Source organism: Chelon labrosus (genome assembly GCF_963514085.1).
Source record: "Chelon labrosus genome assembly, chromosome: 3".
In the NCBI taxonomy this organism is placed as follows: domain Eukaryota; kingdom Metazoa; phylum Chordata; class Actinopteri; order Mugiliformes; family Mugilidae; genus Chelon; species Chelon labrosus.
Window position 1 is genome coordinate 26,762,636 of NC_140339.1, and position 144,179 is coordinate 26,906,814.

A 144,179-nucleotide genomic window follows, 5' to 3' on the forward strand; every position below is an offset into this window, starting at 1 on the left:
GTTTAGGAACAAACATAAAAGAAAAAAAAAAATATGACTAACAGCACAAGGTGTTCATGTAAACATTTAAGTTGGAATATTTGATCAGAATGATTGCAATGTTATTGAAGAAATATTGTCCAAATAAACAGCCATTAACATCTTAGTGATGATAGCTTGCTGATTTATCACTAGCACAGGTGGGAGGATATGAAGTTGAACTGTTCCAGCTATCTATACAAAGAGTGAAGCATCACAGAGCTCTTGAGATTGTTAGCTACACATGGCATAATTAAATCAAACAATAAAATACTGGCACACATTTTATGGACTGTCACGAACCATGAAACCTAAATCGTCCAAACAGGGGGCACAGTTTAGCTATGCCTGACTGATCCACAGAGCGTGACCTGGATTTCTGCACGTTTTTACCTGTTAGTGCAGAGCAGTGATAAATCTTATCCCTGAGCCTAAAGTCAACACTTGATCCAGATTAATGCTCTGCATCACAAAGACCAGCCGAGACACTTCAAACGACAGTAACCAGTGGATGAAAAATAGCTGTATCTCCAAAATCATAGAAATCTGGTGGAACTTTAAGGCATGACAGAAGCAGATACATAGATCACACTTTCAAGGAAAAAGGGAAAATCAATTGAGACAACACTGTCACAACAACCGTAGTAACACTGATATGGCTGTCATACTCATGCGTGCGATACTAGAACAATGTCAAGAGCTGAGCAACAAGGGCTGACCTAACTCCTTCTGTACAGTCATGCTTTATTAAGGGATGACTCATTAAATGCTATACAGCCTGATATTTAAGGCATAGAAAAATATGTCCATGATCAGATGTTAGTAAAAGACTCTTCACAGACAAACTCAAAAACGTTTGTGCCTGCTGCTCAAGCTTTCAAACATATGAACCTACCAAGTATGCTATCCATATAAGCCTATTATGCTGTGATCATTGAATACAAATTTGAACACAAAAGGACAGTTTTCTAAATGATCGTTAAATTGAATATGTATGTGGACACCTTGGGAGCAGTATCATCATCTGATGCGTCGGTTCTTGCAGCGCTGACTAAGTTGAGATGCTGTGCTCATGCCTCCATGTGAACCACAAACCTATTCCTCCTTGTGATGAACACTGAATTGTGATTAAACCCTACGGTTAAAAAAACAGCTGCTGGCAGGTTGAAAACCAGAAGATTAAAGTTCATGCTGTTCAAACATAACAGCCAGAGGACCACAGCTGCCCAGTGAAAAATGATGAACCGAGGCACATAATCTGCAGATATATTAAGTTACACTGCCATTTCAAATTACCTAGGGAAACTCGACGAACAGAGACAGAAAGGTTCAGCATAATTTCAGGACATTTAAAATGCTCTAGAGAGGTGCCAAATCATCACTTTTTTTCCCCTCGCAATTAACCACTCTAACTGGCCAAAATGTTTGCCAATATGTTGACCTAACTTACTAACTGTATATAACTGACTAAATAATAAAAGAACATATCTCCCAAAAGGCACACTCTGTCCATAAATCTTAAAATGTTATCATTTAATAATAGGTTTGATATTTTAGGGTCATTTCCAGATCATTCATTCATTCATTCATTCAGTATCCATAACCATCTTTCCTTAAAGGGGAACTACTGTTTTTTACAACCTGGACCTTATTTGTGGCATAAAATACGATCGTTTCCTCACCCATATAACTTTTGTGTCATTTGTAGTTCTTCGGAAGATATTTAGATCAGTGTATATCCATATAGTAGGAGTGACTGGGGCACCGAAATGCAGCCTCTAAATAACGCATTATCTGCCGTGAAACTCGGTTCATTACACAAATATTTTGTTACAGTACGTTAGTGCTATTTTCACTGTTGAGTCCGGAGCAAATTTCAGGTAAACAAGCCAACCATTGCGGGTGCGCGGGACACTCAGAGATGACATCATCCAGGTCAGACTACAGACCCCGGATGATGATAACGGGTAACTCCGGACTCAAGGGGGAATAGCACTAGTGTACGATAACAAAATATTGGTGAAATGAACGAGTTTCGTGGCAGATAATGCGTTATTTAGAGGCTGCGTTTCGGTGCCCCAGTCACTCCCACTATATGGATATACGCGGATCTAAATATCTCCCGAATGACTACAAATGACAGAAAAGTTATATGGGTGAGTAAACAATCATATTTTATGCCAGAAATAAAGTCTAGGTTGTAAAAAACAGTAGTTCCCCTTTAAGAGGGTTTCTGGGGGGCTGGAGCCTATCCCAGCTGACAATTGGTAGAGGTAGGGTACATCCTGGACAGGTTGCTTGTCCATCAGAGGGCGGGTCCAGATCAGTGTCAACAAATATGAGAGCGATTGGTCAGGTTTTTAATAAAACAACAGCCTGGATGATCAGATTCTTGACCACTCATTTGAAATCATGTTGGTCCAATCCCTGTATTGAACTGCTCATTTTTTGTAAAGCTGAGCAGAAAAAGACTGTTGTGATGACATCATCTGGAAATAAACCCTCTGTAGATGGTGAATAATGGAACAACTCATACAGACAGGGCAATATGAGAGCTGCGATAGAGAGCTACTAACACATGTTACTTTGGAATGGAAATGCAAGACATGCAATCTTTCTGTCAGTGAAGTCAGTTTCTTTGTTTTAAAAGGAAAATGTATTCACATTAATCAACTTCCAATGGATCACAACAATCTCTGTGGTGTGCATTATATCTCCCCCTTATCTCTAATTCATTGCTTTGTTAGCTAGTTAACACACGGTGACAGTGTGGTTCAGAGATTGTTCTCTCCACGCTAAATCCTGTGCTGGATGGAAATTTGCTCGCACTAATTGCTCACACAAAGGTTCTCCACTACTATACAATTGTCTGCAGCACCACTTACCTTAGAAAAGGCCCATCATAAATCATGGATTCAATTGCCTTTTCTCATTTGTAACAGTTTTATGGAATCTGAAAATCAGCTCCCTCCCTAGTAATATCTACGGGCTTTATCGTGGAATCTTTAGTTTTTGCTCAAGGGCATTATAGTCTGTTATTGTATCTCCACCCACACCAATTTTATGCACAGAGCACCAAATGCAAATGTTTTGCATGTGAAATCCATTGCTTACACGGCAAAGCTCTTAAGAAGATATTGCACATGATATTATATAATGGATGACAGATTTCCCTGTGGCTCTGCCATCCGCAATGCCACGGACAACCCATTTCTCCTAAAAGAATACTGGTGTTTGTCTGATGTAAGCAACTTCATAAGGCGATGATTCAATAACAGATGTCCAAATATTTTTTTGTCTTTTGTTATTTGTTCAGCAGTCCTGGAAGCTCCTGCCCTGTTCTGGTCCTCCCTCAGAGTCCAGTCTAGTATCCTGCGACTGCAGCATGATCCCAGCAGACTGCAGGAAAGGGTGTTTGTCCTCCACTGCAGGTGCTACACAGCAAACTCTCCCAGGCTACGGCCCGGGTGACACAAAGCAGTGGCGTGAAAGAGCGACGCACAAGAGGTGAGAAACTAAGCACAGACCCACAGTACAGGAAAAAGCAGGATGAGAGGAAGGAAATACTGATGAAAACTTTCAAAACATAGTGGCACGTCAACATGCTCTGGGCTTCCTTATAGGTTTTTGTTATGGCTCTCCAGGGGCCCTTCACTTTCTCTGATAGAAATGCATTAGTCTCCTCCATTTGCCCTCATCATCCTCAATCCGGATCATCACTCTCTTCCTGAGCTGCACCACAGTTCCTTTCTATTAGTCTCGTGTCGTCTCCCAACAGAACTCAATATTTATTCAGTTAACGTCTTTGTTGGCATTAGTAAATGTAATTTATCATCCCTAAACATCTGTCTACTCAATGGTAGTGACACACAACTTCAAATATAAGGGACGACGTGTGAAAATATATATATATTTTTTTTTTTTTTACCCAGGGAGCAGTGTTAACTTTTGATTTCACAGAACAAAAATGCAAATTGTTTCTGTCTGTCGTGCCACCAAGATTGTGTCAATGTGTAGTGCTGTAAATGGAGTCAAAAAGATTTAAAATCATGCTGTGTCATAGAAAACACTTTAAGAGCATTATTTTATAAGCTTCATGCAGCTTGATACGTACTCATCAATCATGGGGCATCATCAATATTACTGCTACTGACATGAAAGAAATTAACAAAACAAGATGGTAAACATTAAGACGGCCTAAGGAAGTCATACAAGTGAACTGTGGCTAGTGAATGAGAACAGAGGCTAAGGACATTGTATAACAGTGCATGATACAAAGCAGATCCTGTGAGACTGTCCTCTGCTCCCTCGGAACAATGAACAGCCAGACACAACGCCTGTCAGCAACTGTCCTCCCCTGTGGCTGGGACACACATATCCACCACCAAATGTAGCCTTTACATACAAGTCTTACATTCAGGTCTTAAAACAAGTTTATTTTAAGTGGACGATATTAAGATAAAGGCACAAGAGAGTATTAGGCCTATACTTTACCTCACTATTTTCAACTTCAATCCCACTGAATTTTTTTGAACCACTGAATTGTTGGGAAAGTGCTGGGTAATAGGGTCTATAGTGTATAATTGAAAGAAAATGAGCACATAACGCCATAAAAAGCCATTCCCACAAAGAGGACTAAGAAAGATGTGCCTGGGGTGCCTTTTAATAAAAGCATGTTGGAAAAGATCTGGACCATTAAGGACGTCTAAAATTTAATGACCTACCTCTTATCTCAGGAAAAACTGAAACCTATTCGTAATGTGTGTACAATCGATAATTTTAGACGCAGACCAGGCTGCGGATGGATGAATCACCGAGAAACGTAGCATTAGGTGTGAACAGACTTCAACCTGTTTTTAAACGAGTTGCCCAGGAAATCATACAGTCTAAATTATACAGAGGACTTCAGAAGCAAAGGGCCGTTTTCGGTCAAAGCTCACCGCCCTGTTGTTGACACCGATGCTAAGGACAAGTCCACAGGCTGAGCGATCAGCATCCGTCCACCGTCCTCCGGGTGCCTCCACCTCGGAGGAAGATGGCTATAACCTCCCGTGGACAGAGCACGGTGTTTACTTCTATTTTAGGTTATTCGTATAATTTAAAGTCTTACCTGGAGAATGGCATATGCCGATCAAGTCACCTCCCTTTGAGCTTTGTGAGGGATGGAGCTGGCTGTTCGCGCATCACTCGGTGTGCGTTTCAGCGACAGAAAGCGTACGGAGCACGGCGCCTGACAACGGCGCCCCGGAACGAGCATAACACCAGACGAGCCCACTGCAGTTGTCTGGTCGGTGGATGAACACGGCTACCCCACCCGAGCAGCGTCAGCTCGACCATTAACTGCCACATTCAGGACTTTAAAAGTTTATCTGCAGCATTTAATTCCTGGTTAAAACATCCATAGCATCATCTAGGAATGATTTGTGTAGCTACATATAAATACACCTGTTTTGTATAGGTTTTTATTTGAATGCATCACTGACTTAAAAAAAATTGCGTAATGCCCATCAAGGGACAGATTTTGAAAATTAGTCCACTGTAGTCCACATGGGACATTGCTTTTGCAACTGTCAATCTTTCACTGTGCTTGCTCCTTTATATAAATAAACTACTAAATACAGAAGTCTATTACTCAGCTATTGGCACTGTCATTAGGCCATACTGTATGGATTATACACTCACTTGCATGTTTATTAGAAACACTGGTGAAAAAAAAAAAAAATACATTCTAATATACAAGTCCTGCATTGAATCTTAGCTTCATGAAGGCTCTGGTATTCAGCATTTATTTCAAATGACTGAGAGCTGTTGATTCATCTGTGTTTTCATTTTGGAGGCTGTTTGTAGTACTGTTGAACGGTATTGTGTTGTACTGACATATACTTATGTTGTTTTGACAATTTGACATTTGTGTTTAATTCAGTGACATATACTTACGTTGTTTTGACAATGTGACATTTGTGTTTAATTCAGTCCAGTTTAACAGCCTAACAAACTGCATCCTAGCTTCAAGACTCTGCCATATGTCACTGTACAACACTTACCAGTTTGTTAAAATCGTCCCAAAATTCTGTGGCATGTGAATTTTTACAATTTCACTACGCACTTACAACAAATAAAGATGGCAGCTGGAAGTGATTTATCTTTGAATGTTTTAGTACCATGGGTGGAAAAATACAAAAATAGTAAAAAATAATATAAACAAAGCCTTCATCTCTCACAACGGCTTTCATTTTTTAGCCTGATTAGACCGTTCTTTGTTTGGCTGCCAAACAGCTGTTAAGAACACGTTCATCAGTGACAGGCTGCCACTGGTGAATCACACAGCTCCACACTGAGAAGATGTGTAATCAACTATAATAATAGATAACACGTGTGAGTCTTTAAGGAACAAAACAAAACAAAAAAAAATGCTAAACCACAGGTGTATGAATTCAGGTGTCAATTCAGGTGCTCAAATCACTCAAATATTATATTTTTAAATTTCAACAGTGAGTTGTTATTCCATAAAAAATCACTTTTCACAGTTAGTTTTGTAGAAATGAGTCCCAGTGATTTCATTGGTTTCATTTTGGAGATTAATTGTATTGCAATCCTTCCCCCGATCGCCGTTACAAACTTAATTAACCTTTGTAGATATGCCTCGAGCTTTGTTGTGTTATCCATGCTAAGATAAAAATAGGATTTTGTTACATTCACCCATTCCTAAGCAAGAATGATTTCCTATAGAGCAATCTACTTCAGATTTCAGGTGGAAGTGAGCACTGCCACCAAGTGTCCACGTCTTAACATTACTGCTGGATCAAGCACCAAGAGCTCAATCACAAAAGGACGCAGCTTAAATCTGTCATTCATTCATTCATTTCTGTCCTGTGAAGGGTCGCAGGGGGTTATCGGACGAAAGGCGGGGTACTCCCTGGACAAGTCACCAGTCCACCACAGGGCTAACACAGAGAGACAGACAACCATTCACACTCACATGACGTCTCACATCTATGGCCAATTTAGAATCGCCAATGAACCTAACCAGCATGTCTCTGGACAGTGGGAGGAAGATGGAGTACCCGGAGAAAACCCACAAAGACACAGGGAGAACATGCAAACTCCACACAGAAAGGCCATGGATTTGAACCCGGAACCTTCTTGCTGTGAAGCGTCAGTGCTAACCACCATGCCACTGTGCCGCCCTGAAATCTGTTAAACAAAATAAAAATGAGATTACATCAACAAATGCAGTGGAAAACCAGCCTTTATCCCTCCAAGCCAGTAAAGATCTCAGTCCTAACACAGAATATGTGGGATTTCTGAAGGATGGGCCACATCTATTTGTGGTCAGAGATATAAAATGTGAGGAATATTCACTGAGGACATCCCCCACCTTCATGTAAAAATAAACTTTTTTTTTGTTTTTGCATGTCAGAAAAAAAAAATGCATTCTAATGGTAAGAACAGTTTATGAAATTAAACTCTTTGTTTGGTTACAGTTGTATTTAGATTTGCACATTTATGTAATCAGCTCCTCAAAACTAAGCGGCTGGTATCTTTCCTAATCCATTATATTTGGACATCTTTGCCAGCTGATGTAACTGTGTAACATCAGCTGCCTTATTAGTAAAGAACAACACCAATTAGTCACTTGTCACTATTCCAAATGTTCTGATGAATCATCTGCCCAGTAAAGTCTTCTTGTAAAGACCCTGCCTCTCTTATGCATTGATCAATATGTAAGTTGATCAATTTGCCAGTAGCTCTATCTTGGAAGTTTAATATCCATCACATTATAAATACTGTTTCAAATATGCTTTTTTTTTTAGAGAAGAAGAGATTTTGTAAGCTGCTGAGGATATCTCTTGTGTGTTTTAAGATATCAATACGTCTGCCGACACTGCAGAATACAATAGAAATGCTTACGTGGCTGAGAGAGATGGAAGACTGTCTCTGATGTTTTTCTTGCACTGACATTATGCAGGGCAGTAATGGGATAAACACTCCAAGAAAAGAGTATAAAATAAGGCTAGGGTGTGAGTCTAAGCAGAGGAAGATGTCATAGCATGAAAAAAATACATGTAGTTATATGTGGACAGAGCCAAATTTATTTGGGCTCTTAATCTTAACACCATATTGATCATATATAAGCACACTGGTCTCAAGTATCTCATGTCAGGTCTCATGTCAAACCAGTAAAATTGCCATTTAGACGTTTCTCAATAACTTCCAATAACAAAATGAAATAACAAAGCAACTATAGCTAGTCTTATGTTGTTGAAGAAATCATATCTAATCTCTGCATAGATGTTCTATGTCAGGGCTTTGGCTTTCAAGGACAGCCAGTGATGTACAAAAGCCATTTCTGAGAGGGACTGGTTTCCTGATTGGTGGTGCTGCTGAGATGACTTTTGGCAGTTTTCCTAATTTCTGTTTTCCTCTGAAGCATCTCCTTGACCAAGGACTTCTTGCTTGGTCACTCAGTCTGGCTGGTCAACCAACTTCAGTGTTTGAGTGTTAGAAATAGTTTCATACCCATGCCCTTATCTGTGTCCTGTCTCAGTATTGCTCCAGTGGTCTCAAGAAAAGTCTTCATAACTTGGTTTTTGTTGTAACTTGCAGTGCCAACAGTGGTACCTTATACACACAAGTGGGTGCCTTTGCTGCAGTTTGCTGCAGGTAGACTGGACACATTTCATGGTAATTAAAGCAAACAGGAGTCTGATCAAGTTATTTTTGGGGGGCTTCTGTGTCTTTTATTGGACAAATCGGTAGAAACGGACAGGAAGTTGGGTCTGAGAGAAGGGTTGACATGCAGGAAATAGCACAGTCTGTACACAAACCAGAGCCACTGATTTGAGGAATGTATCCTCAGTTAATGGTGAGCCACTCAACCCCTAATTTCTGAGTTTTAATAAACTGCAAACGCATATTTGCATTCAGTTATTATGAGTATTTGTCCATTTAAAATTCAATTAATCAATTATTCAATAAGTGAAAAGGGTGAAGGGGTCTGCATAGTTTCTGTTTCAACTATATGCTTTCCCATTGCATTGAAAGTTGTCATTTGACCTGACATTTCTGAAATGAATAAGACCTTCTAACAATAATGCTGGTGATTGTGATCTAATGGCTCTAAATTTAACCTGGAATCCGAGTGCTGTCTTAGCTTCAAATAAACTAGCATCACACAGACTGAGCAAAGTCGTTTTGAAGAAATTTCCCAGCATCCATGAAAAGCCCTGACAGATTAAAGCATGACTTGAGTTGTGTTGATGAATGTGTTGTTTGACTTCAGAGAAGACCTGTGACAGGCTAATAAATATTCATCACAAAGATAGCGTGAGAAAACCTGAAGGTGTGAGGGCGAGGGAGGGAGCTGACGCAATGAGAAGTTTGGGAGAGAAAAAGCTGCTTGTGTCTTAAGTCTGACACACATTTTTTTTATTTTTATTCTTATTATATTTTTTTTAGGAATGATTTCATTGGGTATATCCAACAGATTAAATGTAATCCACGTTTCTAATAAAGCAGAACATCTGCTTTACACAGAAGCCCAATAATCACACAAGATGCCAGAGTTGCTATCACAGTAGCGGTTTCAGACAGAAATCTGAGAGGTAGAACAAAGAAATAAAGGTGTAGCAGAGCACTGAACTGGCACTGAGCTCTTCAAGATAAAGCACTGCTACAATGTGGCAAATTAAATTAAACACTCCCAAAAATTGTCAGTTTATAACATCACAGATAAAGACATACACACCATGGGCTTCTCTGATAAATAAATAAATGCACGGATGATGAGCCACAGCTCTGTTTAGTATATTTGTTTCTGCTGATGACGAAAACTTATTTTAAACTTGTAATAGTCCACGTCTTTTGTACATTTTTTCCATGAATCCCAGAGTGGCATAGAATTCTATTCTTAGATGCTTTGTATCTCCCCCAAAATAACCTGGTATTACCGATGTAGGTGTCATTTACATTAAACAGAAGTAATCAGCTGACCATATGGACAAATCAAATCAAAGCCTTGTATATGTTTGATTACACAAGACTTAATTGAAGACAAAATGATTGGTTCACATTAATTTGATGCATAAACCTATTCTTTGTGAAAACTGGTATCCAGCCACAGATGCTTTAAATAAGCTGCTATGTTTTGAAGTGTTTCTTAGTGACTTCTTCTATGGCAGGCAAAACGGCAGACACTGAAATGTTACACAAGATCAAACCATAGAACAGAAACTTAGAAGGTTATGAGGTGGGCTGAGGAATTATCATCACCATTGAAGCCAGGCAGCACAGTAGTGTGGTGGTTAGCACTGATGCCCCACAGCAAGATGGCTCTGGGTTTGAATCTACCGGCCGACCAGGATCCCCCTGTGTGGAGCCTGCACGCTCACCCTGAGAGTCTGTCTCTCTCTGTTAGCCCTGTGATAGACTGGCGACCTGTCCAGGGTGTGCCCTGCCTCTCACCCAAAGACCCCCCAACACCCCAGAGGACAAGCAGTCACAGCTAGGACAAGCGGTGGGTTACAGGAAATTAATGAATATATGGGAGCCAGTCTGAGTTTTTACTAGGCTGCATAACTGTGCAAATCAAAGTCAACCAATACTAGGTACTTTAAGAACTTCCTTTCTGTTATACTATTATCACCCATACTTTATGTAAATACTATAATAATTTATAATAACTATATTATTTTCCACTGCTGAGACGGGAGGGCAGAGATTCCTTATCAGCATCCAGATGACCGCCACTGATTGATGTGTAACACTAGAGACCGCCAGTGAGCCACGTTACTCTCTTGGCTCCGGGCGAACGTGAACGGTGAGTAAATGCACCTTATCGGCTGCACAGGCCCATTGGCTGTAATGACAGGACGATAATAATGAAAGCGCACAGGCTGCTCATGACACTTACACTAATGAAAAGCTATAGAGGCTCAACACGTGAGCAAGAGGTGAAACTTGGTCTACAACTCCGACGGGTTGTGCGTAAAAGGCATCTATATTCTCACTGACTATGGATGCCATAGTGTAACCACCGGTATAATCAGGACCAGGACCGACTGTCAAAAGCAGTCATTTGATTAGTCTGCTACTTCAGCTTTTTTCCTGTCACTGAGTGGCGGTAAAGTAGCCTACACTGATCAGTAGAATCGGCTGTCAGATTAATCACTGTTATCACAAGGGTAACTGAAACAAGCTGCACTTCGCGACCATGCAATTTTGCCTTTGTAAATATAAGCGATAATGGCTCATTTAAAAAATACGAAATGTCTCCAGTATATCAGTTTATTTGGGTTCCAATTCAACCAGGAGCCGCACATCGTGCAGTTCGAAGGGAAAGCTGTGCTGTGATGGAGACCTCCGATGAAATGGTCAACAGCACTGAGGGCGCACGGATTCCTCGCCTCAGCTCTGAGTAGACGACCTCCTACCGACTTACTTCACGTCACCCCGCCCGTCTGCCTGCCGTCTCCTCCCTAAAACCTTCGCTGCGACCAGCCCTCTGAGCGACTCTGAGGAAATCCAGACTGAGGAGGGAAAGTGAGAGAGCCAAAACACACATACTCCCAACATCACCTAGACTACCTGCTCCAGCACAACAAGGGGAGGAGGACGCACAAGTGCAGGCGCGTCCATGCGTGCCAGCCGAACAAGACATTAAGCGGCCAGAGGACCACAAATAATAAATTGGAATAAGAGTTTATCTTGAGAACTCTTTGGAAAAAGCGCACAGCTTTGCTACAAGAACAAGACAGCCTAAATGAGTACATGGTAAGAAGAGTCATGCATCTCAACAGAGAAGAAGATACCAGCAAAGGTGAGTAAAAGATTTAAACGGCCATCGGAGGATCATTTTAATAGAGGCTCCCTGCTCAGTTCAAAGCTCTCGCGTTGGTTGCCAGATGCCCTTGAGTGTGTCATGTTGATGTCAAGTAATGATGTTGGGGGTCATTCCAACAAGCTAATGGTAACTGCTGTAATGGTTCTGTTACTGTCTGTCTGCCTTCAAAAGGCACGGAAAAGCCTCGCATGGCAGCGGGAAGGGGTGTTGCATATACACCCAAGGTGGCAATATAGTGACTGTTTGCGAGACGGACACTTGAGCACTTGTTGTGCTCGGTTTGGATCCGCCGTGGATGGTCGCATCCACGGTCGTTTTCGCACGAGGTGACCTGAGCATAAACGCACAAGGTCATATTGATGAGCAGCCTGCCGTGTTCGTGTAGCTTCGCGGTGCATATGTTTGTATTGTAGTCTGTAATTGAGACGCAACGGATGTGTGCCCTCCGTTGTGGTCGGAGGGAAGAATTAGAGAGCAGACGGTGTGTAATGACACTAACCCTTCCATCAGGATAAGTAGCGATGGAGTAAATGGCTTTTGGTACCTGTGCCAGAGTCATGCAGGGTAATTTTACTGTCAATCTTTGAGCCGAGGTCGAGGTCACTGACTAACACCTGATGCTGAAGGAGATTCGCCTCTGTCTGTCTGTCGACGTGACGCAGCCTCTGTCTTAGTATGCATTGTCAAATACACACCAATAGGACTTGTCTTGTGTCCACCACACCCACGCTGAGTAAGTTAAGCATGATTTTAATGCATGACATGCAGTACATGCAACATGACTATCAGCTGCACTGTTGTCTCAACAATCTATTGCATGTATGTCCCACAACAATACTGCAAAAGCAAATAAGTGAGACATTAACAGTGCAGTTCTGTCCCGAAGTCATTTTCTCAGTTAAAATTTCAAGAGTCCCACCACACTCAAAGTGTTTGAAATCTCTCTATAAACTCTTGTTTCCTCATATCTGAGCAGCCCGCTGATGATGATATGATGATGCTGGCAGTGGAATTACAACATTTCATTTCTTATGTGCAAAAGCCAAGCTTTACGGGAGGCTAATGTCTTTGTTTTTACCAGCTGTAAAGCATGCTGTTTAGTGAGGAGTTCCCCATGTGGTGAGTGGTGCCCCGCACAGTGGCACACTGCATCACCCCTCATCTAAAATGTCTTACGACCTCATTGCCAGATACCATTTCACCGGGGACAAAAGATGAGTCACCATCTGCAACTAGAAGTGATTTCATGATTACATGACAGGCATGTGTGTACGTGTCCTTGTGTTACTCAAGCTATGGGGACATAAATCAGCTTGCACAGTAACAATGTGGGGACCCGCCTCCCCTACAGAGACAAAATGCAAGTCCCCGCAACTTAAATTGTTCCATTTTAGTAGGTAGACTTGGTTAAGCTTGGCTAGGGTTGGGTTTGCTGACCAGAAAATGTATGTGAGTCAACATAATGTCCTCTGAAGTGACGGCATCATGGCTCTGTGTGTGTCTGCCTGTGTGAGACAGAGAGACAAAGTGTGTGTGTCTGTGACAGTGTCTGTATATCTGAAAGTGAGAGGGAATGTGTGAGAGAGTTGTGCGAGTCAAAAGGTACTAATGAAAATGCTAAAAATAACAGCAGGGCTTAGCCTGAAAGACAGCAATTTACATATGGAGAAAGCTGGTGTAATACATATTATGAATGCCGTTGCATAACATTGATGATGGCTGTGACTCCACTACTGATATAATAACGAAGCAATTTGAAGACAGAGCGGTCACATAAATCTTAATATAACCCATGATCAGTATATGTTGTATAAAAGTGAACAGCGATAGCTAGTTTGCTGTTTAGATTTTGATATTGATATTTCTACAGAGACCTAAATAAGAAAGTGTTGCTCTAACCTGTTAAAATTCAGTTAAGAGTATTCATGTTTTCCATCAAACTGTCACAAAGCAGTGTGATGACAAAACACAAATAAAGAACAAACCTTTTTGTTTTTTCATAGACACCGTTCATGTGTTACCAAGCTATTCTAATAGTGTAAATTACTCCAGGTGACAAATTCTGACCTGTTCTCTGTGGCTGGCCTGCTCACCACTCAAACTAAACTCTGCTAAAACAGATGGTGTTTTGTGCTTATAAGCTGCTTGCTGTGTCAAAATGAATCAAATCAATAGCTCACATTCATTACAAAAAAGTTATAGCCCAGCCTCCAGCTTTAATTGTCAGGTTGCATTACCTCGAATAGTCTAGACGACGCAGAAAGACATTTTTCTTCCAGACAGTCTATTTCAGGTTCAATTTCAGGAAATTGTTCATTCAGTAAAGCATATGTAATTCACGGTAAAACAGAAGTGACTGTACAGTTTATCAAAATATGAATCTGCAAGTTCACAAAGGCAACAGTGTGAAGCCATCCCAGTAAACATTAGTCCTATAGTGAGCTGAACTGTAAAATGTCACTCAAACTAGATGGGACTCACCGGAATGGCTGAGAATATGTTTTACAGCCAGATTAGTGCATTTGTGTACATTTTAAGTGGGGAGTGAAATTATTTCCCACCTGTTGGCTCTATGAGGTGCAGTTTAATCTCCCTTGCTAGCCATTCATTCTTGTGAAGTGATACATTTGAAATCACAAGTATTTGTCATACAAGATGTGATAGTTTATCATGCCATTTGAAAGGTTTTTTTATCAAGAACACAGGCCTTTCTGTATAAAGTATATTTTTGGTGGGACATAGTGCAGTGACTATAGCACAGCAGGAAAAGACAGTCATGTGATGCAACAGTAAGAGTTATTTTCATTGACAACTGAATAATAGATTTATTTATTTATTTATTTTCAAAATTATTCAGTTATATATCATTATCTTTTTTATTTACTCTAGGGAACAGTGAAACATTCCCTACCATAGGGTCTCACCACTACCCAAAGATATTTACGGTAACAACTGTGGGACTGCAGAAAATGAACAATTGAAAACCAATTAAACCAATTTGTCATTATTCATTCATTCATCTATCTTCTGTTACCGCTCTTCCTGTGAAGGGTCGTGTGGAGCTGAAGCCTATCCCAGCTGTCATCGGGCGAGAGGCGGGGTACACTCTGGACAGGTCTCCAGTCTATCGCAGGGCTAACACAGAGAGACAGACAACCATTCACACTCACATTCACACCCACGGCCAATTTTGAATTACCAGTTAACCTAACCAGCATGTCTTTGGATGGTGGGAGGAAGCTGGAGTACCGTACTCTGCCCCCAATTTGTCATTATTCCTAGGAAAATCGGAATGTTTTGTGTCCCACTTTCAAGGGGATTTCAGAATGAGTACTGACTGACTGTTCGGCTCAGAGAACCGGTACACTAGGAGAGGAACGGAAGTGACAAAAGTGAACAAAACACCACCTGACTGGCATGATTCAGGAGAGGCCAGCTCTGTGTGACAGTTTGTAGCTCTTTCTTGCTTCCTAGCCTACCAACTAATAGTAGGTCTTTGGTTTTCCTGGAACAGTTATTAAAGTCAAAACCAGTGCCAAAACCATATGCATGACTGCATATGCAACAGAAAAGAAGCCGCTTTCAAAGTGGGGCATGTTTTTTGCATGCCTGCATGACTTTGGTCCAGTTTCCTCCACAAGATGAAAGACATTAGGGTAACTGGAAGCTCTTGGAATTAATTCCTTGCAAAAGTCACAAGGAAGTGTGAATATGGAAGAACAGTTAGCATTCTCTGTGTGTTAGCTCTGTAACAGACCGGTGACCTGTGCAAAGTGTATTCTGTTTCTCACCTCATGTGAGCTGGGAGAGGCTCCAGCTCCCTGCAACCTGGCGCAGCAGAGGCAGATTAGAAGACGGCAGTCATGAAAAGTAGAATGTTGTGTTGTCTCGCATAACACCTGGCAGTGTATAAAGTAGTTAATTATGGCAGAAGTCTGTGATTATTTTCATTATGGATTAGTCTGTCAATGAGCTCAATTAGTCTCTGAATTGTCTAGTCAATAAACTGTCACAAAAATGCCAATCACAATTTCACAGTGCTGCTCACACAGTAATATATTAGAAGTGACAATTAAGTAACACAGTATGTTACATATAAACCCTGACAGCTCCTTCTGGTGCCCAGTAAGCACTTTTGCTGATGATACCATGTATTCTACTCAAATCAGATTTTCAATGTAGAACTTCTACTTATAAATTTGATTGTACTTTGAGAGACCTAAATACTTTTTGAGCCACTGGAGGATGAATGAGCATCTATAGTTTTCATTTAGTGTTTTTTTTTTTTACTTTTTTTTAAGTTTGGGGATATTCTGACAGTCTTACTATTATTTCATACTTTATGGTCATTAAGCTACAACCTTATAAAATGATTGAACCACGTTACCCTGATTTAATCAGAACCCGGGATCTGTTGAAGTTTGTGGTGGACTGACAGCTTTGTGTAGCTTAAGCAAAGATACCTTTTTGTAGTTTGTTGACATCTTTCACTACACAACAGACGATGTGTAAATGTCAAATATCAGGCAGTTGTCATAGAAAAGTGTAAAAGAAACTATTAATCCAGCACGTGACCAGTTTCAGATAACGGATTCAGCGTGAAATGTTTAATTAATATTACTGCTTAAATGAATGGACTGGAATCTTATTAGTGGTTTGAGACAAACTGTGTAAGAGAGGAGAGAGAGAGACAGAGCAGCAATTAATAGAATTTCAAACAATGGTATTTTTATTCCCTGTTCAACTCTGTCAGTGTTGGGAAGCAAGCCACTTAGATTTACAGGCATAAGAGACTAGACGGTGAAGACATGAAAGAGAAAATATTGCTCTCTTCTTCTTAGCTGCACACATATTTATAACCAAAGAGGAACATGATACAGGACTCCATCAAAACGACGTCTTAATTGAAAAGTCAGACAGAGGAGGGCTTATAAATACACACAAGTGTCACAGATGGTCATAGACGGGTTTGTGTGTGGTGACTGCACATATTGATTGATCAGTTTTAGTAAATTTCATTTCATTTTCATTTCATCTTCTATACCCGCTTATTCCTGTTAAGGGTCGCGGGGTCTGCAGCTGTCATCAGGCGAGAGGCGGGGTACACCCTGGACAGGTCACCAGTCCATCACAGGGCTAACACAGAGAGACAGACAACCATTCACACTCACACTCACACTCACACCTACGGCCAATTTAGAATCACCAATTAATCTAATGAGCATGTCTTTGGACGGTGGGAGGAAGCTGGAGTACCCGGAGAGAACCCACGCAGACACAGGGAGAACATGCAAACTCCACACAGAAAGGACCCAGTCGGCCCATGGATACGAACCCGGGACCTTCTCGCTGTGAGGCATCAGTGCAAACCACCTCACCACTGTGCCGCCCGTTTTAGTAAATTGACACCTTAAATTTCCCCTCATGATTTGCAGTTAGAAATAAAGGAATCACAGAACCAAGGCTTTTTTTCTTTGATGAAAACACTTGCATATTTATTCTGTGTATTAGATGTGAAGTGTCTTGTCTATGAAAATTACCATATTACCGTATTATGTGTAATTATATAAGTATCATACAAGCGGCAACCTCCAGGGTTGAAAAAAATAAAGTCAATGCTGAAGTGTCAAAAATTGCCTTGAATGGCCACTTGAGTCTAAAATGACCAACTTTATAGCAGAAATGATCATGTTTGCAGCTTTAGCTATTTTCTCAATGATTGACTACTGTAAGGATGGCACTAACAGGTGGGACTCAGCTCCTCTCATCCTCCACCTCTTGCCTGATTTTTTAATTAGCTGGGAGTTATGCTAAGTTCACACTAGCAGTGATAGAGCGACGAGCTACAATGCATTTTTAATGGAAGTACACGAAACGCCTCACACTTGTTGCTATGTGATGGGCAAGATGCATGACGTAGAAGCTGAGCTGGCTTCAACTGTTTTTGTTGCTCCATTGACGTGTCAACCAATTACACACATTACTCGTTCCACACAACCCCCGTGTCGCTGGCAACGCTGACAAAGTTGTAGCTTTTGTTGCTCGTTGTGCAAACTCACCATTAGTTTCACTGCCAATGGTGCTTCACCACACAGAACTTCAGGAATCTTCAGTGGGCGACTGCACACAGGTTTTGTCCGTCTTTAAATATAGCCCTTGGTATCATATAATAAGACACTGAAATAACACACTAAAATCATAAAATGTGTACAGATAGCACGCATCGTGAGTTGGTGTGTTACTCACACACTGTTAGATGACACCGGGCTGGTTTGCACATTACATTAGAATTGGTTTCTGGTGACTATTACTTGTCCGTATTTGCCTTTCTTCTGTGTTACCTCTCACTCTAACCGCTCACCATCATCACCGTCTAGATTTCACTGTGTACCTCGAAAATTATTGTTGGAGGCGAAGACTTTGGAATCTGGTTTAGGTTGCATCAAAAACATACCACTGTACCAGCAGTGTGGGTTGAAAATGTTGCTGGCAGATATAGGAGGCTGGTGGAGAAAGACCGAAATAGATAATTGGAGACAGAGGCAGAGAGGAAGGGAGAGAGGTAGTGTAGATTTTGAGTGAATATCTATGTTATTCATCCCAGAAGTGAGTACTTCTGAGAAGCAAAAGACAGAAAGAGACATACCCTATGCCTTTTAATCAGTGAACTCATTGAAGCAACACTGGTGTCTGAACACTGTAGACAGGAAAGAGCAGGATTACAGAGAAAAGAATCAAGAATCTGGATGGGCAGATTTTTGTGCAGATTTATGATTACACATTGTGAGAAAGATGATGTGCTTTATTTGGTGAAATGCTGAGAACAATAACAGTTCAGGTTTGTTCAGATAAATATAGTCTCAGAGGAGCCTGATTTCTCAGTGAGAATCATGGGTTGAGACAGAAGTATGTTGTATCTCCACATGACACACACCTTTTTTGTCTGGATAAATAACTAACATCAAATAACTTATGCACTCTTTCCTACATTACACTGTCTCCATCTATGTCTGTGTTTTCTTTTGCGTCTTTGCAGTCTCCACACAATGAATGATAAATAGGATAACCACGCACACTTTGCACAGTCTCTGCTCCAAGGCATTAATGGAGCCATGCTCTGTTGTACTTACTAAAAGGGCAACTCTTGCTTTCCAATTACGTTTGGGTGCCATGTCATCTCTGGCTGCATTCGATCCAGAGGAAACATTTTGTTTGGAATGAATGAAGTGCAACATTTGTGAAGCACATTGCAGGTGGCAGGTGGTGTTTGGGGTGGATGGCAGGCACACAAAGCAAACAAATTTTGCACAACAGAGTGAGGGTCACATGCAAGAGTCCAGTCTGAGGTATGCTTTAGGCCCTGGACACACTGAAATCTTTGAAGTCACTGTGGACTGTTTTCTTGATCTGTCTATGCACCCTCACCTCCTTCCTACTGGGTTTTGCCAATTCATAACAATAAAAAAACATCCTCTTTCATTACCATCATTATTACTGTGGGTTTTGGAGGGCTTTGTCCTTGCCTGCAAGCATGTGGCTTGGGGCTCTTGCTAAAAAAACTGCTGATTTTTCTCTTTTTGAGAGGAGTTTCCTGCAAAAAAGAGATGAAAGAGAGAGATTGAGAGAGAATAAACCTACTACGATCTTAATATATGCACAAGTTTAGCTTATCACCTCCAGATCCCACCTAACTCGATAACAGGTGCCCCAATCAGCAGGAGTAGCTTGTGCTGTGACAAAGACGTGACCTGCAAACACTGCCAATTGTTTGTTGGACTGTTGCAGGCATCGTGCCTTTCTCACAGCTGAGTTAACAGTGAGGCTTCTTTAAGCGCCTCTTTTTGTTGCTCTCTAAGGTCCAGAGCAATAGGGCAGCCTGCCTAGAAACCCACTGTAAAGTGGTGATTCTTTTAGTTTTGCATCAACGTAAGATAGGATGGATATTGTTTGGGACTCCTGTCTCAACCCACAGTGACCTTGTGTGACTCCGAAAGACACTCAGGATGAGTAAGGCAGAGGGCTATTTGTGGTTTGTTCTCCTGCCCAGAATGGAGGCTTGAGTGAGGGAGCCCTATTGCATCAACAGTAAACGTGAAACTTGGCTCTCTCCGTGTTATTGAGCTGCACACAAAATTAATTGTTTAAGTGGAGGGTTGAAGCCTGGCTGGATGTTTGGATGGATGACGAAAAATACAAGAATATAAGACGTGTGCACCCCACCCAGAGCGAGAGAGAGAGGCGAACAGGATATTATAAGAAAAGATATCAGCAGTCTAGCCAGGAACAGATGGTGAGACTGAGCTACGCACAGACAGGATCTTCCTGCCAATACAGTACTGACAGAGAACAGTGTCAGCGTGTACATGCAGACACATATAAACACAGTCCTCGACTTGTAAAAGTCTTGATGAGGGAGCGTCAATGATCTCAAAGGCAGCATTGCTGTCACAGTCACACCCCCAGCCCTTAATTTCCTCTCTCCTCTTTTATTCAGTTTCCTCTCCTTTCATTCCACTGTTACTGTACCAACCCTCATCTTCTTCAAGTGAAACTCTATTGGCTCTCTAGAAGTAAAATGATAGCATAATGTGACTGAATACTAACGGATGCCTGATGATGAAGCAAGTTTTCAGTTGATTTAGTTTTGGATACAGTTCCCAGCAAAAACACTTAGAGTATGTTGGACTCGTACATTATTCATCACAGGTAGTAGAGATGCGATGTAATTAAATAAGCTAATGCAAAGAGGCGCTTAGGGACTATTAAATGTACCACAAATGTTTAGTTCACAGTTAATTTGATTTATAATTTGTCTGGTTCATATCAGACATCCTAACCTAAGTATCGCCCTGGGGTGGAGCAGGCATCAGCTGGGGCCAGGTTGCATGTGTAGTCCTGGGAGTCCTGGGGACCTATCTTAGTCAAAAAGTGTGGACCAGGCACAGAGAGATGCAACTCTGAAGTACGCACACTGACCACAATGTTGGGTATGGCACGCTGCTGACTATGGTTTACTTTTCTTGTAAACCTTTACTCAAGTTATTTTGAGACTCTGGATGTATTTGTTTTTAAAGCTTTTTCTTTCCAGGCAGAATGTTTAAGATAATGATTCAGACATTTTCTCCTCAGATTAAAAGTCAACATTTACCTTTCTTGCACAAGACTGAAGAAATCACTGAAACGTTCAAAGCTGTTCTTCAGGGTAGTTGTTCTGTGAACTCTGTCAACTTGTGTTTCTGTTAAACCCAGGGTGAAATACAAGCCATGCAATTACTGAAACATAATTGACTGTACAGTATGAAACTACTGAGAGTGAATCACACCTTATCACTACCCACTGTTTGCTGTTTAATCTGCTTTAAAACAGCCTGGGTCAGTACATAAAGTCAATGTGATGCAAACTAATCTATATCTATGCATTATATTTGCTATCCAACGGGCTACAGCTATCAATTGTTTTCATTATCAATCATCTATCAATCATCTTTTTTTATGTTCGAAAAAAATGAACAAACAAAGGTGGATTCAGAAAAATTGCTTTTTATCATTTTATATAGTACGTACTTAAGATCAGCACTGTCACTGGACACATGCCAAACTTGAAATGGCTGAAGAATGTCAAAACCTCCCTTCCTTCTTTCTCATTCAGGCACAAGCACTGTGTCTGACCCGACGATTCCCACTCAGTCATGTAGTTATTATTTTAGTGAGCTAGTTTCCCCTGCCAACCTTCGGCTGCCAGTTTTTCCCTCTGCTCTGAGTGGCTGGTGATCCGATTTTGGTTGCTCCTCATTTGACGAAAGCAGTGGTCTGCATTGCTGCATGCGGTGGCTTTCACTGGAGCCCCATTACAGCCCTCAGCAACTGGTTATTGTGCGGCCGCTGTGTCCTTCTCAGGGCGGTTGAGCAGCAACTGGAGATGTGCAGCAGTGTTCTTCTCCTGAGGCACTCGGGGCATGGAGGTGACTCAGCCTCACTCCTGAAGAACAGACCTGACAGGCTGTTGCACAGGCAGTGAATTATTTTAAGAAAATTTTGGGCAGGATACTTTGAGATGTTTTCATCTCACTGTTTTCCCATCTCCCTCTTCAGTTTTCTTGTGCATTTTCTTCTGATTGCACAGAATATTTATTTCCCCATTGATATACAATGTGTTTTTTTTGTACGATACTATCATATGTACTGTACATGTGCCGTATATATCCTTGGGTTACTGTTGACTGCAAATATGTATTCTCTCCTCTCCTCACTCATCAGTAATCTCCTCACTCGCTATACAATGTAATGTATAAATGCATAAATAAAATATAAAGTGCTTTTAAAAGCCTGGCAAGACCTGCACAACCTCCAAATTGAAGCCGTCCATATTTTCCATTACAACTACAACGCCCACCACCTGCACACTGCCTCTGATGATTATAATTGGCATATTCTTGTTATCAGGTATCTATACAGTGTACTCTCCCCAGGGGAATGAGATGGAGAAATATGAGTGTGTTTGTTTACAGGTTAGCATAATGGAAGGTCCCATCCGTTTGTAGATGAGGGTGTTTGCTCATGCATGCGTGCGCATGTGTTCGCAATGATGTGCGACGACGTCCGCATCAATATTTGTGTCAATGTCAATCTGAAGTTCTTCACTTCTGTGCCTTCCTATTTCAGTATTCTTCCCTTTGCTCGAAATGGATTGTTTTTATTTTGCCTGCGTGCCTAAAAACATCACACATTTATATTCCCTAAATTATAGTGATGGAAAGTGGCCAAGATTGGAGGGAGGGACATGAGGAGGGTGGAGAGCAGCGTAGACACTCCGCTGAGGATTTTGGAGCCAGAGTAGGGTGGGATTTCAAGAGTACGAAGCGATGCACTGAAGAAATTGGAGAGGTGATATATCTACAATTGTTTTAAGTCTGAAAATAGTGAAAAAAAATCAACTCAGACAAACAGTGCCATGGCTTTTCGACTTACAAGGATTAGGTTTGTTTTTTTGGTGCGGTCAGATCAGTCACAGTCAACTTATTATATCATCATATCAGTGTGGCAACTTTTGGATGTTCGCCTCCACCTTGTGTGTCAATATATTAACCAGGGCACCCGGTTGTTTGTTTTTGTATATGTATATTACAGCTGGTGTCACTGTTTGATCGAAGACAGACCCAAGGACTGTTGACCTGTACATGCCCTGTACACATTGGTGTGTAAACCTCTCATGTAATGTAAAGTCTGCCTTCACATTGGATGCATTTGAACACGGAGGAGGGTGAAATTAATTTGTGAACAAGAGAACGACGGCAGCATCCATACTACAGTAGTACTTGGAGCTGGATGCTAATGACAGCCTTTCTTACAATGTCAGTGCTGAAATGCATCTTAGTGTGTTAACATGCAACATTTGCTTAAGTGCAGCTGAATCTTATGGGAATGCCATTAGTGTATGGTCATTAACCGCAGCATTAAACAAACTCGATGCGATGAAATAGAGTTAAGCTTATTGTGCCATCTAATAGTTGTCAAGATATTTCATTTAAAATCAAAAGGAAATTCAGGCTCCTTCATGAGTTTGAAGACCATGAATGTTTACTTTGATGCAAAATGTCCATCCCTAGAAATGCAGGTAAATGAGTATAAGAAAAGGAAGGAGATGTGTAGACAGATCCTGAGAGTGGTTGGATATCGTGGTTGTTTACTTGGTTACACTGACTGGTTGCTGAAGGTGACAGAGTTACAGAAGAGACAACTAGACAGCTGGGCCAGTTGGTGTTTATTTATAAATAATAGCATTGAATAATTTAGAGGAACCATCAAGAGACCATGTGGGTTATTCCCAAGTTGGATGGGCAGAGCATGAAAAACAATCCTGAATTTCCAGTGAGCTTTATCACGTCCTCTGAAGAGATGCACCTGAGGTTGTGTGCTTTGTTAGGTCTCGTTGGAAAAATACAGTTTCCTCAACAGGATATCTGAGCATCTGATGTTATGAACATTAATTCAGACAACAACATGCAAAATCATGCAAGCCATAAATAAATAAATAAAACTCTTTCCTTCTCCGTGTTGCAATTTCTCTATTCATCAGTTCACATCTGTCTCTTTGTGTCTCACCATGTGTACCGCTGTATTTGTGGTGTCTGCTCCTTGTGATGCTGTCCTAGATTGTTGTGGCACTAGGGCCCGGAATCATAAAACAGTGGTGTGCTGCATGGATCACAGGAGCGCAAATCAGACACACAGAGGCAGAGATAAATAGCAAAAAATAGCAAAGGAGAGAGTGTGACAGGGAATGTGTGTCTCTGGATTCGTGTGTATAACTGGAACAGATGTGTGTGTGTGTGTGTGTGTGTGTGGGTGTGTGTGTGTGTGTGTGTGTGTGTGAAAAAGGAGGATAAAGAGGAGAATGGAAACTGAGAGACAGACAAAAGGTAAAGAGGCTGGTGTTTGTTTTCTGCTCCTTTAGATGCACTGCTTCTCATCCACGCTGCCAGATGGATAAAATACAATTTGTGGCCCTGATGCAATTATGTAGATTTCCAAGGCTAGTAGCAAACGTAGCGCTCCACTGTACATCTGTAAATACTGTTGGATTCTGAAAACAAAAAGCAGCATCTTCTAACTTGGTGAACACTCAGTTCCACATAACTGGCCACCCATGATGTTCAGTCCTCTTTGTTCTGTCCTCTACACCCCAAAACAAGTTACATCTTGTTACATCATCCATCCAGAAGCTTTGATACACTTGAGTTTCATGCTCATTTATCATATCGTTAGCTTTCAATTCTTATATACACTTGAGAAGTCCCCTGTTGGCTCACAGCATGCTGGTACATTAGCAAATTGGTAGAGAGGTCTACAGTAGAAGCTCACTTATTTTTGCCCTCTCTGCTGTGGAAAGACGGAGCAATGCACCCATATTCACTAGTTACTTAGATTAGCATTATGATGTGATGGATGGCACTTGGTGGGCGGATAAACAATCTTTATTCCACTGTCAAGAATGGAAATAAATGAACATTAAAGTTCATATTTTCATTAAGCAATAATGTATTTAATGACCTGATAAAAACTTCCGTATTTATAAAAATGAAGCTAGAATGTCCGTGTGCGTGCTGGTAGACTTTCTATTAGACTGAACTTTTTACTTTTGTAAGTTGTTTTGACCGGTTTTGTAATGTACTACCAAACTGAAATTTGGTGATTTTGGACTGTATAAAGGTAAGGTTGAGCTCACACACAGAAAGAGTTTTGATTATAATTTACTTGAGTCAAAAACTACTATGCCTCAAATTCGAAAGGAAAATGTCCTCAAGCAATACTGCTGCAGATGCCTTTTCATGCACAGCCTGTTTGTTCATGCTAATAGGGTAATGTTATGAACATGCAATGAATAATTAGCTAATTACGTTGTTCTTAATTAGCTTTGTATACTATGTATTGTATTGCAAACATGTAGATTTTAGTAAATTCAAAGAGGACAGAATATAGGACAATTGATGACACAAGGAGTTTAGCCAGTTTCCTAAGTCAGACCGTCAGGAAAAAGATATGGTCATTAATTACTAATGAATTAATTATCTATATCTGTAACTCTATCTATATGCAAGGAGATTACAGACTATTACTTGTGAATATGTATTCTTACTCACTCAAAGTCTCTATTGCAAACCCCACATTTTAATATTTTTATACATTTTATCATTTATTTTAACATTCATGTTTACTCGCTGTCGAATTTTGCTGTGTTGCTGCATTTGCTGGTGTGTTACCTGTAGATCCATGAAACCACTGTCAGGAATTGTATGGAAGCAGAGACGGACAATTTCTCTCTTGAACCACACAAGATGCATGTTTCGTTTAGTTCCCTGCACTATCGAGTTAGTAACAATGACACTGCTACAACGGCAGCACAGCCCTCTTAGCTTACATTTGCAAAAAATCCTTAACCCTTCCTGCACCAAACTACTGGCGAATTTTGTCCCCTGTGTCCGCTACATTATAAACAAACAAAGCAAAACGTGCAGAAATATGGACGTGGTTGTCTTTAGATTGGAACCTATCCCAGCCGTCATCGGGCGAGAGGCGGGGTACACCCTGGACAGGTTGCCATTCTATCGCTGGGCTAACACAGAGAGACAGACAACCATTGACACTCACACTCACACTCACGGCCAATTAGAATCACCAATTAATCTAACTAGCATGTCTTTGGACGATGGGAGGAAGACAGAGTACCCGGAGAGAACCCACACAGACACAGGGAGAACATGCAAACTCCACATGAAAGATGAGGGTCACTGTGAGCTCATACAACATGTTTTTGATCGCCAAGATTTTATACAAATGTTTAGGTCAACTTTACTGTGCCACCATACTGTTCTGCACCAGCACTGTTACTAAATTAATTCAAAGTACATGTAAACTACAAACGGTTAAAACCCACAGACATATAAAATCTACATACAGTGTAACTTACTAAGCTACTAAGAGAGTGCTAAGAGTATCATAGTTTTTCCACCTATGTAGTTGTCAGACATTTCAAACTTTTTGTGGTGTCATGTTCACGTTCTCATTTTGCAACTACTTCTAGGTCATCATTTATATTCTCTTCCCTCAAACCTTCCACCGGCTCATCTTTTTAGGCCGCTGTCGCTTCTCTTTACTCGCTTTCTCTTTATTTCCCGCTTTCTCTCCCGGCTCTCTCGTGACTCACTTTGCATGTCTGGGTAATTATACACATCCACAGGGGCACACATACACAGCAACGCAGACATAAACAAACTTAGTACACAACATAGACTTATTTTTAGTGATGGGAAAAAAAATTTAAACAGTAAATAGAAGCTGCATCACTATAAGTAGAAGTGTATAATTGTACCAAGGTTAGCATTTACTCTGAAGAAGGATCACAGTGTGTGCATTAACCCGCAAAACAGCCCTGAGTTAAAGGGGAAAGTGTTATTTCAGGTATAGTGAGACAGTATAAATATGACTCAGGGAGGTTTGGGTAGTACATACATGACTTTGAAGGCTTAGTAAATGTCAAAACACAGCGCAGCAGCTCATAGTGCTCTGAGACAAAGTTTTATTAATGTGGAAAGGTTTCACCCCGAGTCATTTTATCCTCTCTTATGATGATCTCCGGGTAAACTCCGGCTTGAAATTTGCCACTCACATTCTATGGTAATATTCCAGAAATGTACTTTTGTCAAATACAAATATTACATGTTCCTCTAAATGAAATGTGGTGCCTCTTTGCTGCCCATCTAAAATTCGCATGAACTCATCACCCATATAAACGTGTCGAAGCAGTGGTCCCAGTGAAATTATAATGGAGGATTTTAATAAATGCCCTTTAAGCTCCTATATGTTCAGTGTCAGTTCTAATGTGTGTCTGGATTCAGCTAGCTCTGTCCTTGAATTCTCACCGACACGCCCACAGCTCTAAAGAACGGAAAGAATCACAGTCATCCAGCAGCTCTGTGCGCTTAATGACAAGGTGGATTAGGTTACTCTTGTCATGGCCCCTGGCTGTTGCAAAGTAGAGCTCAGTGAGAAGATTTGGACATCTCTTATGAATTAGATATGACATATTAGAGAGTCCATTAAATTAATCATGACAAAGGATTCCAGCTCGATTTCAATATTAAAACAGTCTATCTTTAATAATGACTAATTATTTACGGGGCCATGACTTTACAGAGTCTGGCATGATGTTATAAAGCAACTTAACTCCTAAACGTCTGGCTGTCCAATTTGTGTCTCCTCCCGAGTTATGTTAACGTTGTAAATATCCTATTCCTCTCTCATTCTCATGTTATATAACTCTGTATCAGCTCAGGAACTTCAGGAAGCAAATTAATTACTGAACAGAATTTAAAAAAAAAAACAAAGCAAAGCGCCGTTACATGGCTCTCTGACAAAAAAAAAAAAAAACAGGACAGACTGGGGGAAAATAGAAGTTTAAGCTCACTCTTGCTATTCCCTAATGAAGACTTGCCATCGCCATGACACATACAACATTTTATAATTACACTTCTGCAACAATTGAGGTCAGGGTGGCTGGGCTTGGAGATGAGGAATGAGCGCCTTACTTCAGCATCAGCATGTCTGTCTGGCTCCGTATATAGACAGATATCCTCTGGGTAACCAGTTGCTTGTAGATCCCTCTAGACAATGAACAAGTCACCACCCCAGTCAATCATGCTGTCTGCGCACACTCGATACACAACAGTGATTCTCATATTTGTCCAGAATACTTGGAGCATTTTTACTTTCTGACACAATCTGCGGTGACATTCCCATAATAATGCACTGGTAGTGATGCATTTTGTGTTAACCAGCAATGTTTGTTTGCCAGAGTTGAAGGGTGGAGCAACCATAGTGTTGTAGACAGAGAAGTGATGCAGAAACAGGAGTTAGGAATCTAAATAGGTTTCTACTGTCTCTGATGGCCAGTCAGAATGAAGAAGAACCCATTAAATATCCAAGAAAAGTCTTTTATGCTCCAGAGGAAAAAGAGGGATTGATGACTGTATACTGTAGGCACACATCAACTGTCTTTGTGTAATAGCTCTCACTGCCAGAAAGGGGAGACAAAAGTTTTGCACTAAAACAACAAAGACGAGTCTCTTGTTTAAAGATCCCATTGAAAACAGCTAAATAAATTGTTTCAGTTGGAGGCCTTACACATGTTTAATTGAAGTGATTAAGTCCTCTAGTGGCTGTATTAATTATAAAAGGAGCAAACCAAGATGTTAGGAGCAACAAAGTCTCATTTGGGAGGAGTTTGGGGTGGATTGATTGTCAACAAAACATCAGACTTTAACATGGGCAACCACTGTTTATTTTCTGTTTCCATCTAGCAGTCAGCTTACATAACCTCTGGTTTATTACTATTATTAAATCTTGATGACAGTGTTCTCGACAAACACAAACCCCAGTGTTTGCTGAACCTTAAATAAGTCTTTTTGAGACCACACTTAACCAAACACCGTATCCCAGTGTTGTCACTTAATAAGATTAATTTCTTGGCAGTAATTTGGAACAGGTTTGGAAGGAATGCACAAATTATGTCCTACAACAGAAAGAGTCTACAGTACTTGTGTTTCAAGATGGTATGGACAAACAACTGATTCTGTTGCATAATTAGGAGGACTTATAGGTTATGTCTCCAAGAGTTTCTCATTTCTTAAGCAGACACCAACAAACGGATTCTAATTAAAGTTTAAAATTGGCTTGACATGTAACTTCCAAGATACTGCTGTCACGAGGTTCAGTGTCTCTCTCTGTAGCAATATATGATGGTGGTGTTAAGCAGTTCTGTGCACCCACCATTGATTAATGAATGGTTAAGGGTTTAACTATCAAGGTCGGTGCACCAGTACTTCTCTCCAGTGTCCTGTGTGAAGTTAATCTTAAAATCCATCCCTACTTTCATTCTGTTTCATTACCAGGTTATTAGAGTCCGTGCTGGAATACATCTCTCCGTGCACTGGGCAAAAATGATTAAAACACCTTAAACGGGCTGCCAGCATAATCACAGGGCTCACACTAACAAACACATTGACACACTCATCATCACACCTACTGTTTTTGCAGTTTGTGCCGTTTCCAGTTCTCCAAGTGGCATATACACAGATCAGCAGGTGGGTTAGACCTGTGAATTAATCAAATCACAAGTAAAATAGGTAATAGGTAATCACTCATTGTTCATAAGAAATAATGCATTCATGCAAAACCAAGTGAGTTTGATTACTAAATGAAATAGAATCAGGTGGTCTCTTTGGTTGGCAGGTGCACAATTGATGGATACGTGCTGAAGTAGTTGATGCAGAGCTAACAAAGAACCCTCAAAGGAGGCCTTCATACACACTAGGAGCGTGGAAACTCTCCACGTTTGACATTGCACACTGAGCCACCGCACCTTTAATACTTATTAATCGCAAAAACTAATGGGGCCCGTACCGCCCTGTGTTGTTTGAATAGGATTAATGGGCAGCTCATTGTGCTTTCTTACTGCAAAGCTTGGGATAAATGCTCTTGCATTTATTGTGGAGGTTACTCATCGTAGAAAATATTTTTTATCAAGAAGGCAGAAAGTTAATTATTTAAATGTAGTTGCAAGCTGAAAATAATAGAGGAAAACTAGGAACAGACATATCGCTGATGGTCATTTGGACAAATTACATGCTGTCGACCTGATTAATGAAACGTAACCACCCTGGTGAGCGATTTCTCCTAAATGCGAGCATTCACTTAACTGGGTCCATGTTAAAGCATATGGAGATGAAATGAATATGTGCCTTAGTGCACAAGGTTAAAGAATAAATTACAGCTTTCAAATAATAGTGTATGCTTAATGTACTTTGCACTCCCTCTATTGATGTTACTGTAAAGTTTAAAAATGTTTAAACATGAGTATTACATTTACAACTTTATTTGTATTAACAGTAACATTTTCTGATGAAGAGCTAGACTTTCTTTCTGCGTTAAAGATTTCTCTTTTAAACAAGTCAACTGGAAACAATATAAAATCAGCCAGAGACAAGTTTTCCAGCCAACTCACTAACATAAGCTTAATTGGCTTTCTGTGTGCTGCCGTTATTGCAGTCATCACAACGAATAATCAGAGAAAAATGAGAAGCCTCCTCTGTCTGAATTTAAATTGGCAAATCTGCCATTACCATTATCATGCGACAGTGTAGATTTTGACAGATGTAGCACCGTTAAACCATTATTCCATCAGGCAAGCTAAGATCCTACAACAGGCCAGTGAAGAGAGACCATGATAGTGTTGGTGTATTTTGGCCAAAAGCATGAATGCCTTCGGCCAAAACTACTTAAAATTCAAGACCATCTGACATAATATAACACATTGATGAATTGAAAACGACATGGTATCATCCAGTATTTAAGAACATCCCCCAACTCGGGATCAAGCAAACACGATGTGGTGCATTTCATCCTTATAAAAAAAAAAGAAAGAAAACTGCCTTGAGTCAGAGTTATGTCGCTTAAACTGTTCAAGCCTCTTTGGGGATTAGACAAGATTAAATAAATTGGTATTGCTCATACATTCAGAGGGCATGTTTGAGGCAACAAGGATCCAACATATGACTGAGGGGTGAAGAGAGCCAGCTGGCTGCAAGGGAAGAGGGAAAGTGGGCAAGAGTAAGAGGGTTGGACTGAGGGCATGAAAAAGACAACCTCAGGGAAATTACATTTGCAAACATGAAATTGGTAAACTCCATCTGATGTCTTTTGGTAGTCTGTGAAGTTTCCAAGACTCTTGCAGTGCACCATCCTGTACTGGAAACACCTACTGATTTCTAAAAATACTTTAAGTTGGCAGTAGCAATAAGGCACATCTCAAATTGAACCCTCTTAGATATTTAAAGGGTTTTTCTAAACATGATATCACGTTGATACATTTCACTGGCGATAACAAAACTCTTTTGGTATAAGCCAACAAATAAACCTGATTTAGCGTTCAGACAAAACTACGCTGAAATTACGTAGACAGATATCTAGTTTTATCGAGATATATCTAGTAGATTTGGCAAGGTGGAATTGCTTTTGCTGGACTGCTCCCTTACTCTTATAATCTGGTGCAAGAAACAACCTATTTCTGAAGTCAACTAAATTGCTCTCTACAATAATGGAGAAATGGTCGGGGTGACCTGGTGGATTTTAAACATCCCATCTAACATCATAACATACAAAGCCTGTTGATATGAACTGCATTTTCAACATTTGGTTGCATGCCATGTACAAATTTGGAACTGGAAATTTGGAAATTCCTAACTATTTATGACTTATGATAGCACGGTCCCAGGATAACTATTGGTGGCTAAGATGGGTCTTACACATGAGAGAAATATGCAGAAAAAAAATATCTTGATTTGATACAAAAACTTGTACACATATTTATTGTTTTCATAGGTTGATGATGGAATAAATGATCCTTTATGACAAGCTGTCTCACAAATATTAAATACACAATAGTTCCTGTGGATAGATTTTTATCAATGTAGCAGTCTTTATTTCTTACATAAACACCAATCCGCCATAACATAATAACAAGTGCATAACACTGATCATTCAGTAACCTGGCACCTTTCAGTGGGTGGGTTATATTAGTCAGCAAGTGAGCATTTATCCTTAAAGTTGATGAGTTAGAAGCAAGAAAAATAGACAAGTTTGAGGAGTTGAGGAACTTTGACAAGGGCCAACCTACACCGATCAGGCATACCACTATGACCACCTTCCTAATATTGTGTAGGTCTCCCTTGTGCCTCCAAAACAGTTGTGACTCATCAGAGAATGGACATGGGCCTTCTGAGGGTGTCCTGTGGTGTCTGGCAACAGAATGTTGTTAGTAGGGTCCTTTGGGTCCTATGGGTTGAGGGGAGGGGCCTCTGTGGATCATCCCACAGATACTTGATCAGTTTGGGATCTAGTGAATTTGGAGGCCAGGTCAACACCTTGTGCTGTTCTTCATGTTTTTTGAGTTGTTCCTAAACCGTTTTTGTGTGTGTGCCTGTGTCAGGCTGCATCCTGCTGGGGATGGCTGCTGCCATCAAGGAGTGTCATTGCTATGGGGTGGGGGTGCCTGGTCTGGTCTAGGTGGGTGGTACATGTCTAAGTAACATCCACATGAATGCCAGGTCCAAAAATCTCCCAGCAGAACATTGAATTGTCACAAGATGGTCAATGTTATTTACTTCTCCTGTCAGTGGTTATAATGTTGTGACTGATCAGTGTATATACATATACTGTAAATACATATATTTGTTGTTCACTTTTTGATTTCAGTTTGCCTTAGGCTGATTATATTGTCAGGATCTTGTTAGCGAGGACTGTTTGATTCCATGAAACCACAAGTGGTTGAATCTTTTTTGCTCATGTGCATGTAAACATTTCTTTATGTCCCACCTATTCTGTTGAATAGTTGCCAATTAAAAACCTTCTGTTGGCACTTTAAACACTATGTTCTGAGTGGGTGTGTGGAAGTGTTGCTAATGAGATTTGGGGTCTTTATTGTTCCCGATGTAGCTCGCAGATGAAGCAAAGCAGTAGTTGATCCATTCTCCATATTTTACAGACCTTTCAGTTTGTCTTCTGTCTAGTTTAATGCAGTTTAATACACTCACATGAATTTCCCTGGAGTTGGATGAACTACTTTCCTGTCCTACATGACACATGGCCTTTGGACTGCCATGACATTTACCACTGAAACAAGGAACAGGCTGTTCTTTTATACTCGATGATGTCTGTGGGTTTTGGTGCAAATTAGTATGAAAAAGCAGCATGTCCGCATCTCTATGTTTGAAATTAAAGATAAGGCTCTAATGTATTAATTTGAATTTCAAAGCATGTAGTAGTGCAGTATGGAAGGGAGCCACCAGACCATGCCCCTGTTTTTATTTATTTAGCTTTTTTTTATTATTTATTTACACTGCATTAAAGTTTTACAGTTAAGATAGAGAAATTGTTTGAAATTGAAACGGACAAGGGACTAATGTATTTCGTCCTCATCTGGATTCATCTATCTCAAGCAGCAACGCTGTCTCCTAAATGCCTGCTGGCGTGTCTCCAAGTGGCTTTTAACCAAGGAATATCTCTGTGCAGGGGGATGCAATAGAAACGCTAAACCAAAATGAAATGCCAATAGGTGAGTCAACCATGAAAGAGGTTGTCTGGTGTCTATTAAAAAAATAACTTACAGACTTTTTCTACAGAAATAATCTATTCTACTTTGGAGATTAAATATTGAAAGTCTGCTGATTTGTGTCAGATCCAAGCACTGAGCAAGGCTCTATTAGTGCATGAATATTAACGTTCCGGTTTTAAGTTACCACCTCAGATGGTGTCTGCTTGAGTAAACCATAAGACACAAAATCATATTTATTTTAAATAATACATCTGTGTGATGGACTGATGGCTACTCTCCATCCTTTAAAAGCAACTTGGATGTGAGTCCAGTGTCGTGGCCCGAGGTGGTAAAAGAGCCTGGGGAAAAGTGTTGTGCGCCTTTACAGCCAAGCACAGAGCAGTTTACATGCCAAGACCGCTTCATTGTTGATGTATAACCGATACTTGATGAAACAAAATGTGGCTTTATTTATCCCTTGCTTCGTTAGCATCGTCGCTACCTGTGTACGCGGAAGGAGGAGGCTGTCTGAATCCGTGTAGGGACCATATGTGCTTCATAAAACGTCCACGCCCAAAACCACAATATCACCAGACGTTATGAAAATGACACTATTTGGGGTATAGGGATACATTGAGTGCATAAATGCATTGATTAGAAATTACACTGATTGATCTGCATTAATCTGCCAATAGAACTTGAATGAATGACACACCCTTCACTGACAATCAGTATAAAACACTAGAATGAAGTTATTCTTGATCCCTAAAGGAGCAGGCCACCGTCTTTATAAATGAGGACTGTGGGTTGTAGCAGAGCTTGGCTCGATAACTGTACATTTTTTTTAGGCCTGAGTTACAAACTGGGGGTGTGAAAGTTTGAAAAATGTGGACGTTAACCAGGCGGGAAAGGTGTAAAGGAAGACGCTGTCAGGTCACCTTTAAAGTAATTTAGCAAACTAGGGACTGGGGATGTCACAAGAACTGATTCTTCAGTATTAGGTCGATAACAGTGAATAAGCGGCAGTACAGAAAATACTGTAGTGGAGATACTGGACAATAACAACAAGCTGTGGAATTGTGGTGATAAAACTAGTTGCAAGCCTTTCAAACTAAGTGAGGAAACATGTCAAACTAAGTCTCAGAGACAGGCATCCAGATCTGAACACAGAATTCAAGAGGGAGTTTCAGTTGTTAACAGGATGCTGTCAAATCCACATATGATGAAATGCTACTGTTAGTGCTTGCAAATTGCAACAGCGGCAGTGTTCACAAATGCTTTATCTTGTCTGGGCTAGCATGTCTGCTCTTGACATTATTAATCTACCTAAAATAAGAGTTTGTGCTAGGTTCGACAGGGACCTTTCAGTTCATTCTTAGCATCCTAAACTCCTCGTTGATAGAGTCAGCCCATTCCCCATGTTTATGAAAGTGCAACATCTGAAGTTTTTCTTTAAGAGCAAAAAAGTGTCTGACACTACAGTTTACAACAAATTAAAGACAACATCTGGGATTTGCTTGTGTGGAGTCACCACCTTCATTGCGATGACCAGGAAAATCAAACGATCCACTGCTGGGCTATTGCTTTGAGGTCTAACACATTTTACTTGTCATCCAAATAGCCTCTTTGGGTTGTGGTGGCAGACAAGCAGGCAGGATGGTTTTATTATTGTTCGACATTAAATTTACTTACTGTGCTCAGAGGCAAATATACTCAGTCATTACAATCTGAGGTCATCTGTCAGTGAGGCAGCACTGGTTTGTTGAAATAGGTTTATATATTAATATTTCAGAGTTTGACAAGTAAAATTGTGTTTGCATTTAATCTTTATGAATTTAATGGAAGCACTGTTAAGTTAAGGATCTCTATCAGGGAGGTCCTCCTCCCTGGTTTCCTGGTGGCTCCAGTTCCATTAACATTTGACATGATTGTGGGGTCTGCCTTTCCATCAAGAGATTACTGCAAAGCTACATAAACAGTATATTTAGACAACAATAAAAGACACTATAGTTGTGTTGACTTTTGCCCAGGGGCAGTGAACCCTTCTGAGATGATAGACCTCTGGATGGAGCTTTGGGGAATTTTGGCTCTTAACTGACAGATCATCTGTAATGGGAGTTAATAAAAATGTCCCCTTTTCACCAAATCTGAGAACCTTTCTGTTTATTTTTCACTGCCACCAAAGCTAGGCTTTTATTTGGCTTAAAAAATAGAAGAAAATGCTTTACTTTTTTGGCGCTTGGTAGTTTCTGTTATTGTCTAATAAGCATGTTACATCAATAATGATAGAGAGTCAGCAGTAAACAGTGGTGTGGTCCTGTTCTTGTGTCTGATTTGGACCTTGAACTGGTGCCATGTCTAATCAGTGCCGTCTTTAAATGTGATCCTGATGTGATGGGTGATGAGGGCGTCCTGGGTGCTTGTTAATGGGTGCTGACTAGACCGTAGGATGACAGTACAGCTCCTCCATGAGCAAGACCTTTTATTGTCAGACAGATGGGACACAATTTGACTGGTGATCTGACTGATCCCGAGGCTGTTTAGAGTCTGTAACGGTCACCAGTACATCCACAAACACACATTTGTCCAACCATATATCAAGTAACTGGTTCTTAAACTGCTTTCTGCACAGCAGTCTTCAGCTCAATTTATACTAATGTATCACTAGCCAGGTGTCAGCGTTTCTATTTTTGTCTGGTATCTGTCTGGCTACATGCATGAGTGACAATGTAGATATTTCTATATGTCCTTCCTCAGTGGGCAAGAATACAAATGTAGAGGCAGCCAGAGACTGAAAGTCACACAGGTGGAGATAAAGAGAGCAGTGACAGAACCACCCAGTCAGGTCCCACCGAAGAGATGGGGCTGAAGGTGTGTCCATATGGACTGCCCTGTCAAAGCCACTCAGCTGTGCAGTCCATCATAGTGCTGTGGGGCAGGGTTAACACTGTTCTCAGGTCTAAGTGCCAGTAATGAAGTCATAAAACCCTTCACCCAGGGCCCTGTAAGTGACACTGCCAGAGACTGTCTGCCATCGCCAGTTGTTATTACTGTAGGACTGAACTGATAAGGCGTCTGGTGCATGTCTTCATGAGGTGGCTGGACCTCTGTGCCTTTTGAACATGTGGTAGTTAAAAGGCTTCACGTGTTTGCGTTTGGCATGGAAGATTTCATATGTCAGTTATAGCCATCTCAGATCTGTATCTGCTCATGTTGCCAGTAAGCCAAGAAAAATAACTTTTATTCTTGAATAACCAGACTCCAATTATTATTAAATTTTGTAAAGCATAAATGGATTCTAAATAACAGGTTTATTAATGTCTTCTAAAAACAGCTTACCTGTTTCGATTTTGAACGCACACAGCGGAAGTGCACTCGGTTCCATTCCTGCTACACACACTTCTGAAGGATTTACAAAAGTTTCTTTCGGTGCATACAGTCCATATAGTTCCCAATGTTGGGCAACATGCCCGTGTCTACAGAGGGTTTTTCACAGGTACTTGCAGACTTGGGCAGATGACAAAATTTGCATTACCCTTGCAGGCACCCTGAATGCAGAAAACATGAATTGGCCTTTAGCTGTGTACGAGTCACTTTATAAACTAATCATAAAATCAGGCTAATATTTGATCACATGGTTGCTATAGTTGAATGTATGTAAACCTGTATGACCAGTGGTTTCATAATCTAAAAGCAAACCACTACTTAATAAGCTTCTTGACCTGTTCCTTGGTGTCTGGTGTGAATGTTTTGAGGTGATTAGACAAATGTTCCCTCTCAGCTTTTGCACAAATTAATCCGATATATCTTTATTCCTGATTCATTTAGAAGATTTTCTGAGTCATCCTCTGATTTATGTCAAAGAAGGATGCAATCATTATTTCCTTTTCATTTTGACAGATCTGCCCTCATCTGGACTTATTTGCGTAGTTATGGAAACTGATGCTGTGGTTGCTAACAACATTGCTTGCAGGTAGTGATGCGTAAAAACTGGGGTGGTAAAATTCCCCTTGCTTATCTCTCATTCTCTCTCAAATTTTTATCATCTATCACCTCTTGACTTAATTAGCTTTTGCTTCTGGATGATTAGGCTCTAGTTTCATAAATTACTTGAATATTATTCACCAGAAAAAACAAACAAACATATATGTGTGCAACCCAGCAACCCAAATGTTGTTCTTATTAATCAATATTTGTTAGTCTTTTAGTCTCCTGACTAATTACTATTGATATTGCAGTTTCAACAGTACAATATCAGTGTGGTTTTATTGTGTGTCCCATTACTGGCCCGTCACACCAGCTTGCCTACGCGGTTTGTGTGACATCAATCAATCTACATTCTCCAAATCAGAGGCAGCACAAAGAAAATACAACGTATAGAAAATGTGCATTCTCTCTGTCATTATAAACTTTGGTGGTTTAAGCTGTATGATGAAGTATGCAGCTCTACTTGCTGCTCGTGGGGTTTGCGTGTGAGTCGGCTCCGCTTGCCTCTGTTCGTACCTTGTTGTTGTGTTTATGTGATTAAGGTGACAGCCAGAGTGCACGGTTTAAAAATGCCAGTCACACTGCTCTAAGGCACGCGGCAGTAAGTATGCTACTGAGCAGTCGTTGCTACGTTACCGTTGAAAGTAACAGTGGGAGGGTGACACCAAGTTGACAGTGTTAAGCATGTATTCTTAAGGCCTTTTTCCAGCCAGACAACTTCTTCTCCGACTTGTAGTGAGTTTAAGAGAGAGGCAGCATAGATACTATATGCCTGGTTTGTAGTCTGCTGTTTGTTTTGGAGATGGTTTTGGCAGGTCTGTGTTGGTGTGCACCAGCCTACGTGATATCATCACGCCACTGAAATCTAGCCACCAAGGTCCTTTTTTTTAGGGTTTCTTGAGTGTCTTGCATGTCATTTAACAACCTGCATGTCATTTAACAACCTGCATGTCATTTCATAACCAGTCCAAATGACGGATATGACGTGAAATGAGACACCAAAACCACAAAATGTGTCATGAAAGCATGTGACATGACTTGGCATGTTAATCATATGCCATCAGATAATAACAGGCTGCACCAGCAGGGTCACATTTTTAAAAATATCCTGTGAAATATTTCAATAATAATTTCGGTTTGATGAGCATTCATGGTCCCCGCAGGATACACTTAATTATAGTGCTTTACAAGTTTGCTCATGCCCTGGCTTTGTATCTGCTGCCATCATTTTAATGTTACCCACAATTTGGAGCTATTTAGGGGCTGCAACATTTACTTTCATCCCCAGTTATAGCTACTGCCGCTGCCAGGCATATTGAAAAAGAGACTTCATCCGGAAAAAGCCTGAGCCCGATTCTCAGTGGAAAATTTCTTTAAAATGGAAACCTAATAAAATGAACGCTTTGTAAAAATTAAACAGCAGCACAGCCTCTGTGTGCGAGCATCTCCGTAGAGAAGACCTCTGACCTCAAAGCAACAATATAGCAGCATGATATTCCGACTAGTAGTGAATTTTGTCTGATTCCCTTAACACTCTAAAGCTCTAAAGTGGGTGTAAGCAACCTTTTACAGATAAATCATTGAAGCTAATCACACTCGACACTATCTCTGCAAATTAACTGCAGAATAAAGTAAACATGTTTTCTACTTAGGTCTGCATTTCATGAAACTTTTGTGATGAGCCTTATCGGAGGGTAAACGTTTTCTTCATTTGTAGAATTCAGGTCAAAATATGTTATTTTTTGACTGGAAGATTATTCACACAATAATGGATTGAAAAAAAGTAATCATTTGAAGACAGCACATGTCAGCACGTGACCATTGTCACTGGTAGCATGCTAGCATTAAGCTCAAAGCACCTCTGTTATTGAGTAGTGTCATTGTGCTGCTAGCATGGCTGAAGACAATCCAGAAACCCACTTTTTGTTCCCTTGAAATATTGATTTTGTTTTGTGTTTCAGAACCTTTTCTTATATACAATAACATGGCAGAGGGAAATTACTCTTAGGCTGAGCTATTGACTGTATGCTGACCTCATTATATGGGCTCATAATGGGGCTGTCTGTGTTTGGTAAGCGAGGGTGTGGAGGGAGGTGACGGTATTAGGCTTGGTAACCTAATAAAAAAATCCACACTGTAACATTTACCGTCGATTATTTCGTTAGCCGCTGGTGTTGATGGTTGAGGGTGTAGTCTGATCTCTGCAGCCCTCGGCTCTTTGTGTACTGTTCTTTTTACACGCGATACGAGCCTCTTTATGCAGATGCTGTCTGGAGCTTCAACATTCGTGTGAAAGGGGAAGTATCTGGCGGAGGCTTTTGTGTGCATCTGTCTTTGAGAAAGAAGGCAAGATACAGAGAAAGAGACAGATCAGATAGAAAGTGGACAGACATCCGAAGAGCTGAGATGGAAGACTGATCTTATCGCTGCAGTGATGTTACACTGAGAAGATTAGAATTTGAATCCTGGCACAAGTCCACAGCTCTGAAATTAAGGGCACAGACACTATATTGGAAATGCTAATTATATAATATATTGTGAGGAAAAGGGAGAAAACGTTAAATCTCAGACATTTTAAAAGGGTATTTTATTGATGTTAATGGTGCTACACATTGTTTATAGTGATTTACTGGGAAGCTGTCGATCAAAATTGCTTAAAAATAACCTTTTTTTAACAAAGCAGAAAAGCGTTCTATTGCTGGATGCTCTCACATCAAGCTGCTCCATCTGCTCTTAGGGATGGCTGACAGCACATAGAACCATGTGCAACGATCCCTCAAAAAACAAGAAATCATATTTATTTTAAGGCAAGAAAAACAAGACTGGATTTTATATTCAGAAAGCATGAGCACTGCGGAGAGACTGGCCAGCTGAACCTAATGCAAACTCTCACTCCATCTTTTTTATTTCTTCACCTCGACTGTTCCCACATAAAACATTTGTACCTCAATCAGTTTTCAGCCCTGGAAATATGATATTGTTGCACTGTTTTTGTTTTTTTTACACAGTTTTAATCCAAAGACATAAAAGTTATGGTGACCTTATATAATCGCCAGGTCCAAAACTCATTTTCAAGTTCAGAGTAGTTCAGAGAATCGAGATGAAGCCTGGACATTTATTTGTAGTTTAGTTTTAATCACTGTGTATCATTTTCTGAAACAAAAGAGTCATTTAAGAACATCAGTGGGTATGTAATCAAGCTTTATTTTCATTATAAAGGATGATAAAGAAACCCACTACACAGATATAATATAAAAGAGACTAATTCAAATTAGTATAAAAGTAAGTAAAACCAAAATAGAACAAAAAAATGTAAATAAAAACGTTTCCCAAACACACAAAGTGTCTCTTCTAGTCCTGCAGTGGAAGTGACACGCCAGGTTAAGGAGGAGGACTCAGACGCAGAGGTAGCGAAAAGCAAAGGATAATTTATTCTTAACGAACACAAGCTATCAAAAAACAAAACAAAGTATCAAACAAAAAATCACTCCAAGGAGGCAAAACGAGACTATGAATAATCAAGGACAAAAAACTTAGCTATGACTTGATGTACGTAGGCTGGTATGCACAAAGAATCGACGACACGATACATGACACACTGGCACAAGACAGGGGAAAACGCAGACCATATATACACACAGGAGGGTAATGGGGAACAGGTGGAAACAATCAGGAATCGGGAAGACAATCAGACCGGTGACACAAGAGGAAGGGCAAGTGACCTGAAACGAGAGGAGAGTTAGACTTTTCAAAATAAAACAGGAAACCACGAGACAATACGAAAACAATTCACCGCTGTGTGACAGAACCCCCCCGTCTAGGGCCGACTCCTGACGGCCCAGGCTGATCCCTATGAAAATCCCTTATCAACTGTGGACTCATAACAAAACGTGACGGCACCCATTGTCTCTCTTCGGGACCATACCCTTCCCAGTCCACTAAATACTGCTTCCCTCTGCCCCGGTTGCGTACTGCCAACAGCCGTTTCACCTTGTATACCAGACCCCCGTCTACCAGTTCAGGCGGTGGCGGAGGCGCGACAGTCGGGACCAGGGGACTCTCTTTGGCTGGTTTTACCTGGCTAACGTGAAAGGTAGGATGGACTCGAAGGGATCGGGGCAGGCGAAGGCGAACCGCTGAAGGGCCGATGATCTTAGTGATCGGAAACGGACCCACGAACCGCGGAGCCAGCTTCTTGGATGGAACTTTGAGGCGGAGATCCTTGGCTGAAAGCCATACCTTCTGGCCAGGCTGGTAGACGGGCGCGGGTCGTCTCCTGCGGTCCGCAGCCTTCTTAACGCGGTCTCCTTGGCGAATTAACACCTGTCTGGCGGCTGCCCAGATAGGGCGGCAGCGGCGGATCATGGCATAGGCTGAGGGGACGGAAACTTCTGGCTCATTTTCTGCGAAGACAGGTGGTTGGTATCCAAAAACACATTTAAACGGTGAATACCCTGTGGCAGAAGTGGGAAGGGAGTTGTGTGCGTATTCCACCCAGACCAGGTGTTTGCTCCATGTCGAGGGATTCTGGGACACTAGACACCGGAGGCCGGTTCCCAGTTGTTGGTTTAGGCGTTCGGTCTGGCCGTTGGCCTCTGGGTGGTATCCTGATGTCAGGCTGGCCTTGGCTCCAATGAGGTGACAGAACTCCTTCCAGAACCGGGACACGAACTGGGGCCCCCGATCGGAAACGATGTCCTTGGGAAATCCATGAACTCTGAAGATATGGTTAATCATGATATCTGCTGTTTCTTTGGCTGACGGCAGTTTTGGCAGAGCAATGAATCTTGCCATCTTAGAGAACCTGTCCACTACTGTGAGTACTGTGGTGTTACCTTGAGAGATCGGGAGCCCTGTGACGAAGTCCATGGAGATGTCGGCCCACGGTCTGGAAGGAATAGGAAGCGGTTGCAGCAGTCCCATGCGTGCACCGGTGGACGTCTTGTTCCTGGCACAGACCGAACAAGCCTCTACGTACTCCCGGACCTCCGGTTCCATGGACGGCCACCAGAATCTCCGGGAAATGGCGAACATGGTTCTCCGAACTCCCGGATGGCAGGAAAGCAGCGAGGTATGAGCCCAATGAATCACCTGTGGGCGTAACTCCACGGGAACGAACAATCGATTCTCGGGACACCCACTAGGTGGCGGAGTCTCACCATTAGCCTGCTTTACCTTCTTTTCTATCGGCCAAGTCACCACTCCAACCACACAGGTCAGTGGAAGGATAGGTTCTGGTTCCTTGGCCATCGGCTCGGGGTTGTAAAGACGTGACAGGGCGTCTGGCTTGGCATTCCGAGACCCCGGCCTGTAAGAAAGAACAAAAGAGAATCTGTTAAAAAACAGCGCCCACCTGGCCTGGCGTGAGTTCAGTCTTTTTGCCTTTCTGATGTACTCCAAGTTCTTGTGATCCGTCCAAACTATAAACGGGTGTTGAGCTCCCTCCAGCCAGTGCCGCCATTCCTCCAGCGCCACCTTGACCGCCAACAGCTCACGGTTGCCGACGTCATAATTCCGTTCAGCCTTGGACAGCCGCCGAGACAAGAAGGCACAGGGGTGCATCTTACCATCCCGCTCTGAACGCTGAGACAGGACCGCCCCGATCCCCTCGTTGGATGCATCGACTTCTACCTCAAAGGTGAGGATGGGAGCCGAGGTGAAACGGCGCTTGAGGGTCTGGAAAGCCGTCTCTGCCTCTGGTGACCAGTGAAACCGCACCTGGGGAGAGGTAAGAGCATGGAGGGGTGCTGCTATAGCGCTAAAACCTCTGATAAACCGTCTGTAAAAGTTAGCAAACCCAAGGAACTGCTGAACCTTTCTACGGTTATCAGGAGTGGGCCACTCAGTTACAGTGCTTATTTTAGCTGGATCCATCTGCACCCTTCCAGGGGCTACGATGAAGCCCAGGAAGGAGACGGTGTCAGCATGAAAAACACTCTTCTCGACTTTGACATACAGTCCATTTTCCAGCAGTCTCTTCAGGACTTGGGAAACGTGCTTGATGTGCGAGTCAAGGTCATGAGAATAGATGAGTATATCATCTAGATACACATACACAAATTGATCTAAGAAGTCTCTCAAAACATCGTTGATCATAGCCTGAAACACTGCTGGGGCATTAGTGAGTCCGAATGGCATTACTAAATACTCATAATGACCACTTGGTGTATTGAAGCCGGTCTTCCATTCGTCCCCTTCCCGGATTCTGATCAGGTGGTAGGCGTTGCGGAGATCTAGTTTGGTGAAGATTTTGGCCTGCTGCAGCTGGTCGAACAGCGAGGTCATAAGGGGAAGAGGGTAGCGATTTTTTATGGTGATGTCATTGAGGGGGCTGTAGTCAATACATGGTCTAAGAGAACCGTCTTTTTTATCTACAAAGAAAAACCCAGCACCCGCTGGAGACGATGAGGGACGGATGAGCCCTGCTCTGAGAGAGGTCTCAATATATTCTTTCATGGCTGCTTTTTCAGGACCAGAAACAGAATACAGGCGTGACTTTGGTATTGTGGAGCCGGGAATCAGGTCTATGGCACAGTCATAAGGTCGATGTGGGGGGAGTGAAGTAGCCTTGGTCTTGTTGAAAACTTCCCGGAGGTGGTGATAACAGGAGGGAACAGCGCTCAGGTCCGGGTAATCCGATTCTGTAGCAGGTATGGCAGAAACATAATGAATCCTGGTGACTGGCTCCCCCTGAGGTGGGGTAGTGAGACAGCAAACCAGACAGTCTTTTCCCCACCCCAAGATCTTTCCCGTTAACCAGTCGATATGGGGGTTGTGTTGAAGCAGCCATGGGTGTCCCAGAATGAGTGTATGCGTCGGTGACTTGAACAGAAAAAAACTCATTTCCTCATGATGACCGTGAATATGTAGATTGAGGGGTTCAGTGGCGTGTGTAATGGTGAACAATTCACTGCCATCCAAGGCGCTGGCCTTGATAGGTTTAGTCAGCTGTTTAACTGTGAGCCCCAACCTCTCTGCTAGACCCCAGTCCATCAAACTCTCATCTGCCCCCGAGTCTATGAGTGCTTTTAGTTCGGTAGAAACAGTGTTGTGTGTTACCTTAACCGAGGTGAGGTTACGAGGTGCTGAGTCCGATGCCGTGAACTGGCTCACCACTGTCGATTTCTTGGCAGGACAGGAAACGATGAGATGACCGGTCCCTCCGCAGTAAAAGCACCGACCTTCCAGCTGTCGTCGCCGCCGCTCCTCCTGTGTCAAACGGGTCCTACCCACCTGCATGGGCTCCTCCTCGCCCTCCTTAGAGCAAACGCGGCTGGGGACTGACGAGTCTGGTGAAGGTTCTGCCGGGAGTTTACTGCTGTGTAATTTGAGTACGCGGATTCTATTATCTGTACGAATGGCAAGAGCAATGAGGGAGTCCAGATCGGGAGGTAGATTAAGGGGTATTAACGAATGTTGGATGGGTGCAGCTAGCCCTTGGAGGAAGACATCGTAGAGGGACGTTGAATTCCACCCACTCTCCGCGGCCAAGGTGCGGAAACGGATGGCATAGTTGCAGACTGAATCGTGGCCCTGCTTTATCCCATTGAGCTCTCTTGCCTTCTCACGGTCGGTGGAGACTGGGTCAAGAATCTGCTGTAGTGTGTCTGTGAATATTGAGAGAGAGCTGCATAGTGGTGAGTTACGTGACCATTCGGCTGTGGCCCAGGCCCGTGCTCTACCAGACAGGTGGGATATTATGAAGGCAATCTTAGACCGATCGGTGGGGAAGGCGTGGGGTGAGTGTTCAAAATGGATGGAGCAATCTATCAAAAAAGGCTTACAGTGTCCTACCTCTCCCGAGTAACGCTCCGGAGGGGCTAATCTAATACCCCCACCGACAACAGGCACAGTCTGGGCTGAAACAGCAGCGGGGGCCGGAGATTCCGGTGCTGTAGGTGGTTCAGATGCTGAGGGGGTTACGGTCTCTCTGGAAAAACGGTCGAGCAGAGCTTGGACTCTTGACGAGAGAAGGCCTAGTTGAGTTGCCATGGCAGTCTGAAATTCCTCTTGTCGAGAAATGCGGTCTTCTTGTGCCCAAAGAGCCGCCGTCATGGAGTCTGCCTCTGCTGGGTCCATACTGGCCAGTGTGTACTGACACGCCAGGTTAAGGAGGAGGACTCAAACGCAGAGGTAGCGAAAAGCAAAGGATAATTTATTCTTAACGAACACAAGCTATCAAAAAACAAAACAAAGTATCAAACAAAAAATCACTCCAAGGAGGCAAAACGAGACTATGAATAATCAAGGACAAAAAACTTAGCTATGACTTGATGTACGTAGGCTGGTATGCACAAAGAATCGACGACACGATACATGACACACTGGCACAAGACAGGGGAAAACGCAGACCATATATACACACAGGAGGGTAATGGGGAACAGGTGGAAACAATCAGGAATCGGGAAGACAATCAGACCGGTGACACAAGAGGAAGGGCAAGTGACCTGAAACGAGAGGAGAGTTAGACTTTTCAAAATAAAACAGGAAACCACGAGACAATACGAAAACAATTCACCGCTGTGTGACAGGAAGTTTGTTCACGAAACAGTGAACATCTGTTCTCTAAACAACAGTAAGCTCTTTAAGATGAAGCGTGCCGGTGGCCTCAAGGTGGAGGCGTCCTGTTAGGCAAATTCTCTCCCCGCAAGAGAGTCAAACTCTTCCCATGCTTTTGCAGTGAAACATATTCAGTTCTACGTGCCAGTCTCCAGGAACTTTCCCCACACTGGCTTCAAATGGATTTGTATTTTAAAAATGTGTGTACCAGGGTCTGATAGGTTTCCACAAAAAACTGACCCAAATACAGACACAAACCCAGAACTGTTCAATAACGAAAAAACACAAGAGGTGGAAAGTATCTGAAGACTGTGGGATCACTTGGCAGCAGACGGCACGTGGTTGTGGTATTGTAGTCTGGAGAGAGCTGGACTGAATGCAGGAGTAGATTAAGGTTCACCCAGGCAATCTGTGGACAAAGAAAAGACAAGAGTCACATAGCAGGCAAGCACTAGAAGAACTCTAACAAATCTCAAAAGGCTCTGCCGCAGAATCACAGCTGAACAAGACAGAACGAACTGGCAAAGCTGGACTCAGGGAGGCTTCATGAGAAGATTGGAACAACGTGAGTTAAAGCAAACAGGGGAGAGGAGAGGGAGAGGAGGGGGAGAGGGAGGGAGCCGCCCAGCGATCAGCTGCTGGAGAGCACAGAGGAGGAAGCAGAATACGGAGCCCTGACAGGGTCACCTTTTATATTTGGCTTGGATGTATTTGTGCACAGAAAGAGCAGGTGGTGCACCTGTTTGCCAGTGGTTACCATGTTAGAGGATACCGTTATTTAATTACAACATTTATTTGTTCATAAATGTGGCTTTCTTTAGAAGGTTTTCTCTGTTTGCATCCCCTGCAGTTTCACAGGGACGTACACTGTTTTTACTTTTCATTTTTACTTAAAGCTTGGTAATGGCTTTCTACTCCACAGATCCACTAATGGAAATGTCCTCACTCATCTCATCAACTCTTTTCCGATGTAGAAACCGCTACATTGTCATTTCAGCATTGACGGCATGGCCTGTGGTTTGTGCGGTTTCTACGAGTATTTATAGTCCAAAAAATGGCTATTCACACATGATATCACAGTCAGAGAAAGCCTTGTCTGGCTCGAACTCACACCTTGTAAATATGTCACAGTTACATGGCCTTGCTTGATTTTACAAGCTGCAAGAAGCTCGTGGCCACTCCAGTGTGGGCTGCGGGAAACAAAAGGCTTCAGACGATATAGTGGTTGTATCAAATAGATGCATTTCCTTGGAGAAATGGGACAGGTCTAACATATTCATTCTAGATTTTTGGACTTCAGGGGATCCAGCGTCTGAACTGGGACACAGCAGGGGACTAATAAGAGTGAAGTGAAGACAGAAGGAGGTGAGAGAAAAATAGATGTTTTGACATTAATGTGTGTTATTAATGTCCTCTTGGAGCTTCTCTCTGTTTAGTTTAAATAGAGATTCAGCTGTCTGGTTTTAAAGATCTTATGAAGATTACAATGAAGATCAATAGTAGTAGATGAAAGTGTGATTTCTACAGAAAGCTTTTTATACAATGTGGTAATGTGCATTACAACCCTGACAGCAACAATTTGGTGTCTTGTTTACCTCAGAGGATCTTAACTGGGGCATCAATGAAAGGGTATAGTGCTAAAACACTTCAACTGTGTAAATAATGTGTGATGTTTGGAGTTTTTCTTAAATGACCCACTATTCTTAAAATGACCACAGTCCTTGAGGATGTTGTTAGATGATTGGGACAATAGCCGCATCTGTGGGAAAGCCTCATGGGGCAGCTTTCCTTCATCACAGATGATAAGCTCAAGCTCGGGCTAGCCAAGTGGGTTGCAGCATGCCAGCTCAAAAGTCTACATTCACAAAGCTGGAAGAGCGGAAGGCAGTGTCTCTTTCAGGCGAGGGCGCAACAGGGAATTGTACTCAACACAAACAGCAACTGCAGCAGATCAGGCCAGAATGAACAAACAAAGTGAGATTCACCAGCCACTACAGTAACATTTACTCTGGGCTGGATGCAGCCAGTGTGACACAGATTCAGACTCACCAAACAGGAGCATGTTGTTGTTAAATGATGTGTGAAAAGGCAGAATTTCACATTACGCCTATTAGTTACAAAATAGGGATGAAAATAGGGTTTACACGGTTTGTAAAAAAGGTGATAAAATGAGACGCCATGCTTTTAACGTATGCTTTTTGTCAGTGTCACACTGCATTGAGAATTAATTTTAAAAATGAAAGGGGATGTATCCAGGATTATTTTCGTGGGATCAGGGAGTATTTTTTTTGACTAACAACTGTGAAGATAATACTGCTATTATCCACATATTCTGAATCCGTGAAGTCAATCTTACTTATAGTAAATCCTGCTGATTCCAGCTCTACATTTGCATGATATCACAGATTAGAGGCTTGGTTATGTAATCATTTTTATTTATTATTTATTTATTTTTGCCTTAGAGAAGAGCAATTCGTGTACTGACTGTGCTATAGCCAAAAGAAAAAGGTTATGAGTACACAATTTAAATATTTTTCTTTAATAACATCTCCTCTCTGAATAAATACTGCAATAAGAATGCTTTAAACACATTTAGTTATAGCCTCTGATCTTTAACACTTTAGCTGTTTTATGTTTTTGTTTTTTTGTCTTGCTGTGTGACTTATGGTTATTGGTAAATGGCCTTGTATTTATATAGCACTCTTCTACTTGGAACTCAAAGCGCTACACAGTCACAATGTCACATTTACACACTCGTTCACAGTGTTGGGAGCGCTGGGAGCAACTCAGAGTTCAGTTTTTTGTCCTTTGGCATGTGGTCCATGTGCTGGTTATCAAACCAATGACCCTCTGTTTCATGGACAACCCGCTTTACCTACTGAGTCACAGCTGCCCGAACATCAGCTGTATCAGTATTGCTGATATTATGTTATCTGCCTTATTTGCATTAAACTCTGCTGGGAGAAGGTTGGTGCAATTCACCTTCCTCTCGCTGAATTTGGTGATCAGTTGTAGATCAGTTGTAGATCAAGACAGCTGTGTTGAGATTTTTGGGATTCACGACAGCTAACAGAATCGATAAGAGAATCTTCAAGACTTCTCCATACCCATAGAAATGTACTGCTCAGACCCACTAAACCCATTTTTTGATCTACTACACCACCAGGGGAAAAAAGAAATGGTGTTGCATGAAACTGCCCATTGCATTAAGTAAGTGTTTCTGAACTATGATTGCTATGAAAGCTTATTTCATTACAAAATTTTTACTATGAAAAACCTCCTACAAATACACCAGTGTGCCACAACATTAAAACCGCTGACAGGAAAAGTAAATAACATTGACCATGTTGTGACAATTCAATATTCTGCTGGGAAACTTTTAGACCTGGCATTCATGTGGATGTTATTTAGACATGTACCACCCACCTAGAGCAGACCAGTGACACTTGATGGCAGCAGCACAATATTAGGAAGGTGGTCATAATGTTACACACACCGAGCTCCAGTGGCAGCACTGGTAAAGGACTCAGGTTGGATTCATCTTGCTTACTCCCTTTTTGACACGGCAAGGTTTATAGATTCACAATCTGGGAACCCATTGGCTGTTGTCTGATGACATAGCCCTTGGGAGCAACAGCTAGTGTTTCAGCTAAGGTGTATCACTGCCATTGTTTACAGTCAGACTTCCAACTTTAGACGCAAAAATGAAACTGATCTACAACTTTTATGATTGGACATTCTGCATTTGAATTTTTAAAACCCTACAACACAACAACTATGCTTAAAATAATTGCTTAACAAATCTGATCTGTTAGCTTGCTTGCCGACAGGATATAATGGGGTGGTTCTTGTTTTTGCTCTTCACACTTGAACCCTCTCAAGGGTGACAAAATATATAAAAGTAGAAACAGAAACCCGAAATCTGCCGGCACTAAATTCCTGCCCCTTTCTGCAAAAATAATATGCAGAAATACCTTTATAGAGATTCATTTACATGTCAGTCCTGTTTGGGTAGCACCACTAACACCCACCAAATGAGAGAAAACACATCTCAAAGCCCATTATACACTGAACTGAAGTTTCCCCAAATCTTCCCGGCCCTCCCTGGCACTTTAGGCTGCCTCCAAAAGCCAATCAATCCCAGTCAGTCAATCCCTGTAGACCTCCATGTGAAAATGCCAAACTTCACAGCAGAAATAGACATGTTTAACAGACTGGTACAGAAATCAGTCTTCTTCTGTATAGATAATCCCATTCTTGACATGGAGACATGTACACTGGGTGATTTTTTTATGTAACTCAACCATTTGAATTATATCTGCCTTTGTCTCACCTGCCCAATGTTATACACAGTCTGTGCTACTGACCGCAGCAGGGTGTAGTGGACAGTCCGATGTAGGGTTTACAAACTCTCCTTCAGAAATTTTACATAAAGACTGACTCTGGTGGGACTCGAACCCACAACCTTTGAATCACTTCTTCTGGAGTTTACTAGAAGTCCAATGCGCTATCCATTGCGCTACAGAGCCACACATTCTGAATTGTTTCAGTGAAATTGGAGAAACTAATATAAACAAAAACTATTGTTAGGGTACTAAAAAGGTACTGAATTGATCGTTTTTTTCTAGATTTAGGCTGTGCAGTTATTTCCATCTCTTTAGTGAGAGGTCATCCCCTGCTGCTGCTGCTGCTGCTGCTCCTTTTTTTTTGAAGAACAAGATAGTGCTGAATGCTTGGGCCCACTGTCATGCAGCAGAATTAATTTGAGACCAATGAGACGCCTCCCTGATGGTATGATGGATGCGATTCTGAGGAGGTATAAAATGCATACAAACATGCATCATATTAATGTGTATGGGGTGATGTCTGTGTTCATTATAATAAGGGAACATGCCATGGATGACTGAAATGTGAAATGGAATGCATGATAAAATGCTTACACTACACTGTCACATTAGGAATTGCAATACGTTTTGAATGGCAGGGTGTACATCAATGGCTAAATAATAATAATAATAAACCTTTGACAATTGTGTTTTATTGGAAAACTGATTCTACTGCGTATCTCTGCTCACTCTCAACTGTTTTAGGCACGATATTTCTTTGTGTCTCATACAGTCCTCCGCCACTTTATGAGAGGTTTTAACCCATCCATAAGAGCTCACCATCCTCTCGCACTCTTCAGCATTTCTGTGTGAGTCATAATGACACTTCACTTGCGTCCATTCACCCGTAGACTGTCTTGTCGCACACGGTAAACTTCTGGATCCTCCTCATTACAAACAACACATCACAGTTCTCACTGAAACCGGCTTTGATGGCTCTGCCTGTAGACTGTAAAGATGTTTTGCCTGGATAAACGCACCTGCCAGTCAAGTATATTAGGTTATGAGTCAGTCATGGGTCTGTGGTATTACGGCCCTCTGAGACAGCAAACGGCAGCCTTCACATGTGCTGAAACACAACACGTGGTGGTGGTGTGTGTTTAGTCACTGTAGCGACTGAGAGGAAAATTCATGAGTGTTTTTGTCCGAGGTCTCCCTTTGATTGATCACTGTGGTAGTCACATGTCTCTCTGATAGACTCACAGGTTAATAGTGAATTGAAATGGAAGAAGAAGAAAAAAAAAAATACTGCTTAAACTGGAAAGTCTCCAGCATTGTGGTTGCCCATCCCCTGCGGTGCCTGGCTTGGGTAAACAGGCAACGGAGCGAATTTTGCATTTGACGTTTCGGCTGAATGAGTAGCAGGGTTACACAGAGTCACAGAGATGGTTTGGCAGGAGCGTAATGAAGTCAGCTGGCTTCCATTAGAGAATATATGGTTTTCTGAAAGAGAGAGCACCGAATGGCAGGTGGAATGGAAGCAGTGATGTACGGTGGAAAATATGAATACAAGTGGGATTTGTCTCACATATGGGTCGTTCACAAACATGAGGAAAATAGCTCAAGTAGAACCTAACACCCTACAGCCATGTTTCACTGTGGTAAGTGAGAAATGAGCATTTTATGAAATGTTTGACAAAGACAGTTCCTTCGCGCTTGTTTGCACATCACTTAATCATCTACTAAAATTTATGATATTGCCCTCCTAGTTGTATGATGTGTGTGTGACAATACCACAGTATGGGTTTAGTTAGCCTTAGGCACAAACATGACTTGAGGGAAACAACAATGTTGCTTCTTTGCTGAAGTTTGTTCAAGATGCGTTTAAGGTCTTGAAACATGCATTTTTCACTGTCTATTTGGAACTTGTTAAAATTCTGACGTTTTTTTGACCTATTTATCTATCCCACCTCCTTGGTAATACCGTCAGCTGACTTCCTCCTTTGCTCTCATCATTGCAATGACTGCTTGAGGGCTTTGTCACATAAACTTACTTCAAATGACAGACGCCGTCGTTCTTCTCGGGAGGACATTCACTGGACAGTTTTGGTGATTGTCACTGGCACATGCGAAATGTAATTCCTGTGACAACAAGTCATCCTGCGCATCCTTTCTTACACCCCGTGACTTGATGTCGCTTTTCAGATGTCATTAAAAGCTGACACATTTGAGCATTATTGTTTACGACTATACGCCATATGCCATTACTCATGTTATATGCCACGAGGAAAGAGGTGAAAAGCTAACAGAAAAGAGGCCATCTTACTCAGTGGTTCTACAAAAAGGAAGTCCATTGTTTAAATTAGGACTTGTTTGGTACGCCGCAGGCACAATGACCCTCTGTTTTAATACATTTTTATGTATCAGAGAAATTCTGCACATGTGCTTGCATGCATATGTGTTTCCATGGTTACCAAATGATGTTGCATGAATCCAGAGTGGAGGCTTCAGTCCTGATACAGATCCTTCCTTGACAGTTTGTGACCCACAGAGAGATTTAATAAAAGAAGTTTAGTTCTTGGAAAGAATCAATCGCAAATTCCTTTGAGTACAGTAATTTCACCTCACCTAGTCTTTGCTATTTCTCTCTATTGTGTTTTGTTTTTTAGAAGCAAAAGTGTAAATTCCTTTTCAAGCATTAGGATGGGAATGAACAAAACACAGTGGACAACAGCAATGAATGGACCAGCGACCTTGTTTAGCAAAGAGTTGCAGGCTTTGTATGGCATTTTGGAGAATATCCAGCATGTGATAAAACACTCACTTGCTAGTTAGTTTAAAATTTGCAATGTATTTGGAGCATGAGCTAACCCATATAGCGGTTTATTCAGGTTTTTCAAATGCAAGGACACTGAAATTGTACAGCATGTATTTAATAGTCAGCAGAGAACTGCATTATCTTTCCTCACCTGTAAAACCACGATTTTGCTTCAAGCTATACTTAAAAATGAGGTGCCCCGAGGCTGGGTTGTTCTTGGACAAAGTTTTGTAGAATAGCTGAGAACCGGAAGTCCTGAGGTTAGTTCAGTTACAGTGTGTGTACCTACAAGTCGAATAAAAACTATGCATTTGTATTATTGATTTCATCTAAGTGGACAATCTCTTTCACTGTGGTATGCTGGGAGTTTGACTATTTAGCTATTAATAGTAATAATGTCACAAATCTGTCACTGTTTAATGATATAAAATTTCTTACTGACTATTAAACACCGCTCATACACAGAAAGGTCTAATACAACTGAATGTTTCAATTAACTCCAAGCATCTAAATCTGTGTGAGAAGCAGTCAAAAGAGCAGTGAAGCAATTTTTCTGTTTGATATGGTCGTAGTCTTGCTTTTCTCTTACATTCCTGCTTGGTTTTTATGTATAATTGGCTGCCCGTCTTCCTCCCACTGGTCCCCTCTCTTGTGGCACTGCGTCTGTTGTGCCAGCCAAGGGTCACCTCCCTTAGTGGTGGCCCTCCCCATGTTTTGCTGACCTGCAGCAAGAGATGCTCCTCGGGAGGTCTCCAGTGACTAATAGTGCTTATTCTCTGTGTCGTGCCAGGCTCTAACACCAGGGGCTGAGTGCACAGAGCACAAACAGATAAACACAGCAGGTGGAAGAAAAGGAAATGCAGAGAGAGTAAGGGGCACATTTGACAGAGAGAGAGAGAGAGAGAGAGAGAGAGAGAGAGAGAGAAGACAGCAGAGACAGAATTAGGACAGTGTGGGGGAATGTTTGAGAAAGAGAGAGGCAGAGAGGGTGAGCCTTCCCAGACCATGCCTTACTACGGTTTATTACAAGCTATTCTTATTTTTAGAATTTAAGTACTCAACTGTAATATTAACATTATTCTCATCAAGTTAAACGGTGGGATCTGGAAACAAAGAAATGTCAAAAAGACCTCAGCAAGATGTTCAAGGAGTAGCTCATTGGTTTGACAAACATACACATGAGTTTCCTCTCTGACAGAGAAGTCACATATCTCTATGTTGTCATGCTCTTTAACACCATACAAACCCATATTTTGTGCAAACAATTTAATTACCTCTAGGCTAGCTTTTAGACTTTTTAATTGAGGGTAAACGGTAGCCTCTCCGCTGCAGGCTGTGTCCTATCACCTTATTCTATTTTTTATATGCAAATGATTGCACAAGCGAATATGATAATAGCCAATTGGGATATGTGTGCAGATGATACAGGAAAATTGTCAGTTTTCTGGAAAATAACCAGTTGATGATTTTTTGATGATGATGTTGTCAATTTGCTGCTGAATGTATCCGAAACAAAAGACATGATTACTGATTTTTGAACCAAAGTCCATTCTCTTCAGCGTAAACACATCAACAGCCACAAGGTGTAGTGTATGAATAGTTAAAAATATAAGCAGAGACACTGCACTAAGAGCTCCCTGGTCACGCCTCAGACCAAAGAACAGGAGTGATAATTACAAATACTTGTTTGTCCTAAATGAACAGTCAGGAAGAAAAAGTTCTCTTCATCTGTTTTATGTATTTATTCTTCTGCTTACTTCTGAGCTGTATTGTGTTATGTTGTGTTATGGTATGTGTTGTCCCTCTTACTAAGACAGTATATGTACTGAAGACTCTTTAAATGTTTTTGGAAAATACTACAGTGTCACAGTGAAGCTGACCTTTGACCTTTTGAATGTACGTAAAATGCCATCGCTTTGTCATTTTATCCTACTTGACATTTATGTGAAATGCTGTCATAATTAGAGCATGAGTTGTTGAGCTGTGGGCAAAAACATATTTTGTGAGGTCACAGTGACCTTCGACCTCCGTCCTGAAGTCCAAATGGATAAGCGACAAGTTGGAAGAAATATCCTCAAGGCCTTGCTCAGAGATCGCATTCACAAGAATGTGTGCGATAGACAGGCAGCTGGAAAACATATTGCCACTGGCCATGACTGAAACCGTTTGGGTGGAGGTCATTGGCGGCTTAATTTAGTAATTCAGTGTGGTGTGCACCACTATGGCCCCAATGGCGTGTGGAGCCACCCTCTCTCACTACAATGAGCCCACACTCTCTAAAGCTGCTTTAGACGTCAGAGCCAAGTTCACTGTGGACTGAAAAATGATTTTATCATCTGATCAAAATTATATTATTAAAATTATAATTTCTAATATAAATGCTGATGGGCAGCTAAGGCTATTACATTGATGCGGTTTTGGTAAACAATTACCTCCACATCCCACATCAGGCATCACACTTGTATTTCTCATTCTCTTGAGTCCAGTATTCTCTTTGAGTGTTTTTTTCTTTACCAAATGCTTTCAAATTTCAGCACCAGCTACTTTCAGTAACATTGCCTTCCCTTTGCTTCTAGGCAGGTAGTAAAAATTCTATCTGTAAGTGCCACAAGCAAGGTTGGTAATGCTGCGTTCACATTACTAAAAGCCAAAAGTTAGAAAACACCCCAGCGTGGCCAGCTACACTTGATGAGTGTAGCAAATGCACATGATTGATGAGCCAATCACATGCATTTGTTTCCCCTGTTGACTTTGAAAAGTCATTTGTTTTAAAGTCAACTGGTGAAACAAATGCATGTGATTGCATTGATCGACATGTCACTGCATTATTTAAATGTGAATTGCATTTGTAGATTTTAAACTATGATGCCTCAATTTTATATTATAGTAGTAATTTGGTTCATGTTGGTTCATAGTGTTCACAATAAGTAATAGTTAATTGTGTTCTCAGAGCAATTCCACTTTGTGAAAACACTTTCTATTAGCTTAGCTGCTAGCTACCTTACTGGAAAAGCATTATGAACTTCAGAGGTGTTTTTTAACCACTTGTTAAACTCAGGATGACCAGCCCCCACTTCCCTGGTTGTAACCAACTGCTCACTGATTATTATTAAGGGAGCCTAAGTTACATTAGAATGTATCACGTAGAGAATCCTTCATTTTAGGTTTCATATTATTTTTTAGGTTTTCCAGTGAGACATTCCTTCAAAGTAAATGCACAAGATGGTTCAATACTTGAATGGCCAATGGAATCTCATGTCTGCGTTAATATGCACGCACAATGCAGTAAAAAGATGATGTGAGGTGAAGCAAAAGCAGGTTTATGAAGGCTATTACGTAGATGAGCGGTTCTAATTATTAGTGTAATAAATTATAATAACCACAAGTGAAAATAATGCCATGTTGACTGAGACACTGCAAGGAGGAAGACGAGACGAGAATAACAATAAGATATTATTGAGACTGGCGGTACACTGTGCACTATGAACCTGTCCTTGCATTGCATTTAGAGATTGTGTGCTCAGACTATACTACACACAAGTATGCAGCTATTTTGAAATATACATCACACAGAGAACGAGAGAGAGAGAGAAAGAGCTTTAGTTATAGTAGCAGACTCTCTTGTTTATATTTGGAGCCATGGGAGGTACCCAGTATGACACACAAACACAGAACACCAAGTGCTCCGTCTTGAGGTAAATCACATTTGTTGAACTTCCCGTGACCTGATGTTACATCATTACAGCAGCATAGCACGTACTGTTCAAATACAAGGTTTCAGCACGCCGTTATTTAGACATACAGCACCGTTCAACTCATGACATGCAGCAGAGAACATCGTTTTAAGATGTGCCCGTCTGTTGTTTCGTTTTTTATGTGGACTTTTGTCATTTGCTATTATTATATGCTCATATCTACAAACAAATGTAAACAGAATAAATCTTATATGCTAAGATTATATTATAAAATATCACATATTTTAAACAAGTGTTTCTTCAGTAACTTTCTCTCTAATTCACAATCCACTTTATTCATTGTTTGAGTTTACCTTCTACAATCGTTCTTTCTGAATGTATCCAAATGACTATTTGTCCAAAGTGGACCTCTATCCCCGTTAAAGTACTTTAAAATTAGCTTCCTAACAGTCATTAGTACATTTTAATTAAGCCAGTTTCTGCAGCAGATGCTCAATAGGTCGTTTTGCAAGAGAGGTCACGGTGGATGGTGTGTTTTGGAGGGTATGAGCTCATCTCCTTGGCAAAGATCTTGCTCTCAAGTGAGGCTAACAGAGATCATACATATTGCGAGCGGGGAGCAGAGGTCTGAGGTAAATAATACAACTGCTGAACCACAATGCATTGTTCAACCCTCATTTGTAATCATAAGCCAGAAGAATGAGATCCTGACTGAGGTTTCTGTGCAGGGCTGATGGCCTCTGTATGTGATGGAACATGCACGCCGTCACCTTTGTGTTGAGACCACATATTCTTGCTGTTCGCTTGATACTATTGCAACGAAACAACACAAAACAAAAAACAGGACATCAACACGCTGCTGAGATCCATTTGTTCTCGCTCAGCTCAATATAGTAACACTTTTTCACAAGTAATCTGACCAGATTTCAATGTTGGAATGGGTCCAATGCAAATGCAAAAGGGTTGTTCAGATGGTTACAGGTTTCCTTTCAGTTGGGCTCAGACCTTCAGCATGTGTTGTTTGAAATTTCTAGGAGCACTGGGGTACCTGTTATCCAGTAAATAAATAAATAAATAAATAAATGACCATGATCCCGGATTAAGGGTTGATGTCAAGAACAAAACTAAATGTAATAAAACTGGCCAAATAAGACAACATTTGTATCATGTCGTATATACATTCATTTATAGTGTGACATTTGATTTGTTTAACTGCTGCAGTGATGAAGGAGCTAAAGTGGACTGTAGGACTTTTAATACAACAAAGTATTTTCTCCCCATAACAGCTAGCCTAATCACATAATGATGTTTTCTGTCACTGATAACTGTATATTAATTAAATGACACAATCATCTGAGGCAAAATATAGAACTGAAGTATTTTCTATCAACTGCATCCGTAGTTGCACAACTACTTAGTCCCCTTATTTGCCATGGGTGAGAAGAGCTGTCTGACTGTTTAAAAGAAATTAGAAATTAATGGTAAAGTTTGTGTTGTTTTATTGTGTTTTCTATAACCTGTATTTGGGTACGAAGTCACATTTAAATTACTGGTTTTGGATTCTGTAATCTTGAAAATTGTGCCTCATGATCAGAGTGATCCAATCCTGTGATGCTTTGAAAATCTAGCACAAAAGTAACATGGACTACCTGTCCTTGAGCAGCAAAACGCAAGATTTTTCACATTTCCACATCACTCTGAGCCATAGTAAACCGTTTGAACCGCTGGACGCTGGTGTACAGATCAGTCTCCAGAAAGATGATCAGTGGAGATGGGCGCTCTCCGTGGTGCTGAATTGATGTCTTACTGAGTTCTAACCATCGCAGAAAAAAGTTAGAACGCTGGGTAAACATTACTCAGATAGTGGTGTATGATCCATCACAGCTGTGGCCCCTTTCAGACACGCAGATAAAAAGTTCACCTCTACTGAAAACGTGCGAGCAAAGAACAGGCAGAGGGGAATAATAGAGGGGGGGAAATCACTGGATGGACGTGGTTGACAGCGGGTTGGCAGAACAAAAGAGAACGAGCAGAAATCAAAGCCCAGACACAGGCAGGCCATCAAAAGTGGGCAAATGATCAGACAGTAGAAATGACTGGAACACTGTAGGGCAAATACATCATTATAGACAGTCGGGTGTAGAATGAGAGAAAATGGAGCGGTATAAGTACTAAAGGACTTGATGGGTGAATGGGGAACAGGTGAGTGGATAAGTGTGTGGAATCAATAACTGGGAATGTCAAGAATCGCTGGGAATTAATGTATGACAGGTTGAAGTGTTGGGGCAAAAAAAACACAGTGAATAGGAAAAAACTGAGGATGGGTCAAATGCTGTCCTGTCCTTTAAGCAGGACCTATTTCCTTCCTGGCATTAAGATGGAGTCTGTGGCTGGATATGTCATCTGGATAATGGCACTCTAATATTTACATTTATACCTGGTATTATTAAGGGCTCTTCTTATTTCAATTCCACTCACGCAGATCAGATCTGATTATGCAAATGAGGTGGGCATGGCTGGTGAACAAACAGGCGAGTCCTGGGTCCAGAGAAGGGATGTTGCAGTATGGATCTTCTAATTCACTTTTTTTTTTCCCCTTTAATTTGTTTTGATCCAGATGTGGTATGGCCAATCCTTTCACGTTCTGATTGCAGTGTGTCCTGCTTATGTTTAATCCTTGAATTAATATAGGGTTCTCCCCATCCATAAAAAAAAAAAAAAAAAAAGATATATTCAAGTGCGCTTGTTAATTCCAGCTTTTCATTTGGTATACTTATTAGGAGTAACACCCATAAAATTTAGTTTTATTACACGCTCCAGAAAACACAGCTGAACAGTTTCAGGAAAGAAAGCTGGCACACAAGGCAGACACTGGCAGCTGATTATCAAAGAGTACAGTTTCTCTTTTTTTTTTAAACGCTGTATTACACACTCGGGGCTGCGAATGCGCCTTGAGCTGCTATCAACAAGTTAATGTGCATCAAATCCACTGTTCTCTATAACAGGAGTCATCCTTTCATGCTGTTTTAATAATGAATACCAAAGATAATCAGCACTATGACAACTTACTGTATGTGTGTGCGTGTACTGGATCTTGTGTTTCTATGTAAACGTCATCATTTCATACTGGAAAGATGGACTCCATTTGGAGCAATGAACAAATGTGCAAATTCAACTTGGGTACGCGCATATGCAATGAGTTGGGTGTAATGTGTCGAATTATTTTTCTCTTGTGAATTGCGAGTCTCCCTTCTGTATAACACTCTATCTGCGATGTCTAGCAGTTCAGAGGGGTCATTCTTTTTTCCAGCGGCTTGTGTTTCCTCCACTTTAAGACAGTTTCAGCCTCTCTGGTAGTTTCCGCAGTGCTAGCTCTCGGTGTTGCTCTAAATTGGCATAGAAACACTGTAAGGCTGAGACCACTTCTCCGTTAAGCACTAAAACACTTCTGAAGGCGAGGTTAGTAAAACACACCCTCCGCTGCCTGAGTGAAAGGGCTCAGAGCATGAAAATACAACCCTGCGATCTTCTAATCAAAGACTTGATACCTTATCAAACAGCTGAATAGACTTTAATTTTAATGAGGCCGGTGGGTAAAAAGCAGCTGACATTTTAATAATTGGAGGAACAAGCATAAGGTCCATAATACACCTGAAGGACATGAAGAAGGGAGGAGTGAGGATACAGAAGAGTGATTAAGTTGACTTAGCTGATCCACTTGCTCCGTTTATTGACTCCAACTGTTTTATAGATGATGCTGCTGCACGGATTTGGATCAAAATGAAATCAGGGATGAAGTGAATATTCAGCAGTCAGATTAATTTATCAGATAGCGAGAGAAACTGTGTGCGGAGGGAAAAAAAGGATGCAGCGGTTATGAGCTCTTTGTTTGCCGACATTGTTTTGCCTTTGTGTTGTTGCATTCTGAATTACTTGGCAGACAGCTGAATGAGCGGTATCGCTGAGAAGCAGCATGAGCAATAGGAAGCTCTGCAAAAACTTTTCATCCGTCAAGAAAGGGAAGAAGGTTGCTGAAGGATTTACAAGATAGAAGAGAGAGAACGGAAGCTGGTAATTGCGCGGCTTCTGGCCCCGTGATATTATCTCTTCCTGACATGTGCGCGTCTCCCATTGATACGTGCAGGGAACACGAGCGTGAAGCTGTTTCAGTGCCTGTACTTCTTTTCCTCCCCGCTTCTGTTATATTTCTCCCTCTCTGTTTTATTGGTGACAGATGCCAGATGACAAGGATGAATGGGGAAAGGAAGGGGGGATGGCACATTACAAGGCAGAGCTCCCGATTACACCTAAAGTATATGTTTTCCTTGGCCCCTCAGCAGGTTCAACAGTACACTTAAAACCCTGGGAAGCTCAACAGGAGAATTGTTGCACTGAACACACTAATGCCCTTGTCTCTAAGTGTCTCTCTCTGTCTTTGTCTCTCTCCCTCAGGCTCAGTGTCTCTTAGTGTATTCCTGGTGTCTGTTGCGTTCGTAGTATGTGCAGTTTGGCTGGTTGCTCTTTGTGGCGTTTGCACCTGGTGTCAACGTAAACTGGTAAGTTACAGTACTTATTATTCACATTTCAACAAGCATGTTTCAGTATTGACGTTTGCTTTAAGTCAATAACCTGTCTTATGGTCATTGTCTTTTTTGTTTGTTGATGTAGCCAGACTCAATTCTCCGATTCACACATATAGAAACTTTCTTTATCTCATATCCAGACGTTAAGTTGGAAGTCATTTTAAGAATTTCTACCCAGATAATTGAACCATACTGACGCAAATTATTATTCAAACACCTTTAACTTTGTGCAAATTGTGTTGGCAATTTTCTCTATAATAGATGAATAATAAAGAGATCAATCATCAGGTTAACTCCTAATGAATTATACCAACACGCGGCTTATTTAATATCTTGATAGAAAAATTCCAAATAGGTTTTTCTACAAATTGCTTTTTTTTTCTATTTAGTAAAATGTCAAATATTGTATGTTGTCAAAGATAGTGTGCATAAATGGGAATAAATGTGACCAAGTCCTGTTTGATGAAAAATTAATCAAATACAGTATTCAATCTGACCAGAAATTCAGGTTTTTGAGATGGACACACTAAAAAAAAATGATGCTCTTCAAAACCGAGCTGTATGACTGAAATGCAAATCTGTCAGCAAAACACATCTTGCCTCACGACTTTTACCTTCTGCTGTGTTCTATTCATCATGTCTCTGAATAAGGCTATAGAAGAGAAGATATATGACAGTTGTGTGGGCACTTCTTTTGTAATGTTGCTGTAAACCACTTGAAGTGAATGTACGCATAGACGTATTTCTTGCTATATTTTGTCACTGAATAGAGTTTTTCTTTCTTTGCTGGCGCCGGAGTGAAAGAGAGGCTGGATGTTTGGCCATGACAGCGAACACGATCATAAACCTTAGTGCTCTCTGTAAACCTGGCTTTGTGCGATCTGAGCTTTGTGCATCACGACTGTTTGCCTCCAGCCTCCAGAACCATGCTAATGATTCATATGTTAATGAGTGTCACTCCGAGCTCTTGGCTGCTGGAGCAACTGTAATTCCTCCTATACATTTTTCATCTGCTAGGATTTTTTACACTCTCTCCTGCTTTCCTCCCTCCTGCTCTCATGTCTGTGTGTTTGAATAGTGACAGCAGCACAGCAGTTGTCACACAACTTGGCTATTCAGACCAGAATCAGCTAAATTAAATTAGATCACATTTAAAAGAGCTCACATCCGACAAACAAACACATTTCCTATCTTTGTTTACTTTCCAGTTATCTAATTCTCCTTTTATATCAAATGGTCTGGTTTGTATTCGTCCCTTTGTCACTTTATCTCCATGTCCTTGTCAGAATGTTACTAATTCTTTTTTCCAGGATCATCTCTCTGGGTCTTTGCCACTTCCTCCTTCTAGTCTTGTCTCTGTTTTAAATCTTCCAAAACATTACCTTTAGTTTTGTATCTCACACTCCTGAATGTTAAATTAATGCTTTGGCTGGAAGAAAAAACAAAGCAAGATGTTATGTTTACTGTCAAGAGACGAAGAATAACACTCACAGTTCTCACATTTGAGTTGAAAATGAAGTTTTTTTACTAAATTATTTACTCAGGATCTATCCTGGGTAGATTTTCTGCCAGATAATCAGGTTATCAATTCGTTGACTAACGTCTTCAGTTATCGTCTGCCAAGAACTGTAAGAAAAGGTTTTGCAAACTTATGATTATTATTATAGCATCTCTGGTGCATTTTAATCTATAGCAACTGAAGATGTATTAAACATTTTATGGCTGTGTTTTGGCACTCATAGCCCTTGGTTAGTTAAATTAAGGATTACTTAACATTTAACTGAAAAACAATGATCTTCCTCCAAAGTGCTGTTGCTGCCTAAATGTTTCCAGGGACCACAACAAATTATTAGTATATAAAGGTAATTTCTGGGAGATATTGGTGTCAGGTTTTAGAATATAGAAGAGGTAAGTCACATATTCACACATATTTGAATTGCACATCAAAAAACAGGAAAGCATTTTTTCCTCCTGGAGTGATAAGGCAGACTGGTCTCATACCATTGGCTGCTTTATGGGAGTGGAAAGGGGAGGAGAGTGGGAGGAGGAGGGAAGCGTGAGGCAGAGGCAGAATCAGCCACAGAGGCATGTCCAGACAGAGGCTGTTGGTCGGTGTTGAGCATCCAGGCTTGTGACAAACACGATGACAGCACGACTTAGGAGGACGTTCCAGAGGGAAGCAGAGCCACACTGCTCCAAACAGGGAATCACCCCCTGTCTCTTTCACATCTCCGACTCATCCCATGCTGCGTCTTTATCATCCTCTGCACAGCATCATTATTCAGGATTCTGTTTCAAGCCTCCTCTAGCCTGTCTCTTTCTGTTCTTCACTTGCCCCTCTGCTCTGCCGTCGTACTCAGTTGCTCCTGTTTCTCCCCGTCCTCTGGAGCATCCCTCCTGTTTCTCACATCCTCCCACACTCTCTCAACATTGTAACTACTCCACCCTCTCCTCTCCAGCCTCCTGAAGATTTCATGATTCTGTTTAATGATAGATGAGCCGCACTTGATAGCATAGTTTTGACTGGTAGAAATCTACCCTTCTCTCAGTCTCAGAATCTAATATTATTCCGTCCTGTGTTAAAGCACTGTATGCGCGTGTGTTCACAGTATAGCAGCTGTGTGCAGGTACAGATCAGGTCCGGCCCCGGGCTTTGCATGCCCTTGAAAATGTTTGTGGTGCTGAGCTGGACATATAAGATGTGGCATGATAAATAATAGAGTGTATTGAGAGATAGATACGGTAGAATACGCAAAGAGGCCACCTGTCTGCAGGACACTGAAAGCTGTATTAATATAAACATTCAGCTCTGTGCAATGTCCAAAAGCCTCCAGCCTGCAGGCTGCTTGATATCGCTCATTGAGAACAAGTATTGTATTCATCATTCATCAACAGAAAGAAAATAAATCTTCTAATCAGTCTGGTAAAAATCAATAATGTAAAGATTTGCATTAGCAATGGGGTATACGCTTGTTTTCCTTTTTCAAGAATCTATTGTGAAATAAAGGCAAAAATAACAGCACTGGTACCACAATTAAAGTAACGTTCTGTATTTTAATCTTTTTTTTTTCCTGAAAAAAACAAAAAAACAAAACTGTGAAATTAGACATGAGGAAATGACTAACTTTTTTGTGTTTTCTCTCTAAATGTGGAAACATCTGTCTCTAGCTCCTAAATATTTATGCCGGTGCATTTCACTGATTCTATAAATTCATCAGAATCTCATGATTGGATATATATATATACACACACATTATATACAGTATATACAGTATATATATATTTTTTATTTGAAAATCTGACAGCACTCTTCAGAAAGGCTATTCACGTTCCTAAATAATTGAAGGGTCACAATTCCATTCAGCTCAGCAAATCGTGACGTCAGACTGGCCTCATTTTGAGACTTTATGTTGTCTCCTGCGTGGCTGCACAGTGGCTTGTCGGTTTGCACTGCCACTTATAAGTCTGTAATCCTGGATGTGATCCAACTGCTCTGCTGGGGCTTTTAAATTTGTGTGTTCTCATTGTATGTGTGCGGGTCTCTGCAGTACTTTCCAGCAGTCAGAAGACGTCCAGACAAGGTCAGCTGGATAAGTCTGAATTGTGATCTGGTGTTAATATAAAGCAGTCACACACTTGAGGAGGAGGCTCCCCGCATTTCAAGAAAATAGTAGTAGTGTAGTAACTGGATATGCACATTATGATATTTTTACAATGGTAAAACCAGATTTATGCTTCAGTAGGTACAAGTGTAGCCCCATAGGCAATGGCATAGGCTACAGAGCTTGAGATGCACTTCCCCAGAAAAATTAAGCACACCTTTCAGTGGCGTAGGCCACAACGACTACGATTGGTCTGAAATGCATTTCCGTGTCCATAGTTTTCAGTGACCAGACAAACACAGAACATTCACCTTCCTTCTGCCTCCTACTCACCATCTATTCTGACCCCTTCATTCCTTTCTCCGTTGCAATGATTTCAGTAAAAGTAACCGTTGTTCAATGTGAGCCACTGACCTCCAGTCACCATTTAGATCTAAAAAGGGTAAAAAAAAAATCTTTTAAACTGACTCTTCAATATCATTATATAAGAATGTGTGTTGGTTCTTGTACAGATGAAATGTGCATGTTTCACCTTCATCTCCACACTACTCCTGATAGAGCTCATTCAAAAAATGGAAGAGGTCAGCAGTTGTTTAAATAAAGAAAAACTAGCATACAGTTATTCTGGATTCATGAAATAAATGTCCCCCCAGCGTGAGTGAAATTGTTACGAGTGGGTTTCAACACTTTGCCATGATGTAATATAATAATATTCTTATTATATTATAATTAATATTCATAAGGAGCATTAGTATATATGTATATGTATATGTATATGTATATGTATAAGACTCACATAATTAAAACTCAGTCAAACTGATAAGGCAAATAATTATTTTATTATTAACACGGATAGTAATTTATTTCCAAATAGGATCAAATCCAAAATGTTTTTCTATGTTTATGAGAAAAAAAAATAACTTCACTTGCAACTATTATAGCTAATTTATTTGAACAGGCTTTGTCTGGTGAACATTTTATGCCATATGTGTGGTTCATGTCCTTGTCGTGAGGTGCAATACAAAAACATTATATAAGAGCAGAGGGTCTGCGTGACTCAGCGGGAAAGAGCACAGCGTTATCACCCTCAAGAGTTCAATAAATATGGAGTTCAATAAAACAAAGAGGTCAATAACTGCAACTACTGCATATTGCTCTGTGGAAAACACTATCCATCAAGTGGTAAAAATCTGCACAGAGTACCAGAGTACCTGTTTCAGGTTTGTAAAGCTAGATTTATACATGTTGCCAGAGTTGAATGGTTTGATCCACAGACCCATGTCTGATTTTGCCCACTGATAACGACACTGCCCTCACCCACAGAATATGACAGGTCCACACAGAAAAGCCCCAGGCAGCAGGTTCAAACCCAGACCTTCTGCTAACCACTGCACCACCCCCTTTACACTAGCAATTGCTTATTTAAATGAATTAATTATGACTGAGAGCAGAAGAAAACAGCAATTTTTGTAACCGATTGCAAGAAAGGAAAGGACCCAAATGCAGGACACATGAAGAGCAATGCAGGATGGCATAGTAAAAGTCAATTTCGATCAAGTAGAACTAATGGTGCTGCAGTATAGAGCAGGATATTCTAAACAAAGTCCAAACAAACGAGTAAAATGGGCCAACATAAGTAATCCAAAGACAGGTGATCCAAATAAAAAAGAACAAAAACACAGGATGAAGAGACAATAGGAGATGCAAAGGAACACGACTTGAAATACACAGGCAAGAACATGCAGGAATATAGACAGATGGAAAGCATGATCGGGGATACACATACGAATTGACAAAAGACAAAAGGAAAGACAGGACTAAATGCACCGATCAACCACAACATTAAAACCACTGACAGGAGAAGTAAATAACATTGACCAATTCAATGTTCTGCTGGGAAACCTTTGGACCTGGCATTCATGTGGATGTTACTTAGACATGTAGCACCCACCTAGACCAGACCAGGCACCCCCACCCCATAGCAATGACACTCCTTGATGGCAGCAGCCATCCCCAGCAGGATGCAGCCTGACACAGGCACACACGCAAAAACGGTTTAGGAACAACTAAAAAAACATGAAGAACAGCACAAGGTGTTGACCTGGCCTCCAAATTCACTAGATCCCAAACTGATCAAGTATCTGTGGGATGATCCACAGAGGCCCCACCCCTCAATCCATAGGACCCAAAGGCCCCCACTAACAGCATTCTGTTGTCAGACACCACAGGACACTCTCAGAAGGCCCTTGTCCATTCTCTGATGAGTCACAGCTGTTTTGGAGGCACAATACAATATTAGCAAAAGTTTACCGCACGCACATCCAAAAAGCGATAAAAACTGGGTGCTGGACAGACAAGCAAACGTCAGAAAAGAGAACAAAAAGTCCGCACACCAGAAAAATGCTCCTCAGTTCTTTTAATGGTATATCACCACGTGTAACGTTTCGGGCCCTAGCCCTTCATCAGACATGAAACGTGGGAAGACACACCTCCATATATACATCCATCTTTGGACATGTGATCAATTATGTAAAAAAAAATCAATTATGTAAAAATGGCATTATATCATAGAATATACATATACATTTATAGCTATTTTTCGATCATGTTCTTCACACTTATACATTATTTAGACTATATCGGTAGAATAAAGGTCAGACAAGAAAAGGTCTGCAATGTGTAAAACATCTAAGAAATTTTAGAGATGCCTCTACCACTATATATGAAGTAGTGATACTATGGAAAAAACAAACAAAAAACAAAAATAAAAATTAAGGACAAATATAAATGAATCAACATGAATCAGAAAAAAGTCAAAATAATCAAAATAAAGACAGAAATAGTAAAGAATACCACAAAACATACAATACAATATTAGGACATTGGTGATAATATAATGGCTGATCGGTGCATACATATCAAACTAACTGGGAAAGTAGTGGAAAGACACAGGGACGTGAATCTTTTCAAAGTAAAACATGAAGAAAGCAAAACAACACAGAAGAAAACAGAAATAGTCTGACCAATAACTCCAGAATATTTCAGCTTCTTTCAACTTATCTAATGTTATCTTCATTCTCTGCAATCTCAGCCAGCATTGGCAACTCCTTGGAGGGAACATTATCAGCCAAATCTCTCCACTTGGAGTCCTGAAGCTGCTGTAGCCCCAACTTGTAGCTTTTGAAAAGGAGCCCATTACTATCTAGCAACTACGGTAATGGTGATAATCCCTTAACGCATAAGTATAAATACAGCTCTCGGTGTAATGAGCCGTGCTATTGCAGCTCCACAGGGTTTCATAAATGTTTAGTTTTACAAGACTTCCTGTCTTGAATTCTCACATTTACTGTAGGTCTGTGTAGACGCGTATCGCATTCTCTTAATGTGCCTGATTTCATTGCGAGTCTTTTGTTTGTGTGTAAAGACACGTTTGTGAATGTTTCATGCATGTCAGAGTGTGTTTTTGCATCTCATTGCAGTTAAGTGGCCCCTCATCATGTTTAAATCCTCAGAAGCCAGCTGCAGTCCTGGCGTCAAACCAAATTGTTCCTCTTCCGTCATTTATCAGGTTTTACAGCATGTGTTGAAACATGACGCTGTTCTACTGAATATACAGTAATAATAACTCTTCAATGGCAAAAAAAAAAAAATGCTTTTGTAAACAACAGTCAAGACACCGCTCTGGGATCTGTCGCCGCACTGTTCCTCTGCATCTCTGTCTCTTTTGTGTCTTTGCAGGGCAAGAGGAATAAACCAGGGGTGGAGGCTGCCAACTCTCCAGATTCTGTGAGAGGTCGAGGGGAAAATAAAGCCATCAAGTAGGTGTCAGGGAGGGAGTAGATGGAGCCACATGGAAATGATCTATGATGTCGTGATAGTATCGCATTTTTAACAGCCATTTCCTGATTGCAAGGCTAATCTACTAGCTTCCTGCGTGGTCTGAAATGTCCACCCTGACATGATGCCCTCAAGATAGTGTTGCATAGGGATATTTCTCTTTCCTCAGTGAGGGGAATTTTACCATCTCTTAGGAACACACTGTAGGAGAGTTACTTGTATATTTGGTTTGTATGAATCAAGGGTGGGGTTGTGATTAAAAAATTTATAGACATCACAACAGTCATGTCAGTTTGATCTGTGGCGTAAGTACATTTAGGACTCATACTAGTCACAGCTGTAACTATCTTTTTGGTTTGTAATATTTCTACTTGATTTCATACATGCAATGTTTATTCTTGTAAATACCTTTTTACTATATGATTTTTAGTTTCCCAAATTTTATTTTCTCAGTGCATAACGAACATGTTAAACACATGTTCGACATCACCAGTTGTCTTTAGTTTTTGATCTCTGTTTTATCCGTTTCCTCACCCCTGGCAGATGGATGTCACTTACCCTTAATTTCATTGCTGTCAGATTTCTGGACATTTAAATGGTCACAGTCGAATGTCAACCAATTTCTTAGAGGCAAATATGTTCAGTATGCATGTTTAAAGAATTGCACGCGTGTGTCCTGTTTATTAACACTCTGTTTTTCTCCCTTTAGATTTATGACAGGTTTAATTTTAACTTTTCTCTTTTTCTGATGTTTTTCCTGCCTTGTTTCCCCACACGTTCTCTCATCTGTCGTGTTTTTGTTCTTTATAACCGCCTGTGATTGTCTTCTGCCTCACCTTTCGCTCTCTCTCTCTGGCTGCAGTGATTTAGACAGAGATTTTTGGAATAACAATGACAGCAGCAATGTGCAACAGAGGTGGAGCTCCTACCCCCCCAAGGAGTTCCTGTTAAACATGTCTCCCTATGCACCGTATGGAGACCCTCGCCTCACGCCCAAGTGAGTCTCAGTCATGGCTGGTAAGGGACCCCTCTACCTGGGCAGGGCTGTAATGAACAGGGGCTTGTGTACACCTTGGGCAACACCTGCAACACTGCATAGCAAAACTGGAGATCATAAGATGAAGTATCTGCCAGATACCACAAAAATACTCCAAACCAAAGGCAAAGACTGATCAATATATCACTCCGAGCAGAGAAAGGGTTATATTTAATTTCCTAAAGGGGGCAGGAAGCTTCATTTTGTAATACTGTCTGGCCACATGTATTTTAACAGAAGTCTCCTCTCATCCCCGGTAATCCTCATGCTTTTGCATTCAGGCGTGTCCACAGCGAGGCGGTGTTTAGTATGCACTGCTGGCCATGCCGCACCTGATAGAGATGTGCAGCACTGTCCCTCAATATTGCTGTGATTCCTGGGACTGGCCTGACATTGACACAAATTACAACCATTATCCAAACGATTGCTTTTAGATAGAAAGACATTGCTTCTCTCTGCCAAGGGCCATTCAGGTTTAATTCATAAATCCTATTTGAAAACAATAAAAACAGGCTTTATATGTAAACGTCTGTGATATAGTCCCAGAGACAATCTAAATGATGAGAACAATAAATTGGGAAAGTAACATTTTATTTTTCTGTTGCTCAGTGTACAGGGTGTACAAATGAACATGTTTGATAGCCCCATCGCCTACAGCCCTGCTAGCCTCACCAGACCCTCTTTGCCTCTCACCTACAGCCCATGGATTGTTACCATGGAGACGGACAACCCTCAGAGAGCAGATCTCACTGTTTTACATAACCTCAAGTATTCAAATCTGCTTTTCTGAATACTGTAACAGACTTAAATGTAAAAGTGAATGTAAGCCATTTAGGTTTTCCCAAAGAGGGTTGACTGTGGTGGATTTTTTTCAAAAGTGTGTTTAATCTTTGACTGTGTTACTTGGGAAGAAGTGTTTGACATTTAGCGAAGCATGCTTATTTGCTTTCTGGCAGTTAGATGAGACGATCAACACCGCTCTCATGCTGCATGTTTTATTAAATATGAGGCCACAGCCGCTAAATTGTTAGAATATCTTAGCATTAATCCTCTGCAAACTGGCTAGCCTGGCACCATGCAAAGGTGAGAAACCCAAAATACCAGCACCTCTAAAGCTCTCTAATTAACTTTTTATATCTTGTTGCAAAAGTGTGAAAACATCCATTTGTTTTAAGGGAGTTTTGTGCTGGACAACTTCTTGCCAAGGACTCGAAACATTATTGCACATAAACCACCCCTTAAAGCAGGAACTTGTTGTTTTTATGCTTTGTTTTTTGTTGCTTTGTTCAACATGGTAATTAGTGAGTTTAAGAGGTGTTGGTAGATGAGTTTTGGGAACACTAAGTGCTAACTCTCACGGCAGCTGGCCATAGCTTCATACTGTATTCAGCACGTACAGGGACACTAATCAGAATAATTGCCCAGTCAGATTTAAAATGTCTCATGTTACCGCCTCTATCTAAACAGATTGATGCAATCCAGAACAATCAGAAGGACTTCTTACACGGATTGAGAAGAGTTTTAGTCAGGTGTTTCTCAATTCTTATCACAGCATCAGTCTGGTAAGAAGCCGTTAGGATCCCATTATGGGGCAGTGGCGGGCCGAGGCCCTCACTGCCCTCCAACCTTATTCAAAACGCCTCTTAATACAATGGTTATGACTCCACTACTATAGAAACCATCAACAACATACAGATACGCAATAAAACAGGACATTTTGTCTCATGGCGAGATGAATGCCAGTACTAAAGCAAGAAACTCACAATTCACAGAGTCTCCTCTCACTTACGGCGCTGCAGCTATGCACCAGCGCCACATACGTCAAATTGTTGACCCAATAAAATGGCAAACACGAAAACGCTGACGCTACCGTGGGCCACAGAGAAGGCCTAAGAATACGAACCAGAATTGTGATGGCTCAAAAAAGATTGGATAGAAACTCTAATGCAAAGTTACACTGCTAGAAGCACCACAGCTGAGAGACAGACAAGCCATAACATGAAAGGAATAGGCTATTGGGAATAATTTAATAAGATGAGTGGGAAAATATTAAAATGTAAGTCAGTGATTTTGATAAAGTTTAGGCCAGCAGAGAATTCTTTGCTTGCCCTGACGGCCCACCACTGTTATGGGGCATGTTTCAACCAATACAGAGAAAACAAAACAAAAATAGTCCTACAACCAATCAGCATAAAGCACGCCCAAATATTTTGATTGGTGAGGCGTAATCAGTTCCCAACAGAGTGACCCTAGACCAACTTTCCTCCACAAAAATGTTGTGGTCAGGACGTGTTCGGGCTGGTGTGGTGTAACCCATTAGTAATTCAGTCAATAGGAAAACATTTGTACCTAATAACCGTGTAAATTATATAAGATATAAGCTTTATAAGATCATTTCTTTCTTTGTGGAAAGAATACATTCTCTTTGTTGCTTGCACCACCTGGGGTAAATATTAGGTGATGTTACAAGTGTCTGGGAGGCACAGAAACATAGCGGATGAATTAAATTAATGTATCAGTAAAGCTTCTGAAAGACATTCTTCTGTATATGTCCAGCTGATTTGATGCTCCAGAGCGTGTAGAACCACTTTGTCCGAAAAAGGTATAGTGAATGATGTTTTGGGACATATAAACAGCGTCCATGTTAGACAGTTAAGGTGGAATCTCTAATTATTTCATTCGGGTTGCAGAAATACTCTCCATTTAACCGTAGCCACTGATCCGAGACTTGCATTAATCTTCTCATCTAACACTCCACTATAAAACAAATGCATGCGTATTTCTCAAAATGTCAAACTGCTTCTTTCATGGGGTGGGCTTTACTCTGTTGTTATGTGTATAAAGTTATTATGTGTTTTTACTCACTCCATTCGCTCCATGTTTTCTGTTTGTCGTCACAACTCCTGCTATCACTCACAGTACTTTAGGCTGCCTGATAGTCCTCTTGAGTGTAGTCTACTGTATTCCAACAATTACGACAGTGTATGCTTTGTGCACAGTTCAGCAACTACGTAGGTGTTTGGATGGGGCAATGTCTGATTCATTTCAAACTCCATTCCATCATTTGGATGCATCTCACACAATCCCCGAGGCATTAAGTGAACCTGATCATTCTTTTCCTCACTAATTACAAGTCACTTGACTCTTTGAAAACCACAGAGTGATCAATTACTCTGTGTCTGTGCAGTGAGATTATTGTAAATTCACTGAGCAGCAGTGATTACAGCTTTTGTTGTGATTGCGTTGCATTATGTTATTGACATAATTACTCAGTTTTGAGTGGCACTTAATAGGCTGACAACTGTGGTATTTGTGAAATATGTGATAGCAGCAAATCAGCATCAAAATGACAACGTTTTGTTTCTTTGTTGAGCACCAGAATTATAAAAACAAGCTGAAATAACATGAAATAACAATGTACAGGAGAGCAGAATAATTTCCAGGATGCCGATTAATCAAATTTGAGAGCATTGTGGACACTTTTTAAGAAAACAGCAGGCCATGTAGCCAGAAAATATCCAGTTGTTAAATGAAAAATAATACATTTTCAGCCTACGCTTAATGTCTAAATGTTGTCAACGCCCTCCCGTTTGGTTTGTCCTCACTCAGAAGGTCCTGCACTGAAGTCAGCGTTCTGTCTGTACTCGTCTTTGTACGTCTGCGTCTAGGTCAGCTGGGGTGGGTTTGCGGCATGCTGAGGAAATAATGGAGGACTTGTGCTGAAATGCTGTCTGTTCTTCCAGTGAATATTTGCAAATTGTCTGAAATATTGTACATGTGCTGCATGCTGCAGGAGAGCTGTGAGATTAGAGACATTAGGGTCCTGTTGTCATCACCCACACCTGCAGTCTTAACATTTCAATTTAATACGCCGTCTTCAGAAACTGATTGTAGTGGATTTTTTAGCTGCAATAACAAAACTTTTACTGTATATGTTGTATTCACACATCTCGCCTTGCTAGAATCAGAACAGGACACAGCTATAGGTTTTGATGAAGCACTGAATAGAACTATCATCTTATACTCTATGTTTTTTCTAACTTGAGTGTTGACAGAGCTAGACAACTGTGCTCTCAAGTCTTACCCAGTAAATTTCCACTCAGACATCTTCTGCTTATTTACTGACTGTCTTGCTGACCAACAGCTCTTCTTTCAAGTTTTTCTTATTTGCTGGACACTTGTGGCTCAACTAGGCGCCCACGAAGTGTCTTACTCACCGGTTTGACCACCTTTACTGATGATACTTCTGCTCTCCGGCTTTGTGCGTCTGTGCGTCCGTCTCTCGTCTATCTCTCTCTCCTTTCCTCCTCTGGGTCTTTCTTCCTGTCTGTCCGTGTTTCTCTGTATACGGTCCTCCCCACCGTTCCTTCCAGTGGGGCCGTGGATAAGGGTGGGCAGGGCGGTGCTGGACCCTCACCGGGGGCCAGTGACAGCGGGGGTGGTGCTTGCTCTGGGGCGGGGCCAAGTCGCAGTGACAGCGTTCGGAGCATGGTGACGGGGGGCAGCAAGGCCGGGCGCTGGCAGACGGTCCAGAGCCACATGCATGCCGGAGGCCTGCGGTTTGGCAAGTGAGTGGCGCATGGTGACATGGGGCACGCATGAGGGGCTACAGTGGGCACAACAACAGCATGGTGTGGATTTCAAGGAAGTGACTCTGTAAAAGCATCATGAATGAAGCAGTTGCATGTACACACGAAGATAAAAAAAACAAGGTAACAACAAAGAAGGTATGAAAGAGAAGCCAGCTGCTTTACAGAATGCACCTGTGATGCATGAGTAACTACTGAAGTCTCCTGATGACAGAGAGCTTCCTCACTCATAAAGAAATACCATTTTTATGTCAGCTGCCACCCAGCTGATGTCTCAGACAAAACAAATCCACACAGTCATGCTGCTCCTCTGCAGGCTCCAATTTACTGAAACCTGTGACAGTTTGAAGAATTTCAAATGAAACAGATGCTCTCTGAAGATCTTCAAAAACAGCGTGTTTGTTCATCTGAAGTAGCAGCTTTTTAAACACTGAGTGGATTGCTTCATGAACAGCAGGTGAGCAGTTTTATCAGGCCACGGATACAAATAAAAAGAACATTTTCCTGCAGCACGGTTAAATGCAGCTTAAATTTAACTTAAGTTCACTTCCTGTCAACCTTTGCAAACTGCAGAGAACCTGCTTTCCTTTTCAATTAAGTCACCCAGTCAAATTGGTAGCAGCAATCACACAGACCTTCTGTTGGTTTCTGCTGGATGAACACGATCAAGTGTTTGTGTCACAACATCCCGTGGTAACAGTGTTTCAAAGTGGGAGGAGCTCATTCAGCAGCACATTGAAGAGACTAGTGAAGAAAAACGTCTCTGGATATAGCCTAGATAATCAAACAATCCGTTGATGATCAAGCAAAATACTGTAGAATTGACTAATAAACAAGTATAGAGCTACATTATAATTAAGTACAGTAACTTCACAGTCAAAGTCATCCAGTCATTCATTCAGTCACCATTCGCCAATTCTGTATTGATAATACTGTGTCCTTATGATACGATAGATTCATTGGTAACAGCAACTATTTCAGAATTGATATTTTCCTCTTCACGTTATAAATGTCTCAGCTTACTTCAGCGGACACAGGGTAATAAACAAAATGCATGCAATCTAAGAAAACACAGACTTTCAGAATTTAGGATTGATCATGCTGTGTTTTCTCACTTTGCTGCCTTTTTTAAATGCTGAGCGTTTGTTTTGACATATATTTTACTTATCTTGACAAAATATTTCACTTATCCTGATGCATTATTCACTCCTGCTACTCTTCAGTCTTGTTCCCATTTTACTCCTGCTTCTGGATCTCTGTGTATTTCCATTTCTTCTCTGGAATTAGTTTCTATTTTGGGGCCTTTACCCCTCTTGCGCCTTTCTCTGATCTCTCCAGTGCTCCCTTTCACTCTTCTCCATTTTTTTTCTCGCTCCCCTTGTTTTCCACCCTCCTCAATTTCCCTTAATTGCAAAATCATTCAAGGTTCATAGTCATCTTAATTGACTTTCAAGCAAGAAGAAATGTGAAAATAACTCTCCAAGTCAGTAATAGGATACAGCAGATAAGAAGGGCGCCGGGCATATGAATGACAACCAACGACTATGGCTTGTGCTTGTACAGAGGACAGTAAAGATACAGTACCTGACAGCACAAGTAGATTCAACAATAGAGGAAATCACTCTAAGGAAAAGACAAGGAGAAGTTTTACAATGACTATATTCAATGCCAAATTTATGACACAGAACAGACTGGCAAAATGTATTAGCACATGGATTGGCTCCCAGATGTCTGGCCCAATGTCACCATCAATCCTGCACCATGTATTGATTTATTATGATGTCAGTAATAGTCTAATATGGAGTTTTTTATTGATTACATCTAACCTTATTTTTTTTTATTCCTCATATCTATACTTCATATACTATAGCAGTGGTCTTTAGCTGACATCCCCAGATATCCACATAGCAATAACATCTTTGCTTAAAAGTCTTCTTATAAATGTTTTTTACAACATTTCATTTCACCTATGGTACATGACTAGTCTCATCATTTCACCAGAGGAACAATACATCATGAGGAGGAAAACGCCTGACCTTGTCAAAACAGAATCATATGCATCTCATATTACACTGTAAAAATGCTTGTTGTTAGATAAATTCAAATATATAACACATATAGGTTTGTTACTGTCAACGGAGCTTTTGACTTTTTCTTAAAATATAGGAATGAAGTAGTTTCTGAATAACATTGGTTATATTTTTGCACTGGGGAAGTGATGCAACTAGCATTTGCTGAACTTCTCTGTGCAGGAAATAAATAAATAATTTGATGTTTACTTCTAGAACCCGAAAGACGCGTCTAAATATAAAGTGATTCGTTCGTTGGCCATGGCTTTGTAGCTGACAGTTGGTCCGGCATTCCAGGCTCTGGTTGCCTTGGTAACCCTCTTGTTCCCACTCCGAATGTTCCCAAATGAAACAAGCAGAACATAAAAATACTGCCAGTGTGTGATGCTAGCTATTCTTGCCATCACCGTTCTCTGCTTGAAAAGAAAATACTGTCAATGATGTTGCTCCATCTGGGTTCACCCAACACACCAATCCCACTATCAGCATGGTGAACTTGGTTATACAAACTAAAGTTGTGGTTTCCTTCTGGTTAATGTTTGGGGAACTCTGTGCTTGTGTCATATGTCAATCAAATGTATTAGCTGCCCACACTGGTCATTGGCAAGTTGATTAGTTCATCTTGCTATTGGCTGACGTTTGAGTTGGCAAACGTTTTTCTGCCAATTATCGCACCAACTGGCTGAATTTCAGTAACTTTCCTTAATGTTTTCTCGCCAGATTGCTCCAAGTCTCTTCCTGTGTGTACTCCCCTTGGATCTTCTAATCTCTACTCCCACTTAAGAATCTGAATCACAGCATGATTTATACCACGTATGCTCACACATACAGTTAATTTGTCTTGGTGTTTGGTGCAACAAACATAATTAAGAAACAATATAAAATATAAAAAATGTACAAAGAATATACACTGATCAGTCACAACATTAAAACCACTGACAGGAGAAGTAAGTAACACTGACCATCTTGTGACAATACAATGTTCTACTGGGAAACTTTTGGAGCTGGCATTAGTGTGGATGTTACTTAGACATGTACCACCCACCTAGACCAGACCAGACACCCCCACCCCATAGCAATGACACTCCTCGATGGCAGCAGCCACCCCCAGCAGGATGCAGCCTGACACAGGTACACACACAAAAACAGTTTAGGAACAACTGAAAAAACATGAAGAACAGCACAAGGTGTTGACCTGGCCTCCAAATTCACTAGATCCCAAACTGATCAAGTATCTATGGGATGATCCACAGAGGCCCCTCCCCTCAACCCATAGGACCCAAAGGCCCCCACTAACAACATTCTGTTGCCAGACACCACAGGACACCCTCAGAAGGCCCATGTCCATTCTCTGATGAGTCACAACTGTTTTGGAGGCACAAGGGAGACCTACACAATATTAGTCATAATGTTATGGCTGATCGGTGTATATAAGAACTGTACACTTCAAACTCTGTAACACTTATGCTCCACAGAAACCCCACAAATGACTTTAATACATTATTTCACATTTATTCAGTTTCAATGTTAGGCACCAATAAACAAACATTCTCATCAAAGTGTGTCCTCAGGAAGGACCTAATAGTGTGCTTTATGAGTGTGCGTGTGAATGAGAGAAAGTGTGCATGCTTCAGTGCATGTATATGAGCTCTGTCTTGTATTTACTTGATCCAGCATTGCTGTGCTCCTCAGGGAGCTTGTCTCCTGGCTCTCCAGCAGAGTTAGAGCTGAGTTAATACCAAAGAGCGCCGCTAACACAACTCAAGTCCAGGCAGTAAATCCTCCCTCACAGCATTAACTCCAGACAGAGCTGTTTAGCGCAAGCTTACAGTCATCAGGCAGGCCAATGATTGAGGGGAGGATAAGGGGTGAAGCACTATTACATGGCAGTAAGAGTAGCGGATCGGTAATTAGAGTGCAGACTTAAAGAACTGTGATTGAATGTGGCGTGGAGATAGTAATGTTAGAGCTGAGGGTGAAGAAAAAGATGAATGGACGCTGAAGATACAGAGCAGTAGAGGTAAAATGTAAGAGGAAGAGTGGGAAGGCAAAACATTGCAGCAACAGACAGGACCTTAGAGAAAAGCCAGTGGAAGCAAAAGGCAAGAAGGTAGAAGTAGGTCATGGCTAATTAGGGAGAGATAACGTTCAGAAACAGTTTAGCGCTGCAGGTGGAGAACAGAGACTCTAGTTAAGTGATAGTAGTACTTTTACTTCGGCTTGAATCTAATGCCAAAGAAGCTGGTTTGTTACGACACCAGTTTGGAGAAGCATAGATGAACGTTTATACATCTCATGCCAGCCCATCTACAAAAACTCATACTGTCACGCAGCCTAAATTCAACAAAGCTGTCCTCATATTTAACAGTAATTAAAGCTTTTTTCTTTTCTCGCTTGATTTTCCCTTATTTGGATATTCATTGCAAAAGCTGTTTTCCGACGCTCCCAGTGTAGTCTTTAGTATTTTAGCCATCTTTATCTTCTGACTTCCTTTTGATATCAGTATAATTGCGTTTTACCATACTTTTATACTTTCATCTTTTATACTTTTCATCTTACAGTTACCTGCCTAGTTTTATCCAGCTCTTTCCTCTGTGCTCCCATGTGTCCGCACAGTTTCGGGGACGCTTCCCTGTCTTCTGCGTCCACCCTGGAGCACATCCCGTCCTCAGCCGTGGCGCGCCCTCGGCCCCTGGTCCGGCAGCAGAGCCTCCAACAGCCCCTCACTCACCAGCCCCCTCCGGGTCCCAACGACCCCCCGGTCACCTCGCAGAGCCTGGGCCAGCTGCACACGGGTCCAGGGGGCGGGGGCCACCGTGGGGGTCCGAGGGGAGTCCGGGGGAGTCCGGCTGGAGCCTCCCGGTACAGAGGAGCAGGGGCAGGTCGGTCAAGGTCAAATCCAGGCAGCTGGGACCACATGGTGGAGCAGATCCGCCACAGAGGGCTGGACGTCAAGTCGTTCTTGTAAGTGCCATGAGATTTTCTCTCTTCTGTGAAATGTTGCATCAAGAAATAAATGAAGATGATAAGATAAAATAACCCAGCATCATATTGCGGTCTAATAGGACAGCCCAGGAATAAATGATTGGATTGCAAAAATCTATATAATTAAAATCGTTGCTGACTTGACTGTCATTTTTATCGAATTTAAATTAACCCTCATACCTGATTTTAAAATAGTTACGTTGTTACCAATAAGGGACAAAAGTGTCCTCTTTTAAAATGCCATAAAAATGGCATATGTTAATATTTTTTTCTGCTTTTTTTGACATAAATCTTTTCATCTACTTCAGTCCTAATCATAAATACCAAATGTTTGATTATTTTCAATATTTTAACCCTTTATATGCCAGTGTTTGTGATGGCATCCAAAATTCATCGTAAAAAAACACACAGAAAATGAAATATTTTCAATAATCTGAATGCAAAACTGATTTTTCTTGGGGGGATTATTAGAGCCTTGGATATGTCAATGAACAGTAGCAAGACTGATTTTGATGGATTTTTAGTTTTTTTGTAGTGTCAGATTTACAAAAATAGTTACGTTGTTACCACTAAGGGACAAAAGTGTCCTCTTTTAAAATGCCATAAAAATGGCATATGTTAATATTTTTTTCTGCTTTTTTTTTTACATAAATCTTTTCATTTACTTCAGTCCTAATCATAAATACCAAATGTTTGATTATTTTCAATATTTTAACCCTTTATATGCCAGTGTTTGTGATGGCATCCAAAATTTATTGTACAAAAAACACACAAAAAATGAAATATTTTCAATAATCTGAATGCAAAACTGATTTTTCTTGGGGGGATTATTAGAGCCTTGGATATGTCAATGAACAGCAGCAAGATTGATTTTGATGGATTTTTAGTTTTTTTGTAGTGCCAGATTTACAAAAATAGTTACGTTGTTACCACTAAGGGACAAAAGTGTCCTCTTTTAAAATGCCATAAAAATGGCATATGTTAATATTTTTTTCTGCTTTTTTTTACATAAATCTTTTCGTCTACTTCAGTCCTAATCATAAATACCAAATGTTTGATTATTTTCAATATTTTAACCCTTTATATGCCAGTGTTTGTGATGTCATCCAAAATTTATCGTAAAAAAACACACAAAAAATGAAATATTTTCAATAATCTAAATGCAAAGTGGATTTTTCTTGGGGGGATTATTAGAGCCTTGGATATGTCAATAAATGGAAGCAAGATTGATTTTGATGGATTATTATTAGTAGTATTAGTATTGTTTTTTTGTGCTGTGTACAAACAACTCCCATTGAAATCCAATGAACCTACTGTTTTGTACTTTGCACCTGCACCTGTGTGTCTTTGAAGTAAAAGGATACATGTTATAGATCAAACGCCTCAATTAGACACATACTGCATCACCGTGTGGTACGGCAGCACTATGGCCGGGACCCCAAACGTCTGCAGAGAGGATCACCAGGACTCTACTGCCCTCTCTGCAGAATATCTACAAGCATAGAGTCCGCAGGAGAGCTGCCTCCATAACTAAGGACCCCACCTGCCCCCAACACAGACTGTTCACACCCCTACCTTCAGGAAGGAGGTACAGGAGTGTGAAATATAAGACCTCGAGACTTTTCTTCTTCCCCACTGCCATCAGAGTCCTCAAGAGCTGACAGGAGTCTACAATCACAGACTAAAATCATGCCATGTTCACTTTCCAGCTTTTGTTTACATTTTTTCAGTACATTGTTTTCATTTCATTTGCATATCGATATTTGCACTTCGTCTTCATCTTCTCGCGCTTATCCGGGTCCGGGTCACGGGGGCAACAGTTTCAGCAGGGAATCCCAGACAGCCCTCTCCCCAGCCTCTTCAGCCAGCTCCTCCGGAGGAACCCCCAGGCGTTCCCAGGCCAGACGAGAGATGTAATCCCTCCATCGTGTCCTGTGTCCGACCCGAGGTCTCCTTCCGGTGGGACATGCCCGAAACACCTCTCCCGGGAGGCGTCCAGGAGGCATCCTTACCAGATGCCCTAGCCACCTCAACTGACTCCTCTCGATGTGGAGGAGCATCGGTTCCTCCACGTCGAGAGGAACCGATGCTCCTCCATGTCGAGAGGAACCGATGCTCCTCCACGTCGAGAGGAACCGATGCTCCTCCACGTCGAGAGGCGGGGAGGAGCATCGTGTCCTGTGTCCGACCCGAGGTCTCCTTCCGGTGGGACATGCCCGAAACACCTCTCCCGGGAGGCGTCCAGGAGGCATCCTTACCAGATGCCCTAGCCACCTCAACTGACTCCTCTCGATGTGGAGGAGCATCGGCTCTACTCTGAGCTCCTCCCGTATGTCCGAGCTCCTTACCCAATCTCTATGGCTGAGCCCGGCCACCCTACGAAGGAAACTCATTTCGGCCGCTTGTATTTGCGATCTTGTTCTTTCGGTCATTACCCAAAGTTCATGACCATAGGTGAGGGTTGGAACGTAGATCGACCGGTAAATTGAGAGCTTCGCCTTTCGGCTTAGCTCTCTCTTCACCACGACCGACCGGTTAAGTATCCACATCACTGCAGATACTGCTCCGATCCGCCTGGTGATCTCCTGCTCCCTCCTACCTTCACTTGATACAATATTTGCACTAGTTATCTTATATTTTTGTATTATATGTATCTTTTTATATTCTAATTGTAAGATTTTTTTATATTCGTAGGCATTTGGGTGGACGGCAAAAGAAGAATTTCATTGTACAGGGAAACATGTTTCTACACTGAGCACATGAAAATAAACTCTTTGAATCTTGAACATACACATGCGCACACACACACACACACACACACACACAATCAATGCAAGGATCCCTTTCTCCTCATGACCAATAACATCACTTTTATATCATAAGAAACTTGGGAGCTGCAAATCACAGCAACTGTGGAAAACACATTTGCAAAGTTCACACATCCTTTTGCTGCAGTTCCTGTGTATGAGGGTGAACTGAACTCATACACATGTACACACACGCACAAACACACACAACATTCCTGATGCCATTCATGTACTTTTCTGTTCCACATTTTTAAATATTTATGTATTTATGTTTTACTTCTAGAGCGATCGAAGTTGTTGGACACTGCACTCCTAATTGAAATGCATTGTATGTAATGCATTGTGATGCCATCACAAACACTGGCATATAAAGGGTTAAAATATTGAAAATAATCAAACATTTGGTATTTATGATTAGGACTGAAGTAGATGAAAAGAATTATGTAAAAAAAAGCAGAAAAAAATATTAACATATGCCATTTTTATGGCATTTTACAAGAGGACACTTTTGTCCCTTAGTGGTAACAACGTAACTATTTTTGTAAATCTGACACTACAAAAAAACTAAAAATCCATCAAAATCAATCTTGCTACTGTTCATTGTCATATCCAAGGCTCTAATAATCCCCCCAAGAAAAATCAGTTTTGCATTCAGATTATTGAAAATATTTCATTTTTTGTGTGTTTTTTTATGATAAATTTTGGATGCCATCACAAACACTGGCATATAAAGGGTTAAAATATTGAAAATAATCAAACATTTGGTATTTATGATTAGGACTGAAGTAGATGAAAAGATTTATGTCAAAAAAAGCAGAAAAAAATATTAACATATGCCATTTGTATGGCATTTTAAAAGAGGACACTTTTGTCCCTTAGTGGTAACAACGTAACTATTTAGATTACAGTGTAAAAATAGAGTATTATGGGATTTGTTTTTGGAATATCAAAATTTGTTCAAAAATACACACCTTGACCAAATATCATAGCAGCAAGCATAACCAACACTGAGTAATCAAAAAAATAAAATCAGAAAAGGACACTTTTGTCCATATCAGGTATGAGGGTTAAATAACTAGTAAAAAGTTTAAAATATAGCTGAAAACATTAACAGTAGTAACATTTCCCTCTGTAGTAGTATCAGGCAACATAAAATGTATTTTCTCAACGGAGTACTTTAATAATATTGCTTTTAAGTACTAGCCTGGAGTGGTAACACGCCATCTAGATTTTATAATGGTGCCTGTTTCAACCTATACAGAAAGAAAATACCTCTGCATGTAATAAGATAGTCCTGCAACCAATCAGAGTCATTTGTTCTGAACAAATTAACTCTGTAGTGCTCAAATTGCATATATGACTACGTCAGTTATTCTTCTGTCCATCACTGCATAAACTTGACGGATCCAGCAGGTCTGGGCCGGGGCATAATCAGTTCCCAACGGAGTGACTCCAGGCCAACTTTCCCGCACACACTTTTTGCTGTTGTCATCCAGGCTACTTAAATACAGCACTAATTAAAGATACTTTGTAACCTGCTGGTTTGTGTTGCGGTTGAACTGTGTTGCGTTATTCTGAGAGGTGGCTCTAGAACTCTGTCTGCTCCTTTTTTCAGTGAAGGTGGGAAAAAAGTAACTCTCAGTATGCTGCCACACAAACAGCATTAGAAACTCAAAATGACTGAGGCTAAGTGTAATAGGCTTGCAGAATATAAACATGTGTCTTGTGTGTAGATGATAAAACCGACACATGAAAGTTCAACACAATCCTCTAAAATAAGCTTGCAACTTAAATTATAAAATTGCGTTGAGGTTGTGATTCAGATCAGCTGCCATTAGCGTGGAGTTTGTGATCTGGATATACTGCATGTATACATCTGAAGTCATCTGTGCCAGGAGTGACAGAGTTCACTACATTAGTATCATTTACTGCAGCATGCACATTAAAGGCCAGTCACAGAAGCTTCTTATAATGTCTGCGAGAATGCTGCATGGTGGCCGTTCTGTCCTTATTTACGCTTGTTTGTTTGTCTCTATGTGTTAATAAGTGTGCTTGTTTTGTTACATTCAAACAGACTCCACTGCTGAATGCAGAGGTTTAGGATGTAACTGGTTTATCTGAACGTGTGTAGTGTATATATTCTGAAGATCCAGTAACTCCTCGAGATCTTGTTTTTAACGTGTCCGATGTGCATTTATGAATTTATCTAAATGGATTTTAAAGGTTTCCATAAAACCAAGCTTTGCAGAATGTACTTCTCAATGCATTATCACAGTACGCACGCACACATGAACTGCACATTTGCAGTAAAATGTGGAGATTTTGTATTCCTCTCGATGTTCATATAATTCCTAGATATGTGGTAATATAATATTATTACATTTACAGTTGGGGAAGTATAAAACAGCTCAAACAGGGCAGCATTGGACATCATTAAAATAAAGTAAAAATGTATTATGCATAACTGTTAAAGGAATGTTCCTTCACACTTGTAAACTTAAAGACTTGACCCACGCAGGCTGAAGAGCCATTTGATAAGTGAACCTTCCCCATGACTCAGCCAGGGTTAGAAATAAATATTCACCAGTCAGTTAGCAAAGATCATTACAGGTTTTACGACCCCAGCGATTTACCAACTCATCCGCTACAGCTGCCAGTGTGCGAGGGCCAGTGATTGTTTGAGATACTGAGCATGGAGAGCTCTCCTCCTCTGCTTGACTTCAGTGATAGATTACAGATGATGTGCTCTACAAAGCAGCCGCACGTAAACGCCTCCCTCCTTTCCTGACCATAAACATAGGCCCTCACACACATCCATACACGTAGCACTTCGCTCCCGTACTTTTTTAGTCCTTCCATTAGCAGTGTCTCCAGGCCAGTGACCTCCCTGCCTATGTGAATCATCATTCAAATAAGGTTGAGCACAAATGTAGTGAGGTGGCAGCGCCCATTGTCCCTGTCCTTGTGAATCTCACTGGACAAGTCCATTGTTGACCCTGGGGGATGGAGGGATATGCTTGGAGGGGCCCAGTGGGGGTAATATCATGCATGTGTAATCAGTGGGGTATAAACAAACAGATGCAGTAGTTTTAAGTCCACATGTGTCCATGCCCGTCACACGGTGTGGCAACAGGGCTGCCGCACTTTCATTTCCGATCAATAGACCTGGTGTAGGTGGTAATGATTTCAGGGTCCTCCAGCTGGAGTGCTGGTGTCTTTTTTGGTCATCTATGCAAATCCATTCACTTTATCGATGTGCGCCATGTTGGTGCTGTTTACACGTCCCCAGTGGGCTGCTGTCGCTTAAGTGCTAATGTGTCTCTCATGTAGTCAATACAGCATCTTGTCAAGGGGATAATGCTCTGCAAAAAGCGCATACATGCTAAAAAAAAAAAAAAAAAAAAAAAAGAAGTGTGAGAAAGAGACAGGGGAGGAAGAAGAGCCGAGAAGAAGGAGAGAATAAAAATAGCCAAAGTGCCTATTTGATCCCAGTGATATTTATCTACACTTTTTTGCTATATGCATAATTATATATATCCAGTGCTGCCATAGTGACAGGTTTAGGATTTAATTATTGTTTCATACATGCATGTTGTTTCGGGAACACAGTAAAAGCCATTTCCTGTAAAATAACACATATGAGCTCTGCCATTGCATTCGGACTCACCTTCTCTCATTAATAACAGGTCAAAGTTCAAAAGCCACAAAAAAAGGAAAAAGGTTCTGAATCGTTTAGATTTAAGCTTAAAACTCTTAGTCGGGAAAAGTTGAGGAATTAAATAAATCAATAAAGAATTTTGGAGTCGGAATCACCTTGTAGAAGGTAATGCTTTAATAAAAAATAAAAAAAATGCAAAAGTTGTCCTTGGATCAGTACGCTATGTAAGAGGCTGTATAAGAAAAGAAAAGGTCACGGCAGAGAAAGGTTTTCGAAGATAGAATAGTGAACAATATGTGTGGGTTGTTATTAGCAACTGTGAATGACAAGATTAGTTCTGGGCAAAAGTTAATTTTTTAATGGCAATGTTTGCATGGACTCTTGGATTCACTGTGCAGCATAGTTAAATAAATCTGAATGACTCAACGTCTGTTTGGTGGGCTGGAAAATCAACATGATACAGTATGTCTCTTTGTTGCAGGAAGGCCGACCTTCATTTTCATGGATTTCATTTGTTGTGTATTTTTCCTTTCCCGCATGTCATGCTTTGCCTCTTGTTTCGTGGTTTGTTTTTCTGAAACAATCCAATCATTTCTTTTGACGTGCTATTTTTACATATTTATTGTTCAAGGTAACTCATAGCAGAAGACAATAAAGCCATGCAGGCATCTGTAGTTTTAAATCTGTCAGGAGGACAGGATGCTTATTTCAGTGAAATGTATTTCTATCATACAGTATTTACAGTAGACTTGGGAAAACACTGCATCTGTGTGCTTGTAAGAACATAACTGTTCACTGAGGCATTATGTAACTGCATATATTGGAATGGTGAATCATACTGTAAGAAAAAAAAACACTTTATGGACATAAAAAAAACAAAAAGACCACTAACCACAGATTAGTCAAAAGTGTGTATGTTAATAGCAAAATCAGAGGACAGATATATGTGTATATATATATCTTTTTCTGTGCATAAAATATTTTATATGAATCTGCTATAAGATAATACAATTAAATGTGTTATACAAAAAACACATGCAGTGTTATTATAGTCTTAGGTTAATGAAGTCTGTATTGCAGTCTCACTCCATACTCCACGAGAAGCATTGTAAGATATGGATTGAAGCATTTGTTGAAATACTCTAGTGTCCTCACAGCAGTCTACCACCTCTCTCCCACTCTCTCTTTTTGTACATGAAATGAATGTGTGCTGGGTGTGTTGCTGCGTTTCTGTCACTGCGTGTTTGTGTGTTTTGTGTCGCCGTGTGCGTGCGTGCGTGTGCGTGCGTGTGCGTGCGTCCCTGTGCCTGTTCGCCTCCATGCCTGTGTGGTCTCGTGATGTCTTGTTTGTCTGTGTGTCCAGTGAGGGGAAGATGGTTGTTCTGTCTCTAGCAATCGGGCTGGCTGAACAGGATGACTTTGCCAACCTCCCAGATCTACAGGAAGCACCAGCCAGCAAAGAAAATGATACCACACCAGAAAAAAGGTAATGAGAGAAAGAGAGAGAGAAGAGTGTGAGGAATGTGTTTAAGCGCAAAGATAAAACGAGTAGCCGAGTAGCTGTTTGCCATATGGAGGAGAGCTAATGGTGCGTTATGTAAAGTGTTGGAAGACTGTGCTGATGTAGTGGTCTAAACAGTTCATTCAATTGTGTGTCCATTCAGAAGATCCAGGCAGAAAGAAGCTGTCAGTTTTGACAAATAGTCAAAATTGTAAAAAAAAAAAAACAACAACATCGACATTGCTCTTGATACTAACACTGCAGCCAGGACTTTAAATTCATATGTCTTAAGCGTAGCTCACCAAAGTAGCCTTTGATCCTTCGACTTCTCAAATTATATTTATTTAAGCCTTTTGAAGCCTTCAAAATTCAGACATCTAATCAGCCCAATTTAAATCCACTGGATCAAAAAATCAGCCTGCAAACCACCATGTGTGGGTCCCTAATTGATTTCGCAGCAAGAAAACAAACCCAAACATGCTGTCCAAGTGTAAGTATGGTGGCCGACATCATCATCAGTTGGACAACTCAAGCTCTAAAAACTCACACAGCGTAATCGAATATAGAAATGCAATGCAAATGCCAACACTGAGACACAATAAATAAGCAGAAGAACCGTGGCAAGGTCTCCAATATGCTAAAAACAACCTACCTGCCGAATACCTCGAAAAACCACAGGAGAACAGGTGCTGTTCTCAACTCTGAAAAACTCTCTATGACTATTGACTATGACTATTTACCTTTTGTGGCTAAAACATTTGCCCAGTAATGAGTTAATTGATTGCCCCACATTCTCAGAGACAATACAAATAATGTGGCCTCAGTATTCTCAGTGTTATACAGCCCTGTTTGTTATACTGGTTGTCTTTCTCTACCTCTAATTATCAGCCTGTTCAATATCCTCCACCACTAAACTCACTTCTTTTCTTTCTCCCCTGCTTTTGCTGTTACACTCACATTTATCTTCACAAATTTTTTAATTTGCATATTACCACATATTATTTCCAATTTTGGGTCACTTTCTTTCAGTTTCTATGTCCTCACTGTTCTACATCCAGACCTTTATGTGTCTGCAGCTCCACACTGCTGATTTGATCTTTGAGTTGTAGGCAGGGGAGAAGGGCACCCTCATTATTTAGAAGGAAGATTCCTCACATGAAACGGTCTTCTAAAAATATGCTAACCTCTCATCTCCAAGCGATCTCGCGGCAGCCGTCAGAGACTAACACAGTCTCTCAGCTGGTGAACAAAAGACTGAACAGGCTGCTCTTATCACACCAATGTTTGAGGGATAATGTGCTTAGCCTTTCTGTTTTGACTCTACTCGCTGTGGTTCAGCGTAACCCTGTATTTTTATATGAAAAATGCTCTTTTTGCATCCCATTACATTTCTTATAAGTTTGCTCAAAACATCTCTGCAGAGCATCCAAGTGTGCTGTTCTAACTAGGTCATCTGTGAATCCGTGATTTATGAAAAATAGAAATCCAACTTGGAAAAAAAGAATATGTTAAATGTGTCTTTTTTTCCGAAGTTGTTGCAACAGTTATGGCCTTCTTATGCTTTTCAGATTTAACTTACAATATCAAAGGGTCAGTCAGGGGTTGAGGACAAGCTCACCTCTTGTCTCCAAACCATGTTCTCATCCTCTCACTGTCTGGAGGTCTGTCAAGTACCTAACTCTAATCACAGCCAGCCAGCTAGCCTCTTGCCAGAGGGCTCGCGTGGGCCAAGTTGTCTAGTGTCCTTCCACAACTAATAACAGCTCTCCATCATCATCTCTGTCTGTCTTCCTCGTCTCTCTGTCTCTGTAGTTACCTCGTAAGCTCCCTGCACCAGTCTGCTGGCTTGCTCCCGGCCTTTTTCATGGAGCCCAGCCGACTGAGAAGGAAGGAACGGAATGAGCCCGCCAAGATTATATGTGACAAGACAAGACGCTGTCAGAAAGTGAAAGAGAGACAGAAAGTGTGGAAAACCTTTGCTCCCAGCTTTCTAGACAAAATGTGCTGGAAGATAAAAATACACACATCCATGGAGGTTTGGGGTACTCTTGGTTTATTAATGAAAATCAAATACAGCTCGGAGCACAAATATCTACAAACATCATATCTGATAGTAGAGAACAGAAGCAAAGCTGTGCCGACTGTGTATTGGGTCAAGTCTATATTTGTTCAGACAATGCTTGGACAGTAAATGTGGCTGGGTTTTTTTTACACAGTCACAAAATCGCCAATGGGCTCATGCTTTTGGTCCACTTGATAGGTGTAAAATCTCCTTTTAGATCTGTTTCTGTCTCGCCCATCCGAAACAAGGGTAATAAAAAAAGGTTAAAAAAAAAAAAAAAACTGCATGGAGCTCAGAGGAACTGCAGAGATTGGAGGATCATTTTTTATTCCAGTTCATTATGATGGATCTCGTTCACAGCACACAGTCATTTGATCCATAGAAACATATTTGTGCAGAATTAATGTGTGTTTTGGATTCAATCAGTAGTCATTTATCTACAACACAGCTGCAAAGTAACTCCCTGGCATGAATCATATCTCATAAAACGGGCTTTTTCTCCCTCATTCAACATGCGTACATTAAGAAAAAGATTCACGTCTGTCCTGTGGAGGCATACTGCTGTGAAAAACAATTGTTACAAACCACATGACTATCTCACTGTAAAATCTCATTTAACATTGCTTGTTATTGCAGGTTAACCTGATATTATAACAAGAAACCTCCATATGGTGTTGAAATAATAAATAAAAAATGGTCCATCATGGCTTGAAGGGTAACTCTGCAAATGAATGATCTCGACGTCTGCGGACTGGTTGGAAAACACTGAATTGACCCTGTCATTGATATAAAATAATAATAATATAATATGATAGCTACAGCCGAGACCTTTTTCTCCTTTGGATTAACATTCACAACGTGGAAGTCTCTCATTTTAACATATGAACAATAATAATCACAACTGTTGTGCCTGAGACAGTGATATTTTTTAATGATGAAAAACTTCCACGCAGAGATGGGATCAGCTGATTCTGATATCATAATAAAAAGAAAATAAGTCCTAATAGCGTAACATTTGAAAAGGATATTGTAATAATGAGAAACATTTTCATTATCACTGAGTAAACACGCCGTACGCACTGAGTGACAAGGGAAATACAGGTACTTAAGTGATGTGTGCTAAGACTCTAAGAACTGCTCATCATCATCATCTGTTGTAATCAAGCAACATCATCCACTGCTAGAAAAATGCTGCTAATGTGGATGCTGGAAGTCTTGCCGGTGGTAGTGCAGTTACTGGATTGGCCACTTTAGGCTGGCTCCAAAAGCGAGTCGGTCCCCACTGACCTCCATGCCCATTGCTCAACAGAAATAAACACGTTAACATCCCTGCACATAAAACCTGTTTGGCCTCTATGACTAATTGCCCAATCATTTTACCAACTGTACAGGCAAGATTTTTACTATATATATAACCGATCACTTTAAATTGTATTAAAGCTTAAAGTTGTGCATAAATAATGATGTGGCTACTTCCATCGTCCACCTCTTTACTCATTTTAGCCGACTTGTGCAACCATACTGAAAAAAAAAACGCTCTTCAGGAAACATAGATATGTGGAGTCAGTCTTTGTAACAGTCTTGCAACCAAAGATATTCTGGGAGACAATATGACAGTATGAGTTAATGCTTGTAGTGTTTTTCAGTGGAAAACACATCCTGTCAGTAGATTAAATCACAACTATGATTGATAAAAAAAATAAACTTACCTCAAGCACTCTTTGCAGAATTGGCAACACTAGTTGGCCACTTTTTCTTATCCACATTCAGATCCACATTCTTATCCTCCTCTTATTATAAAAACCACTATTGAAGGGTTCAGTGCTTGCTTAGCGGCATTGTTAACCAGTATTCTTTTCTTTATTCTCTTATATGTCTTCTGACTTGTGTCATATTCTTATTGTACGGTCCACATACATCAAACATGATGTACTGAAGTTTATAAGGTCCATGTTGCACTGTGTGGCTTTCAATAAACTTTTAAGATTTCTGAAATCTCACAGCTGGAAGACGCCTGAAGACACCAAGCTGTGATTACAATTAATCACATTAATGTCAAAAGGCACATTCTAGCTGATCTGTTATCTGCAGGAAAAAGCCTGTGTTTTTCCCTCTGCGTGTTAAGTGAAAGGTCCTTTAATCTCTGCGTAAGTCAGTTTGGGTCACTGTTGTAGAGCAGCCAAAGCCCTGCAGCGGGCTGGACATAATCACCCACCTGCAGATAACCATGATGGAAGCTCTGAAGCTGTTTGTGTTATTATCATCTCAGAAAGCCGTTGTTGCGTGGCGGAGCTGCATCTTAATGAGCTCAGAGATTCACCACACACAGCGATGCAACAGGGAAATAAAAATGAATAAACCCAAAAGAGCTTACCGGCCCCGGACAACTTTCCCTCTGAACGTTGAGTTTGTAAAAGCTGTAAAACGTGCAGCGCTTTCTGAAAGGCAGCGTATCAGAGTCTGCTTTCATTCAGTGCAAGCCAAGAATTTGTTCTTCCCACACGGGCTGTCAACGATGGGGCATTCAAATCAAACCTGGGTCATTTTGCAAAATTTACAGCATAATGGTGCACGGTTGATTGTAGCTGTTCCTGTTTGGCTTTCACAAGAAAGATTTGCTTCACTGGTAGTGAATAATTTCAACTCTTGCTGCAAGTCTGGATGTTTTTTTGGTGTGGCTCCCCACTTTCAGCCTGTATGTGTTTCTGTTTTATCTACTCATTAATAATTCACCTTTACCTATGTGTTAAGTGACCATTGAATTGATCTTTAACATTCAGCACCAAACGAAGAAGTTAGGAACCAGCAGGTGAACCTGGCTGAGCACTTAACAGTTGAAGAGCCAGATAGTGCCCTCAGCAGTGGGTGGAGACCAAAGTGAAGGAAAAAGGAGGATGACTAATGCTACGTGTTGGATGTCTGTTGGATCTGTACATAGACTGTAGTGTGTAGTGATGTATTTGCGCATGTTCTGGGCTTAGTTCTGATATTTTCCAGAAATAAATTTATTAGATCATCACTTAGTGATAAAGATAAACAAGTCCTGACCAGTTCTGATCTGGCTATGTTAATGTTGCACGAGTTGCACAATGCCAGACTGTACAGTATTAATCAAGCAGTTGCTGTCATCCTTTATCAGCTGGTATATGCGACTCTTTCAATCATGTGTCTGAGCCAGCAATCACAGTAAGTCAAGGCTCCTAATGACTCTCCAGGCTGGCCACTGGTCCCTGCGGCAGCCCCTGGAGCCGGCAGTGGCCCAGGAGGAAAGATGATTGGAAAGAAAAAGCGATGTAGGTCAGCACAAACGAGGCGTCGTTTTACAAAAGCTGTCAGAACTACGTCTGGAGCTCATTCACCATTTCCCCAGTTGCTGCTTGTGGCTTTGAGCAGGGAGCTGATTTAAGAGAGGCCATGAAAGGGGAGCGAAGGGGGCATCACAGAGAAGGTGACAGTGATCAGGGAAATGCAAAAAAACATACTCCATAATGATTTTATCTATAGTTTGGGAATGGATAAAACATCACTATGGGTTCTTCCACTTTGCCTTTTATTTAAGGGTTTACAAAGACAGCTACACCTACTGGATACATCTCAAGAACAAGGCAGCATGAGTCTATTCAAAGAGCATCAAGCAAGTCCAACACTGTGGACGGCTCCATTAGTTGCATTAGCCTGTGTGCTGAGGGGGGCGGTGGCCAAGTGATTTGTCCCTGTTGGTGGGGAGTGCTGAGTGGGTTGACATCAGAGCCTGGGCCTCATCCATCATGGGACATGGGACCTATATTGTGTTTTATGGTCTCCTAGGGCTAGTGTGTGATCAGCAAGACCCAGATACAGCATGTTTATGGAGACACACTTCATATCCAGGCCTTGCTGGTAACCCTTCCTTCCACATTCCCTTCCCTTGCCCTCTGCGTCCCAATTCTTTTCCACCCCCGTCATCAGTTCCCACTTTACCCAATACAGCCTTTATTTCTTTTCATCATCTACCATCTCATGATTTGGTTAATTCTTATGTTGTACCTTTGACATGCCAGTTTGTTATATGTTCCATGTCCTTTCCCGTTGCACCATCTCTGTTTTTCACCTAATCCTCCCTTTCCCGAGGGCGTCGACTGGCGTTGCGATGGGTTGATGTCGCATCACTGCTTCTCTGTCAGTTTAGATGACTGTCAGCTTGGGTAGACTCTGATAAATCTGCTTCATTGCTTAAGGTCAGAAGAAGGATTGAGATTCTTCTCAGGACAGTTTCCTGCATTGGTGTGCAATTCAATATATGCCCAGGAGGTTTCCATTACAGCTTTCCTTGTGTTACCATTGTGATTTAAGTCCAAATGTCAGGTTGTAGATACAGTTTTATACTCACCCAGTCTCTCTGTTTCTTTAACTTTACCTAAATGGTAATAAGTCAGTACCGTTTCATACAGCTTTCTCCACATGAAGCTGTGTATTAAAGGAAATGCAATAAATCTTTGTCACTTTATAACTCATCTCATATCCCAAGGCAGGTTATTATTTTTAGCATGACTTCTGGAGATTGATAATGAAAACTGTAAAAGGTAAAATACTAACATTTTTCAAATTCCCTCTGTGATCCACTTTCTGTTAGAAGCTGAGTACTTATTTGAGTGATCAGTATTTAACTTGTACACAGTGGACAGCAAGATTGCAAGTAATAAGATTTATTAGTTTTATTATATCATGAAGAATCTTCCCATTCAGCTCTGTCTTAGAAATTGTCCTGAAATTGTGGTTTGCTTTGCCAGTTAGACTGTATTCGCATAAACCGTTTTCTTGACCGTCTTATGTGAGACAAATTTTCTGTTAAATTCTGAAAATCTATTTTTCAGTTTTAAAAGCATTGCCGGCTGAACAGCTACATAAAAACTCAAGGATGTGTCCACTGCAGCTACCCTTGAAAAAATAAAACAAAATCATCAGTTACAAGGACAGTATGCAGTGTATGGACGAAAAATAAGTACGGTAGAAGGAAATAAATAAATATGGTGGCAGCAAAACAACGATTTGCTCAGTGTTTGAAAAATATGTACAAATTTGGAATCAGAAATGTGGGTTCTTTTTGGTCATCTTTTCCTGTTGAATGAATTCAGTGGTGTCAATAAAGTTTTTCTGTTATACACCAATCAACCATAAAATTAAAACAGGAGAAGTAACTAACATCTTGTAACAATACCCCCACCCCATAGCAATGACACTCCTTGATGGCAGCAGCCATCCCCAGCAGGATGCAGCCTGACACAGACACACACAGAAAAATGGTTTAGGAACAACTAAAAAAACATGAAGAACAGCACAAGGTGTTGACCTGGCCTCCAAATTCACTGAAACCACAGAGTCCCCTCCCCTCAACCCATAGGACCCAAAGGCCCCCACTAACAACATCCTGTTACCAGACACCACAGGACACCCTCCGAAGGCCCATGTCCATTCTCTGATGAGTCACAACTGTTTTGGAGGGACAAGGGAGACCTACACGATATTAGACAGGTAGTCATAATGTTATGCCTGATCAGTGCATATTTTAATACTCATGCATCTGTGTCATATTAAACAAAATCTTTTCCTAAACCAAAGTCACCACAAACTTTAATCAGGCTTCAGTGAAACTTCGTGGCTGTAGAAGGAAAACAACTGAAATCAAAATGTTGAGAGCGATGCATTCATTAACAAATTAAATGCAATGCATCATTTCTAAGAGACTGGGCTGTTTCATAGGTCAAGAGGTTAAATGTCAAGGTACTAATAAAATCTGATTTATTCCTTTAACGTGTAATTGAGGCACAACCTAAATACAATAATCAATTTGGAGTGAATCATATTTATGGCATATTCATGTAGTGAAGTCGTTTAAATGGATACGCTGAATACATAAATCATTTCAGACAGATTGGCTGAATGTTCTCTTGCTAAACATTTGATATAGTTTTTCTTCTACTAAGTTCTCAACTCTGACTTTTTACTGTATATGTCAATATTTCAAAAATAGAAGCTCCACAGCTGCTTGATAAACTGTACATACAGATGTGCAGTCTCCAATTAAAGATAATTCATTAAGATGTACAGCATGGTTTTTCATGTTTAGGCTGTGAGTAGCTATGATGCAGCAGGAGATATGATCACGAAGTACAGATACGACACGTGTGGAAAACAGTCTGCGTGCGTTCCCTCTCTTGTCCGTTCCTCCTTGCGGCCAGAGTTCTACTTGGAATTTTGTCTTTCTTTCCTAGCCGAGTCTCTCCTCCAATAATTACTTCTATGATACACCTTTATCAGAGCTGAATGAATGAAGTATGTTCCTTTCATCTATTCAGACCTTCTTAATCAATGCTAAGCACGCTCACCCATAGCCATGTGACACAGGAGGAGATAAGATGTCGCTGCATTGTCCCCTGGGATGTAATGACCTGCTTTGTCCAATTACACAGAAGATGGCTTTCAACTCAGATTGAGGCCATGAGGTCAAAAGTCGGGTTTTGACTTTCACCACGTCAGATCGAAGTGGTCATTCTCCAGGGACATCGCTCTCGACCTCCGAGAGAATTGCACGCGCGTGAGCTCATTTGTTCTGTTTCACAGACTTGCCGTTGCTTAATTTGCATTTCTCTACCGGAGAAAAACTGAAGCGTGGTAAGAGAGCAGAGCTTGTTTCAGTCTTGTGATCTAAATAAGGGGGCCAAGGTAACTCCATTGTTGAACATTCCTGTCCTCGCCTGTTGTTTTGTGTGCCTTGGCTGGAGGTTATTCTGCACTTCTTTTTGGCATTTATAAATCAGCCATTTTCAGCATGAGCTCACACGCTCACACAGGGGTACGCGCTGAGGTGTTTTTCACAGGGTCATGGCGGTTGAATAAGTGTAGGTATAAGGAAGTCAAAGAGTGTGTTTCAAAGGCTTTCTAAATGTTTGGTCCCTTTGCCCTGTGGGCTTTTTGCTATTTTCAATATATGCCCCTCTCTGTGGAACTTCCTTGTATTTTACTGCCCACTTTATGAAGGCTCCTGTTACCATGGTTACTGCAACCCTGTTTAAAATACATGATGGTAGTGAGTACAACCTTAAGTGGGAGCACACATTTCGGTAGCCATGGTTACAACAACCTCTAAAGGATGAATTATGTAACTGGTGTTGTGTTTGAGACGAGGTAGTCAGTAGCAGGCAGAAGGCGGCAACTCACCGCTGCAAATACTTGTCTTTCTGTTAAGGCAAATTCCAAAGTTGATCACCATGACTATATGCATTTTCGCTCTCTAATTTCTAAAAATTTTAGCCATGTCACTGAATCAAGATGAAATTCAGTGGGAAGAATTATGGGGAATTAGCTGACTTCTCCTCTTTCCTTTGTGTCATCATTTTCTTTAGATCTCTGCGCGAAAAGGCTAATTTGAGGACACTATCATGTCTGTTTGAAATATTATGCAGCACCAGCAGTACCCTGATGCTGCCTGTGTGTGCGTGTGTGTATGTGTGTGTGTGTCTAAGCAGCTGTGCGTGCGTTTGACGATGAGTAAATATGTATACTTACACGCATGGATGAACTCACCTCGCTACCACACCCAAACGCTTCACGTCCCTCAGGCCGTTACCGTGTCAACACTCGAGATTCGAGGACACTCCGTGCAGCAGCAGGTCTTTATTTGCTTTTCATGTTACCATATGTTAATCTGTGTGTGGTGACTACGCCGAGCAGACGCCAACAACTGCACTACTATAGCATTCGTACAACATTATCTTGCTGATTTAGCTGTGTTGAGTGTGTTTGTTTCCCCCAAAACTATTTTTTTGGAAAAAGTCATTACTCAAGTGGTTGTAAAGAAAAAAAAAAAAAGAAGAAGAAGAAATAAATAATCTGCCAGTGTTTTGATAATTTGGGGAAATTTTATTTACAACTAATTGGACGACAAAAGTGCCGGCACGTGACTTGCAACATGAATCCTTCATCAGAGTGAGATCTGTTTAAATGACACATTATGGAAATAAGGCAACATATAAATTGATTGCACAACTAAAAATTAAAAAATGCATTAAAAAAGAAACAAAGAAACAAAGAACTCTACTTTTTAAATTTACAAAATGAATGCCATCCCACAAGTAAAGCATATTTTCTACTACTTCAAACATGCTATAATTTGTCTTTTTCATATTTTTGCGGCCTAATATTTCATCATTTAAATTTACTTGCCTAATTTCACTGCCTAGTCAATCAAAGTAGCACATGTTCAAAAGGGAGACGGCAGCTGTGTAATTAACGATGATACACTTTTTGTTTGATAAATTACTCAGTCAACCTGACTTTCCTTTCATCTCCATCCCATTACTGTAATAAAACCTTCTGTTTAGCTTTCGTTCCTTGCTTTTGACAGATGTCGTCTTCACATTTCCACACGCTTAACTACTGTTTTGAACGCGTGCAGTCTCCAAATACAGATTTTGATCATTTATCTGTCCGCCTGCGCAATGAACACCCAATTGTGTGTGTCGACAGACAGGAAACCCCTCAGTCTTGGCATTTTTTGTTCGACCCAGTGGTTACCTTTACAGAAACGTCTTGAACTTTAAGCTGTAACAGATTTATGCAAATGGTCCGAAAAAGTCAGTCTTTCTGGTTGGCTCGCTGCTCCATTAGGCTGGAGCAGACAGGGCACTGAATATATTGGCCATTGGGAATGAAAGGAGGAAAAAAAAGCATAATATATTATATGCAAGCATGCTTTTACTACAGCCGTTTTATGTTGCATGTTAAGGTATTGCATGTGCACTGCATGGCTTACGTAATTTATTACTGAGTATTCACAGTAATGCAGTAGAACTTTCAGATGTCCAATGGAAATGATGGAGAAACTGCCTGGCTGTGTTTATATAAGGTTGATTGTCTCATGTGGTCTCTGCCTTGTGTGTTGGGTGTTGATTTAGTAGAGCTCAATGTGCTGTCATTGAGCCTCCTACAAGTTCGCTTTTATAGACACTTTGGTTAAAGACCCGCTGGCAGGTATGTATTATGTGCTCTGTAGTCAAAGCGAGGAATGCATGTAAACAGTCCTCTGGGTAGATGAGCTACAACTGAGCTGTTGAAGGGAGTAGGTGATAACAATCCTCATCTTCAGAGCTTCTGAACTTATGTCTCTGTCTGAGCTGGAAAAAAAAATTGTCCTGGAGATAAACAGCTGTGCTGCTGAGATATTAGCATACTCATACACCTGCTCTCACACGCTGAAAATATATGTTTAAAGGCAACAAAATAGTGATAGATTACAACAATCCTTACTTTGTCTGTGAAGATTCTCAGTCATCCAAGAAAGCAAAGCTAAGACAGAAGCAACTGGACTTTTAAACTTATGTTGTGGGCAATTCATCACTCATCCAAAAAAAATGTCGTCAGCTCTAAATGGCTGGCGGGGGGTTTAGCTTTTTATTCTGAACATCTGTGGGTGGTGCACACTTGAATCTTTCATGTTAATGACCCAATACTCAGCGTCATTTAGAGGAATTTGTTCAGATTAACCTGGTTGGTGTCCTGTTTTTTTCACAGTTGGTGGTACTCTAATGACCAAAAATCATCATGATATCTGCAATCCAGTAATTTTCTCATTTTACTTGACAGAGGAAATATTGTGCTTATATGGCAGTCCTTTGTAGGACTTGTTTTATCCATATCCTTCAATCCCTTTAAAGTTAATCCTTTTGAGATTCACTCAAAAAAGAGAAAAAGAGAAGAGGAAACTGTTTGTTTCTCTGTTGCTATGGTCAAGTCAAAGAGTTTCTGTTGTTCCACTCCACTGTGCCCCATTTCCCAAAAGTATCATAAGACTAAAGCTCCCTACATATAAGTGATTCATTTGTCGCTAATCACTCAGGAGCTAATGGACATTCAAGGCTCTGCTTGCCAACGTAGGCCTCCTCCTAGCTCTTCTCCTATGCTCACCACGTTATACAGTTTGGGTTTGTTCGAGCCTGCAATGATGACCTGCAAGTCTTGATATAAGTTGCAGGACCCAGTGTTGTGGAAGATGTTTACTTGTGGTAAACGTTAAGAGCATAGACTGTATAAAGATGGATGACGGAACATTCATTCATTTTCTGTAACCACTTGTCCTCTGGAAGGTCCCTGGACAAGGAACAGCTCCTCAGAAGTGAAGCCAATGCAAGTAGAGCTCCCCCTAGTGGCTGGTTGCAGTATATGTCATAAGCTCCACCCCCTCCATGTTAGTGGGTGGGACTTGGGCTAAACTAAAACACTAAGGTGTACAAAAAAAAACAAAAAAAAAAATTCAAGGCTGATTTCTGTCATTTTAGGTAATATAATACTGATGCATTTTCCTGATAAGTGTCATTTTAGTTAGCTGTTTGTCTCTATAGGAACAGGATGTAACATCATGATTACTACAAGTTGCCATGCCAAACGCTCCATAGGACCTCATAACAGTTTAGTTCATTAAAGTACATAATGAGTATGTATCGGAGAGTAAAAACAGTCACTTTGTTACATAATCAATTAAAAATACAAAGTTTACACGTTTTTTTTTGGTGAAGCAACAGAAATGGGTGAATCGCAGAGCACCACGGTGCAGGTGAGAGTCAAGACAGCGGCACAGCGAGACAGCCAGGTGTTATATATGTGTAACTGCCAGGTGTTATTTAATTATATAAGGCAACACATTTCTCCCTGAAGTGTGTTAGGTTTTGATATTAGAAGCTGTAACTGAACAGTTCTAGCTTGCCGGAGAAATGGTAACGTTTCAGATGTCTTCATCTGCAGACACATTAAATTCAAAGGTAAACTGTGCCTGGCAAGCCTGTGAAACAGAAACCATTACAGTTTGAATTGAGCTGCATTGTCGGTGTTCTGACCCGCAGATCACAGGAAATAAACGTGGAGTGACGAATCAATTCTCTTTTCTTCCACACTGCATCCTTTTTTTTTTCCTGTTCAGTGTCGCTCCACTTCTGCTTGTCTCTTTGCGGCGTAACCCCTGTCTGTCTCTCACCCTTCCTTCTGCAGCCTCCCTCGATTTTGCTTGCCCGTGTAACATGTCAGTTCCTCTCTCTGCTCTGAACTCTTCACTTAAACCAAATCTGGTCTGTTTCTTTATCCCATCTCCCGCTCTTCTCTCCTCAATTTCCCCTTCAGCTGATGCTCTTGTGTCTCAGTCTCTCATTAACTTCAGTCAGTGACCTTACTTTGTTCATTCCATTAATCCTTTAAGTTTTAACAAAAACAAATCTCTCCTTCAGTTTTTCTCAGCCCCCTGTGCAAAGATACGTCTTCAAATTCATCTCACTTCTCGGATCATCTTTTCCACAAAGCCTCCTATCTCCTTTTGCTTTTACTTTTGCCTTTAACAGCTCACCTTCTATCTCTCTTGGACTCTTGCTCACACTATCCCTGTTTTTTGTTTTTTTCTGTGGCATCTCGCTCATAAGTGCTCATTAGTCTTTTTTGTTAATATTCCTGAGCTAGTATCAGATCTTTGTATCTTCCCTGTCTACCAAACTGTTACTGTAATAGGATCCGAGAGCAATTTTAATATTTTGTTTTTGTATCCTTTTGTGTAAAGGATCAGTCAGATATTAATTGTTTCCAGATGTATTATAATGTTAATTTGATTTTGTTTAATGGCATATTTTTCTTTAAGGACATCACTCAGTGTGTGGGATGGTGGCTTGTTTTCAACAGTTACACTCAAATATAGCTAGATAATTGTTTTATTTATTATGTAATCCAGTACAATACATTTAATTAAGGGCCTTTGTTGCTTTGTTGCTTGTTGTAGAGACTTACACTACATGGGCAAAGCTATGTGGACTAAAACAATTAACTGATGGACAAGAATATGTGGTAGTTATTGTGTTGCCACAGAGCTTTACTTGTTTTTCAGTCCTTACACTAAGCTAAGCTAACTGGCTGTTGTCCAGCTACATATTTAGCATGTTTTGCATCTTTCTTTTTTCTTGGATCTATTTCAACTGTTGCCATAAACCTGTAAACACATCAGCATCAATCATCAACGTCATTATATGATGTAGAAGATGTACTGAAGCCACACCTGATGAAAAGCCATCTCAGACCAAGAGTACACAAAATGTTTAGACACAAAAGTTTGGCTACACCAGTCATCATATTTATGTGACTGTATGTGTGTGCTTGTGTCCACTTGAACAGAACTCCAGGAAACAAACCAGGCAGCAGCCCCAGAGGTCAGACCCCGGATGAGACCGGCCGCCGCCATGATGCCAACTCTTCTGTCTCTGACTTGGCCAACTCAGTCACCAGTGACATGCTCATGGTAACACACGCTATCAACACAGTGGACTGTTTCTTCTGACATATTTCAGTGATACACCACTAACTCTCAAAATAAATGAGATGACAGAGAGACTTAGCTGGTCCCTTCAGAGTGTCTTTCCTAACCTAAGACGAAAGTTACATGCAAGCCTTGAGACAAGGAACTGGAAAACATGTAGTCGTGGAAGATAAAATATAGTGGTTATTTCCAAACCGAAGAAGCTTCTCATTTAGCTTTGCCCACCTGTCAGCCAGGTCACAAATTTAGTGAGTAAGTTTCCTTTGATATTTGATAGAACTCTTTGCCAAAGCTGTAATTAAAGTTATTTTTCATGAGGTTTTATTTTTCTTTCAACTTTTATTTTTTGGTTCAGGAGGAGACAGAAAAAACAGCCTACGCACTTCACTTCACTTCAGTTGAGTTGTATGAGAGGTGTTTTGTCCTCCCAAGTCTTTTATCGCTCAAAGAGTACTGTCTCCATCCCACTCAGCTCACCCACCTGTAGAGCGTCCGTTACTTCCATACGGTACCTCAGCAAACTGAAACATACAATAATCATCACCCTGAAATGAGACGCAGGGAGGGGAGGGGCGGGGACGCATGCCTTGCTCAGCGCGATTCGGTAATTAGCTGTGAAAGAACATGCAGTGCTGTGGGTGCTGTGCGAATATGGCAGAGATGGGCATGAGCAGTGTGTAATTATGTGGGTTTCATGGTGTGTCTGAGGAATTCACAGTGGTGGTGCCTAATGATAATACTCATTCTGGGCAGTTTTGCCAAAGGCGTCTATATATTACACAACGCTCCTTTTCATGCTCGAAATACCCATCGTGCACTTTTCAGCCACTTGTGCTGCTGTGTGAAAGGCAATGGCAGTATACAGACCTTATTCCACAGGCTGTACTGACGGAGAGGATAGGGTGAAATGACGCTGAACGTCAGAGCATATATACATCCGGCCCTCTCAAGCGTCTCAGGTGATAGTGGCTGGGGGAGGATGGATTGGGGTCTTGTCAGCATCAGCAAGGTTCTTATCAGGATGTTCTGTGACACTGCTTTCATTCTGTATGATGCTCACACTGCCATGGATAGTGTGAATAGTGTATTGTTAAAGTGTCTTTGCCTCTTTATCGTTACACATCCACATTTGCAGGCGTTTAAATCTAATGATAGCAAATTTTCAATTTATTTTTTGTGTTATTGTTAAGAAATCACAAGAAAATACAAAAAAAAAACACCCTCTCCTACAGTATAATTTTATTTTAAATATATTTGGCTGAAAATAGCCGTGCAACTACCTGCTGTCTTTGGTAAATGACAATTTTTAGCTGTGGATTGCTACACATGTGTAGTATTTACCTTAGCAAGGTGGTGTATGTGGGATTGGCTCAAGATAAACTATACTCATGTTTTTTGTAAGTAAGGAACATGTCATCCAGCAAAACATCAATTTTTATTTCAAACAGTAATAGATGTCAGCTGCGATTGAGGAATAAGCTGTACCAAGGTGTCCATCAGTGTTTTTTTGTTAGATTTTAAAAGAAAAAAAAATAATATATATATATAGAAAATCAACAAAATTTATCCCTTGGACAAACCTGTGTTGCATGCTCCAAGAGAATTTGCATCTACTTCATGAGAAATGAGGGTCGAGAATTTAAAAACTGAATAATACGTGTGGACTCTGGGAAAAAGAGTGTCCCAATGCAAAAAAATGGGGAAAAGCAATTTAGGCCAGCTGTTGGGTGGAGGGCTGCGTAATGAAAAGTGATCATATTCAGCATGGAGAATGAGGCCGAGCAGCCCCATCAGAAATGTGTGTGAGAATACGGAATTGGATATTAAACGTCTGGAACGGCTCCTTGAGTAATGCCTTGAGCTCTTCCCCAGTAAGATAGTACTTTTTAAACTGTATTTCTTTCCCTCCAGGCCACGCCACCATCAGTCAGTGGGTCCGCCTGCCGACAGATAATCTGCCTCTCATCTCCACGCAGCCATGCACGGTTTCTGCCCTTATCACGCAGCAGACACCGGCCTCGTGACATAACATTATGCTAGTTTGCCAGTCGGAAGCTGCGGTTTTTATGTTGAAGTCCAGAGTTAGTGCCCCCTGTGGAGTGGAATGCAGGTCTCTTATTTATTGTGTGATACCAACTGTCGGCTTTTGTGTTTAATCTGTGCGTGGACATGCTGTGAATATTGCAGCGTTTGACCCTTTGTACAAATGGTACTACATTTTAATGATGGGAACTGTGGCTCTTTGAAGGGAGTTGGATCTTATGACTCCTCTCCGAGAGCCTTTCAGAAGAGCAGCTCATGGGGTGAAAAAATTGTTTGCTGACCCCGCTTTGAATTATATTTTTTATTTGCAAAGATTGCAAGCCACTTTATCAGCGGTTTTACTGCTCAGTGGTCTCTGAATACCTCTACTGTATCAACATAAAATAACCCGGGTCACACTCTCCATCTCTGCAGGCGCTTCGTCCACCACAAGTACATGCTCAGTATGTGAGAACACTTGAGTGAAATTTGGGCAAATTTGAAATGACATCAAAATAGAGATGGACCAGTAATAAAACAATAAATCAGCCTCCACTACAATACAGATAAAATGCATCAACCAACCAGGACAGTTAAGATAACAGCGTGATGTAACATTTCCTTCATCCTTCATGTCACAGTTGTCACCAGGCTCGGAGGAAGAGGAACATGAGGGTCCAGTGTGTGAGAAGCTGGGTCGCGTTCAGTTCAGCGTCGGATACAGTTTCCAAGACTCCACCCTCACTGTCAAAATTCTCAAGGGCCAGGATTTGCCTGCTAAGGACTTTTCCGGCACCTCTGATCCATTCGTCAAACTCTACCTGCTGCCAGACAAGAAGCACAAACTGGAGACCAAAGTCAAGAGGAAGAATCTGAACCCCCACTGGAATGAGACGTTCCTGTTTGAAGGTATGACGAACTTAATGTTCACTGCCCACGAGGGCGCTTTTAAGCCGTGTCAAACGTATCTGTGTGCATCACCACGGTATCTTTAGAGCGCACTGTGTGAATATCTTCCTCAGGGTTCCCCTATGAGAAGGTGGTCCAGAGGACGCTATACCTGCAGGTTCTTGACTATGATCGCTTCAGCAGGAACGACCCTATCGGGGAGGTGTCCATCCCCCTCAACAAACTGGACCTGGCCAACATGCAGACTTTCTGGAAGGAGCTGAAACCTTGCAGCGATGGCAGCGTGAGTAAGGTGGAAAGGGGGAAGGTTGGAGGAAAAAGAGGAATGAGGAGTAGAGGGGGGGGGGGGGTGAAGATCGAGAGCAAGAGAAGATGGGACAGAATGTAACGGGTGATGTCATTCCTGGCTGCCGTAATGCCCCCAGGGAAGATGTGCTGGTGAGAGCAGGGATAGAAGGGAATATGGAGAGGCTGACAGGTAGACTGAGAATACGCAGACATCCAGACGAAGAAACAGAGATACACAGCAATGGACGGGGAGGAGGGGCGTGTGAAAAGTGGGATAGAAAGTAAACAATTCGCCGCTGTTGTGTGTAATTTCTCTAGGGAAGTCGAGGGGATCTGCTGGTGTCACTGTGCTACAACCCCACAGCCAACACCATCACTGTGAGCATCATCAAAGCCCGCAACCTCAAAGCCATGGACATTGGAGGCACTTCTGGTATGGATCCTCCTTCGTCTTCTATGTCCTTTTATTGATGCCCTTCTACATCACTGCTGCTTCCAGATGAAAATGAGAAAATTATGTTTTTTGTGCTCTACTGGGAAATGACATTAGCTTTATGACACCACACGTGTATCACACGCAGCATGGCAAACGGGAATGAGATATATTAAAGCATACAAACTGTCTCTTTTCCGTCTCCTCAGACCCCTACGTAAAAGTGTGGTTGATGCACAAGGACAAGCGCGTGGAGAAGAAGAAGACGGTGGTAATGAAGCGCTGTCTGAACCCTGTTTTCAACGAGTCCTTCCCCTTTGACGTGCCTGCCCACGTGCTGAGGGAGACCACCATAATTATCACCGTCATGGACAAGGACAGACTCAGTCGCAATGATGTCATTGGGAAGGTATCTCCTTCCCTCTTCTTCGCCTCTTCCCTCTTCTTCTTCTCTTGCTCTGTGTTTTTTTTTTTCTTTCCTTTTTTTGACTATGTGACAGACAATCAGCAGCTGATCGTTGAGTCAGTCTCTACTGACCCCTGCTGGAACACGTAGCCCAATCTCCTGCAGTGCCATATGCTAAATATACACCAAAGGAGAAACGGTTTGCAGGAGCTATATTTAGATTTACAACAAAAGAATGACATGCAGACATACCATGTTTGTCTAAAGATTTCAGTTTAATTATTGTGTCTAGTAAAGTCAATTTTATTTCTCCAGTGAGAGGTATGGATAGCTGTAGTTTCTCAAGCTTTTCGTAAATATTTCTCACACAGTTTCTTGAAAAGGAAAGAGTGTAACATGCTCATTAAGGAGAATATAAAGCTGCGATTCCTTTCAGAATTTATCTGAAACAACTGGTCCATTTTGAATACAAATGCATTCAGTGATTATGTCTGTGGAGGTTCCTCATCATCCAGGTCATGGTAATCCAAAGCACTTGAGTAGAAGACAACTTGACTTCTCTTTGGTTCTTAATGACATTTTACCTCACATCCCAGATGCTCGCCCAGCTCTGACTGGGGGAGATCCACATTTTATTGCCATCTGTCTGTGGCTAAACATCCAAAACTCACATGACTAAAGCGATCATTAGGGCGTCTTTATTCAAGAAATAAATCCAGATGCCTTCTAGCCAAGCGCTTTGGATCCATTCATTATCTATCTACAAATGGAAACGTAATCCTACATACATAACTGCACTGTTGCCTGAGACAAAGTCACATCTCTGCTGTGCATTGACCCAAAATAGTCTTGGTTACAGTAGCACTACACTACGAATTAATTCACTGGACCAGTTTAACGCTGTTTCTGCTTCGGCCGCAGCTATAATTGTTGCCAAATTGCATTGTTTGTTTTTTTCAGGAAACCTCGGGAAATTATTAGGAAGTCACAAGCCCATAAAATAAGGCATTGTCTTAGTTCATTTCATCCACGTCAATTTCGCCCCATTACTCAACACAACTCCCCCACAGCAGTCTTAATTCCCTGCGCATATTATCTGTTATGATTATTTTAAAACTGAAAAAAAAAAAAAAAAACACTTATCTGTAAGTATAGATATACTTGAAAGTAGGTTTAAAATGTATAATTTCAGTCTCCTTCAGGCTGTAGAAGAACAATCTTTAAGCTATGTACAGCATGAAGGAGCTGTTAGTCTCCTTGTCTTTAATGCACATCTACAGTAATTGCAGGTGCTGTACTCGTTGCTACCCTCACCACATATATTATCTGCCTACGTGTAGCAGGTATAATAGGTTGCCTATTATACCTCTCTTCACTATTAACTGGTCAAAGAACATTGAAAACTTGATCAGCATGTCATGTACAGAGCTGGAGTTTCTATTATTTGCAGTACAATCACTTGAATTCACTTCTCACTTGATTAGTGACAGTGTTAGCACCTTCAGATGGTATAATCCCTTCATATGATGGCTCTTAGTTTGCCTAGGATTTGATTTAGGTTAGAAAAGAAGGGCTGTTTTTTTTGTTTCTGTGAATGCACTTTATAAATAACATCAATCTCCGTGATGATACCAAAGCTACTCTGTCTCCCTTTCTCACAGATTTATCTTTCATGGAAGAGTGGCCCTGCTGAGGTAAAACACTGGAAAGACATGATGGGTCATCCTCGCACTACCGTGGCCCAGTGGCATGCTCTCAAGGCCTGAGGGACCCAGCTAACCAACCTGCCTACAATGCCCCCCAATCCACAATTCAGCTTCAGCCTCTCAGCCTCTGTTCTTAGCACATACTTCCTGCTCCCTAAGTGCAGTGTTGTGCTGCACTGGCCATCTCCATCCGTATCGTCTCTTTGTTCTCAGGCTTCTTTGATATACCTTGCCCTCAATCCTTGTGACACCGTCCTTAAATTTCACCGTTGTCAAATTCTGATTCCCACCAGACCCTCCCGCCCCTCACCTCTCATCCGTTTGTCTGAACTTAAAAACATCTTTGATGTCTTTACTTGCTTCCTCCTTGTGTCCTCTTTCTATGAGATGTTCTTTTTTTTTTTCATCATCTTGTCAACTCTTCCCAGTGTCCAACATCAGAGCAGTACCTCTTGCCGACCTTGAACACCAACCAAAAATGGATCAAACTCGAATGCCAACCATCCGCTGTGGTGGCAAGACGAGCTGCGTTCAAACATACACATGAGTGTGAAAGCCACTGACCTGAGAAACCCATTCATCACCCACACCTGGTGATGCAGTGAGGAATCTTCTTCGAGTCCTCCTCCTCCGTTCCTGTCCCTGTTCCTCCACACCCTTAAAATGCCTGAAAAATCAGGAAAACCGACAGGCAATGGAAGAGTGGTGGGCTGTATTTAGAAATGGACTCTCACTCAACTCATGTTTGATCTTTTTCACTTTTCACTCTTACTCTGGTACCACTGTAATAATTCTCCCTTTGGCTGGAACTCTTTGTCGTCTGTGCGTGCTGTGGGTGATGTGCTGTAACCCCGAATGAAGTTCTTCAACAAAAAAGTAAAAGAAAAAAGGATATGAACGCGAACATTTAACACTGGTCTGACAGGCCAAGTGTACAAAACATACTTTCCTATTTTCTTGGAAAAGAAACCCAGATGGACAGAAAAAACAGTAAAGTGATTAATGTTGTGTTTTATTTTTTGGTTTGAAAACAACTTAGAGAATCAACCTGTTCTTCCAGACACTGAAAATAAGCAAAAAGCAGCTTCCGTACGTGTGGAAGCGCGGAATAATGTGTGTGTATGTGTGTTTGTTGTGTGTGTGCATGAGGGAGTATTTTGGAGTTGCACAGCTAAGTTAGAGATATTGTTGAAAATAAAAAGTCGCCCTTGATAATGTCAGTATAATAGCTAGAATTTGTGGTGTTGATGTTAGGTGAACGTGCGGGAGAAGGTCACCAAAGTTAAAGGGTCGGTACGCCCAAATCACAGACAGTGCTTTCTAACATACCTTTTAGTTGTATCGACTAGGACAGACAGTTAAGATGTACAGATTTGATCTCTTGTAATCACTATTACTGCCCCAACTTTAATGGAGATCAATAGGTTTCACTGTAATGTCCGCCTACATTTTAAAGGTCCACAAACATATGGTTTTCTGTGGGACTAGAAGAATCTTTCCTCAGTAACCAAAGTATTTGCATATACTACGTGCAAAAGATAGACACCGTGCAATAATATTATTATTGTTTTTAAGGTTGAATGAAGATCCTCTCTTAATTTTGTGATTCGGGTGAACTGACAGTTTATTAATTCAGGCAGTAAAGGGTCAAATTCATCTAAATTACACTATCACCCATGTTAGAATGTGTTCTCCTTGATCTGTGTATTAAACCTTTAATAGTCATTCCAAGATACTTTTTACACCAGAGCACTTTTAGCATAAAAACAGTATTTGGTGGTTTGAATTCCGTATAGGCCTGTCTTCCAGTTGTTTGCTTTACTGCCTGAATGTGACCCTCCTCGTGTCCCGTGTAGATGCTTGCTGACTGGATGAATGGAAACTAACAAGAGTAATAATATGTGGGGGAAAAGTCTTTTTACATTCCACTGTTGCTTTTGTTGTTTTTTTTTTTGTTTTTTGTCTATTGGACGTGTGTATGTGTGTTTGCACTGTGGGTGAGTGTCACTATTTGGAGTTTAGTTGTGTGATTGTATTTCCTGTGAGTCCCTCTGTGTATATCTGCACTAAGTTCTATTTTGCCAGTTTAATACAGAACATTGTTTACTGTTTTTATTCTGTATGAACCAGATGTACAAAGAAATATGTTTTTTTAAAAGCTGTCTTTAAGGATCACTGCACTTGTTGACGACGATGCTGGAACAAACCTCTCTTCATAGCAGGGTTAGTTTAACAGGGATGTTTGGTTTGAGAGTAGGTAAATCTCTTGTATGTGAGCCGAGAGTCAAGGTCATAGGAAAAATGTCACAAGCAAGCTTTACATTAGATAAAACCAGTTTTATTTGACTATCATGCACCAGATCTGTAGTTCAGACAGAAGCAGCTAGCAACATTTTGTCCTTAATGTTCTGTCTGTCCTTCCTATCTGGTCAAATCTGATTCACCAAGGCCAAAAAAGAATGAAGGGCGGCTCCTTAACATCACAGCTGACGCTTCCACAAAACACCCCCGCTGTGCACACATGCTTTCTGGCACAAAGTGTTCTGTGTGTGCCTTATAAACCCACCACGCCTTGCTCTTCACCATATGCGCTCGCTCTCCAAGTGTCAGGGAGCGGGGAGGGAAAAAAAAGGTGAGACAGGAGATAATCGTCACCTCTTTGCATCACCTTTAGCTACGTCTCAGGTCAGAACAGAGCATCGAGCAGCCCAAAATAACCAGGAACATAGTCATCCGTCTGTCCTGATGGCCCGGTGCGTTAAACAAGGGGGTTCTTTTCAATGCTGCTGACAAAGCATTACATTCCAGAGGCTTAGTGAAAGTCCAATCGATGCAACTTAAATATTGGTTAAAGTTAAGTCAGGGTTTGGTATATTTTTTAAGAAATCGAGCTAAAATCGTCTTTCTAAACTCCTCACTGGCCAAATACCACACACTGGTAAAGTTTACTGTGCGAGCTCGCATTTCTGTTTTAGGGCATTCTCTTAAGGGACTGCTTGAGACAAAGAGAGGTTAACCAGCAACATTTTCATTTAAATACTGTACAAATGATTGTGAAGTGTCCTGTATGAAAAAAAAAGAGAGAAAAAAAAAACTAGTATTTACTGGGGTTGTTGATATCTGTCTGTCGTTGGTATCACTAACCCCCCTCCTCCTTTCTTTCACTCCCTTTTCTCTTTGTAGTTACACATCCGTGGGGTGCACAATGTTAAATATCAACCATTTATTTTTTTGAACTCTGTACAGTGTATATAGTAATATAAATGTGTATATAAAACAAAGATTCTTCTGGTCTGGTATTGTTATGAATTTTTCAGCAGAATCTTGTTTCATATATTGCTACATGAAGGTTGTGCAGTGGACGTGCACAAAGGTGTAGTTTATACCGTAAATAGTATTACAAAACATACATTTAAATACAATTATGAAAGTATTAGATAAATATACTTAAACTGTCAAAAGAAGAAAGTACACCCATCAGCCACAACATTAAAACCACTGACAGGAGAAGTAAATAACATTGACCATCTTGTGACAATTCAATGTTCTGCTGGGAACCTTTTGGACCTGGCATTCATGTGGATGTTACTTAGACATGTACCACCCACCTAGACCAGACCAGACACCCCCACTCCATAGCAATGACACTCCTTGATGGCAGCAGCCATCCCCAGCAGGATGCAGCCTGACACAGACACACACACAAAAAAGATTTAGGAACAACTCAAAAAACATGAAGAACAGCACAAGGTGTTGACCTAATTGATCAAGTATCTGTGGGATGATCCACAGAGGCCCCTCCCCTCAACCCATAGGACCCAAAGGCCCCCACTAACAACATTCTGCTGCCAGACACCACAGGGCACCTTCAGAAGGCCCATGTCCATTCTCTGATGAGCCACAACTGTTTTGGAGGCACAAGGGATATTAGGAAGGTGGTCATAATGTTACAATGGCATAAATATACATAAAGATGTATATATAATTCATTTTACTCACCAGAACTCACCAGAAAGTTCTCCTCTGAGCCTGTCAACCAAGGGATGCACTCAGAGTGGCTGTCCTGAAAGTTTTCCCGGCTGGGTCAGGCTAGCTAGCTCCAGGATTGGGTGGCCTTTCCTCACAATATCAAGCTTTTCCTTCAAAGACTGCGGTGAAAATGTCTTTCTAAGAAGATCTGCAACCAAACTGATAGCCTCCTCCTTCCGCCATCGGGGGTTCAAAAAATAGCTATCAAAACATTAACGGGGACGATTTGCTAGTGCAGCTCACAAAACACGAACCGCTAGCTCTCTGAGTGGCTCTCTGAGTGGCTCTCTGACCCTCCTGTCAGAGGACACGACACTGACACTACCGTAGGCCACAGAGAAGGCCTGAGAATACGAACTTGAAATGTGATTGGTTAAAGGAACAGCATCATTACATGTATTACATGTATTTCAAGCTTCAGCCGCCTGCAGTTGTAATTGTGAAGGCCCAGGCAGATTTCTGTGACTCCGGCAATATCCAACAGTTGAAATATGATTGGATATAAGCTCTAGTGCAAAGTTACACTGCAGGTAGCACCACAGCTGAGAGACAGACAAGCCATACAATGAATTAGGCTATTAGGCATAATTTAGTGGGGAAATATTAAAATGTAAGTTAGTGATTTTGATCAAGTTTAGGCCAGCAGAGGCTTTGCTGGCCCTGACGACCCACCACTGCAGAAAGTTAATGTTATTTGACAGATACCATAGTTGCATCATAGCTGGATTAAAAACTTAAAACACTGTTTTTGTGTGAAGCATCTTGCACCTTGTCTAAAATGAAAAAAATAGCCTGTTCCTCACTAGGATTTTTATTCTTTTACCAGCTGTTGAGGCCAGAGAAGTCAAAATAATAAGTCCTAAAACCTTCAAGTCTTATTTCATTACTTGTGAACTCATTACATTCAAATTAAACCACCAGTTCAGTCGTGTCTCTATGTTGTTGTCAACCCTTAAGAGTAAGAGAAAAGGGAGTCTTCCAAAAGGATTAGGATTTAATTTAAGCTGTTAAAGCCAAACATGTTAAGGAGATTGTAGTTTTAGATTCTTCATGCCATGGATTAAACGTACTAAAAGACCCCCATTGTTCTTGAACTGTCAAACACATCATAAATCAGTTACTGTAAGAAATACAAACGACACGTGACACAAAGATCTAAGATTTATAGGATTGAAGTTAAATTCACTCATTTCACCAATATTTTGTTATGATACCCTAGTGCTATTCCCCGTTGAGTCTGGGGTTGCCTGTTATCATCATGTGAGGTCTGACCTACAGACCTCGGATGACGTCTTCTGACCTGGATGATGTCATCTCTGAGCACCGCGCCCACCCACGACGGTCGGCTTGTTTACCTGTAATTTGCTACTGCTTTGGTTCGTCCACAGCCTCAGAATCGGAAAAATATTCAGCCATGTTGCAAAAAACTAGCAGTAGCAAGGGTCTGTAGGTCAATCTACAGACCCCGGATGATGATAACAGCACTAGCATATCATAACAAAATATTGGTGAAATGAATGAGTTTTGTGGCAGATAATGCGTTATTTAGAGGCTGCGTCTCAATGCCCCAGTCACTCCCACTAAATGGACATCTAATTAATGGCTGATCTAATTATCTCCTGAAGGAGTGCAAATAACACAAAAGTTATGTGGGTAAGTAAACGATTGTATTTTATGCTAGAAATAAGGTCCAGGTTGTAAAAAACAGTAGTTCCCCTTTAATTTAATGTAATTTAATTTAACTTAATTTAACTTAATTTAATTTTAAATATGGGAGGAAACCGGAGCACCCGGAGAAAACCCATGGTCACATGGGGAGAAACATGCCAATTGTTCCACCATGTGGCCCATCCTACCGTCCTAGGATCCATGGATCCCTTCGCAACATTCCTCACTCCATCGTGTCCACTGTGCAGCTGAAGCTCCTCTTCACCCAAGAGAAGAAACGTCTGAAGCGGTTCTTCTTCTTCGGGACTTCGCTGTCATCTGAAAAACAGCAAACATGAAATACTTCAGTGATACTCAGAATTAAAAACAACAACAATGTGGAACGTCTCGACAGTTTGAAAAACAAATGAATGTGAATTGTTCTTACCTAAGGTGACGATCAGGAGGTCTGTGTCCACCTGGCTGCTGGTGGTGTCATCGGTTGAAGCAGGAGCCGGTGTAGGATGTGGACTAAACGCACAAATGAACTCTGAGTTAGTATCTTAGTCCTGCTTAGAGGTTTGTCTCCTTTGATGGAGGAATAAATGTCTCTATAACATTTGAAGTAAGATTTTTACCTCAGGTTAGGGTCCTCACTTGGCACATCTCCCAAGTGGATCCTGTTCTCTGGGTCTGCAGGCCGAACCAAGATAACACCTGGTGGCAGTGCCTCACTTACCCTGTTGAAAACATACAGTTAATTACTTGCACTACAGGCAGCCATAATCTAATGATGACCCTGATGAAGGATAAATGTACACTTACCTGTCTTCAATTTGAGTCCCTACATCCATCTGTTTCTGGCTGGTGGTGGTTTCAGGATCATTGCTACAAAAATTAAAGCTCACATTGTTGAGTTTATGGCCAAAAACCAAAGGACACAAACATGCAATCAGCCAAATGAGTCATATATCACCTGCTGGGCCCACTGAGGTCGGAGGTGCTGTTTAGGTAGCTTTGGGTTATGAAAGGATGGTTGAGGATACCATTGGGGGTGATCCTGTCCTTCTCATCCCACTGGAGCATCGCCTTCAGAAGCTCCACACACTCCCTCCTCTCATCGGCCTCTCTCGGGTTTTGCCTCTCCAGACGCATCTGGTTTAGGAAACATTTGGAGAACACAACTGTGGTCAAGTCCTTCCAAAAGCATGAATTATAGACACAATGAATGTACGTCGCTTTTCAGCAGTCGGGTACAGCTTCATCAAACACTAACCGTTTTTGTTTCATCCAGTGTGCTGAACTTGTAACTTCTGTCGTTTAGTGAAGAACTATTATTGGCCCAGTTGGGGCAGTAATCCTCAGGTGTCTAAATGAAGAGAAGATTCAAAATATTTTAAATACTGAATTATAAAACCTTTATCTCATTAGGTAAAGAAAGGTCAATGAGAAAATAGCTGCCAAAAAAGTCACAGCTTGTGTGTCGTACCTTCAGCTGCCACTGATCATCTATTTTCTTATAAAACAAAGGCGTTTTCTTCCCAGTGTTAAGTAGATGCTCCGGTGGTGGACCCAGGAGATCAGTGATGAATTTGAGCTGCACACATAACACATCATGTTAGTCATGAAGCTTTATTCTGGTCAAAACATCTTGGAACTCTAAAGTTAATTCTATAATTCTATACCACAAGTTAATTGCAATTGATTAAAGGAATACATTGGATATAAAACACTGATTTGACTGATCTTGTCTCGTCTCCTAATCACTTTACAGCTACAGTACATTACTTACTAGGCAGTATTCAGTGTTCGCTGGAAAGAGTTTAACACCAAACATCATGGTAGCCATTTGACAGCCCAGTGACCAGATGTCGATGGCCTCTGAAAATGGCAGACCCAGTATGATTTCTGGTGCTCTGAGAGTGAAAAAAAAACAAAAAACATATTTAATGAAGTAAGTTACATTTAAAACTGAACAAGAAGAACTACAGAACTCCATCAGTACAAAATATGTAAGTAGCACTGAAGTGAAGTAGTACCTGTTAGGAGTTGTCTGGAGAGGCCTTCCTGGCTTTGCTTGCCACCTGTAAATAGCTAAACCAAAGTCTATGAGTTTAATCCTTAAGGGCGTTGCTGTGTGATCCACCATCATGATGTTGTTTAACTTCAGGTCTCCGTGGATTACACCAACACTCTTCAAGGCGTCTAAAGCTATGGCCATCTGTAAGTAACAGCAGTCACATATACATTGATACTGATGCTCCATTTATAGGAACCATTGTTCTCGTTTTTCACATGAGAACGCAAGTTGAAGTTACAATGGTGTTTCCAGCAGCAGAACGGAGTATTATACTATCACTGAACAAGAGAAAAATAGGTGCAAGACAGGGTTTGTCAAACCTGTTGAATGATGATCCGGATGTCCTCTAGTCGCACTGGTGATCTTAAAATATTCATGTAGTCCAGCAGGCTGATGTCCAACAACTCAAACATCAGGCTCTTTGTTTGGCTGTCGGAATATACTCCCTGAAATTTGATGATGTTGGAGGACTCCAGATTGTGCTGCATAAGGGTTTTCATGATATGTGCCTGAGGAGACATGACATTTTTTTTTTAGTTTTTGTATCAGCTGTATGTATGGCTGGTGACTGAGGATGAGGCAATGTTGTACAGTTTCATTAAACATGAAACTTAGAAGTAAACAGTACTTCTCCAACCATGTCCAGACCCCTGTGAAACCTGGACCACTGTTTAACATGTTCTGGCTATGTGCAATCAAAACGAGCAGTGTCTCACCTCCCATTGTGCGTCTATGATATCTGCGAAAATCTTTACCGCCACAACCTCGCCACTTTCCTCTTTCACACACGCCACCACTGTCCCAAAGCTGCCTTGTCCCAGGATTCGCACAAACTTGCAGTCCTTTGGGACTAGGAAGCAGTATTTTGAGTCGCTTTTGAGTGAGCGAGTCGATGAAGAACTGGAGGAGTACATTTTTCTTTTGTCACAGACAGCTGGAAGAGAAACATGGACAAAGGAGGAAAAGATGAGTTTATTTTATGACTCTTCATGACTCCTGTTAAACACATTTGATAAAGTCTACAAGACTACACGTTTTGTTTAGGAATATGCACCACTAATGCACTATACCACAGAAATGATAGTCCTATAGACTCATCTTAAGACATAAAAGTCTTAAAAAGTACCAGATAGTCAGTCAGACTGTTCCTCCAGCTTAGAGCATGAAAACTAAAGGTGTTTGTCCTTCACTTTATGAATACTATAAAATATATATGAGCTATGATGTATATATGAGCTAACCCCCCCCCCCCCCCCCACACACACACACATACACACTTAAGTTTACATTTCAAGTCTACAGTTTATTTTTTCTGTTTTTACTGTATTACTTTTTTCTTTTTCTTTTTTTTTTTTATTACTGATTGCAGGTACAAAAATAAATTTCACTGTGCATTGTACTATGTATACCTGTGCTTGTGATAAGTACAATCTTATCTATCTGCCAGGATCAAACCTGGACACATTATTCAACTACCACATGCTTGTCAGTTTTCAAAAAAAACAAAAAAACAACAGTATGTAAACTACACTATAAGACAACTGCTTCACTGAATGTTAGACTTCATGTCTCATGTGTTTCATCCAATATCTGATAGTGGTGAAGCAAAATACATAAGAACAATTTGATTGTAATAGTTTCTTCTGAGCTTTTCTGGAGGCTATCTGGAGCTCCAAATGGTTTGCTGCGTAATACAGAACAGAAGAGCTACTTACTTTGCTAAAAGTTAGGTTGTTTCAGATTAAGTTGAATTGGTTTGAAGATGAGTGTCGTCGGTTCGTTGCTCTCCTCGTCTCTGGTTAACTCTCCTGTAGATGCTTGTCTTGATTCTGATATTGATTTTGGTCCAGTTGGGCTGAAAAAGAGAATCAGTGTGACAGGTGTTCTAGAGCACATCTGTGATGTCATTTCTGCACCAGGTCCATGTCATAGAATTCTGAAGAAGCAGTGGGTCAGTTCAACGTACACAAACACTGGTGTGGTCATTGTACACTAGAAAGACATGGCAAAAATGTATTTTAATACCTGACTATCCATTAAAGTGGAATGTAATATTCTACCACTGATAATAACATCACCAGTTCCTGAGTTAGTCAGGCCACTGAACTCTGCTATGAAGCAGCTCCACTGCAGACTTAATTAGGTGCACCATATTCTGAGGATAAAATAAAGCATCATGTTGACAATAAACCGTAAATATATCAGCGGTATATATCAGTGTTTTTCCACCTGTAAAATCTCAGCAATGCTCTATCATCTAGGAAGAATATACTGTTTACTGTCTGAAACTTGTCTGGAATGACAAAATATGAATATAAATATGAATAATACTTCCCTTGTAAATGTGATGAGTACTCATAAACATTGTCTCAGAGTAGTGCTATGTAACACAATTACAGTCTATTAGGTTGAATGCAAACATTTCCCTTCCAGTTTTGCATCTATTTGCCATAAGGCAACAATTTTATTATATCATATATTTTATTATAACTGGTTTAAATGATAAAAAATAAAAGTTAACTAACCCATAACACTACATTTTCTAAGTTTCAGTGACCTCAGCTCATGACCTGTACAGTGTCAGATGGGGGACAAACAGGGTTTTCTGGATATGCAATATCATTAAATATTTATACTTTCAAAGTGCCCTGGATTTTATATATGATTTTATGACTGTATTTTAGTAGAATTGAAATAAAGAAATTGTTGCCATATGGTAACACCATGCCATTGAGGGTTATACAAGGTTTGTAGTTGTAGAGTTGTGAATAATGGTTTGATTGTGTCCTTCACAGTCACCTGGCTTCACCCTAGATGGAATCATTAACTGCAGATGACCCAAGACATGCAAACGAATTGAAAAGTGAGCCATTTGCATGAATGTTCCAAGTGTATTGTCTATATCTTGTGACAATGCAATGTTATGCTGGGAAACGTTTGGACCTGGCATTCATGTGGATGTTGCTTAGACATGTACCACCCACCTAGACCAGACCAGGCACCCCCGCCCCATAGCAATGACACTCCTTGATGGCAGCAGCCATCCCCAGCAGGATGCAGCCTGACACAGGCACACACACAAAGAGAGGTCTGTGAGTCCCTCCATGGATGTGCCTCCCCAGACCATCACTGACCCACCTCCAAACAGGTTATGCTGAATGATGTCACAGGCAGCATAAAGTTCGCCACTGCTTTTCCAGACTCTTTCACGTCTGTCACATGTGCTCCTATTAAATTATTCCTAAAAGCCTATTCTTTTCATCGTATGGCTTGTCTGTCTCTCAGCTGCAGTGCTTCTGGCAGTGTAACTTTGCATTAGAGCTTTAATCTAATCATATTTCAACCGTTGCATATTGCTGGAGTCACAGAAATCTGCCTGGGCCTTTACAATTAAAACTGCAGGCGGCTGAAGCTTGAAATACATTGTAATGAGGCTGTTCCTTTAACCAATCACATTTCAAGGTCATATTCTTAGGCCTTCTCTGTCAGAGTCTTCACGTCCTCTGATTGGAGGGTCAGAGAGCCGCTTCGTTTAAGCCAAGCTAGCGGTTCATGTTCATTTGTTGCGAACAGCACAAGCAAATCATCCCTGTTAACATTTTCATAGTGATTTTTTTAACTCACGATGGCGAAGGAGAAAACGCTATTGATCTGGTTGGAGAACTTTCACAGTGATATTGTGAGGAAAGGCCATCCAATCCTAGAGCATCCTGCTGGGGATGGCTGCTGCCATCAAGGAGTGTCATTGCTATGGGGTGGGGGTGCCTGGTCTGGTCTAGGTGGGTGGTACATGTCTAAGTAACATCCACATGAATGCCAGGTCCAAAAGTTTCCCAGCAGAACATTGTATTGTCACAAGATGGTCAATGTTATTCACTTGACCTGTCAGTGGTTTTAATGTTATGGCTGATCAATGTATTTTTGCTTTCTTTCCTGTTATTAAACATTTAATACAATTTGATGTTTCCACACATTGCTATTGGGCAGTGAACATCGTGACTGCAAACCTCTTTGAGTACCAGTAGGTTGAAAAGACCATTTACCAATCGGCAAGAAGTCAAAACTTTGCACACTGAGACTGACAGTGTGTCCACACTACAAAAGCAATAGACTACAAATCATTTAAATGGTAGTCGATTCTGGCTGCTGATGAACGTGATGTGCAACAAATCAAAGTTGCTCCAGTGCTTTCTGTTCTTAAAATGTAAAACACACCGAAATAGCACACAGTATATATAGAGTCTTTAACTTGAAAACTTTGTCAAGGAGTCACCGCTTCCTGTGATATTTTGCGTTGTATAATGGTTGCAATTAAAATAATACAATTAAATAAATAAAACTGCTGATTTCAAACACTCCTCTTAGTGACCTTATATTATGCTGTAAAACAGGGGCGTCAAACATACCCCGCGGGTCAAAACCTGAGAACACCAGAGGATCTAATCTGGCCTGCGGCATGAACTCAACTGTAGATGAAATACTTATTCTCTTGTAACTTGTGTGATCATGACAGTTTGAAGCTGGATGAAACAAGCAACGAAACCTGCTTCTTAACGGAGCTTACGCCTAACCTTATAACAGGTTATTGCAATGTGCATTCATGAGTGGATACTCAAATACTCTTGAGCAATGCTAGTGTTTTATTATAATTATTATATTAATCATTTTAATCATTGTCCCCATGATGCAGGATCCTCTGCATGGCGCTGCGATCCTCCTGCTGTGTTCACGATCACCTCCGAGGTTTTCTGGTTGTTGTGCATCTGGTCTGTCTCAGCACAACCCTTCGCCAGCTGCTGGATCAGCCCCGTGATGGGCCATCTTGGTGCTGGTGAGGCCCTTCACTGTGGTCTCCATGTGTGAACTCGATGTCTTTAGGAATACCATCTTTAACAAGCTATGAAATCAAGCTCATTTAAAGAAAACAAATTTGCTTTCTTGTACAATAAATGCATATTTTAAAATATAATTCACTATTCACTAATCTCAGTATAGTAATCCATTTCCAAACATACCAGACTCTTTAGCTGGAGGAACTATATGATTTCTAAGTTGTATTACAAACTAAAGATCTTTGGTTTCTGAAGGTTTAATGGAAAATTAGCAACTAGTCACAAGTGGAATGCTAATTCTAAAGCTAACAGTGAGGTGGAAGATTTATTGGACCAGACGGACTGTAGCCTCTGCACTTGTAGTAGCAGAATTAGGAAAGTACACAATTTTAACTCAATGTATTTCAACCATGAGAGACTTTAAAGAGGAAAAACAGACTAATAGTATTATTTAAGTATGCTTTATTTTAGAAGGTAGAAACAGAATGATCTTTGGCTCTTAGACCCAGGCAGGATGAAGATCACCAGAGTAGAAGGAAGCTGATGGATCCAGATGGAGAGTGTGGCGGGAGCTTGAGGGTTGTGGTAAACTGTCAGTTGCTGAGAAGGAGCAGGGTTTTGCCGTCGCTGTTGGCAGCAGAGGTGGAAGGAGAGCTGCTGTACTCAGCTGTTATATGCTGAAGGAGGCTGAGGACATGATGTTGGGTGAATCGTTTAAAAACGTCCATTGCGATAGTGGCTGCTCAGGAATCTGTCTGTGGGATAATCAGTGGTAACAACTCCAGGTGGACAATGAGTTGGAAGATGGAGGTCTATGAGGTGCTTGCTCACAGTGGTGTCAAGGTCAAGCAGTCGTGACTGCACCTGCCTTAGGTTGTCCCGAGGTTTAGCAGGGGGATCTTACCCGTCATTGGTTGACAGCCTTCCATGCTTGATCCTTGTAAGGAGTGGATTTGTTTAATTTTAACAAGTGGGATAAGATCAATCCAGCTTTAAAGAGGATCTCATTGTGCCTGACCTGACTGGTGCAAATTTAATACATATGGGACTGATGATCAAATCAAATCAAATTTTATTTATATGGCACTTTTCATACTTAAAAGCAATACATAGTGCCTCACAGATTCTTCCCTCTCTGCTTACTTTTCTTTCTCAATGGCCAGTGTGGCACTTTCAAGATGTCTAGACCTTGCTGACACATATTTGGTCATGTATGTACCCATGGCCCATTTACAGTCATAACTTTCTGTGTCTCGGTAAAGGACACCTCAGCCTGCTAGGACATCAGCACATGAGGAAGCATGGATCAAAGCTTTGGTTTAGCAATACTAGTTAGCCTTGCTATGGTCAGGCTTTATTAGATAAGCCTAGGTAGGTCGTGTTAGGTTAGCTGTTCTTGGTTGAATTAGATAAAATAAGGTTGGATAACTTTTCTTAGGTCAGGTCAAGTTAGGTTTGGTTGGGAAAGGTCATGGCAGGTTCTGGTTTCTAGATGGTTACTGAAATGTTTTTATAAATAGATTAAATTAAATTATTTAGCCACAGTTTCCCCATTTGGGTTTTTATTTTCTCAATGGGGCTGGATTCGGTTATAGCAGGTAAGGCTTGGTTAGGTTAATTTAGCCTTGGTTAGAGTAGATATGGTCAGGTTAGTTATGTTGAGGCTAGAAGTGTGCTGTTTAACTATCAAGTGGTTTGCCTTGGTATTTCCAGGTGGTTGCAGTGGTTTGTCTAATATTTCAGTTTTCTTTATCTAAATTTGGACAGGTTAGGAATCCATTGTTGTCTAAAATATCTCTATCTAAAAGAATGCAACTGGAATAGAGTTTCTCTAAGTTTCACTTCTCATCCAGAATACTTCCCAGGTGGACAACAGTAACAGGGTTGTTCACCCTCCACCCTCCCACCCACAGCCATCGTGTCAGTTGGTAATCTCAGCAGAGTTCAGGTTTAAATGTCTGTCAGATCATTTCCTCTCTTTTATATTGCTAAAATGTGTACACTGTTGTCTTCAGAGTGTCCCTTGTCAAATAGATGTCATTTTACTCCTGACTAGAGCTCTGTGAAGCCTAGGTGAAGCTGTTATTTTGTTTCCCCACGACACTGACCCCATTCACACCTTGCATTAACAAACATCCTGGGAAATCTGATCGCAAGTACAGGTGTGAGCACACCCAGGATGCATTGAGGACACAAGTGAGTGATATTCAACCTCTGGCCACATTAAGAGGTGGTCTAGGGCCCCATCCAGACCTGGCATTAACATCTGTCCTGGGCAATCCAATCATAACTGTACAGCTTTAAGTACCTGTGGTCACACCTTCCATTAAAATGCATCTCCACGTGTCCCCAGTTGGAATAGGAACTGATTATGGGGAAACTTTCTCCCCAACAGCCAATTTGACAAGTGTAAGCAGGGTTGGCCGTGCTGTTCGTGCTGTCTGGGTAATCAGAATGTACTCTGTATATTAGTAGTATCTGCATAGTAGAGGTGCGGACACTATTGTCTGGCGTTCACCCGACGAGGGCTCTGTCCGGCATGCTCCAGTTGCGGGAATCAAAGTGAGACCTGTAAGCAGGGTTGGCCGTGCTGTGCGTGTGCAGGTAGGCGGGATCTTGGAGTGTGGCGTCTGCTCTCTGCCTTCACCACGAGACAGTGACAGTTGGGCCGTGTGTTGACCTCCCTTTGCTCGGCTGTTGAAACCACAGCTCATGTCTCTTCCCTTCCTAGTGACCTGTGCTGCCACCTCGGCATCTTGAACGGCTAGCCATGGATTCCAGCCTGATGCGGTCGCTCCATCTTGTGCTGCCAGCATTCTACATGACCCCATTAACCGCACAGTAATTCCACCGTGTCTACACAGCTTCGAAAGAAGCCACCAAAGAAGACTCAAGAATCATGAATCTAGACATCTATTTAACCGGCTCAGTTGAGTCTTACCACATTTGATTGATATATAATCAATAAACGTCACCATTCAAACATCTTACATCTCACTCGGCAGATAAACGAAATGTACTACCCAACTTGACCACTAGCAAGAAGCGCAAACTAAGGCACTCAGCCACTCCAGGAGCGAATCCGCTGCAGATTCAATACTCATGAGCAGTATTGTGGGTAACGCGTTACAAAGTAACGCGTTAGAGTTAATTACTTTTTTCGTGTAACTTGTAACGTAACGCGTTAAGCAATCAGTAACTTCGTTATTTTTTTAAAAAAGTAATCAGTTGCTTTAAGAATTACCCCGGATAAGGAAAGAAAAAATCAGACTACTGTCTGATTTTTGTCAGACAGTACTGTGCCACCTGCGTATGTGTCAGCGGAGGCGCAGCGCTGTGATGATGCGTCTGTGCCCTGCTGACCTACGTTACCTGTGTGTGTGTGTGTGTGTGTGTGTGTGTGTGTGTGGTGTGTGTGTGTGTGTGTGTGTGTGTGAGTGTTTTCGAACCGCCGGCAAGATGGCAGAGAGGACAGCTTTTGAATCGCGGAAGTACGCACATTATTTTCAATTCGGCAGCGAAAAGGACAAGAACAACATAACGGTAAAATGCACACTCGTTGGTGAAAAGCTTCTGTCGACCGCAAAAAATTCCACTTCCAATTTAAAAAAAACATCTTGTATCCAAGTACCACTCTATCACCCTGGTATTGTTATCCTGCAGAGTTAAAGGTGCAGTAGGCAGGATTGCGAAGATCCAGGACTTAGCCAAAAAATTTGAACATCGACAACTTCTCAGTCCCTCCCCACTTTCCGCTAAAGCCCAAAACGGTCTCCCAAGCCCCTCCCCCCACAAGGGAGAGCTGTGCACGATAGAGCGCGTGCATATTGGCCCTGGAATACCGTGCACGAGCAGAGAACCGAGAGAGAGCGAGTAAACAAACTAGCATGGAACACACCGACGTAACAACAACAAAATAGTTTTTATAATACCCTTCGTTATTGCTAAATAATTTGACCTAAACTACAACGATACAGTCGTTAAACTTTAGGTCAAAATATTTAGCAATAGTCAACTTTAGGACAAAACCAAGGTTAGGATGTTTCTGAAAGTAGCCTACATCGGTGATGTTTGCTATCAGTAACAGTTAGAAGCATTCATTGTGGCGTTTTATTCCACAGTTTAGATTTATCAATTTGCTATGTGGTAGATATATGACCGCTACCTGTTGATGTGGTTAGACGTTTGAGAGTGAAGCTGAGGCACAGGCCTCAGACGAGGATTACATCCCGGCTCCTTCTACACGCCCACGGCCAAGTGGTGCGTGCGACCCGTCGAGGTCGAGGTAGTGGAGGGAGGGGAGGGCGCTATGAAATGCGTGTCCATGAGCAGTGATTGACACTCTGTTAGATACACCCCTGGGCTTGATTGGTGCATCTGAATATGGAGCGTTGGATGTCTTGCAAATCGCGCTACAGGCTCTAGGTGGGGCCAGAGGAGCCGAATTTTTTTTAAAATGACCTGCTTCATGCAATTATACTTGAACATAGGCTCAGTTTCAGCAAATATGACAGAAAGTTAGTTTTATGAGACTTTCCTACTGCACCTTTAATTTGGTTGGATGACTGACGTTATTCATCGTCAGGACTTAAAGGAGGCTGTGTGTCCGTGTCAGTTAAGTTGCAGCATGTGCAAGGCGCTGCAAACGGCTTTTAATTTCTGGTAACGCATGAGTACTCTAACGCGTTTTTTTTATTCATAGGTAACGCTGTAACGTAACAGATTACTTTTAATTGATGGTAAAGTTGTAACCTAATTAACTACTTTTCAAAGTAACTATACCCAACACTGCTCAGTCATGAGTCCCTGCTCTCAGTTAAGCAGAGACTCATGAGTAGTGAATTTGCACTATATTATCTAGCAAAATAGGGGAGTTCTATGAAATAATCTTTTTTAAATTAGTATTTATAATGGTCTCTATGGGAGTAACCGGTTGCAGTGAAACATTTTTGATTATGCTGCAGGAATTTCAAATTATGACTCTGTCTGTTAGTCATATTCTCTATTTGTACAATATTTATAACATGTATGTCACCCCTATTTTATGACATGGTACCTTCCAAATGGGAACGCGCCAACAGACGTCAGTAGTACTAGTCAACTGTCAGTTCAGTTGCGGCCTCCACCTAGTTATTTAGCTGTACTCCATCGCTTTTAGCCGTTGCAAGTCCTCTGAAGTCGCAACGCCATGGATGCAGATGGAAGGGCTTTTTCGGGTATGGATCCTACAACAGTCGCAGTATTGAAAGGTAAAGTTAATTTGCTTTTGCCTGTCGTTGCAAGTTAAGCTAATTGTAAAGTTGGCTAGCAAGTCTTCACATGCTAATTTTAACAAACTGGTTCACTTGCTGCTATTACATGTGAGCTATGAACAGTTACTAACTACACTAACAGTCATCCCTTCGAAATGCATTGATAGTGTTTTATTGCCAGAAACCGTTTTAACGTACAGAATGTAGGCAATTAGCCTAGTTTAGCTTTGGCTTAATTTATTGGCTGATATTAGCATGACTCATGCACCGTTCGGCGGGAAGGTCTCGGACCCTCTGTGCAGTGGGGGTATTAGCTATTTAGCGTGCTTAGCATTTATTAATGTTCAAGCATAATCTGTGCATGCATATGAGTGTGCACAAGAGAGAGACCTAGTCCAGCTGGGGAAGGGGCTGACTTAATTAATGGGAAACACTGATTGATGTGTTAAAATAATTTCTGCCTTTAGTGGAAATGGCAGGCAGACTTGACCTTAATGTGAACTGAACAAAAATATAAACACAACACTTTTGTTTTTGCTCCCATTTTTCATTAGCTGAACTCAAAGATCTAAAACATTTTCTACATACACAAAATAACCATTTCTCTCAAATACATCAAATCTGTGTAAATCTGTGATAGTGAGCACTTCTCCTTTGCCGAGATAATCCATCCCACCTCACAGGTGTGGCATATCAAGATGCTGATTAGACAGCATGAATATTGCACAGGTGTGCCTTAGGCTGCCCCCCCCCCCCCCCCCCCCAAAAAAAAAAACCCATATATTGTATACACAGACACAGAGCTGGAGCAGTCAAGAACCACCTTTTTTAAAAAACAACGTGCTGGACAAGAAGGAGACTATACACTCTCCAAAGAGCTTAGCTGTCGCTTAATCAACAGCTTAATTAATTAATGCCATCAAGAGAGCTGTAGGGGATGAATTCCAATATCCATGGAGCCGTGAGCTAACTCTGATGGCTAAGCGTCTCATTGAGTACTACCCAATGCTGCGGGACAGGTCTGCAGCCATGGAGCTGAGTGGGTAGGAGGATATGCTTTATTTAGGATCAGTGCTAGTATGGTTTAATTTCGTTTTGATTGTGATTTTTACACAATCTGTTTTGTGTTTTTGTCAGGAATCTGTGAAGAAGCAGCTTTTAAAAAGGGTCCAGAATGTGACACCCCCCAAAAAGAAGCAGGGAGCAACTCCTTCAAGAAGGAGGCGACGGGCCATTAGCTTTGAGAGCAGCAGCAGCCAGGAGTCATCCGCTGATGACACAGAGTCCAATGCTTCAACTTTAATCTTGGAAAGATCGCCACAGTTGACAGGCAGTTCCCCACAGGCTGAACAGGTGGATGGTAAGAGCACATATCAAGATTGTGTTTTGGTGTTTAAACTACTACTGGGACTGAAATTATTGAAATGATTGCCAGTTATCATTAATTATTAATTATTAATCTAAAAGTAAGTAGCTTTGTGTATTTGCTGTTGTTATGTTTCTTCAAACTGTAATGGTAGAAACAGTGATTGTAAATTCATTTCAATAGGAGGGCCTGAAACAACTGACAGCCCACAGAGCCAGTCAAGACACTACAAAGTTCTGCAGGAGCTATACAAATCCAGGCCCAGACCCAACAAGAAGGATGTTGCCCAGCTGTTGGATCTTGAATACCAAGCAAGACGGGCTTATATTGACTCTGATGTTATGAAGGAGCAGGACAGGCCTACCAAGATTCTTCAAGCATATCCCTGCTTCAGAGAAGTGGATCATGTAAGCAAATCAAATCATTTTAAGTTTGTTTGCTCCACTGCTCCACCCAAGAAGTAAGAACTTGCAAGTGAGGGTATGCTTCACATCCTTGAGGTAAAAAATGTATGCATGTATGACAGTATACAGTTTTCTTGTGTTCCACCACTTGACCATAGTCTCCAAACAGTGAATTGTTTTGTGATTGTTTTTCTTTTTGTGTTTCAGTCTGCGGAAGACCCCAACACTTTTCTTCAGGCAAGTCCACTCTTCAGCCCTGTGGTCATTGTCTGCGAAACCAACTGCATACTGGCCACTGGAACCATGCCTGTGCTGATCTTCCCAAAAGAGGACATCTCTGACAGTGTGATGTATATCATGGCATGTTACTACACATTTCACCTTACATATCCCAAATGCATAGCCACACTCCTCTCTGTGCTGTAGACAGAGGTCCTCATGGACACCATCCACGACCGAGACATGACTTCCTCATATAAAAAAACTATGGAAGAAGTTTATCACTGAGTAGAACATTAGTAATAAAGTTGATGCCCTGTTCCAGTAATGTTTGCCTTGGATGATACAGTTTGTTGAGGTGTCACAGGAATATGTCAGTGTCAGTTGTTTATATATCATTATTATTATTATAAAGTTAACCATTCAGTTTACCAGCCTTTCAACCTTGACCAGTGGCTGTCATGTTTTGTTGTGCTCATGTGCATTTAAAATATAATAAAGAAGCGTTTCATTTAACCAAGTCTGTGGCATTTCTTCTAGTTCTAGTGCTGTCAGGAAATTCCACTGCTTTTGCCTTATTTCAAGAATTTTAAGAAAATTATTCTACATAATGAGAAAAATATTTTTAATTGTATCAAGAAAAGTACAATAGTTTTTACTATAACTTTGCTGGTTTCAAGAAATATAATCCCTAGTGCATGGTATTATTGCAAGATGATGGAATCAGCATTTTCTTAATTTAAGAATATTTTAAAACATAAGAAAATAGGTCTCACATATTTCATTTAAATCAAGAAAAATGCACTTATTAGTGAGAATACACAAATTTTGAGATATGTGTGCATTCATTGAGGATTTTTACTTATTCTGGAAAGTCTTGACAAGCCAAATTTTCTTGTTCTGTTGGCAGATAATTTTGCTCATTTCAAGTAATCTACACCTAATTTTTGTACTTTTTGTTCTTGTTTTTGAAAGCTAGCCTGACCCAGCCGGGAAAACCTTCAGGACAGTGACAATGAGAGCTACCCTTGGTTGACAGGCTCCGAGAAGAACTCTTAAGTTGTGGTGAGTAAAATGAATTATATTTACATCTTTTATGTATATTTTAGCCATTTCATGGGTTCTATAGTCTGGGACCTGTAACAACTCCACCTGTAAAACTTTTCTTGTTTTAGGGGTCATCTCATTGTTGCCCCTCTGGTGCACCTGTACTGTTGTAGCCACTGTAGTACTGTCATTCTAATTGCACAAGATAAATGATTAACCAGATAGGATTTAGGATCATTTGCATTTTGCCCAACTTGCCAAATGATCATTTAAACATTATTGCAGACCAACACATTTCAGTTCCTGGCTTTCATCGGGTTCATCCTGATTACCCTGGATTGCTCCTGATGAAAGCTAAGAAAGTTAGCCTAGAATCTAGACTGCCCCTAGCGGCAGCAAATTACATTTGCTTCCAGGGGCAGTCTAGTTACTCTCCGTTGACTTGAGATTTCGAAAAATCCAAGATGTACCGGGCCAATCACGAGTCGGTGGGCGGGCTTAACATGATGACGACTGACCTGCGAGAGAACTATGGCTGTCTCCTTGTTGAGCTTTACCGTCTTCTTCCAGGACGAAGGCAGAAGCATCAAACGAGGTGAAAATCATTATAAATCAGGTCATGTCGAGAGCTGTAGTTACACAAAGGGAGTTTTGGTCGGTTCTGTACGCGCCAGCATGCGGGTAAGCGGTAAGCGACTTGGACTTGTAGTTCGTTTAATTACGTATTTTCCATAGCGTTTTACTTAACTATCTTGCGACAAACTGTGACATTCTTGACATGTAAAATAATTTTTTATTCTGAAAAGCAATATACAGTATGTATAATCCAAGGCCAGAAAATAATTTATCTTTCGCCATAGACTGCCGTTCATATTTTTTCGAAAGATAGGTCCCATGGAGGCAATCGGAAGGGGTGGGACTTCGGCTCTCTATAAATTCCGTGAATTACGCGTGAATTCCCCATCCTGCTAGAACTACCAGAGCGATGGCTGCTGCTAGCGAACAACTTTCTTTCGAATCGGCTTTGGCCACCACTCTGAAAGATTTGAAGTTAAGCTTTTCTCTGAGAAAGGAACTCTCTTTTCCGTCGCTCTGACTACGTCACCTTCTTTGTTGCTCTGATTGGTTGTAGCGCTATCCTGTTGCGTGGAGAGGGAGTTTGAAAGACAACCGTATATCCCACCCCTCCGGTTGAGCCCTGTCTATGGAGAGTGCCCAGACCCTACATTTAATGTGGGTCTGGCTCGTCAGGCTATAAGAAAGTCGTTCCATCTAAAGATTTTTCAACGGTGGAGTTTTGACCCTTTCATACTTATTCCCCTTCTCCATGCACCTTGACAGTAGGTGAAGTTATGCCAGAAATACTTTTCCAATTTGACCCCTTTTACCTCAGACCATTATCTAACGGGAAAACCATTTTAACAGGAAAACCATAATGGAACTGCTAAGAATAACCGATAATCAAACCAAAGGGTCTCTAGGCATTGCTGATTCTGTAGGTGAGATGCCAGAAAAAGGAGGGAGTCTCAATAGATTTAATCTTTGGTAATTCATAATAAGACTATCATGTTTGTTAATCCATGGGCCGACTGGGGCCTTTCTGTGTGGAGCATGTTCTCCCTGTGTCTGTGTGGGTTCTCTCCGGGTACTCCGGCTTCCTCCCGCCATCCAAAGACATGCTAGTTAGGTTCACTGGTGATTCTAAATTGGCAGTAGGTGTGCATGTGAGTGTGAATGGTCTCTCTGTGTTAGCCCTGCAATAGACTGGAGACCTATCCGGGGTGTACTTCGCCTCTCGCCCAATGACAGCCGGGATAGACTCCAACCATCCCCCATGACCCTGAATGAATGTTTGTTAATGTAAAATATGATAGTAACTAAATGCTGTTGACATTTTCAGAGTAAAAAGTAGAATATTAGCAGAATGTTTTCATTTTCACATAAAATGGAAATAGCCAAGTGCATATTGAAGAGGTTCATTTTGCCTACTTAAATACTTACAGTTCACTGTTTCTTTTTAAAAGGCCAATAAAGTGAATTTTACTGGATGGGATGGAAAACTCCATATAAACCAACACAGACGACGTCACACCAACATCACGTGACACCTTTGATGAAGGCTACAGAGACAGAGTAGCCGAAACTTGTAAGGTAAAAAGTAAAATTCACTTTATTGGCCTTTTAAAAAGAAACAGTGAAATATAGCCAAGTGCAGTTCAAGTATTTCAGAACTGTACTTGAGTAAAAGTGTCAGGATCTGTTTCTAGTTGGTTTTGTCTGTCTCTGTTTTTCTTACTGGACTTACTTTCCACTACAATACACACCAATCATGAAACTAAATTTTGGAAATTTTATGTCCAGTTTTCCTCTGGAGAATTGCTGATTACTCACTGTCTGATTATATGTGTTATGTAATTTATAGAACTTTTAATTGCAAATTCATAGATCAGTTGACATTTCTTAAACTCACTGCTGAAAATACATGGCCACATTTGCTTTCCATTTTCCACTGGCTGCCTGCATGAGCAAAAATAGGAACTCTGTTTTAAGGGTAATTAACATGGTTCTTTAGAATCAGCGCTGATCTCTAGAATTAAGCAAATCGCCTGCTCTGCCTCCTACACATGAAGTTTAACAGCATCTTCAAAAACACCATCTAAGAGATAAACTCTGTGTATGTAATGATGACAGGGGGTGTTTAATTTACCAACTCATCCAACACTTCCGTCCTTAAAATTACACTTGGCAACCCACCTCTCTCAAAAGTGGGAGCAGTTTTCTTTTGCGCATCGCTGCAAAGGACTCTCTAGGAGACATGGGAAGACAAGACGCAGGTTATGTGCTGCTGCTGCTGCAGCACATGGTGGTTGTGGAAAAAGGGAACGAAAGCACATGAGATTGAAATTCCAGGGGAGCAGAGGGTGACGGCGGGGCTGAGGATAAAACAGAGAGCTGTCACGACACAGGAAGCAGCAGTGGAGGATGACAGGAACGCTAGGCTACAGATAGGCACAGTGGGTGTGCGTGGGCAGCTGATGAATATACACTCTAAACAAGCCTCAGAGCAATAAAGACATGAATTGTGCTTCCCCTGCATGTGGGATCTTAAGGCGGAATCCGTTCCACCTTATTCAACTACTACAGTGCTGGAAAAGAATATTCAAATTCATATGCATTAGATAATAAAGTGTAAAAAGCCAGTGTGACAGATATATTACATCATACTATTATACACATTGTCAATAGCTGGCCTAGCTGCTGCATATGTAAACTGTATTTTACTGTTACAGCAGGTCAAGGTGGATGCAGTTTTAAGTACTTTATATAAAGTTAGGTATTTTGGCGCTGTGGTTCACGAGGAAAGGAGCAGGCCCCTCCATAATATTTTAGGGGTCTGATGATAAATGACTCACTTTGACCTAGCAATAGCAAGAAATGTAGTAAGGGCTCCAATTAAACACTGCTACTGCTGTAGTTTTCATTTTAAAAAGGATTGGCTATAACAAAAAATGCAGTATGTGTAGACTGAATGTGAACAGTATATCCTACTGAAAGGTAGATGACATAAAAGACATAAAAGAAGTACATCTTTTTCTTTCTTAATGGGAGATTATTCTGTTTCCATAAAATGGAACTGACTATAAATAGTGGTTTTAAATAGACGTACTGTATCTTTAATGCCCATTTTCTCAAAGTGAGTGTTTTTTCAAAGTACATGAGACAGAAATCTCCAGTTCAGAAGTACTTATATGAAGCAAATGTTACCTCAAACAATTATCTAAAGATATGTTTTTATGGGGGAAATCATAACTGCTAAGAATAACCAAAGGGTCTGTAGAAGGCATTGCTCTTTCTGTAAGTGAAGAGCCAAAAAAAGGTGGGAGGCTGAATAGATTTAATCTTTAGTAATTTATAATAAGCCTATCATGTTCTTTATGATAGTAACTAAATGCTGTAAAATGTTCAGGAATCACCATGTATCTGAAGGGTTTTACTATATGTTTGTGTATCATTTATACCTGAATTATATCATAACAGTTTATTCCTAAATATCTGAGAATTTGATATTCTTCTGGATATTGTATTTCCACAGTTTTGAATGTTGTCCTCCCTTAAATGGAGCAGTAAATGCACCTTATTTCCACCTCACATTAAGATAAATGAAGAGACAGATGGCGGAAGAGCGAAGCACACACAGAGGGGAACCCTTCTGACATCATCTCGGTCTATTTTGAGAAAAACTGAAAACACACAAAGAAATAAGATCGTCCTTCTTACTTAACATGTTTCGCCTTCTAAAGAGACAAGCCACAGGGTGCACATAAACCTTTGTCTCGTCCATGTCACACCGCCTTGGCTGCAGCTGATGCGTGCATTGTGATTCCGTGGACGTACACAAGCAGACATGTCATCTGTTTAGAGATTCTGAGCACATCTCCTGACCAGAGGGCACTTCCCTTCTGCACTCAGTACAAGGTTCCACTGAATCGACATGACATACAACCGGACAAAAAAAAAATGTTCCACCAGAGTCAGCACATGCTGATCCCATGCTGGAGGAGAGGGGAAATAACCTTGTTTACATTGGTTTTATGCAAATATGTATATGGTTTAATTGGAAACATGGCTTTCCAGAAATTTTCACTGCTGCATTGCCTCATAAAAGCTATAAAAACATAAAGCCTATATCATTAATATTGCCTTTATCCAAATGAAGTAATTTTGTAACAATAAGCAATTTTATTTTTTTTAAAGCAGCTTGCTTTACACTTTTTGCAATTTCTCACAGAAAGATTCTCAGCAGATGGTAATTAAAATAAATATAGCATCTAAGAAATTAAACAAAAAGAGGTTAATGGGCTGTATGTGATATCTGATGAGCCATTTGCCACAGACATACCAAGATCAGTAGGTGCTCGATTTTAAAATGAAACTAAGGTGATCTGCTGCCATCTGGTGTCTGTTACCAGACACTGCAGGCAGCACAACCTTCATTATGCAACATATTGTCTCCCTACCATCAGTCATGGCATCCTTCAGTCATGTGATACGACCCTGTGGTAAAGGGTGACAGCCATGAATGAAACAGCAAAGGCATTTATTAAGCAACCCACAATGTCACCATAAGCACAGTGATATCATCGTACACGTCAGAATCTCACATATTGAGAAGTTGAATTATCTACACTCACTTGCCAGTTCATTTGGTACTAGTGAAAATAAATGCATTCAAATAACTGCACTAAAACTTAGCTTCATGAAGGTTATGGTATTTAGCATTTGTTTAAAATCATTTTAGATTCTGTTTAATACTACTGAATCGGACAGAGATGTGTTGTACCGACATGAATCTATCATTCTGACGCCAATTTAATCAGTGGACTAGGCTAAATAATAATTAAATCCAGTTTAACAACACCACAAATTACATCCTCCAAAATGATCTTACAGTTGAATTACTGTCTTCCCTACACTAACATAAACTGAACATTCATGGTCATAGAGGGGGATTTAGTGCAGGATTGTTATAGAATGCATACATTTTCCCTGGTGTACCTAATGTCTTGAAAAGTGCGTGTATTTATAATACACTTAATACACAATATTCAGAACACCTTCCACATGGTGATGTTGAATTTCATCAGCGTCCATGAATTTTCTCCCTATGATAACCAAGCACATGCTCCAGTATTTAAGATATTATTAGACATTAGTGTATTCCAAATATTTTGGACTCCACAATATTCATTCATTCATTCATTCATCTTCTATACCCGCTTAGTCTTGTTAAGGGGTCGTGGGGGGTCTGCTGGAGCCTATCCCAGCTGTCATCGGGCGAGAGGCGGGGGTACACCCTGGACAGGTCGCCAGTCCATTGCAGGGCTAACACAGAGACAGACAACCATTCACACTCACACTCACACCTACGGCCAATTTTAGAATCGACTCCACAGTATTTTTAAATATATAGGTGTTGCAACGCTGCCAACATCAGGATGATTTTTCTAGAGGTTGTTCTCGCTCATATTCCTTCAGGGCCCCCCTTTAATGAGTCTCTGATAAGGTTGGGAGGGTCAAGGACCTCACTGGCTTTCCTTTTCCAGGTACTCCAAGCCCGGTGCATCCAACCTCTGTTCCTGATTGCGGTTCTTAGTAAACTCCTTCAGCAGATCCATGACCTCTCCTTGGTAAATTTCAGGAGTGGGCTGAGCTTCTGTAAGCAAAAACAGGATAGCAGGTTTAACAATAATCCAGCTTAGCCTCTTTAAAATCATAATTGGAGAAAAAGCAAACTGGAATATCATATTCTTTATTTTATGCAAGGCGATTAATCGTGATACATATGGCTGCAGAACAATGAGCACACAGAAGGGTGCTCTTCAAACATTACCATGGTTTATTTTAGGACAACCTGAGAATGTTTGACTGTGAAGGTGACATAGGCTGATTAAACACATTATTATTAAGATAACAGATTCTCGATTTCAACACTTTTTTATCTGAAACAGAACAGACCTATACATAAGAGGCGAAATGTGTGATCTTAAAATATCGGTTTATTAATTTCAAATTAATTTTAATGAAAAAGTAAAAGCACCATAATTGTGTTTCAGTATCAGCCGGAAACAGTTTCCTTTCATTTGTCCTGAGTTATTGCCAATTGGATGTTTTGTTCTCATGACGATTCAGTTTACCAGAAAAACAATTGAGAGTAAATTAAAAAAAAACTATCGATAAGAAGGTTCTTATCGGTGTGATGGTGAAAGAACAGTAGCAAGACAACCAAATGATGTGAGAGACATGGTTTTAGTAGCTCTACAATATAGGAGGTAAGGCATTTATTTAATGCATCGCAAACCTGCAAAAATAATTTGTAAAAGTAACTGGAGATCAGTGCATAAAGAAACTACTCTTTCACCTGTTGCCCAGTAGTAGATGTCCCAGTCGTTGCTTGGTTCATTAATCAGTCTGTCATACTGCTGCAGCTGGTTCTCGCTCATTGTGTTCAAGTATCGCTTTGCAAAAAGGCTACAAGGGAGAAGGAGAATTCATTAGAGTTCAGGTCCTCTCTCTAAATGGAAAGTTCCTGGTAATTATTGGAGTCGCTGGTGTATGGACTACATGAAAATTCATTCAATGAGAAAAGACCTCTGCTATAGCTTATAACTTGTACATCTGCTCTAAAACACGTAAAAGACAGGTTGACATTTTCTCCAAGTCTGTTTTTTAAAACAATACTTAAATGCAAATATTGAAAACTGTGACTGCCTTCAATGGAGGAATAGCCCCCACAGCTGTTGTTTGTTCTTTTTTTTTAATGAAAAAACCCTGCAACTTTGGATGACAGCTGAAACTTCACATTAACCAGCAAAACTTCACAATTAAACGGTGCACAGAAATAAGACTATGGCTGTTGTCACTCATCACCTACACAGACATTGCTTCAAGTTAAGAGGGAGACTGAAAAGAAGGAACCATTAAAGCAGGGGTGTCAATCATATGGCCCGCAAGGATGAATTTGCAAAGTGTGATAATTACATAGACGATATTAACTGTATTTTCTCAATAAAATTGGCACCCATTCCTAATTTGTCCAGTTTTAGTAGGAGGTGTGGACATAACACAAGACCCAGAACTAAACTGCAAATGGAAGCAATGTGCTGAAACTGCACTTACTTTTCTTAAGAAATTTCAGGTTGTTCATAAATGTGTTTGCACTAAAACAAATGAAAAATGTGACTTTGACACTCCTCTGCAATAAACTGACACCATAGTCAGGCAGAGAAGCTTGTTCAGTGACACGCTGCTGTCTCTGTCCTGCTCCATTGAGGAGGTCGTTTGTCCATCCGGTCATAAGACTACAATGTGATGAAGCTACTGGACATCGAATTTCCTTCGGGATAAATAAAGTATCTATCTATCTATCTATCTATCTATCTATCTGTAAGGTAACATCGACAGTACGGCTAGATGACAGACAGATAAGAGAGTAACAGTCCAGCTTCCCAACCTGAGCAATATGCAGTTCTCCAACATGCCCCTCTTGCGACTCTCATAGAGAAGTCGGCGTCTCTTGATGTCGGTGGGCTCGCCCGGCTTCTCCTCCCAGGGAGGTAAAGGGATCTCGATCATGTCAGCCTTGGTGTCATCAGGAGAGTCTCCACGGTAACTGCGGGCTGAAACCAGCCCCGTGCTCGCTGGCCTCCATGCTGACTGGCACAGCCCTGTTACCAGCTGAGCAACAAACACACACTTTAGACAAGCACTAGTGCCTTGTCTGGTGTTATATCGTACAACACATGCCATGAGTCAAACTATTCATTGTTCAAAAACCAAAACCTGCTGAAAACTGCAGCGCTGCTGTTCAGCTGACACACTGTTGTCACTACATCAGATTACACCACCATGAAACACTGCCTTTGTTTTGGGAATGATTATGGCTGTCACTTTTACGCAATTAGATCAACATGTTACACTACCATTACATATTATACTTTAAAAAATAATGATTTAAGAACTGTGGTGAGCTAGTTTTGTTGTTATATTCCCTTTATTGTGTCCATTTTTCTTCTGTTATGGCATGAAACTCTTCATTCTGTCTGATAATTGTGGCACATAATGAGAAAATACAATTGCTGTCAATTTGGGCTCAAGTATCATTTTAATACAGCCGATTTTAGGCAATAAGAAATTATAAACGAGCGGAAATAGCAAGCATAAAAACGCAGAAGGTTTTATTTTGCAATGTACCAAAGTATGTAGTCTACGTATTGCTAGTAATGTAGAGGGGAGTTGCGTAACATCACACGCTGCCCTGTTGTACAACTGTTTAGGTTGTACAACTGTCCTCCAATAGGACACAGTGTCTGCACCCACCAGACACTGTTATACTAACGCTAGACCAAACATAAAACATAATTCTGTATATACAGTTTGTGGTAGCCGCATGCTATTATTACACTAAACAATTTAATTAGCGTTAAATCTTTTAAAAGTCGACGGTGTGTTATGACATTACGACAGCTTTAGATAACGTCCGAAAATGTACAAATAACTATAGCCTTAACTGGATAACTTACTCTTCTCGCAACAGCAGAAGACAACATTTTAACCTTCTTTCTTGCGGCGTTCACAGACTCACTGAAGGGCTTTCTCGAAGTCTAAACGTTTCCGGTGTTGTGACGAAATCCGTCTCCTCGTCGGGTTGTGTTGCCGTAGGCCCGCCCACCGGAAATAGCGCGATGGACGCGCTTTCAGAGTAATGCTCGTACCACGGAGGTTGTAAGGAGAGCCACGAAGCCCAAAAATGTCGCTGTAAGCGTTTTGTTTTTGTGAGAGGTGTCCTTTTGAATAAGAATTGCGATTCTAACGGTGTGGATTGTTGTTAACACAATCGGTGACTGAAATCACCATATCTGCCACGTTCCAGTATTATTGTTGGTGCTTTATAGACAGATGTTATTATAGATATAGATGTTATTATTCAGAGACAGCAGCTGTCACTGAACGAGCTTCTCTGTCAAACTATAGTGTCGTGTAGAGGGTGGTGGACATTTTTCATGAGGGACCGGGGCTTGTTCAAGGTCCTTTCCTCTGCCACTGATGTCACAGGACCTTAAGTATCAGTTTGTCTAGCTGCAAGGTTCGCTTCTTCTTAGTGCTGCCTCCTCAGCACACCAGAGGTAGAAGAGGGCATGAAAGTCAGGTAGAACATGTCCAGCAGCTTCCTGCGGATATTAAATGATCTTAGTCTCCTAAGAAAATTGAAACGGCTCTGACCTTTTTTGTATACTGAGTATATGTTAGCCGACCAGTCCAGTTTGTAATCCGGCTGTAGAACCAGGTACTTATAGGTCTGAACCACCTCTACACACTCCCTGTTGATGGTTACAGGCTGCAGGTGAGGCCTGGACCTCTGGAAATCTGCTACAATCTCTTTGGTTTTAGCTATATTGAGCCGAGGGTGGCTCACTTCGCACCATAAGACGAAGTTGTGCTGCTGACGATAGTCCCAGACGTGCAGTTCCCCTGGCAAACTGAGGTCTCCCAGTGAGATTGTCCACTATCCAGGAGGTGAGGTGTGAGTACACTCCCATCTCTGTTAGCTTGTCACTCAGTAACAGGGGCTGGATGATTGAATGTGCTGGAAAAGCCATCTTCAAACCACAGGCATGCAAATCCTTTGTGGAAGCTTTTGTGGAGGTGGAAAATATATCAAACCTCATCCTGAGCGGTGTGAAAATTTGATATTACAAATTCTGAGGAATGGGTGGGTGAATAACTGCATTCCATATGCAGAATTATCAGCAGTCTCTTCCACAGTGAAAACACTGATGTGATTGTTGGTGGCACTGATACAACATCAACTACTGATACAACATCAACTATGTTGTGATACAACATCAGCTACAGATTGGGACTTTTGTTTAAGGCCAAATATTCCAATATTCAGGGGAAGTTGCAGAAGAGTTTTCATAAACAGTTGAAGCTACAGTGTAAGATTGACTTACACAAAGTGAGGGGGGTAGGTAACCAGTCTATCACAGGACAGCTCCCTTAGCTTTCGCTATAAAAGTATTTGCTGAACCTAACTTGTCCACACTGTTTTAGTAAGAGCTGCACACATAACAGGACACTGGGACCCAGCACTAGATGCTAGTAATGTGCCGTAACTGTACTTAGTTTTCTTAAGACATTTCAGGTTGTTCATAAAATGTTTTGTAAAATGATTGTTGATTTTCCTAGTGTACTTGTTGTCATTTTTTTTATATAGGTTATTATGCTATTATGCTACTGGTCCGGCCCCCTGGAGATCAGATGGGCTGTATGTGGCCTCTGAACTAAAATGAGTTTGACATCCCTGGTTTTCACCTTCACACATGGTTGAGACAGTCCAGCCCATGTACCACCCAAAGACACTTACACTGCCACTGTAAGGCCAACGGGGCTGCAGAGGGGTGTAACACATCTTTATTTTCAACTACAAAATCAAATCCATTTGCTGTATGAAATTCTGTATATTCTACAGGGAACTGTATGGCCCTCCTCCCTGCCTGTTCTTCATGATGAGGGTGTGTTGGAGAGGCCACTGTTTATTCTGCCCATTTCCTGGACAAAGATGGAAAGTTTGTCAAGCTATGTAGATGCCTTCCTGCCTTTTTGCGCAGGTTCGTGAACCTCAGAGAGATAAGAAAACGCATTCACAATGAGGACGCACTTCTCTGGGTTGTGACCCAGAAAGGATAAAACTTAAGACGAATGAGTTTATATGATGGGCTTGATCCTCATCTTGATCTGTAAGACTGACATAATAGAAAGGAAATGGAGAGAATACTTTCCCTTGTTATAATGAATAGGCTCCTGTCAATGATAAGGCAGTGTGAAACAATCAATCATTTAGACTTTAAACAATAATAATATAATTTTAGGAAGCGTGAGACAGGATAAGACTCAAGTTCCCCTGAAATCAAAGAATAAAAAATGTATTTACACTGTAGAGTAAACACAATATATAAAACTAGGGAAGATATCTCATACCATTAGGCATTCTTTGGGTACTATTGACTTACAATAGTTTATGACAAGAACAACAATATATGATATAATATGGAAAAACTAAAACATTTCAAATGTATATTGACAAAAACATTGTAAGAAAAAAATAAATGTCCCTACACAAAAAAATAAAAAATATCTAGAGGAGTACTGTGTGTATATGGCTTGCTTCAGCAGTCAAGTCTGTGCCACCTGGAGGCTTTGCCGGCTCCATAAGGGGGCAGTAGGTGGCAGTGTCCACTCACTTGGCTCACTGTGCCATCTCACTGTGACATAAAGCTTGTCATAGTTTTCTCTTGTTATCATCATCATCATCATCATCAAAGCATGACTGAGGTGTGTCCAAATTCAGCACCTCTGCTTGCAGACTGCATGCTCTTCTAAAATGCATTTTCTATTATTGCAATTGTGTGCATGCTTGCGTAGTTAATGAGCATGCTATATTATGCTATGTATAGATTTTTGCTCTGTATCAACCAGAAAATAATGTTCTGTTATTAATTATATTATATGCACATTGTAGTAAATATGCAGAGTGTTCTTTGGTAGTGTTAGGCCACTTGTTTTCCTTATGTAACATATAGACAATAGGAGATTATTTGGATACTTTGTCTGTGTTTTTGAGTTTTAAATAAGACAGTGCTGTCACTGTAAAATGCCCATGCATGCATTTATGCTTGGTGATTCTTCCTTTGGTTTTTTGTCACATGATTATCAGGAAAAGTGACAAGAATGTACTGTTTTGATTATATGATTATATGATGACTATATGGTTTCCCTTACCTGCATGACCACTGTCAGTAATTAGGTGCCCCCCTGCTATAACCCAAAAGTCCCTTTTAGGTATTTGTTCTAGTGCGCTGGTCCACAAGTTAAGCTAGGTTCTAACTGATGTAAGTTGTGTTTGTCTGCAAAAATAATAATATTGGTAATTGACATGCAGAAAACTTCTGAGGCTATTAGGTGTTCATGAATTTTTTCTTGATGTGGTGTAATTATAGCCATCTATATAAACGTGTATACCACCTCTCTTACAATACATGATTCTCGAATGTCAGAGATATCATGGTGTGGCTGCTAAGAAAGTAGCAGAATATTAATACATGGGTATCCTATTCACTATTACAACAGTAACTTTGTTCAGAATCAACCTGCATACAATATTTTTATTCTCATTTAGTGTGCTGTTGTCTCCTTTACTGTAGCTCTCCATTTGTTTTGCACAGTAGCACCCTTAAGTAGTTTCTGTAGTACCATATTTCACCACCAGATGGCAATACATGCAGAGTTTAAAAAGCCATATAAAGTTCTATGTGATTTAGTGTATAATATCCCTAAATCTCATAAAACTTTATAAGGCTTTTTAAACTCTGTCTGGATGTCAGATCAAGTGCTTTGATAAAGGTATTGCATCAGTCACATTAAGTAAGTGAGTAATCTTCTAATGCAATAAGCTTATGAAACCAAACTAATGCTGATTGTAAGCTTGCAGTTGATAGAAGTGTATAGGGTTGAGGTTTTAATCCTCACCTGGAATAGTAAAGTTTTTTCCATCCTGATGCCGTTTTAAATGTTCTGTGAGCAGAAACATCTTACAAATGAAAAGCTTTGTTGGTATTGTTAGTTTTCCCTGGTTCCCTCTTGCGTTATGCTACACAGTAACATAATGACGTGCGCGTTGCCTTGTAGATATTGGACAGCAGCATGTACACATCAGCACCTCTGCTTTATGTCCTATAACCTCCTCTGTGGGGTTGTCTGCAGGTCAGGTGCTCCTTGCCGTCACACAGCCACACACAGAGCCTGTTGACTCTGTTTATGAAGCCCAGTAATGTCATGTAACCTTGTGTTTTATAACAGCGGCTGCCTATTAAGGCAGATATTGCTGCACAGCACTACTGCCACATTGCTGCCGGTATAACTGATGGGCGATGCTCGCTTGAACTCTGAGGAGCAAGAGAGGCTATCACTCAGTCACATTGGAATAGGTTTTATCCCAGGCTATTACTGGGCTGCACATAAGAAGTGCATGGAAAGCCACTGAGCGCTGGCTTGTCCATGTATAGTCGCTCAGCTCTGTACTTTGTAATGGCAAGTCAGGCGTGACATGCATGCACAGTGGCACAGACTCTACCCGAGACTGTACACCGCTGTATATTTGTCATGTTTAACGAATAAGCACACATGACGGTATGCTGCCTGCACATACAGTGCGCTGATATTGGAGAGTTTCTCATCTCCACACAGTGACTGGTGGAGGTGGTTCAAAGAAGTGATAACTCTGTTGCCATGACAACAGTGAAGCCACACCCTGTTTCTACGTTCCCAACCCCCCAACATGCTCCGTTCAGAACAACACACTGGAACGACGGCTGCATGGTGGTACATGTATTGAGGTTTAACAAGAGCAGAGGCACAGGGGACAAATAACATGTGTATTGACTGACCTTATCAATAACCAGCTGTTATTTTTAATAGTGTGATGATAACTGTTACTGTATTGTTTGCCTTGAGGAAAACAACTTTATCTTGTGGCTGGAATATAGATTTTAATCTGTGTGGAAATCAATCACCGGCTTTCTATTGGAGGACTGAAACAACTAGTCAAATAATTGATTGGCAGGCTGACGTAAAATAAATCCACAACAATATTGATGAATTGCTAATTTGTCATTTATTTTGTAAAATGTCAATTTTGGACCAAACTGTTTTATGTCATGTGACTTGCATCACATATCTATTGTCAGATGAGTTACAAATGAACATATTTTCAGTCAGGTTCATTTGAAAAGAATGTTTTTATATTGAATTGAGAGGATGTTGGTTTGCTCTGGTCCTTGTCTTGTTTGACAAGGATTTAAATATCTTTGGGTTGAGGATGATGGATCTGACATTCAGATGTTACCTTAGACTCTGAACACATATGCTTAAAAAATGTGATAAATACAAATAAAATGTTCGTGTTGCAACTGAGGATGCATTATCATAGTGCATTCATCCATCCAACTGTTACATTTTACATGTCTCTTGCCCTTTGCTGTGTCCAGGATTTATCCACATGGTCTTAATTATGTAAAAACTACAGGATCTGTCCTCCTTCTCCCCCTTTGTTGCCCGTTGCGCTTATTTCATCCTTTTAGCTTCGCTGCTGCTGGACAGAGAGATTGGCCTGGTGTGGCAGAGCTGCGCTGCCCCAGGCTCGACCATCCCTCCTCTGTCCCTTATGATGTTGTGCCTTTGTGTGGTAGTATTATCGTCAGCTATTGTTCATTGTTATTCATCTCACAGTTCTTTTCTTTATTGACTGACTGGTTATTTCATGTATAAACCGTCAGAAAATAGTGACAGATGCCCTATCCACAAGTGACATCTTTATACTACTGGTCTTGTACAGACAAATATAACTCAGTACATATCACATTGCTTTGACTGTGGTCATAAATTAGCAGGTTTTGCTTTGTTTTGGAATTTGCTACACCCGTACCGAGGCTATTCTTCAAAGGGGGTGATATACTGAGAGATACTACAATAAACTGGTCAGTTTTTATTCATAGGGCATTGTCAGGGTAATTCAAGAGTGTACACTGACTCCTCAGCGTAGTCTTTACTGGAGCACGTTTGCCAGAGAGCATAAATAATGAACAGCATAATTAAACATCACACAGGAACAACAGCAAAAAGCACAATTATTAATGATTTCCTTGCAACAGGGGCTGCAGAGGAGTTATTTTTTTTTGTGTGTGTGTGTGGGAAGGGTTGGGGGGGGGGGGGGCACAGGGAGGTCTTGATAAAGGAGGGATGTGCATAAAATAATGTTCATAGCTCCCAGAAAGAGCTTGGTGTCTTTACAAATTGCTGCTGCTTTTGAATTCTCTATATCACGGCTTCCAGACATCACCAGATATCCAGCCAGCAGTCTCCTCCAGTGCTTGATCGGCGAGAAGGAGCAGTACATCTTACTGGAGTTATATAATCGAACAGCTACAGAAAGGTTCATTTGCTGTCCGCGCCGATTTCTCACTTTAACGTTCAGTTTAGTCC

At 41.0% G+C, this 144,179-nt stretch overlaps 2 protein-coding genes across 2 annotated transcripts; one reads left to right on the forward strand and one right to left on the reverse strand.

Annotated features, from left to right (window-relative positions):
- Positions 1-11,787: 11,787 nt before the first annotated feature.
- On the forward strand, positions 11,788-107,980 carry syt7b (synaptotagmin VIIb; the record flags this gene model as incomplete). Its single annotated transcript, XM_084574924.1, has 12 exons — positions 11,788-11,836; positions 61,344-61,447; positions 68,815-68,894; positions 69,776-69,910; positions 79,224-79,571; positions 87,421-87,543; positions 101,801-101,924; positions 104,606-104,873; positions 104,987-105,156; positions 105,480-105,594; positions 105,804-106,003; positions 107,662-107,980. The coding sequence occupies 12 exons, from the start codon at positions 11,788-11,790 to the stop codon at positions 107,764-107,766; spliced, it is 1,821 nt and encodes a 606-aa protein (XP_084431050.1). The 3' UTR covers positions 107,767-107,980.
- Positions 107,981-133,663: 25,683 nt separating this feature from the next.
- On the reverse strand, positions 133,664-137,792 carry sdhaf2 (succinate dehydrogenase complex assembly factor 2). The gene is made up of 4 exons (XM_084542020.1): positions 137,663-137,792; positions 136,594-136,817; positions 135,502-135,611; positions 133,664-134,796 (listed from the first exon to the last, which is right to left on the reverse strand). Exons 1-4 carry the CDS (start codon positions 137,687-137,689, stop codon positions 134,666-134,668), a joined length of 492 nt encoding a protein of 163 aa, XP_084398146.1. The 5' UTR covers positions 137,690-137,792; the 3' UTR covers positions 133,664-134,665.
- Positions 137,793-144,179: the final 6,387 nt, after the last annotated feature.

Excerpts from the sequence above, each read along its gene's own strand:
- sdhaf2 (XM_084542020.1), bottom strand. The coding sequence starts at position 137,689 with ATGTTGTCTTCTGCTGTTGCGAGAAGA. Across the intron at positions 136,818-137,662 it reads CTTCTGCTGTTGCGAGAAGA|CTGGTAACAGGGCTGTGCCA; the intron begins GTAAGTTATCCA and ends TTTGTTGCTCAG. Across the intron at positions 135,612-136,593 it reads GAGAACTGCATATTGCTCAG|CCTTTTTGCAAAGCGATACT; the intron begins GTTGGGAAGCTG and ends TCTCCCTTGTAG.